The sequence below is a fragment of the Lethenteron reissneri genome, chromosome 30 (genome assembly GCF_015708825.2).
Source record: "Lethenteron reissneri isolate LAM-NWPU_2019-01 chromosome 30, ASM1570882v1, whole genome shotgun sequence".
NCBI classification, from domain to species: domain Eukaryota; kingdom Metazoa; phylum Chordata; class Hyperoartia; order Petromyzontiformes; family Petromyzontidae; genus Lethenteron; species Lethenteron reissneri.
The window spans coordinates 2,695,810-2,796,964 of NC_083808.1; the positions used below are offsets into that span (position 1 = coordinate 2,695,810).

General features: G+C 49.7%; 5 protein-coding genes across 12 annotated transcripts; 4 read left to right on the top strand and 1 right to left on the bottom strand.

The window, feature by feature from the left end:
- Positions 1-11,804: 11,804 nt before the first annotated feature.
- Positions 11,805-35,219, top strand: LEMD3 (LEM domain containing 3). The gene is made up of 14 exons (XM_061563158.1): positions 11,805-13,130; positions 19,953-20,013; positions 20,466-20,552; positions 21,359-21,419; positions 23,104-23,180; positions 24,273-24,355; positions 25,003-25,148; positions 26,117-26,218; positions 27,840-27,942; positions 29,186-29,364; positions 30,082-30,163; positions 31,012-31,117; positions 31,243-31,321; positions 31,621-35,219. Exons 1-14 carry the CDS (start codon positions 11,812-11,814, stop codon positions 31,788-31,790), a joined length of 2,655 nt encoding a protein of 884 aa, XP_061419142.1. The 5' UTR covers positions 11,805-11,811; the 3' UTR covers positions 31,791-35,219.
- A 3,054-nt stretch (positions 35,220-38,273) lies between these two features.
- On the top strand, positions 38,274-45,117 carry LOC133349406 (ubiquitin-conjugating enzyme E2 N-like). The gene is made up of 4 exons (XM_061562804.1): positions 38,274-38,557; positions 41,415-41,661; positions 42,477-42,617; positions 44,307-45,117. Exons 1-4 carry the CDS (start codon positions 38,528-38,530, stop codon positions 44,345-44,347), a joined length of 459 nt encoding a protein of 152 aa, XP_061418788.1. The 5' UTR covers positions 38,274-38,527; the 3' UTR covers positions 44,348-45,117.
- An 855-nt stretch (positions 45,118-45,972) lies between these two features.
- On the bottom strand, positions 45,973-61,604 carry MRPL42 (mitochondrial ribosomal protein L42). Of its 4 annotated transcripts, none has more exons than XM_061562801.1 (6): positions 61,588-61,604; positions 49,766-49,849; positions 48,530-48,647; positions 47,941-48,025; positions 46,936-47,108; positions 45,973-46,446 (listed from the first exon to the last, which is right to left on the bottom strand). In XM_061562801.1, the coding sequence occupies exons 2-6, from the start codon at positions 49,821-49,823 to the stop codon at positions 46,392-46,394; spliced, it is 489 nt and encodes a 162-aa protein (XP_061418785.1). In that variant the 5' UTR covers positions 49,824-49,849; positions 61,588-61,604; the 3' UTR covers positions 45,973-46,391. The 4 variants fall into 4 exon arrangements, with proteins under 4 accessions (XP_061418785.1, XP_061418784.1, XP_061418786.1 ...); XM_061562800.1 differs by lacking the exon at positions 61,588-61,604 and adding an exon at positions 61,158-61,216; XM_061562802.1 differs by lacking the exon at positions 61,588-61,604 and adding an exon at positions 61,158-61,215 and having other exon boundaries at positions 48,530-48,587.
- LOC133349402 (suppressor of cytokine signaling 2-like) lies at positions 54,729-75,408 on the top strand. Of its 2 annotated transcripts, none has more exons than XM_061562793.1 (3): positions 54,729-56,083; positions 67,485-67,628; positions 71,045-75,408. In XM_061562793.1, the coding sequence occupies exons 2-3, from the start codon at positions 67,487-67,489 to the stop codon at positions 71,683-71,685; spliced, it is 783 nt and encodes a 260-aa protein (XP_061418777.1). In that variant the 5' UTR covers positions 54,729-56,083; positions 67,485-67,486; the 3' UTR covers positions 71,686-75,408. The 2 variants fall into 2 exon arrangements, with proteins under 2 accessions (XP_061418777.1, XP_061418779.1); XM_061562795.1 differs by lacking the exon at positions 54,729-56,083 and adding an exon at positions 60,115-60,333.
- Positions 75,409-80,561: 5,153 nt separating this feature from the next.
- CRADD (CASP2 and RIPK1 domain containing adaptor with death domain) lies at positions 80,562-92,045 on the top strand. Of its 4 annotated transcripts, none has more exons than XM_061562798.1 (4): positions 80,562-80,691; positions 81,116-81,247; positions 84,140-84,632; positions 87,813-92,045. In XM_061562798.1, the coding sequence occupies exons 3-4, from the start codon at positions 84,317-84,319 to the stop codon at positions 88,109-88,111; spliced, it is 615 nt and encodes a 204-aa protein (XP_061418782.1). In that variant the 5' UTR covers positions 80,562-80,691; positions 81,116-81,247; positions 84,140-84,316; the 3' UTR covers positions 88,112-92,045. The 4 variants fall into 4 exon arrangements, with proteins under 4 accessions (XP_061418782.1, XP_061418780.1, XP_061418781.1 ...); XM_061562796.1 differs by having other exon boundaries at positions 84,303-84,632; XM_061562797.1 differs by having other exon boundaries at positions 81,116-81,194; positions 84,303-84,632.
- Positions 92,046-101,155: the final 9,110 nt, after the last annotated feature.

Sequence of the window (101,155 nt, forward strand, 5' to 3'; positions counted from 1 at the left end):
GTAACCATTAGCCTTAAGAGCTTGGCGTACGTGTTTGAGTTCACTGGAAATGTGTTCATGGTCGGAGATGCATTGGGCTCTATGATATAGAGTCTTGATGAGGGAATTCTTCTGGGATGGATGGTGGTGGGAATCCGGTTTTAGATAAGCATCCGTGTGGGTGGCTTTCCTGTAGACAGAGTGGCCCATTGAACCATCAGGTCTCCTTTTGATTAGGACATCCAAAAAGGGTAGCTTGCCATCATTTTCGACTTCCATGGTGAATCTGATGGCTGGGTGTATGGAATTGATGTGGTCGAGAAATTGGTCTAGAGCAGGCCGGCCATGTGGCCAGATGACAAAAGTGTCGTCTACGTACCTCTTCCATAAGGTCGGGCGTAGAGTGGCAGTCTGGATGGCGTCCGTCTCAAATTTCTCCATGAAGATGTTGGCTACAACCGGAGATAGGGGGGAGCCCATTGGGGTGCCCTCAATTTGCTTGTAGACGGTTCCATTCCAGGTGAAATATGTATTGGTTAAGCAGTGTCTCACCAGGGGGGGTACCCCAGCATTCAGTTCCTTGATGAACCAAGTCTTCAATGATTGCGATGGTGTCAGGCACCGGCACCTTGGTGAACAAGGAAACCACATCAAAACTGACAAGTAGGTCGTCTGGGGACAGGGCAATCCCCTTGATTGTCGATACCAGGTCAGTAGAGTTTAGTACTGCAGAGGTGGTAAAAAGAGACCCCACCAACAGCCTCGTCTCCAAAACCAACAACATCATTTCTGCTTCAACCGCATTAATTGATCAGACCAAACAGTTCTCGTTGAAACCTTCTGCAGCCAGGCCACCAAGATTGTACGGCTTGCCAAAGATACATAAAGAAGATACACCTCTTCGTCCCATTGTCTCTACTATCAACTCCCCCACTTACAAACTGGCTCGTTTTTTGTCCGAAATCCTACGGCCTTTCACTGGAAAAACCACCTCTGCAGTACTAAACTCTACTGACCTGGTATCGACAATCAAGGGGATTGCCCTGTCCCCAGACGACCTACTTGTCAGTTTTGATGTGGTTTCCTTGTTCACCAAGGTGCCGGTGCCTGACACCATCGCAATCATTGAAGACTTGGTTCATCAAGGACTGAATGCTGGGGTACCCCCCCTGGTGAGACACTGCTTAACCAATACATACTTCACCTGGAATGGAACCTTCTACAAGCAAATTGAGGGCACCCCAATGGGCTCCCCCCTATCTCCGGTTGTAGCCAACATCTTCATGGAGAAATTTGAGACGGACGCCATCCAGACTGCCACTCTACGCCCGACCTTATGGAAGAGGTACGTAGACGACACTTTTGTCATCTGGCCACATGGCCGGCCTGCTCTAGACCAATTTCTCGACCACATCAATTCCATACACCCAGCCATCAGATTCACCATGGAAGTCGAAAATGATGGCAAGCTACCCTTTTTGGATGTCCTAATCAAAAGGAGACCTGATGGTTCAATGAGCCACTCTGTCTACAGGAAAGCCACCCACACGGATGCTTATCTAAAACCGGATTCCCACCACCATCCATCCCAGAAGAATTCCCTCATCAAGACTCTATATCATAGAGCCCAATGCATCTCCGACCATGAACACATTTCCAGTGAACTCAAACACGTACGCCAAGCTCTTAAGGCTAATGGTTACTCCGACTACACAATCCGCAAAGCCATCACTCCAACCATCAAGAAGGATCCTGTTGAGGAGCCTTTCAAGACCATCACCTTACCCTACATTGCTGGGGTCACAAAAAAGATCTCCAAAATCCTGATTAAACACAAGATCCAGGTCCGATTCAACACAGTACATAAAATCCGTGATCTGGTCCCGTCTGTAAAAGATGTGGTTCCAGACATACAGTACCCTGGCGTCTACAAACTAAGTTGCCTCTGTGGTAGCAGTTACATTGGAGAAACCAAACGACATGTCTCGGACCGCATCCGTGAACATAAGGCAGACCTGAAACACGGTAGGACAAACACCTCAGCCGTGGCAGATCACTGTTACAATTCAGTGGGCTCACATGACATTGACTTCTCCAAGACAGAGGTTCTCTGCAAGCCATCTGGCTATCATGAGAGATTCGTTCATGAGGCGATCCACATATACAAACACAGAGACAATTTCAACCGAGAAGATGGATTCTGGCTTAGCAATCATTGGAAGGACGTAATAAACCATTTCGGATCTTAACTGATTGTGTTCACGTTTACGGTGACTTTCAGACCGCGTTCCACTCACTGGCATGGTGCAGTGTGCAGAGTAATGTATGGTGTCGTAATTGTATAGTAAACATATAGCAGTGTGATACACATTAGGGTGGGTAGAATAATACATAGTGTTATATTAAAATGGATAAGGCAGCAACTGCAGCAGCAGCAGCAGCAGTAAGTGCAGCAGCAGCAGCAACTGCAGCAGCAGCAGCAACTGCAGCAGCAGCAGCAGCAACTGCAGCAGCAGCAACTGCAGCAGCAGCAGCAACTGCAGCAGCAGCAGCAACTGCAGCAGCAGCAGCAACTGCAGCAGCAGCAGAAACTGCAGCAGCAGCAACTGCAGCAGCAGCAATTGCAGCAGCAGCAGTAACTGCAGCTCCCTTTGATGCTGTTAATCCTGCATAATGCACATGCATATGCAGTACTAATCACATTCCTGCATTTCCCATAAATATGCTAAATTCCTTTTGATATGCAAATTCCTTTGTCAATGCGCCCAGCTTATATATATGCTCCAAGCTCGTGTGCTGTTTCATTCAGACTCTGTCGCCTCGACGGACCTGGTTTTCACCTGAGGACGGCTGCTTGCGTTGTGGCCGAAACGTCGTGAGAATTGTTTTATTATGTTTTATTTTTATTATTTTATTACTTCCCTTCTACGTGACTTTACCGAAAGAACCAAGAAGATAACAAATAATTGTTTTAATGTAGCCTGTCGACGAGTTTTGTATACAGTGCATACCCACATTTGTGCTCATCTTCTCCGCGCCTCTATGGCGTGCGCGATCGAGCAGTGTGCAGGCGGTGCAACTGCACCGACGGCGCCCATGGGGATGGAGGGGGGGTCTAGGAGCCTAGCCACAAAGAGGAGGGGAAATGCACCGGGGGGGGGGGGGAGTTCCCGATCTTCTCGTTGTTGCAGTGCCCGTGCCATCCGTGGCACGTCACTGATGTGGCACGAGGCTGGGCCACGCTCCAAGTTGCTCGCGGTAAATGTCCGTCCGAGTCGGAACGGTGGTGGCGCACTGCCGCAATCCAGCACCGTGGACGCGAGGGTTGTTGGTGGATCGCACAAATGCGCGCTGATGCTCGTGCCAGGTTGGTGTCGAGTAGGTGCCATAATTCTAGATTTGAAGTTTTCGTGACTGCAAGGATACATACACTTTGTTTTTTTCGGTTAAGTCAGGTATGTGAAAAATATAAAATAAATTAAAATGAAAACAAATAAAATCACGACGTTCCTGATCAACGCAAGCAACCGCCATCAGGTGTTGACTGCTCCAGCTTGGTGCTTGCCACAGACCCCCCCTAACACCCTATATAAACACGTTGTCTCGTAATAACTCTCTTCAGAAGCCTCAGTAATTTTTGCTGGAGCAGTCAACACCTGATGACGGTTGCTTGCGTTGCTTCAGAAACGTCGTGAGTTTATTTTATTTGTTTTCATTTTCATTTATTTGATATTTTTTACCGACGTGATTTCACCGAAATAACCAAAGCGTAGGTGCCATAACCCTGGCTCGCCAGAAGAAGGCAGCAACATCGAGCTCAGCAAAACGTGTGCCTCTGCTCCACCACCTCTGTTCTACCCGTGCGGGGGAGAAGCGCTCCGCTTTCCTCCCGCACGGCAGCACCCGTTCATTGGCCGATAACGCAGCGCGATACGCAAAGGAGCGCAGAACTTGGACCAAGTGTTGATCACGCCCGTTCGCGACGTGGATTCCTTCCTTCCTCCGCGCGCCCCTCACTCGTTCTCGCTCTCCGAGAGCGAGCGAATGCCATGCGACGCGTCGCAAGACGAAATTCTAAACGTCGATCCTGAAGTCGCGATGATGATGCGACGTAAGGGTGGCCACGCGTTGATTTGAACTGCAGTTGAGGGATTTCTAAGAAAGATATTTGTTTGAAAAGCAAGTGCAGCAAAGCACAAAAATAATACAATGCAAGTGCAAATTAGAAGTACAAAGGAACGGGAGACTGATATCACCGTAACGTCATATCTAAAAAAATTGAATCATTGTGAAAATTGACATTGTGGGCAACGCTGCCAGCCTCCGTGATAACTTTAAGATGCAGTGTGGTAATTTATTGCCTGGCCAATGTGCATGTGTACAACGTGCAGTGCATGAGTCATTGTTCCTTAGCTGCAAAACTCTCTGATCCACACTGCTTTGGCCACTGATGAAACAAATCCACACCGTCCAAAATGAAAAGGAAGATAAAGCTATCACAATCAAATTTCGATTTAAAGCTTTCGTGACTGCAGAGATTCATCTTCTCGGTTCTTTCGGTAAAGTCACGTAGAAGGGAAATAATAAAATAATAAAAATAAAACATAATAAAATAATTCTCAGGACGTTTCGGCCACAACGCAAGCAGCCGTCCTCATGTGAAGAACATGTCTGTCGGAAAGACAGCGTCTGAATGGCTATCACAATCAGCCTTTGGAAAAAAACAACAATCGGTATGCGTCCGATCTCTTCAGCGCGATTCACAGCGAGTTATCGTTACATTTGCGGGAGGTGGGGGGGGGGCAATTCGTGGTTGCCAGCGGAGGGGAGGTGCGGCAAGAAAAATTGTTAGCCTGTACTCTAATGCTCCCCACCGTCGCCATCCCACACTGAGCAGCGTGGGTGGAGTTTCATCAAAACCCGCACCGCCCGCACTCATCTAACAGTGGATTGACACAAAGGGCGGATTAGTTGGTTGCACAAATATTATTATTATTAAGACTACCATTTTGGCATGGAGGTCACAGTGATTACGGACTTCGTGAATTGGATTAACGTCTCAAGTGTAAATATAAATGTTGTGTCGTTAAACCCGCCACCACCCGACGCAGCCAATTAGTAAGGTTTCTCACGTAAACAAAACGTGCCAATTCGTTACGACTTCAGCAACACCGGTTTGTTGGAGAGTAAATCCACAACATTTCCCATTCGATGGATTAGGTATTTTCTTTGTTTCCATTCAGAAATTCCGTGGATCGGGGTCGTGGGTGGGGGGCACTGCCCCCCCCCCCCACCTTATTCCATCTCGGTCATAAATGTTGCTCAACTTCTTGGTTTTTTCGGTAAATTCACGTAGAAAGGAAGTAATAAAATAATAAAAATAAAACATAATAAAATAATTCTCACGACGTTTCGGCTACAACGCAAGCAGCCGTCTTCCGGTGAAGAATGAGACACTGCATATCAAGATATGCACATTCTTTTGTTAAGGCGCTCTTCTTCCACCTCCAACTCAGCTTATATATAAGCTCCTAGCTTGGCAGTGTCTCATTCTTCACCTGAAGACGGCTGCTTGCGTTGTAGCCGAAACGTCGTGAGAATTATTTTAGTATGTTTTATTTTAATTATTTTATTACTTCCCTTCTACGTGACTTTACCGAAAAAAACAGAAGATGAATCCCTGCAGTCACGAAAGCTTTAAATCGAAATGTTGCTCAAGATTACCGCGACAGAATCGAAGCTTTCGCCATAATGCACTGTCCAGTTGGGGCGCAGCCATGTGCTCGACTGCCAGCGGGCGACCCTCTGTCCCGCAGAATCAAATTGCATACCCATAAGCTTAACCCTCGAGGAATCGTCTTTCACGTTCATAAGCCTATCCCGGTGGGATTCACAGGCACCTTTAACGAGCACGACCCTCTGGGAATCGGGTTGCGTGTTAACAGGCTTAGCGCTCGCCCAATCCATACCCATGCACATTAAAGGTTAATAAGATGGGGTGGGTGGGGTGGGGGAGAGTTGTCAGCTAGAGCTGTGAGCCAAAGGGCAGCGTCATGCCTGGATCGGTTCCATGGGGATCGGCACGTTGACACGCACCGTACGATGTTACGTATTCAAGTCGCTCGGGACTGGGTGATAGGCGAGTGCGTGTGACAAGGCGGGATATGCGAGCGGTGGTGGAGCGGTTAACGCGCTGCGCTACAAACCCAGCGACCCGAGTTCGATTCCCGCTCACGGCCACCAACACCTGTGACGATTTTCTGAGTCGGTCCTGGGCCACCCCTAGGTCTACTCAGCCTCAAATGAGTACCTGGTGCGGTGTGTAAATATCGTCACTATGTGCTGTTCCGGCCTTCATAGGTGCTCACAAACAGTATTTGTCCCAACAGTCTGTAAAGGCTATATAGGGCATCTTTGTCTTCGAATGTGAACATCTGTACACAAACAAACTCCTGGACCAATATAAAGCACACATTCGCCTACTTTAGAAGTCGGTTAAGTTGCTGTATGTGAAAAGGTCAGATCTGTCTCCCACGCCTCTGCTTTGTGTGTGTTATAATTCAGACTGCTCATTATTAATGATTGTGAACATATTTATAAAAATGGAAGTTATGTCGTGAACAAATCCTGCACTGGGTGTGGGCGGTTAATTGGTCGGGAAGAATTCGTCACTCTGGGATATGCGACGTTGACATGTATTTGGATGCCGCGCGTTTGGGTTTTGTTGACAAATATTACACAAAGGGATTTCATTTGAAAGGCAGAGTTGCTGACGCGAAATTTAATTACATTTGGGTAGGTACTCTGACATGCAATTAAATTAGCACATATTATTGCAGGATCAGGCTGGAGTCGTGGCACAGCGTTTGGCGTCCTGTACTGTGATCCCGGCGACCAGAGTTCGATTCCAAGACTAACCCTGGCTCATCTCCCTTCACCAACACACAGAGCGTGGTGAGGTATGATATAAAACAATTCAATGTGACTATCCCAGCAGTGGACTGACAGGGAGAATGTATAAAACATACATGTCATTCCTCTACGAACTTTGAAGCTGATTTTGGCTCAGGAGAAACTACATTTTACAACGGTTGTGCAATAATGGGGCATCTTGATCGACAGTTCAAATTCTTCAAAGATGTTTGTGATCTCCACAACGTGAACAAAAAAGAACGCCTTTTGGCGTCCTCTGGTCTAACACCGTTTGAGACTAGGCTCGAAAGAAATCTGTCTCTGGTGTGGACCAATTAGTTTCAAAGACAATGCATATATACAATTTCGATTTAAAGCTTTCGTGACTGCAGGGATTCATCTTCTTGGGTTTTTCGGTAAAGTCACGTAGAAGGGAAATAATAAAATAATGAAAATAAAACATAATAAAATAATATAAAATATATAAAATTTCGATTTAAAGCTTTCGTGACTGCAGGGATTCATCTTCTTGGTTCTTTCGGTAAAGTTACGTAGAAGGGAAATAATAAAATAATGAAAATAAAACATAAAATAATATAATATTATATTTTCGGTAAAGTCACGTAGAAGGGAAATAATAAAATAATGAACATAAAACAATCAAATATTATATTATTTTATTATGTTTTATTTTCATTATTTTATTATTTCCCTTCTACGTGACTTTACCGAAAGAACCAAGAAAATGCATATATTATCAGAGTATGTTTTTTGTTTGCATTCTGACCACAAGTATTGTGGTTAATGCAGACATGATTCCTCGTAAAAGGTTTCAGTTTGATGTTTGAACATCTCTCTCTCTGGCTATTTGTTCTCTCTGCCTGTGTCCTCTCTTTGGAATTTTCACACTTAAATTCTAACTTAGCAATCTTTGAAATACGTAATCAACCAGGCTATGCGTTAATTGTGTGTTGACCGACTCTCTGTGTTGCATTACATCACATTTCGATATTTTGCGAGGTTATTTAATTTTAGTGTGTCTTTCTCCTAATTTTCAAGCTTGCATGCCGTGCCACGTCGTCATCTTACTTGCGCAGCAGCAACACGTTGTCGTCCACTCATTGATATGCTAATTTTCTCTGCCCCCTCCCTCTCTCCGTCCCCGCCCCCCCTCCCTATATTTAAGGGACCGTCACAGAAACGACCCCTCTCTCTGTGCCGATATGTGTCCTCTCTCTGTGTGTCCTTGTGATGTCTGTCTGCTTGTATGTCTGTCTATAGTTTTCTAGTTAGATTTTTGTTGCTATTTCTCTTATGCCTGATGATGATTGCTTGTGTTGCAATCGAAACGTCGCTATTATTTTAATTTATTATTTTATCTTTAGACGTGACTTAACCGAAAGAACCAAAGAATCTTAACACCTGTTTTGTTGCCAGAAAAAATGGGAAAACCTATTCTAAAAAAAAAACAGCTTATAAATCATATACAACAAAATATAGAAAGATACCCCATAGAGGATTTAACAGAATGTTTGGGCAAGTCATGTCGGTGAGCGCCTATGAAGACCAGCACGGCACACGTATCTGGAAAATGTCCAGAGTGCTAACCATTACACCACGGCATCATCGAATTGTTCTACTTAACAAGGAATATCATTAAAAAGTAATGTTTACATTAAATGGAGACACATCACACCCAGTCGTCTAGTCTCCCCAAATGTGTTATGTTCTACAGACGGCACCAGGCACTCATTCAAGAATGAATCGACCTAGGCAAGGCTCGGAAGCAATTCATATATTTGCTACTGTTATCGATCGTGAGTGGGAATCGAATTTGGGTAGCTGGGTTGGTAGCACAGTGCGATCACCATTACACTACTGCTCCCCACTATATTTATATCGTATATACACATACACACACGCTACACTTGGCAATAATAACTCCCTTTTATGAATTACAACTTCGTGAATGACATCACCTGTAAATCATACGAGTTATTAATGTCAGCCACCGAAAGCACTCCCATGTGGGAATCTTACATTTTTATTACCTAGTACTGATTATTCTCGGCTGTTTTAAGTTGCAAGGTGCTACACGTTTGTGCATTTTTTTTTGAATTCACCGTTCAACAGTCCGAATGGCTGCTTCTAAGTCTTAAGTTGCTGCTGCTGTTGTTGTGGTGAATTTTCCTTTTAAAATTGTTTCGCTGTTACATTTTTTTTTCAATGCTTCATTTTTCTGCATCCTCCTTCTACTCCCCCTGCTGACCCCTTGATAAATATATATTTTTAAATCTCAATTGGTCCCTACCCCGGGTGAACAAAAATAACGCGGTCATCCTTTTCACGAGGAATTCACATGTGGCCCTGCGTCTCTGCCACTCTGCTTTTGCAATCAGGCTGCGCCCTCTGATGGTAGTTGGCTGACACTGCCACCTAAAGTCGACCTGCTGCTACTTCAATTCGAAAACTAAAAACACGTGCGTCAACAACACAGACACAATATAGGCGACGTTTCGGGAAATGTCCCTTCTTTATGACACAACAGAGAGATGATATATTTGGTCTCTCCTCTGGCAGTGTAATGTGTTGAAATGTTTATTATCTGTGCTTGTGGACCGCTCCCAAGGCAGTATATCACGAAACATTTCATTCCAATTCAAGAAGACTTTAAATACCTTTAGCGAGCAGCCACACGTTAACACAAACCTCGGTGTTATCCAATAATAACTGGCAACAAAAGCAATAGCATGCGTGTAAAGCCGAGTATAAAGTGGCACTCGTCGTTAAAAGATTGACTGAGCGAGCCAAAGCTGCTGAGAATTGTCCGTTGGACGACAGTCCCCCCTCCAGTACCCAATTAGTGCCGCCAAGATGCTTGCAGTGACGGATTAAAACAAAATAGTTGATGGTCTCTACCTGCGTGGTTAGGTCGAGTGCGACCACGAGGTCACATTACGTTTGTTTCGTTTGTTATCCTTCCCCGCGCACCTCCGATTAACACGGTTGGTGGCTACGTACGGCGCAAAAGAAGTTCAACATACACACGTAGGTTCTCCACCCCTGAATTTACAGGATAAATGAAAAAATAAGCATTGCAGTTTTGCCAATTACAATCACGAGGCATTAAAAAAACCCACCGAATGCATCACTGTTTATTGTTCTTCTAAATCGAATCTCAATGCCCTCCATCAACATCAAAGGCAGCGTATTCGTGGCTTTATGTGAAAAGGGGACATCTCTGATGCAGAAGTATCAACAAAACACCACGATTATGTAAGGTTTTTTAACGTTTTTTCTAGGACGTTCTCCTCTCTCAGCCTCAGATGTAGGAATATCCAACAGGTACGGGTGCACATTTTATTTGATCCTGCACTCAGACACATATGAAACTCAACACATTCATCAATAACGCCACTTCCCTTCATGAAAAGAGCCATTCAGTAAAACGTCGCATATTATATATATACAATTTTTGGACAAATGTGTTGAGTTTTTGTTCGTTTTGCTTATGCACCACTGCCAACGAAGCATCACCACGTGATTTGTATCGGGTCAAACTTCAGGCATCTCGCCGACAAGCAGACTAGAACACAAATAGTACTCTACGTATCTGTACTTATATGCCCTTACTTTGGAACTCCTGTAAATAACAAACATTAATCTCCAGGTAGTTGCGAGTGGTGATATTTGCATATTACTAATTTATTCAAGACAGTGATGGTCCTTGCCAATAACGTCTGGCAGTTTACCAGCGCAGTGCTTTGAGCAGGTCTGACAGCTGATGAGTCACGGTGTGCTGAAACCAGTCTAGTTAGCTTGAACTGAATGCTGATTAAATTATACACTCGCAAGGCATGTGGTTACGTGGCCCAACGTTGGAACAAAGTTGGGTCAACGTTAATCGTTTACTGGGAGGCCTTGGGGCTGATGGGTTGACTAAAATAAACATATTTTACGTGGAACACGGAGGGGAGCTGGTAGGAACGTTGGGTTGCTCGGTCAATGGCCAGGGTCAACGGCGGCGTGGTGTATTCCGCAAATATGCCCGACTGTGAGGGCGGGCACAAGCCGGCGTGAGTAGGTTAAACGTTGAGTTTTATAAGCGTACCACGCGGTGACCAGCCCCTCCCCACCCAGCCCCACCCCTCCCATCCCCCACCCAGCCCCACCGAGCCCCTCCCCACCCTCCCCTCCCCACCCAGCCCCTCCCCACCCTCCCCTCTCCGCCCAGCCCCACCCCTCCCATTTTTGGATTCACGACGGACGGACGGACACAATAATCCCCTGTGGGCTGGTGGAACCAGGTGGTTCCTACCAGTAACAGGTTATATGAAGAAGGTATTGCTTATCTATTGTTATATTCGCAATAACTGTAACTTTACTGAGAACCAGGCATGTGTAGAGTGCGTCTGGGGCCCCCAACGCCTTATAATTGGGACAATACGGTATAGTGGTGGATGCGTCTTATAATCGAGACAATACGGTAATAGTGGTGAGTGCGTCTTATAATCGGGACAATACGGTAATAGTGGTGAGTGCGTCTTATAATCGGGGCAATACGGTAATAGTGGTGGTGCGTCTTATAATCGGGACAATACGGTAATAGTGGTGGTGCGTCTTATAATCGGGACAATACAGGCAATAGTGGTGGTGCGTCTTATAATCGGGACAATACGGTAATAGTGGTGGTGCGTCTTATAATCGGGACAATACGGTAATAGTGGTGGTGCGTCTTATAATCGGGACAATACGGTAATAGCGGTCTCGCTCTCCCTCGCACGTGCGCGTCCCGTCGCGTACACATGCCGCCACTTCCTGTTGCGAGTGACGTCACGTCCGGCTCCCCCTCCCCCACTTGGTGGGGTGGGGGGGGTGAGGAGCCCCCCCCCCCCCCCCCCGCATGAGAAGAAGAAGAAGATGGCGGCGCGGGTGAGGGACGGCGTCTCGCCTCGCTCCGCCGTCGCCTCCTCCTCCTCCACGCGGCTGCCCGCACGCAGCAGACTCGGCAGGCGCTCCAAGGACGGAGACGGAGGAGGCGGAGGCAGCGGCGGCGGCGGCTTCGATCAACGCGACGACGATAAGGAGAGGGAGAGCCGAGTTCAGGAGCAGCAGCAGCAGCGTCACCTCCACCCTGAGCAGCAGCAGCAGGCGGCGGCGGCGAGGTTGGTCGGGAGGCCGCGCAGTCGTCGTATCGGCGTGGGCTTCAGCTCGGACGAGAGCGAGGGAGAGGCGGGTGTGTCCCACCACCATCACCACCACCATCATCCCGTGTCCCCGTTCCCATCCATTCCGCACCCACCGCCGCCGTCGTCCCCTCACTCCCCTCCTCGCTACCAACATCCTCCTCCACCACATTCTCCCCGCAAGGCCGAGCTCAACAACGGCCTCAAGCGCGGCGACGCTTCGCAGTTCAAAGTCCCGGCGCCGTTGCCGAGCCCCAATGGCCGAGGAGGGGGTGCCAATGGGAACAGCAGCGGTAGCAGCAGCAGCGGCAGCGAAGGATATTCGGCATCCGAGGGCGAGGACGACGAGGGGAGGAAGCCCACTGGTGCCGCGAGGTTGCACGGGGACTCGAGGAGGCATCAACACCCTCGCCACCAGCACCACCACCAGCAGCAGCATCAACACCACCGGTTGCAGAGGCAGCAACAACAACAACAGCAGCAACAACAACAGCAGGCTGTGGGCAGAGGGCTTGTCAAGTCTTCTCCGGGCGTCCAGCAGAATCCGAGCGAGAAGTTGTTCGGGGCGCGTTACGTAGCTGATGGAACAAACGGCGGTGGAACTGGACGTGGTGTTGAAGTTGATGGCGTTGCTGGCGACGGAGTGGTGGCTGGTGGCGGTGTTGGTGGTGATCGTGCCACCAAGCAGGATGACCATCACGGCAACTGCGTGGTGCGAAACCGGCAGGTTGCGGGGTCAAGCGAGACCCACGCACCCACGGTCACCACCACCACCTCAACGTCCTCGTCGTCGTCTACTACAACCACCACCACCCCCGCGGACGCCAACCACTCTGGCAGCAACCACACGCGAGCGAGACGCGGCTCGGAGACTGAGCGGGAGCTGCTTCGCCAGTTCAAGGTGGAGGAGGGCGAGGCGGTGACCCGCCGGCGAGCCTTCTGTGCCCAGTACCTGTCCATGCTGCTCCTGCTGAGCACGGCTCTCTTCTTCCTGTGCCTCGCGTTCGTCTACGTGAACATCAGGACGGCGAGCGAAGCGACAGGGCAACGCCAGTGAGTTGTTGAGGCTGGGTGGCCGTGGTCAACGTGGGTTGGATGGGGTGGGGGGGGATGGTTGTGTATCTGTGCGTGTGTGTTGGACTTATTTCGTACCGTGCGTTAATAAGTCGGGGATGCGGGGAAAGACGACACGCCGAAGGCAAAAAGCAGTTCTAAAGAAAATGTTTTTTACAAATCTGGATTTAAAAGTGCATGGCTCCCAGTGGCTTCCTAATATCTGAAGGAAGAGAAGAATAGGACGGTCGGTTGTAGAGGCAGACGGAGATGAGATAAAGGAGGGTTAGATTAGATCATCTGTTTAATGTTATGACCAAGTAGGAGACCAGGAATCCTTTTTGAAAGGGAGACTTGGGAGTTAAATGTAGAGGTTAGATAAGGTCATAGCCGGATAAGTTCATATCCGAGAGGACGTCCACCAAGGAGATGGAGTGATAAAATCCGCTCCAGTGCAGGGTGCTAGGTGGATTATTACACGGCAAAGTTACTTAAGCTGGTGGTGCTTTGGAAAGCCCTTCATTCACGGTGGATTAACCACGGTTGATGATTTGCATCTCGCCTGGAATGCTGCACCAATATCTCAGAAGCCAACTAGGCATGAGCCTGGCGCTAGGGCTTTGGTGGGTGATCACCACACGTACAACAGGTTGTCATAGGGCTTGCAGGCATGCGTGGTTGGGCAGTATAGCAAAATGTGTTGTTCTGTACCTCTGATTCCACGACCATGCTCCACGCCAGTGTTCTTAAATAATTTTCAGAGGGGGGGGGGAGGCACTTTCGGCAATAATAGTGTGAGGGCCGCCACACCATTTAAAACCATTGGGTTTGACGGCACGATGGGGGTGTTTTCACATTTGTATGTTGTCGGGGGGGGGCAGTGGCCTGCAGGCCTTGCAATGAAGACCGCTGCTCCACACCTTCACCAACCCGCACTGACCAATGCAGGTGAATTCTGGTCAAATAACCCCCACGTCTCATTAAGATCAAGGGTCTGTTTTGCAAGGAAAAACTTTTAAATATAATGTAGAGGGTAGGTAGGTGTTGTAATACGTGGAATCATATGTCTGTGTAGGTGCCCTTTGACTACCAGGCATTTAAATTTGGGTTTAAATTACGACATACGAAATGGTAAAAGTAATTCAACGTGTAAGAAAGGCAGGGCGTCCAAAGAAATGTGTAGCACTGGGATAAATAGTAAAGAAAACCTTAAGTATTTTCATCAACAAATTGAAAAATCCATTAAACATTCACCTGTTCACAAAATGGCTATAAGCAACTAACTGCTATGTTGCGCCAGTAAACAGGTGGATGTGTGTGAACTGACACATCTTCTCTTTGTAACGTTCTAACATAAACCCAGCTCTGCTGCTTAGGCAATGCGTTGTAGCATCCTTCATGGATAGGAAGCTTGAAACAAATAAAACCTGATTTCTGCCACAAATGTAGCCGACCCCAAACCAACTCAGACTAATTATGTTACCTAAACTGATGGCATATAACGAAAGTGCCCAGAATTTGCCCGATCTCATCAGGTCTTGGAAGCTATGCAGCACTGAGCCTGGCTAGTGCTTGGATGGGCGGAATTCATCCACAGATACATGGGGCCACCGGACTACTTGGTGGGCAGCATAAAGCAGTGCACCAAAGTGCATTGTTATGCTGCATACTTCTATGCTCTCACATCTGTGTGCTCGGTGTTAACCCACACCGCACCAGCGTGGGTTACTTGATGGTCAAATGATTCCGCATGGCGTGGGGGAGCCCCTCGTCCAGCAGCAGATGAGAGGCCTTCCCCCAATGCAGGCTCGCGTGAAGCTGAAGCGAATGCTGGGATTGCAAGCATGGGACGAGAGTGCTGTTTGGTCACCCAAGTCGTGGTGCATATTTGCTGCGACGTTGGGCACCTTTTGCCAAAACAGACGTATGAGCAAAATGAGGTCGAATGGGGTTTCTTGTTTGAATTAAAGGCTCGATCAAACCCTTGCATTAACCCGCACGAGCATTAGTGGATGATCGGAAAACCCCACTTTTCAGGAAGGGGCAAATCTTTTTTGCTGTGCTACACTAATGTTTAATTGCCAATCAGTGGTAAAATACCACAGACCATTGCTAAATGTGACTTGGTCGACCTGCTTGTCTTGAAATTAGAAGTTTATATTGGGCTTCATTATCGCACAGAATCTATTTCTGTGTAACCTGTTCTGACCAGCGTGGTGAAGTATGGTGAAAAATAATCACCCATGACCAGCAATTGTGTGGGGAGGCCTTCATCCATCAATTGGTTGCCAAAGGGCTGTAGAAAGAGTAATTTAAGAGATTAAACACACCTGTTATGTGCTTCAATGTTTTCTCTGTTTTTTCTGCAGCATCAAGCAGTGCTTGCTGTAACCATTCTGCCTTGGTAAGTTTATAACCGCACCAACAACTTGCATGTGCCAAGACTAGAGTGTGAACCCTTTGGCAAAGAGGAGGGAGAAATCTTTTACCCCGAGGAGAAGAATACGACGGGCACAGCTTGGCATTATCTCGAAAAATAAGAGGGCTCGCATTAATGCCTCGTGCGATTTTTTTTTTTATATATATCACGTGTGCTTTCCTCTTGCAAGCACATAGTGAATGGCGGGCTGCAGTTCTGAAATAAGATATGTGGCTATGATGTTTGCAGTTGAAGGATAAATATATTTTGCTGTCCATGTTGAAGTCTGTAGGCCTGGTGTGGCACCGGGTCGTATGAAGTGAAGTCATGGGCCCTATCTGGGCCATAATTTGCTCAACCCTGCATTAGCACACGTAGTTTTTACACAAAGGGGCTATAACCCCCTGTTGTTAAATGGTCACGTTGTTGGTGGTGGTTTGTCTGGCAAAAAAGAGATAGGCTTCATTAAACCCACATTACAAGGTGCAATTGCAGCAAAGTAATTGGCCTAAATTAGCCGGCAAAACTGCGGCATTAAACTGCTGCTCATTGGTAACCGGGCACTGGAAGGGGAGTGCCCTTGGGGTGGTGTGGGATAATTTAAAATAAAATGTTCTCCCCCCCCCTTCTTACCATTACACTGTGCTGAATGCTAATGTTATAAATACATTTGTAACTTCAGAGTGCCTGACTCTTTTCAGCTGTCGGCTTTGCGAATGCTTGATTGAAACATAGGTTATCTGAGGCAACTTGTGATCAGGCACAGCTGCTGCTGCATTGTTGCCGCCGCAGTTTTCCCGCTTATGCCGCCGTTTAGGTTTTGACTATTTACTCATTCTGATCAATACGAGTCCCCCCCCCCCCACCACAACAGAGGTAAGCTGAGGTTAGCTACCGCCTCCTTATGACCTCTATGCCTTCTCTTAATGTCAGCGCAGTTCATGGTGTTTCATAGAACGTTTATTGCGCATTGATTTTTTTTTACCAGTAATTTTAAGGTCAAAAGCTTGGAAGTTGAGTCCGATGTTCTGAAAGCCTCTCTCTCGTACCAGTGTTTGCCTGTGCACATGATATCTGTTCAACTTTGACCAGATTGGATGGTGGTTTTATGGGTTATGCCAGTATCTCAAACTGATGGCTCTGATTGCAGTTTAGCTGGTAGGTCAAAGGTCAGGGGCAACATGCATTTTTTTTCTGTTTCGTATGCCGAGGATTTGATCAACTATGTTTGTGTTCATGTCCGAGGCTGGTGAGTGAGCCAGTGGATGGCGTCAGGAGTATCTTCGTGGTGACTTATCAACATTTCTGCCTGTCAGTTAGCGAAGCGGGCAGTGGCATTACTTTGTGCTTATTTTTTTCAGATCGAGTCATATAGAGGTTCATAAACTCGCATATTCTATTCTTGCCTATGGCAGTATGTTCAGTAGCTAAATGCCTATGTTTGAGGTCTGCGAGCCACAAGAGTGCTTCAGGAGAGAGTTATTGTAGTCTTGCTATTCCTCTTCCGTTGATGAAGCGCAGACTACAGTGGTGTACTATGTGGTCCATAGTCTGGGTTGCTTGGCCATAATTGCACCGTGGTTTGTCTTTAATCTTTCATATATTAAGGAGATGGGTTCATCGGTTCGTTAATTTTCTGATGTGGTTGATGGTACATCAGTGTCTTCGAGGAATGTCAAAGCTATTTGGGTCTCGAATTAGGTGTTGATTCTGGACGTGCACGTTATTCCGCTCTGTTTTTCAGCATTATTCATGATGTGGGTGAGATTCTAGGAGGGTAACAGCATGATCCCAGAAGGGGGGGGGGGATTATCAGGACCTGTCAGCTAAGAGTTACATTGTTGAGGTCTTCATTGATGGGCGGGTTGTCGTTGGCAAGAAAACCATGTACATTTATTTTGCAGTTCGCATCTCCCTGCAGATATTTGGTGGTAAAAGTTCACCATAACAGGGAGCCAGCGGATTTGTGCCGGTTGCAGTGTACCAGTTATGGTGCGCATCGCATTATTTACTTGTGCATATAGCAGTTTAGGTTACAAACTCTTGGACCAGGCTGGAGGGCACAGTACTCTGCCACCAGCTTACATAGAGACCCACAGACTTGAATACAGAGTTCTTATTTCGTGCGACGGGGTGTTGATCGGCAATTTGGTATGACAGGGAGTTAATCAGCAGTGTTTCTATATTCATGTTGAGGTTGGTGGGTGAGCGAGTGGGAACCTTCAGGAGTAGCCTCAAGGTGAGTATCTGAAATTCTGCCGTTGAATGATGGAAGCGGGGCAGCGGGCATTTCTATGTGGTCCATGGTTTTGAGACTGGCGACCTCAGTCGCACTCTTGGCTATTCTTAATTGTCCACCGGTGTATGCGATAGCCGCATATGCGATACGATGTTCTTGTGCGGTTCAATACAGGCCATTGTTTGCGTGGGTAAATTGAAACCGGGAGGTTTCTTCCATGGGGTCGGCGATTAGAGTGCTTATTCAGAACATTGACATTGTCCCACTGGGAGACAGACATGGGGTGAGCAAGTGAGGAGTTGACGGAGATCTTGTGAACAGAATTACTGGTTGTATCACGGTGGCTGGCACCGGGTAAAGAATCGGGCCTGTTGCCATAATATGGGGCGCCTAGCTCTTTAAAACCTGGGGAGGAGGCGGGAAAGTGGAAATATTCATGAAAAAGAGAACACGGAGGATTGAATTATAGTGTAGCAACGGGGGGCTAACGATCATTCATTCCTGCTTGCCCCTGATGAGTGCCGCAAAATGCATTCAGCATTCGCAGTTCTTTTACAAAGCACTGTAAGTGCCCTTTGCAAGCATGCCCGTTGCTTTTAACGCTTTCCAAAGAAGGTTGAAAGCAATTAATGCGTTCGCTCTGTCCGTCTGGGGCAGGAGGGGATCATGTTAACTCTAAGAGGTGATCCAATGCGAACACGACTTTGGTGTAAGAGTTGTGTTGCTATTAGGGACTTACCCAAACCGAGAAAACCAGGGAAAGTGATCAAACGGTTTCCCTGGGCAGAGCCGTTATCCGAACGCCGGTGTCTCAGGTTGGCCTCCGAACACACCGCTTCCCGTCTGCCTCGTGAAAATGCTACCGATAGTGTCGCTTTGAGGATGAGCGTATGGCGGAAAGCTTAACAGAATCCACTCGTTTGCTTGATTTCCTTGCTTTTTTTGCCCCCCCCCCCCAATAAACACGGAGGGAAAAGTGAAGATTACGGCACGTACACGTGATGTGCAAGCCAGGTTCCGGCAATGTGTATTCGAGTTCTGGAATCGGGGGGTGGGGGGGGTGGCGGCCTTTTGCTTTGTGATAGACTTATGTAGCTGGAATAGGTTAAGTCGATGTGCGATTAAGTGCTAGGAGGATGTGAAGGGTCTGTTAGGAAGTGGTGGGGGGCGGGTGGGCGGGCGTGTCCTGCAGCTAGACAGGAGACTGCCAGGAAATGAGGCAGAAATGTGCAGAGCTGTCTGTGAATTCGAGTCATGTGCAGTTGCATGCGTGCTTGTTCGTAGCAAAAAAAAGAGATGTCTGGCATTGTTCCACCGACACGAGAGATATCCAGTGACTCATGTCCAAGTCCGGCTACTTATTTGCGTGAATTCTGAAAGAGATTGAAGTTCAAACCCATTGTGAGTTCCACTGAATGCGTTTTCTTTTTATTGCCATAGAACAAGTTAATTTTAAATGGGAATGGGGAAAATGCACTTGAAATATGTCGATGCTTCGCAGAGGCTAGGTTTGAAAAAGGGAAAATAATATGAAAGTTTAGATTTTTTTTAAATCGAGCGGAATTAAGTGTTAAAACATACAGTATTGTTTAAACAACATTGTTTCGGCCCTATATGAGGTTTGGTGTGGCATCATCTGAAGCATGGATGTAACACGTGATACATTCACTCCCAGTCTGTGCCACCGAGTCTGAACATATCCACAGTTGAGCTCGATGAATATGCATTGTACTGTAATGTAATTATCGGACCACTTGTGGTTTGGCAGTCTTTCACTGTGGCTCTGTCACAGATTATAAGCTACTTGGTACTCTGAATGTCAAGCACAGCATTCCTTTACCTTACTGTACTAAGTTCATATACATGCCACAGAATAAGCAGTTGACTCCCTCGACAGAGCCTGATGATATCGTGCCTACAGTTTGTGATTGGATTAGGAGCCTCCGTGGCGGGGCGGGGGGCACATTACAAAAGTGCGCTAGATGAATCGCTCCGTGCAGGTTGCACCCCTTGCACATTGTCAGACTTTGCAAGTGGATGCAGCCAATTTGTAACAAGAAAATCTAATTTGTGCGCCGCTATAGAAGCAGGAGTCGGTTGGGCCGTACTTGCAGTAATGCCTAGAAGTGTGGAGCCCTCTGCTCTTGTGCGTGCCCATCTGCAGATGCCTCGCTGAGTGTCCTGCAGCTGCCGATGTCACCGCCGTCACGTGTTCGGGCCTCGCTGTCACACGTGTGTGTATGTCCTTGTCATTATTGCTGGGCCACCTGATTATTTCAGTAATAGATAACGCGGCCGATTTTGAGGTTGATACTCGAGTAATCGGATAATGGCAAAATAGTTGGAGGACAAACAAGTCTAACCTTACCTCATCGTCATTATCAGACGCGTCACGTTGGGCATTGCTTATAGGCGGTTTCCCACCTTAAGGATTCAGAATGTCAGGGTCATTTACATTCTCAATGCGGCCTGAGTAATCGAACGTACAAAAAAAGTAGTCGTTAACAATTTTTAGGAGATAAATTTACTTAATCGGCTGATCGTCCCAGCTTCAATTGGGATTTATGGTATTGAGAGCGATGTTTCAACGGCGAGGGTTTTGTTTCCGTCGTGGCGTTCGGTGCCTTGTAAACGGAATGCTGCCACGGACCCCCGGGGTGCATAATGGATTGGGCAGCTGCAGCGGCACTGCCAGGGATGCGCGGCGGTGTCGGTGCGCGCTCGCTGGCGCTCGTTTGGCGGCGGTCGCCCTGGCCTTGTGCCGGTGACGGGTGGGGGGCGGGCGGGGAGTACGCCGGTCCGTGGGCCTGGCGCGCGGAGCGTCTGCGTGAGCGCCACTCTGTCCCCGCTGACCCCCGGATGTGTCTGTGTCCCGTAGATATTTGAGATGCGCACTTAGAGGCATTAACGTTCAATGCGGTTGGTTTCTTTTAGTTTTTCTGCACTGCAATTTGGTTATAACAAAATCACTCCCGAGTTCACTCTGTCTCGTCAGATCTCGGAAACCAAGCTGGTTTTCGTCCTGGTTTTTACTTGGATAGGGTTGTGAAATGGCCAGGAGGTGGTAGTAGAGCACTGGATACTTGAATCCATCTGTGCAGAGCTTTGAGTGCTATCGTTTCATGCCAGTGTGTTCTCTGGAAGCTTCCGTTTGTCAAAGGCGCAATACCATATTTAACTAAGCATCCCAATACAGGAGTCTCCAAAAAAGTCTTGAGATTCAATTACGGGCAAATCAAGGGCGATTTTTAAGTTAATGTTGAAAAAAAAAATTGCACAAGTCAGCATAAATAATGCAATATTAATGACCAAAGCATTGGGAGTCGATGTTGAATGGTTCCTTGTTCATTTCTACATCCTAGCATTTCTGAGCAGATTGTTATTGCAACATTAGCTTTGAAAAAAACAATGCTTGACATTGCCCTGAATGAACTAATATGAGATGTACGTATGCATTGAAATAATGCATATATGCTCATTAACACTGAGCAGAGCTCTGAGGTGGTTGTGAAACGGTTGTAAGAGCCGGTTCTTTTTGTGTTGACACTTGCTATGCTTCTTCCCTGACAGGACGATGGCCCCGAGTGGCAGATCCTCAGCAAACTCTACGATCATCTGGCCACCATCGCCGGTACAATGACAACAGCAGCAGTAGCAGCAGCTGGTTCTCTTTGACGCAAGTTGTCTTGCTGTCCACAATAATTGCAGCACAGCATATCGGATCAATTTTATCTGTACATACCAAATTAGCTGATAAATTATACGCCGATACTCCAGCGGTGTTTAATTTAGTAAAAAAAAATACTTGGCCAAGACAATGTGCTAGCAATTATTTCTTGAGCGTGTCCTGAAAGTTCGTGTAAATTTTTTCGAAGGCACTCAAAGAATCCAGTGACATAATTGAACCTAGAATTAACCGCGGGCAAGAATAAGTTGTTTTAATTGCCCATTTAAAGATGCACCCAAGTCAAGGTTCTTTCACTCGCTTGTAGACTACAGCAGTGCAATTAGTAGTGGCGATTGCACCTTTAGAACACTGCACAGGTAATTACACGTGCAACGCATGAATAACTTGGAGCTCATTACAGTTAAATCTGAATTGGCGCAGCGTAATTGTTGCGCGGCGAGCGTAGCGCCCGATAGCCGGAGCGGCGCGTGTGTAATTGAGTGCAAGGTGGTACCCCCCCTTCCCCCGCCTGCGGGTTCAGGTCTCGTTCATTACCACACCGCAGTGTTTCTGGGAGACGGTGGCAAGGGCCAGATTTCCATCCTCGGGTTTTGATTTCGAAGAGATTTCTCTTGGTGGGGGTTGGGGGCGGTGAGCACCACTGTGCCGGTAACAAGGGGGGAAGTTTCCGCATTTTGGGGCAATCTTGGAGCAAAAGTCTTAGGGTCCTCCGGTTTTTCCCTCCACATTTATAAACGTGCATTCTTTTGATTATTTTGCTGCAACAAATGTCCAAATGATAGGCCACTTTGTTGAGCTGTCATTTGTGGCCCAGGTCACTTCTTCTGACAAATAAGCTAATACCTCAGTGGGTTTGACTGGTAGGATGGGAATGGTTTCGTTTTATTTGTATGTTTGGGTGATTTGTTTACATTGTACTTTGCACGACTATCGTGTTTTTGTATTTCTTTTTATTGTTGTAATGTGTTTACCCGCCCCTTCTGGGCATTTGTGAAAAAGAGCTTCATAGCTCATCGGATTCCTCCAGTATAAATAAATATTCTGATTCGGCTCATGCACATGGAGTGTCATTTTGATGGTAATTATAGTTGTAGAAAATGTAGCTTATTTATGGAATGAGTGAATGGCCCACGTACGTGAAACTTAATGCATCACTGTCGTCCCTGCGCTGATGAAATTGTGAGTTCGTCTGGGTGCATCCGACACCGCGGTATTTCATGAGCATTTCTCCCGTATGGGGAGAAAGTTGGACAGTATTTATATCTAAAGTGCAGTCCAAGTTCGTTGACTCGGTGCCCACTGTTCAAGTGCCTGTGACCGACTGCCTCTCTTCGTAAATGAAATGTCCAGTATTTCTGCACGGCATAATTTGCGGAGATACGGTAGCATTTGGATGCTATGGGCATCAAATTGTAATGTATTAAAAAGTTAGTTCAGCTGGGTGTCAGACAATTCAATATTTTGAGCATTTCTCCCCTTGTCACATTACTTTTACTTGAATTGCAGTCCTGGTTGGTTTATATGCCGTACCTATGTGAAAAGAAAAGCTACTTAGCCGTTATACCAATGATTACTCGCATCGATAAAATGTCTGGACCTGCTCACAAACGCCACGTGTCTCGCACAGGTGACCTGGACTGCGGGGACCACGTTCACATCAAGAGCCGCAGGATTTCGTTTGTAGATGCATACGCGTTCATCACGGTAACTCTCGGTCGGCGCTGCACCATTCTCGCATCGCGACATTGAGCGATCCTATATAGTCGGGGGAGGGGGTATAACATCGCTGCCATTTAACGATATACCTAAACCGGCTCAAGCCTGCCGTGAAACCACCTGATTTCGGTGTGGCCACCCCCACTCTAAATCCCTCCCTGCTCCGTTACGGGTCACTCTGCTTGCTCTTTCCTCATCACTCCCTCTCTTCCCTCCCCTCTCATCACCCTCTCATCCCTGACATCTTTGCCGGGTCATGCCTTCTTTTCCCCTTCCTGTCTGGCTCTCTCCATTTCTTCCCGCTCCTCATCTTGAGCCGTGTCCACTTTGCCCGTCTTGGGGACTCTTGTCCCAGCGGCCCGTCCCTATCCCAGTCTACTTGCTCATCTGCCTTTCTGTGCAACCGACTCTTCTCGCCTTCCCGTGGTGTCCCATGGGCACAAAGTTGTATCAATCATTAATTAAGTTATGTGTAATGTATATACTATCCTGAGTTTTGCAAATTTAGTAATGATATTAATTCAGCCCCCGATGACCACATCACCTGGAATGCGCCTCATCTCATTAGATCTCGGAATCTAAGCTGGGATAAGTGTGGCTAGTGCTTGGGTGGGTGTCAACTATGCACAGGCAGGTTGTTATAGGGCTTGGGAGGAGACGTGGTGGGCATTAGCTTGGGAAGAGCAGCAAATTCGATTATTTTACTTTTTGCTTATTCTTCCGGTTTTATCGAAACCTGTAGCTATCATCGTGGTAAAGTATGGTTAAATAAGGAGTGGGGAGGCCATCATCCAGCAGTGGATTGACAAGTGAGCTGTAGTCATGCAGCTGTGTGCAGTGTACATATTGATTCTGCTACACCATTGCTATATTTTGCGAAGAAACACAACGGGGGGAGTGTTACCCCCGCCGCCTCCCACTAGTTCGTTTTTTTTGCTATGTTATCTCCACTGATGTGTTTGATGGTTTTAGACTCAAGTTTTCTCCTGTGCCTTGGGCGTAGACACTGAGAGGTCTCCTAATTGGTGAGCGGCAGACATCGTTTTCCGCTTGTGAAATTGCGTCGTCTTTGTGTTGCAGTCGACATCCCCATTGGTCAACGAGTCGATGTTCAACGCTTCACTCCAGACGATCATCGGGAGCGAAGCCGACCTCGGCATTCGGTGAGTTTGCATCACCCCCCAACACTCTGTGCACAGGACACCGTGTGAAAGATGAATATAGCGTGCTCCATAAACTGCAGAGCAGTCGGCTACGGGTTGACAAACGACGGTCTCATTCCCACAACTGATCCCAGCTGTGCTGTCGTCATCGCGTCATGCGACGAAGCATCCATTTCGCATCTGTTGCAGGGCAGTGGTAACCCTTCACGTTAGAGGAACGGTCCATGAAAGAGGATGTTGCAGAGCTACCTCTGAAATCCCTTGAAGTGACCCTCTGGTCCAGACAGTAGTGGACAGCAGTTTCCCACCTACCTCTACACGACAGTCAAACCCATATCTTTAATTCTAACCAAATTAAGTACAAAAGCAAATGTGATTTATATAATTTATTTAGTGCAGTTATTGGTGACCAGAAATCACTTTGATTAAACTGAACCCAAACTCTCAACGTTTGAGTCACCAGGCCACCTCTGCAGGTGGCTACATTTTGTGCGATTCTACAGTGCGATTCTTATTCACGGTGTGATTCTAACCCCGCACCTCCGTTCAGCTCGGTTGGCGAAAGAAGTTCACACGCGTACATTTTAATCCGCTTGATGCTACTTTTGACGTTCACCACCATTCTGTGTCTCACTGCGTGTCACCAGGTTGCTCGGCGAGGACACGGAGCAGGAGGTCGCGAACCTCGTGGACGTTCGATACCTCGAGTCGACGCACCCGCAGAGGTCTTTCATCTGCCGCCTGCGCAGGGCCTTCCTCACAGTGCTGCACAAGCTGTTCATTGTGTTTGCAGGCGAGGGGCCCACACACACACACACCCTCTTGCCACCTTTGTCGCCACCACCAGCACCGCCACCACACTTGCGGAGCCGTGAAGATAAACTGAAAACGACATTATTTTGTATTCTACCAGGTAAAGCCCACTGAGCTATGCAGCTCTATATCAGAAGTGACCTGGTCACAAATGATGGCCCAACGAAGTGGCTTATCACATGTAGAAATGTGTAGCTTGCCAAATAATCTAAACGCATGCTGATTCTAAATATGGAGGGAAAAAGCGGAGGACCTGGAGAAAAATCCATGCAACCATGGGTAGAACATGCAAACTCCAAATATAGACCCCATAACCTCCTGTATACCAGGCGAGGTAGTTACCATCTCGCCACCGTGGCAACATGTTAATTACCTCGGGAAGAGGTGCCACTGTGCAGTAAATCAGCGTAGGCCTCACGGTTTTGACAACTTTTTGTCAAACCGAGTAGTCGGTAAGGGCATTTACATGGTGATGGATTATTTACATTGCAAAATTATAGATGTTTTTAAGTGTTACCGCATCTCAAGATGTTGTACAGCAACAGTCATCATATTTATGTAATAAAGAATGGCAGTTTGCCAATGGCAGAGGAGAAAAGGATGTTTTTTTTAGCCTGAACATGAAGAGGCTTGGAATCAAAAGCACGGATGGCTGGGGTAAGGGAGCTGCAGATTGGGCAGCAGTTTGAAACAATCTTGATGTAGCCTAGATTTTGTGCTAGGATTAATTGCATGGCAAAGGTGAGAGCTAGTGATACGATTACCTCTAAGCTTCAGGTAAATTCCTCAATGTAGATAATCTTATCACCTCTTCCCTATCAACCCGCCCTCGTCGAATCGATATTTGCGACAGTTGCGAAGCGTTCTCGTGACACCACCAGTTGAATAATCCCCATAGCCGAGTGCACACAGCGGTCAAACCTGGACGCGTGTTGTGTGCGCCCACAGGTGTGGGGATTGTGCTGGGCGTGCTGGCCTACATGAAGTATCGCTGGCGGAAGGAGGAGGAAGAGACCAGGAACATGTATGACCTGGTCGAGAGAATCGTCGGTAAGTAAATCACCTTTCTTTCTTACTTAATTTGAAAGCCCATGACTGTTATGGTGAGTTTCTAAGACCGTTCAATGTCATCTTGCATCTATTTAAGACCGAAACAGGAGGAATTATCCACAATTCTTGCCATCGCCTGATGAAGCTGGTTGCAATTACCAGCGAAACGCCACGGTACTGGAATTGTAAATGTGGGTTTACTCTCCAACACACCTGTGTGCTAAACTATTATCTAATTGGCATGTTTTTCTTACATGACAAACCTCACTAATTGGCTGTGTCAGGTGATGGCGGGTTTAACTACACATTTATATGTACGCGATCTAACCCGAAACCAAAAAAGAACCTCTCGTGAATCAATTCCATTTTGTTTCTCCTGCAAAAGCATCCGTGGCGATGTTTGGTGATGCGAGAGAGATTTAATTTCACTTGACTGCTGTCACAAATTAGGTGATGGAGGGAATTACCTGCCACGTGTGGTGCTAACACGGTGGTTAAGTGCGGCCCAGTGCCTTTTGAGACGAGGAGGAGAAGCCAGGTGGTAGTTCCTTTGTTGAATCTCCAATTAGGTGACTTGTTAGGATCATCGCATGCCGGCCACTTATTCTGCCCCACCGGCTGTCGGTGCCTGTCCCGGCTGACAAAAGCGTCGAGTGGGTTTGAAATGAAATGGCTTGAAGGAGAGTTGGCGCATTCCTAATTGGCACAGTTACTCCAGATTCCGGGCTTTGAAGGTCGAACATATTAATAGCTTCGCTTTCGGTGGTGGCCGTTTTTCGCTTTGACGTTTTGGCTGTCGGCAGATCTCGCACGCCACGAACCTCAGGGGGATGGTCCGTGTGTGAAATCTCGATTGCGTTCTTTCCCCCCACTCCCCCGGGTACAGCGCAAGTTAATACAGCGGCATGGGACCGGCCGCTCCGTAACACCGGTGCTGGCAGCTGCCGTGGTGTGTGTAACGATTGTTACTTTGCAACTGGTTTACATGCCCTAAGATTACGGAGTGGCATTTTTAAGGAGTTTGGAGACCTGACGGCGATTCTGTGTGTGCGTGTTTTTTTGTTTTCGTCATACAGTGCACAATGATGATCGCTGTTTACTCCTGTGGTTATATATTTAAATTTAGAATTTTTAAACCTGCAGTTGTTTAAATACCATTATGTGTGTGTTTCGTGTAGCTATATGACAACTCGTCTGCAATGCACTCAATCTCTTCAGATCTCAGAGACTAAGCTGGGGTTGAGCCTGGATAGTGCTTGGATGGGCAGCCACCAAGCATGACAGCTGTGGGGGCTATGTGGTTGTGGGCAGCAGAGGGCAGTGCAGCATAATACAATGATGTACTGTACTTCTTTGCTGCCCACCATCACCAATCCACACTGACGGGAGCGTGACGGCGCAGTCAAACAAACCCCGCAACCCGCACAGCGCGGGGAGGGCACGTTTCAGTCGTGGATTGTACGCATGTGGAACGTCTCTCGCACCGTACGTAGCCGACCACGCCAATCAGAGGTGCGGAGAAGGACGACAAACAATGAGGCTGTAAGTGTACAAATAAATGAGGTGGGTTAATGGAAGATGTGCGTTCATTTGTAACTAAAAGGCCCGCTCGTTGTTGCAGAAATGCTGCGGAGCCACAGCGAGAACTGCGTGGAGAACAAATCCCTGCAGCCCGTGCTGCCTCTTCCTCACGTCAGGGACACGCTCATTCCGCTGCAGGAGAGGTGAGTAGCTCGTGGGGCAACCCCTTGTTAGAATCGGAATCTTTATTTATCCTGGAGAAATCAAATGAGGCTATGGAGCTCTTGAAGACCAGGGTGGGTTTCCCAAAGACGATTCCGCAAGGGAAAAGAAAAGAGATGAGGAAGGGAATGGACCGGTTTGTGGGACAATTTGAGCAGTTGGACAGGACTTTCCATGAGAGACGAAAGGTTGAAAGCATCTTTTGTGGGACACTGACCCACGCATCCTCCCTCACTTATCAAACAAGCTCAATACATTCGACTGATGAGGATGACAGTAGATGTGGGCAGCGGACCCACACGACATCGGGAGGCCCTCATCCAGCAGTGGATTGACAAAAGGGGCTGTACATGTGCGTGTACAACAGCACTTGTCCCAACAGTTTCTGCGGCAGTGGGTGATGACGTGGCCCAGTGGGAGCGCGTTCACCACTTTCTGCAAATGTTCATGGTATGAATCAGAATATTTATTTATTAGAGGAATCCGATGAGCTGCAAAGCTCTTTTACCACAGATGTTACGGTGTAAATCCAGCGGCCGCCCTGATTAATACTGCGGTGGGCATTAACCGCAAGAATACGCTACGTGAGTGGGCCCTTGTGTGCCGGCGTCGTGGTTCAAATTTTGCCAAATAAAAAAACACACGCATATTACTCTCATTTGTTGACATCCACAGATGGAATGCGCCTTACAAATGTAAATGATTAACACATTCCTGCGGAGGGAGCCAGGGTCAACGGCGGCGTGGTGTATTCCGCAAATATGGCCGACTGAGGGCGGGGCACAAGCCGGCGTGAGGAGGTTAAATGTTGAGTTTTATAAGGGCACCACGGGATGACCAGCCCCTCCCCACCCAGCCCCACCCCTCCCACCCCCCACCCTCCCCACCCAGCTTCTCCCCACCCTCCCCTCTCCACCCAGCCCCACCCCTCCCATTTTTGGATGCACGACGGACGGACGGACACAATAATCCCCTGTGGGCTGGTGGAACCAGGTGGTTCCTACCAGTATTATTGCTCACAAATGTGGAAATCTGGCAGACCCCTCCTGAAAAAGAATTGTGCGATTAAGTGAGGCTTTCCTGGATAAAGAAGCCTAAATATGATAATGGAAAATGCGGGAGGATCTTTATTTTGTGGGTGTGTGACTACGCACACGAATAGCACTTGCTCCGACAGTCTGCTAATGCTATACGGGGGATCTTTGTCTTCGTCTTCGCACGTAGGCGGAGGATGCGCCGGGTCTGGCGCCGCGCCGTGGCGTTCATCGCCGCCAACGAATCGCGCGTGCGCACGGAGCGGCAGCGCATGGCCGGCGAGGACTGCGAGGTCTGGCGCTGGACGCAGGCCGCGGTCACGGCTCCGCCGCCGGGGAAGCTGCCCGCCAAGATCTGGCAGGGCAAGGGTGAGCTGCTCGGCGTGACCCCCCCACCTCCGCTTTGCTCAGCCGTGCGCACGTGCAGGGTTCGGGCCTTTCGTATGTGCTGCATGTTGAACTTCTTTCGCGCCGTACGTAGCCAACCGTACTAATCGGAGGTGCGTGGGACGAACCACGAGTTAAATACAGCGTGTAGGCTTCCCAGGGTTGGAGAACATGCCACCACGGCCCACCGATAACAATAATAATGATTATTTCATCTTGTAACACACCGCCCTGTTATTCGCTCGCTCTCGAAGAGCGAGAGAACGACTGAGGCATGAGGAACCACAGGCAAGCCGGAAGGCGGCAGCTGCGCCATGAGCCGGCGCCAATAATTTTCCCCAGCTCTACGTGAAGGTGTTAGCGGACATTTACTGAGTGTTTACTTGCAGGAGGAGACCGCAGCACCTGTTTTTGTACCCACTAATCGGGTACCAGAGTCTCGGAAAAAAATCTCACTGGTTGCCATGTGTAGTAGTAGTTGTGAGTGTTGGCATTGATTTTAATCGATGACTCATTACGTGCCTATCATTCAGCCCTAATTACAATGCAACGCTTGCCTTGGGAGTTTATCATACTTTACCCTTGAACATTTTTTTTCTGATATTGCTGTAGTTTAATGATTACTCGGTGTTTGTTCTTCAAAGTGCATGTTGGCATGCTCTGACTGACATGGCGATGTTTTTCTGTGCCTCTTTGCAGCCTTCCATCTGGATCGGAGGAACTCCCCACTGCACAGCCTCACTCCCTGCCTCAAGATACGCAACATGTTTGACCCAGACATGTATGTACACTGTCTTAAGCGGATTAGCCTTCCCGTCTGGGAGGGGGATGAGGGGGTGTATTTGTAGTGAAGTAGCTTACTTGCAGCTGGAGTGGCCGCCGAATACAAATGTGCCTGTGCAGGAACGTTGGTAATCAATGCAAAAACTCCCTTCTGTGGCGTGTGGATCAAAAACATATGGACATGAAAGAAATGATTTGAACTCAACCTGCGAAGAATCACAGACAGATGCGTGCTTGGAAACACATTGAGAGACAAAGGGGAACATAGGAATTAGACAACACGTGCAGATTCATGATAAAATTCTGACCGTTAAGAAAAAAAATTTGGTTTGGGCAGCATGCGTCGCTCAGAACGACGGAGCAGCAGCCAAGGCATGGGACACATCCGGGAGGACATACGCTGACATGGAGCATGTGCAGGTGCTAGGCGTGTTCTATCGCACGATCGTGAGAGACGGCAAAGGTTGATTGGCACGACGCGCGACGCTTCGCTGTTCGCGCTGGGACCTTCTTCAAGACCTGAATTGAGCAGCTCACGCCGTATAAACGAGGAGGCGGTAGTAGAACCTCGCAAAACATTGGGCGAAACCTATGACATGGCACAGAGCACGCTGTGCATTCCGAGAACACATGGGAGAGCTAGAGAGCATCTTATTTTCTCTGCTGTGGAGGCGAGGCATTCATTCGTGGATTGCTGATATTTTATCATGAAAAAAATCCTTTTCTCGGTTCTTGCCACTGGCTCTGCGGAGGCTCTGCATCTCTGTTGATGATGATGTTTTGCTGCTGCCGATGATGTTAATGCTTTGCTGTTGATGATGACGATGATGCTATTGTCCTCTTCAGGGAAATTGGGGAGAACTGGCACCTGTCAATCCACGATGCCATCATGGAGAAGTGCCATGACAACGGTGGCATCGTCCACATCGAAGTGGACAAGACCTCGCATGAGGTGAGCAGTGCAGCTGCTGCGCCCACCACCCCACTGCCTCCGATTAGGACGGTTGTATCGTACGGTGCAAAAGTAGTTGAGCATACATACACACCGACTCATTCCGCCTTTCGTGTGCTGCCTAGGGCTGCGTGTACGTCAAGTGCCTTTCGCCTGAGCACGCTGGGAAGGCATTCAAATCGTTGCACGGATCGTGGTTTGACGGTAAGGAGCACAAACATCACCCTCCGCGCCTGGAATGGCAATAATTAGTAATAATTAGTAACCGTGGTATCGCAGCAAAGGGGTATTTCTATTCCTTGCGGCGACTTTTGGAAGAAAAGAAAGCAGTCTACCCATAGGGACAGCCACTTTTGACTTGCCACGAAGTGTTACGAATTCTATCGACCCTGGAGGGACAGGTGGGGCTGGTGCCTTCATTGCTGGAGGGACAAAAGTGGTTATTGTAAACAAATGACTGGCGTTTCCTTCTACGTTAAAGCGCGTGCCACTGTTTCCCACAGGCAAGCTGGTGACGGTGAAGTACCTGTGGTTGGAGCGGTACCACCAGCGGTTTCCGCACGCCGTCACCAGCAACATCCCCATGCAGCCGTCGAACCGAGCGGCAAACGCGTCCCCCTCCTCCTCCCCCCCCGGTTGCCAAGTGGAGAGGCACGGCGACAAAACAATCTAAAAATCACGCTGCTTCCTCGCCGCAACACCTCGAGTCCCCTCGCCTTCTTCAAACCGGCCTTGCCTGCCTCAAGTTCTCTCTCCTTCCTTGACTGTCCCCTGCTACCCGCCGCCGCGCCAACACTCCACTCCCCCCCCCCCTTTCCCCACCATGCTCCCTTTTTACGCATGGGAAAAATCACCCGTTGAGTCGGCGTTGATCTCAGACGATCGCTTGATGCTTCGTGTTTCTGTTTATCCCTCCTACGGCTCGACTTTTTTGTGTTTGACCCTTTGGACTACTGCCTGCGAGTGCCCGTATGTACGCTGCTATTCTGTCAAAGTGCAGTATTACTGATACTGATGGGGTGGGGGGGGGGTTGGCATATGCTTCTTGTTGTAGGACCCTTGAATCCACTCTGGTCTACAGATTCCAATCCCATCTGAAAAATGTGCATTTAAAAAAAGCCATTTTTACAATCAACTTAATTGAACTCAATTTTTTTTATGTGAGAAGTAGCGTCAACCTTTTTTACATGTGAGAAAAAAAATTACAAAAATCTTTTAAACAATAAGTCTGATGTTTCTTAACAAATGCTGCAAATTGCGGTGTTTCGTTATATATTTTTTACCTTGTATATTTTGTCGCAAAGGCCTCCTTGAAAAGCCGTGGCAACCCCGTGGACTGTTTCGCCATGTCCCCGTGCGAGCCGCAGCGCTGCTTGATCACCGTGGGTCCACGGTGGGAGACGCGTTGCATAACCGCCACGGCCTCCCTCTCTCGCTGGCATTCGTTTGCACAATAACGCCGGGGGGGCTTGCCTCTCCGCCTCCCCGCAGGGGATTTCCAGGCTAAATTCCTCGCACCCCCGCCACGGTCTGCCTTTTACAATCGCCGAGCGAGAGACGCTTGCTATCCGCCGCCTTGTTGACTGGGGTCGGATTGCTCTGGACACCATGCTGTGTGTGCGAAAACACCCAAGGTTTTTGCAGTGCTGTGCGCTGGCCACCGGAAAGTAAAGCAAATAGTTTGCGAACAGGGGGATCCATTTTATCGACTGACCTGAGCTCGCGCGTGATTAAATGTTGTGTAAGCACGTCACACCCGCTACGTTGGAGTGCATCGGGAGGGCATTGGTGATGTAATGAGTGGAATGAGATTGTTAGGAGACATGCCGGACGCTTCAAAATGAAGTTGTGCTCTCCTTATAGTTTTTCGCTTATTTAAGCGGGGTACCGGTAAGTGGATCGCCCATGTATTTCTCTTTCGGAGTACAAGAGTGTGCCGGTTGTTGCCAAGCGTGCCCCCGCCCCCCATGTCCGCTCGCTTGCAAGTGAGGAATTGGCCGAAACTTCTCAATGCGGGACCCTCCTCCTGAGAGAGTCCCGAGGCTCGGCCACGACTTCCTTGGATTCCAAAAAAGTACAACACTCTTCTGTACGACGTGAAATTGTGGTTTTATGACGTGTTCAGTCTGTTGAAGCGAGACGAAACAAACCTTGGGCTGTGGTGGGGAATGAGCACAGGAGTTTGAGGGTCCCCCGGTACACAGGGTGTTTTAAAATTCTTACTGCAAGCAAGATACACGGCGAGTCACCCAAGCTCCCGTATTACAATTTGTTCCTGACGGTCCACTCTTGGTGTTGCGTTTGCGATGGATTCGTTTATTTTAGTTTTATATCTATATTTTCCTACCTAATCGCATATATTGATTTTCGTGTCTTTTTTGGGACCTGTTAATAGGTTGTGTTTGTATTGGATGCTACCTGCGTTAGGAGAGTGGGGAGGCGGGGTGGTTGTTACAAATGTTTTAAGTGGGTGCATCTCCCGAGTGTAAATGCAAACTGTACATTTTATTTTTTTTCGTCGGGTTATTTTGCAAAGATGTAAAGTTGTAATGGTGGTGATGCTTTGTTTGCGTGCCCGCCTCTTGGGTGGTGATGTTGGTCCGGAACAGACCGCGATCCCCCATCCGAAAGCGCACTCGAATCTCACGAAATTGTATGAAACTCTTGAAACTGCTGAGCAACAATTGCGCAAAGTGTGAATTGAACAATTTTTTTTAAAGGTCTCGTTTTTTGTACAGGTTCGGTGTTTTGTTTTAAAGCGTTTTTTGTAATGACAGTGCTGAGATTGCAATTCCATTAAAGCCATTTTGTGACTGAAACCATTATAAAATGTGTAATTGCAAGGGGCACTTGCTTTTCTTTTTTTAAACAATTGGACTTTGTACATTTTTAAACATGTATTATTATTAATGCATTTATATTTAAACATTTTGCCATTTGCTTCATTTCCATTGCTGTGCACTTGAATGCATTTGCATTTCCGTCAAGAAGTGGCCGCATCGCAAGAGAGTTTCCGTTGGAGCCATGGTTTCGTTCACAATCGCGGTGTTTATACGAATACAACAAAAAAAACACCACGTGACCCCTTGACCCACCATTGCTCACGACCTCTTCTCGGGCTCTTGCAAAAAAATGTTTGGCCAAAAAAAAAAATCTGACCTCCATTTCCAGCATCTGTTTACAAAACGGGCCCTGTGAAACAACCTTGTACTGACAATGTTATCTGGTGCTTGGGTTTGGACAGCACAGTATATTCCAGGCTCAATTATGTCTCAATCCCCAATTTACACTGCAGCAAAACCGCTTAGATTTCCCAGTTTATTTCTTTTTTTTAAGTGCGCTTTTGTTCACCAAACACCTAAAGCCGGTTGTGGAAACGTTGACGTCCCATTGCATGAGCATAGCCTTCTGTTGACAGCGGAGCAGCTCCCTGTTATATTTTTCTTTAAAAATGTATTTCCAAAGTATTACAGCAATACCACCGCATTGCGTACGTGTACCTAAAGTGCAAAGGCATTATTAGACAGTGTTACCCAGCTTGCGTACTGGCGATGCATATCTTGTTGGTGTGCCTTAACTACAAAAAGAAACTGCATTTCATGCTTGAAGAGGCTGCTGTTTGAATGTTGTTGCACGGCGTTTTGGTTTTTTTAATTGGGGTGGTGGTGGGGGGGTGGGATTCACGCGTAAAGTCATGTCAGTGTGTCTGACGTGTGTGTTCCTATATTACAAACAATAAAAAGGTGCTTTTTTATTTTAAACACACGCGCGCGCACGAGTGCATGTGGCGCGTAGTGTTCGCGCGCGCACTCTGTGCTCTCCGTGTCGGGGACAGGGACGGGGATTTGCGTTCACCTCGCTCCCTCGTCCGCGCAAGTTTTGGAACACGGTTCGATTTAAATTCCGTGAACTGGTGCGAGCTTGGGGTTGGTTTGGCTTTTGGTTGTGGTGGCGGTGGAGTGCGCTCGGAACACGAGAGGACGCGTCGTGGCCGCTCGCCCCGCGTGGACGGGCGGAACTTTTTTTGTCTAAAGGCTGCAGCCCTAAATTTGTTATCCGAGTACTGTACAAAGGTATTTAATTAAAGTTTACTCATTTTTCAGACGCCGTTTCCTCCTCTGTTATTGTACATTCACAGCTGCGCGGTCAGTGGTACAGGTTGGCCCAAAATTCGGAACACATACGGTTATATTGTGATTTAAAGCTTTCGTGACTGCAGGGATTCATATTCTTGGTTTTCGGTAAAGTCACGTAGAAGGGAAATAATAAAATAATATAAATATTAAACAATAAAAATTCTCACGACGTTTCGACTGCAACACAAGCAATCATCATCAGGTGTGAAATCCTCGCTCCCTCTTGCTGTGGATTTCAAACCTGATGATGCTTGCTTGTGTTGCATTCGAAACGTGAGACTTTTGATTGATTTGTATTATTTTATTATTTCCCTTCTACGTGACTTTACCGAAAGAACCAAGAATATACATACGGTTATTTCATTTATTTAAATTTTTTTATGTATTATTTAAGTTTATATTTTATCTATTAATATATTTTTCTTATTCCTGTGGGTACACCTCGTATGCGTCATTTACGAAACTGGACCAAGAACCCTGAATTAATTGAAACAAAACAATTGGTGAATGCTTCAAGATTACACGGCTGTAATCTTTTTTTAGTCTTAAATTAATTTCAAAATAATTAATGCATGCGTTAGTGTTCAGAGAAGTCGGTTCGAACATTTGTGAAGTGGAAAAAACCCTTATGTGATTTGTTAAAATATAACCCTTTGTGCCCTGACTTGGGCCAACTTGTAAATTGTCCCAATTTCAGCGAAAGCTGATGCACTGAAGTGGCTTTTCTACTCGGGTGGAAAATATAGTAGTAGGCAGTGTTGTACAAAACGAAATCCTTCATTGTATGTTGAACTTATGTCACACCCTGCGTAGCCAACCGTGCTAATCGGAGGTGCGGGAAACATTACTGACCAAATCCACCTTGAGAATAGGTCAGAGTGGTTTCCTACTCTTGAGCATGGTGCATTGCTTACTCAAAGGCCCTGAACTTGTGGTGGAAATGCCACACTGCTTTGGCAGGTTTAATACTTTAAATCAATAACTTGATTTCCTGCGAAGTGCTAATTTCATCAATCCCAGAGGAATTAAAAGTTGACTCCACCCCGACTGGGATTTGAACTTGGAAACTGCATTCGGAAGTCACACACTCCACTACTGTGCTGCCCCAGTAGTCATGATCAATCATACACTGCTAGATGAAGGCGTCTCCAAACCGTGGTCGGCTCACGGACTCGAAAAGCAACGATGTCATCGAGCTCCTGCACGCGAGCCGATGTCAACGCTCCACCTTCGTGGTGGACCCTCGACCAAGGCTTGCCTGCCTGCTTTTCCCGCCATCCCTTTTTGCCACGTGTCCTGCGCAAGCCCACTCACGCACTCTTATTAACAGCCGAAAATTAAGTCTAGCTTTTTGTTGTGTAGGGTAATAGCGCCGGCTGCTGCCCAGCAGCGGCAACTGCGGTGGACAAACAGCACCTCCACGGGTGCGTGTCGGCAGGGCGTACGAACTGGGGCAAGGGTCATGGAAGACCCCATCTGGAAGCCCCTGGAACCTGCTAGTGAGTTCGAGAAGGGAGGCGTGGCCAGGGCAGAGCCAGGCCGCGCTGGGAGCATAAAAGGAGCTGAGAGCGGGGGCTCGAGGCTGCCGGTTCTGGGAATGAACTCGTCTCGTCGTCTTCGCTAGATATTGCGCGGCCGGATAGTTGTTGGCTGTCTAGGTCAGCGCCATCAGTGTTACACGGTCAGGGTTGTGTCGAGGCTGGGCTAGACGACTTGCGAGAGTGCGAACCTGTGAAATGTGAAGGTCTAAAGAAAGAAGGCATCTCCTGGAAAACCCTTGTCTCCGAATCATCGACACTACATATGCATGTTACAAACTCATCTCTTTGCAAGAAGTGGACAACTCGCTCATCGATGCCATGTTGAGCAGTCTGTCTGCCAGACTGTTTCGCCCCATCCACACTATGCTCCACCACCACTGCTGGTCACAACAACAACAACAGCAACAACAACCGCCATTTCCCACTAAGTGGCAGTGACGTCACTACGGCGTTTGTGCCAGGCTAGGTGCACCGTCAGGCCACGTGAAGCGTCGAAGGCTCGCTGGCAGGAGGTCACGGAACAGAAGACCCAGGTGCCATGGGTTTGACTGACTGAGATGACTGGCAGATCCACCACGTCTCCTTCCACCCAACACACTCACCCACGCACACGCTCAACCACCACACAGTCCACACTGCAGGGAACAACGCTTCTCTTTCTGCCTCTTCCTTCACATCTCTCCACTTTGAAATTCCCTCTCCTCGTCTGTATTCTCAAACTCTCAGAATCATAACCTTGTTCAATGATCTATTCTTAATTACCTATACTTTGCTATAAAATGTAACATTATATGGACAGAAATGTGCTGTATTAGTTGTCCTTTCCCCGCACTTCTGATAAGCACGGTTGGCGACGTACGGTGCGAAAGAAGTTCAACCAAAATTTCGATTTAAAGCTCTCGTGACTGCAGAGATTCATATTCTTGGTTATTTCGGTAAAGTCACGTAGAAGGGAAATAATAAAAGAATAAAATAAACCAATTAAATTCTCACATTCTTTATTTTTTTATTTGTATTATTCTTGTGAGAATTTTATTGTTTTATTTTTATTGTTTTATTATTTCCCTTCTACGTGCATTTACCGAAAGCACCAAGAATAAGTTCAACTTACATAAATAATCTATCCTGTCTCCAATAGTGTTGTTTGTTATTGGCCGCTTGGACGTTTTTGGCCTGTGCTCAGCAACTGTTACATTCAACAACAACAAACATACAATGTCAATGTGTCTCATCTGATTCATTCTTTCATTCCCGTACCACGCGTGTGAACTCATTCATTTTTGATGAATGCCCTCTATCGATTCCAGCTGTTATCGATTCCAAATGTCCCGCACTTTCCGATTTCCACAGCTTCGGCGCTAAATGACATTCACCGAGAATCGACTCCCCCCCGCGCGTTTGTCGATTCTGTCGATTTACTTTCTCGTTTAATATCATTGCGGGAATCTATGTGGTACTAAACGGCAAATCGAATCGATTTCCTCCCCTGCTCGCCTCCCACGTGACAACCAGGAAGTGCCGCCCGCTCCTGAGTACAGCGGCGGCGTTGATTTTGCTCCCCTTGGCCGCCTTCTTCAAGTCCAGGGTCGTAGTCGTCCTCGTCTTCACGTCGTCGTCGTCTTCACGTCGCCGCCTCTTCAAGTCGAAGGTCGTCGTCGTCTCTACGTCGCCGATCGCTTCCCTCGAATCGCTCCGTTTTGCGTCGAGGGTGACGCGCACACACACGCGCGCACATGGCCGAGCTGCCCAAGCGCATCATCAAGGTGAGGAGAGGGAATTGTTAGACCCCCCCCGCTCACCACCACCCCCTCGCCTGACTGCCTGTCCAGCCCCGCGGACGTTGAAGGTTGACGATGACGAAGCGGGGGTGTGTGTGTGTGTGTGGCCACCATTGGTGTGTGTGTGTGTGGCCACCATTGGTGTGTGTGTGTGGCCACCATTGGTGTGTGTGTGACCACCATTGGCGTTGTGTGTGTGTGGCCATCATTGGTGTGTGTGTGTGTGGCCATCATTGGTGTGTGTGTGAGATCACCATTGGTGTGTGTGTGAGATCACCATTGGTGTGTGTGTGTGATCACCATTGGTGTGTGTGTGATCACCATTTGGGTGTGTGTGTGTGACCACCATTAGTGTGTGTGATCACCATTGGTGTGTGTGTGTGAGACCACCATTGATGTGTGTGTCACCATTGGTGTGGGTGTGTGTGAGACCACCATTGGTGTGTGTGTGAGACCACCATTGGTGTGTGCGACCACCATTTGTGTGTGTGTTTGTGACCACCATTAGTGTGTGTGTCACCATTGGTGTGTGTGTGTGTCACCATTGGTGTGTGTCACCATTGGTGTGTGTGTGTGAGATCACCAATGGTGTGTGTGATCACCATTGGTGTGTGTGTGTCACCATTGGTGTGTGTGTCACCATTTGTGTGTGTGACCACCATTGGTATGTGCGTGTGTGAGATCACCATTGGTATGTGTGTGTGTGTGTCATCACCATTGCTGTGTGTGTGTGTCATCACCATTGCTGTGTGTGTGTGTGTGTCATCACCATTGCTGTGTGTGTGTGTGTCATCACCATTGGTGTGTGTGTGACCACCATTAGTGTGTGTGTGTGTGTCACCATTGGTGTGTGTGAGACCACCATTGGTGTGTGTGTCACCATTGGTGCGTGTGAGACCACCATTGATGTGTGTGAGACCACCATTGATGTGTGTGTGTGTGTGATCACCATTGGTGTGTGTGTGTGTGTGACCACCATTGGTGTGTGTGTGAGACCACCATTGGTGTGTGTGTGTGTGATCACCATTGGTGTGTGTGTGACCACCATTGGTGTGTGTGAGACCACCATTGATGTGTGTGTGTGTGACCACCATTGGTGTGTGTGTGAGACCACCATTGATGTGTGTGTGTGTGACCACCATTGGTGTGTGTGTGAGACCACCATTGATGTGTGTGTGTGTGACCACCATTGGTGTAACACGTAGGCTTTCGCGACCAATATTATTCATAATAAAGGTGTTTGGTTAGATCGCGTTATTTATAAATGTGTCGTAACCCTCCACCACCCGACACGGCCAAACAGCAAAAAGTGTCACGTTGACAAAAGACAAATAGTTCACTACTTTAGCCAACGGTGTGTTGAAGAGTGAATCCACAACATTTACAGTTTTTGAGTACGACGTTTCGCTGGTAATTACATCCAGCATCATCGGGCAAATTGTATACCAGACGAGGTAGTTCACATCTTGCCACCACGGCAAGTCGAGAGGTCCGGTTCGAATCCAGGCAGGAATGAATTGAGGGGGGCAGGCGGGGGTGTTCTGGATACAATTTAATAAACCAAACATTTTGAAACAATACTTAACTCCAGCCCACCTTTGATCATGGTGACGATTTAAGCAGTTCACACAACGATGATGTTATTGCATCATCTCTCCACAGACATGACCATTCATGGACGAATCGCTAACAACCAAACAGTACTGTCGATGTGTCAATGATGACTGCCCACGACCATGCCAATGTGGAACTTCCACCACGCCTCAGTGGCCACCAGCTGAGACGATGTCTCCGTTAGAGCGGGAAGACAATGATGGTTACACTTCACGTGAATCCGGGTCATCATCGGCAGCCATGATCTATCCACTGCTGGATCAAGGCCTCCCTATCATGTATGGCCATTCGACGCAACACTCTTTATATCGCTCCTGCACGTGAGATGATCTCATCGCCCCACATCTCCCTGGTGGTCGGTCCTCCCTCCCAGCCACGTCCCCGCTGCCCCTTCATCTTGAGGATGGACCACCGGCCAGTATTCCTTTCCTGCGACTTAGCCCACTTGCCTCCTTCACAGTCAATGTCATGTTTCTGACTTGGGTTTATCTGGTCAATGTCTTCGTCATTCTGCCCCGCACGGTAGTTGCAAGCCTGCGTCACGGTACGCTTTTCTACTTGGGTTTTCTTTTCTTTGGCATTGTCCACATTTCAGATCTATAGGTCATAGCAAGTTAACACACACACTGATGCTTTCATCTTGTAGCAGTTTATTTATGTTAATCCACATGCCCTCTTGCTCTCAGTTTAATTACCGAGTTGCACCTCTCTCTCCATGCCTGTCTGTATACTTTTCCGCTCGTCACACTTTCTTCAAAGTGTCCACGTGTAAGCTCTATAGGTCACAGCGGGGTTAATACTCACCGATTAAACAAAATATTGACTTAACTTTCGTGACTGCAGGTATTAATATTCTTTGGTTCTTTCGGTAAAGTCACGTAGATAGAATAATAAAAAAGTGAATAAAAATGATTTTAAAAAACTATCAATGTAGACTGTAGCCTGGTTCTTAATCGGAGTGAGTGTACTGGCAGTCTATAATGTAGACTATAGCCTGGTTCTTAACCTCGGTGACCATACTGGCAGTCTATAATGCAGACTGTAGCCTGGTTTTTAAGTTTGGTGAGCGCGTATTAGCATTCTAATGTAGACTGTAGCAATGGTTATTAGACTGAGTGAGCATACTGGCAGTCTATAATGTAGCCTTATTCTTGGTTCTTTCAGTAATTAAAAATAATAATACAAAATAAAGATAAAAAAACTAAAAATCTTCCTCGGCCGTCCGCAGGAGACGCAGCGGCTGATGACGGAGCCCGTGCCGGGAATCAGCGCCGAGCCGGATGAGAGCAATGCGCGCCACTTCCACGTCATCATCATCGGGCCCCCCGACTCACCCTTCGAGGACGGCACCTTCAAGCTGGAGCTCTTCCTCCCCGAGGACTACCCCATGGCGCCGCCCAAGGTGCGCTTCATGACCAAGATCTACCACCCCAACGTGGACAAGCTGGGACGTATCTGCCTGGACATACTCAAGGGTAAAGGGTACAGCAAGCGGACACTGGAGGTCGATTGTCGGGGCCGTCACTTAGTTTTAAAAGTAATTTGTCTTGGCGAAAAACAAGTGTTTTGGATTTAAAACGCGCCGTGCAAATGCGGGATAACAGCTCGCTTCCTGCTTTCCCTACGGTCCGCACTTCAACTGTTCACATTTTCGTAGCCTGCCAACGGGGCCCTGATCAAATCACTCGCAATTCACCCCAATCTCGTCAGATTTCGGAAGCTCGGTAGGGCTGCGTCTGGACAGTGCTTGGATGGGAGACGCTGGGCTACGTTGTAAACAGTAGAGGGCAGTGCATCAAAGTACATTTCTGTACTGTATTTCCCAACCCCCCCCCTCCCCGTGTCTATTCTCCATATCTTCACCAACACACTGACCAGTGTCAAGTATGGTCAAATAACCTCAACGACCCAAATTGTGTCAGGAAGTGCTGGTCCAATAATAGTTTGGCAAAAAGGGAAAGTGTATATGTTTGCAGTCTTATCCAGGAAATGTTATTCAGTGTTTTTTTTTTCTAACAATGAAGGCCAAACGGAGCACCAAGCATCACAAACACTGCCGGTTCCTTTCGACTTGGTAAACCATGTCGGTGTCTCAGATGGTGTCTCATCACCATATACTGTTTTAGGACAGAGTTGACACGCTTGTGCGCTACTGCCACAACCCTCGGTCAATGTCTTGGAACAGTCGTCACCGATTTAAGTTCAGCTCTATAATTCTTGCACCGGTAGCAGCCTTTCACGAGAATGCGAGGGCGGGGCAGACGATGCAGACGATTGTCTTCCCTTGCAGACAAGTGGTCACCGGCGCTGCAGATCCGCACGGTGCTGCTGTCGATCCAGGCGCTGCTGAGTGCACCCAATCCAGATGACCCCCTCGCCAATGACGTCGCCGAGCTGTGGAAGGTTAACGAGGCCCAGGCCCTTGAGAAAGGTGAGTGGGTGAGCGGGGTGGGTAGCCGCGTGGGTGGGTGGGTGAGCATGGTGGTTAGATGCGTGGGTGGGTGAGCGGGGTGGGTAGATGCGTGCGGTGGGTGGAAGAGCGGCGTGGGTGAGCATGGTGGTTCGATGCGTGGGTGGGTGAGTGGGGTGGGTGAAAGAGCGGTGTGGGTGAGTATGGTGGTTAGATGGGTGAGTAGGGTGGGTGTGCTTGGTAGGTTGATGTGTGGGTAGATTTGTGGGTGGGCGAGCGGTTGGGTGGATGCGATTGGGCGAGCGGGTGGGTGTACAAGTGGGTCGGTAGGTGAGTGCGGGCGTGAGCAAGTGTGTGGGTGAGGACGTAGGTGCGGGAGGGTATGTGCGTGGGTAGGTGGGTGCTTGAGCGGGTGATTGGATGAGTAGGTTAGTTTGTGGGTGTGCGAATGTGGTGCATTTAGTGCATGAGCGAGTGGGTGTGTCGATGCGAGTGGGTGTGTCGATGCTTCTGGGTGTATTTGCGAGTAGGTGGATGCGTGAGCGAGTTCGCAGGTCGTTGACTTTGTGGATGCGAGTGTGAGTGGGTGGGCGAGTGCTTAGATGTGGGTAGGCAACTCGCCGCTCACAAAAGCTGCAGCCAACCGTACGTGGTGGCTGGATGTGTGGGAGCCCCTGTAAGAGTGCATCAGGTCCAGGCTACGTGGAGTGGTATCGCGAGGGTTTTCAGCAGAGGTTGACAGCGATTGCTTTGCTCGGTTTCACTGGGGGTTGTGATTGCTCTAGATAAATAAGCAGCGCGTTGGGAGGTAAACTGCACGTTCCCAACAACATGTGCACGTATATATTGTTTTTAGAAGGGTGTAATTAAAATTGTTAAATTATGAAGACCGTTAGTAAATACCAGCACAAGCCATCATAGGTCTAAGGACACGGCAGTAAACAATGCATGTGTTCTACACTGTAATGTTTGATGTTATATACCCCCCGTAGACGGTAAGGCAGCCCAGATATTAAAAAAATGTTGGTACCACCCCGAGACAAACCTCGCGTGGTACGTTTTCGTGTCGGCCAATAAACATAAATTACGTGATAACCTTTTCAAATGAGTAGGCCATCATGGATTTGTTTAATTGGATATTCGATGAAAATGGTACCGTTTAATGTGTGCACTTCAGCTTCTACGAATCTCCAGTGACGCAGTGGCGTTGGCATGGGGCCCCCTCCCCTGTTACAACTCCTCTTTGTAGCCCGGCATGTGGGCCCCCTCTGGCCTGTCGGGCCCATGGCAGTTACTATTTTACCAGCCCACTGAGCTTTCTGGCTCTTTTTTTTTCAGAAGTGACCTGGCCACAAATGATTGCTCAGCAAAGTGGCTTATCGCGTGGAAAAATTACAGCAGTCAAATACTCTTAACACGTTTCTGAATGTGGAGCAGAAAAACTGGAGGGCCCGGAGAAAAATCCACACGACCACAGGGAGAGCATGCAAACTCCGAATATGGAGCAGGTGTCAGGGTCCAAATCGAACCCACGACCTCCTGTATACTGGGCGAGGGAGTTAACATCCCACCACCATGGCTGCTCACCCGAGACCCGCGCTACTGCCAATTTCTGTTGAGGCCCTTGGACTGTGGGTGGATCGTGTGCTATTATAACCATACGATATTTAAGTATTCTAATGTCAACAAAATGTCACTTTGTGTTTACAGCAAGGGCTTGGACGAAGCTTCACGCGAGGAGCAATCAGTAACGAGGAGTGCACTTGAGTCGCCGTAATGCTTGAATCTTCTCGACAGGATGCTTTCCAACTTGCGGCTAGCTGTGAAAACGCACTCTAAAAAAACTCACTCTGCTGATGTATGCCGTTAGGTTCACTATTAATAATAGCGTTTTGGTTTCCACGGATGTGTTTTTTTTTGTGCTCGGCAGGATTGTTAAAAGCACCCGTGCGCGCTCAGCGTACTTGCACGCCCGCAGCAACGCGCCGGTTGTGAAGTGCGTGCGTAAAAACTGTCAAAAAGATCCATGACGGAAGGCCCGAGTACGCTGCTTGAAATGATGTGCCTGTTAAAATGATGCTCTCACCCACGACGGGCCTGCTCCGATTCACTCCGCACGCTCATTTGCACGTGCAATCTACGGCAGCATGCGCAGCCAAATTGCAGGGCAGTTACGTTTGTGAATGGGCCTTTGCAATTAGTCCTTTAATTTTCTTCCTTGATTCAATGTCATTAAATGTGTGTTGCCCTTGGTATTGAAATCGTACTTGGAATTTCCAGGCATATCTAGACCTCAACAGTTCATCAATAACACTTCCCTCAATAAAAATATATATACGACAGGTGACATTTTGAGCAATGGCCCTTCAGCTTGGAAAGATGATCTCTCTGCTCATGAATGTGTTGGCTTCTTGCTGTGTGCACCACTGTCAACGCAACATGTTTGGTCCAGCGGGAGCAGGCTTAATAAGAGTGGTGTACAATTAAAAAGTCTAAAAAAATTACGAGCGCATCAATTCAAGATACTTTGTGGTTGTGTATTAAGGAATTACTGTTCAGGAATTTCTTTTCCAGAGGTGGAAACGGACTGGGTATGTATAACTGCTTGCATGCCATACGTAACCAACCATGCTAATCAGAAACGTGGGGAAGGACAAACTAAATATAAAAAGCAGTTTCAGACATTTTTTCAATCTATTTTAAAGTGCATTGCTCAGGTGGTTTCCTGATATCGAAAGAGCGTTCCAGACTGCCACGGAAGTGCATCTAAAAGCGTGTGATGCGGTAACTGTCTGACGGCGAGCCAAGGATAAAAATGCTCCGTCACTAACATTTGCCGCTTTCAAACTGAAAAATGCTCCTTTCTGCAAAAGAGCAATTACACAAAATGTAAGTGTACTAGAAGATTTGTGAATCAGTGGTTGGCGGACTGTACAATGAACTGACCCAGGTTCAATTCCTGGCGACGGCAAGCAATGGGCCTCCCCCCCCCCCTTCACCAATCCACACAGACCAGCGTGGTGAAGCATGATCAATACAATCCCTGCAACGATTACACCATTGGGAGGCCTTTATCCAACAGTAGATAGGCAAAGAACTGCACATTACACTAAAGAAACGGTGAAGTATCTCCAAACAGATGTCTCCAGTGACTGTCATTCAATTGTCCATCCGCTCCCTATTTACACCAGGTACTTAACACTTTACCACACACTATCCGATCGAATTTCTCATGCGACATCGGCACTTTGCGAAAGCTCTGGCAAAGCTTAAGGGCTGCTGGTTCTGAACAAGTTTGCCCTACAACCTTATTTGCAGACCTTACCATTTTTATTTTCAATGCCATGCATCTGACCACTGAATACACCGTTGCGTGTTGAATTCTTGAGTGTAAATCTTCACGCTCTTTATTTCTTAAATAAATCTTTTTAAAAACTGTAAAAGTTTGCGGTTCAGGCTTGGTTCGAAGGGTGTGGATTATTATTACACTAATAAACATTGTAATACATTTGTTGAAAACAATTCTTAAAAGTTGTAGGCATAATTGTGGGGTGTTCCCCCCCGCGAAATAACAGACAACACTCCTTCACTGGAATTATATAAGACAAAGTAATATCCGTTGTGTATTTCCAACTTAACTTTATAAACGAGTTGTTGCATCATGGGAAATAAAGTACGTGAAAGAGTTACAACCGAAAGGACGGCTTTCCAGCTTCGTCTAAATTCTAGAATGACTCCATATTGCAGGCGAGCGGAAGTGCTGTGCAACACGCAAACCTTGGCTGAAAGTTAATATCAGGAATCCGGCCTGTCTTTGGGTGGATTTTTTTTAATCCTCCTCAGGTGATACCTGCAATGAACAAAGAAAAGCTTTTAGCCACAATGTACGTCAACCCCACAGTACACCGCGACCCCACAATGTCCATGATACTAAATCAGATACTTTTAAGTCGTACATTTGAATTAACATATAGTTGATATATTCATCGTGGTAGTGTACAAAACGTCAATCCGCTGTTGGACGAGGGCTTCCCCACACCAAGCGGGTCGGGGGGGTCGTGAGCACGCTGGCCCACGCCGGTCAGTGCGGAATGGCGAAGGTGGGCACCGTAGACTTGCGAGCACCGAAGCGTCGCACAACAGATTTTGCTGCTCACAACGGAGCCCTGCAAGCTCTATGACAAGCTGTTTGTGCGTGGTGGTCACCCACTGTTCAAGCACTCAAAGCTTGACGCCCCCCTCACCCCACTTAGCTTCCGATATCTGACAAGATTGGGCACAAGGTGGCACAGTTTCCCCACATGCAGTCTGGATGTAGTTATTTAAAATGTCAACTTACTGTCCGACAGGGAACCAGCGGTGCTTGCTGGTGTAGAACAAGCGGCTCAGCTCCTCGATGGCGTGGTGCGGTTTCTTCCTGAGCTGCGTCAGCGGATTCACTTCGAGTCGAGCCTTGAGCATCTCCTCGTAGGTCTCCTCCGTGTTGTTTACGGGGTCTGGCCTGGGCATCGGCTGCATGGGGGGTGGAGGGAGGAACAAAATTAAATGTGGCGTGAAGACCGAGGAGACAAAAGGAGGGGAAGACAATTGGAAGAGATGGCAAGATGAACTCGAAACGTTTGGTGACCGCTGCTGGATAACAGGAGAAACTAAAGATATCAAGGAACGGAAGTAAAAAAGAGAGACCTTTTGCCCAGCAGTGTTAAGTTACAGGCCGATGACAACTTATTTTGTGGTCGATTACATTGGTCAACACACTTTTTAACACACCATCCTAAAAATACAGCACCATATTTTAACACTAAAGCAGTCACTGACTCGCAACAACTTGCAATCATAAGTGACAGTTAATTTCGGGTAAAATAAATGAAAATAGGGTATGCCGATAGCATAAAAATGAGATGTGATAGAGCAAATCTGAGATCAGATTTGGAATCAGCACCCTGAAATTAGTCTAAAACAGTTGCAAAAGTCCAAGCCAGAAAAAAATGTTTTTTTTTTGTTGACCAGAGTTATCTGGGCCCCTTTCAAAATGACAGCCCCCCACATCCGTCTCCCACAAGCCACAACCAGCACGACGCGGCCGATGATGTTCAGTCACCAAGCACCGCCAAATCACCTCCCGTCCAGCGGTACGTGTTATTCAATTCGTCGAGCAATCGAACCGAGAATTGGTCGAGATTACCAGGCACGGAAATAAACAAATACGATGGAATTGCGATGTACAATTTAAAAGTTAGGGGAAAGTGATCTCGTGATTATCGCCATAGCGTGAGAACTGACATCGTATTGGTCGTAAAAACAAAAATGTTGTAGCGCTGTTGTAGATGCAAGCAGCACAAACCTGTGACAGCTCGTAGGGGAACTCCAGGGCCGGGTGGTGGCAGACGATGGTGCGCCCATCGGACGTCAGGGCCAGCTCCACCTTGCTGTGTCACGTTTGAAAACATAAATGAAAAAAAAACATCAATAACACTGCCCTAAAAGTAAAAACTGCATATGATAAGACGTTCCTGGCGATGGCACTTCTTCATGGGCACGTGTTTATGCATCACACATCTATTTTCTTGCGTATAGAAGTATGTTCAGGAGCTAAATGGCAAAATTTGAGGTCTGCTAGCCACGAAGAGGGCCTTCAGCAGAGTTGGCGTAGTTTTGCTGTTCCTCCTCCGCTGAAGGAGCGCAAGCTACAGTGGATTGATTACACAACTCAAACTATGGACAATTCAGTGAAACACGAGCAGTATCACAAACACGGTGTTTACTAATAATAATTCTGATAACATCAGTGTTTCATAATAACTCTGATAGTCTGTTGTCTTTCCCCGCACCTCCGATTAGCACGGTTGGCTACGTACGGTGCGTAAGAAGTTCTACGTACATCACAAGCACCGACTAACCGAGCCCATGCGAGTGTAAAGTGAGCTTCGTACCAGTTGTAGTCATCGGGCAAGGCGGAGTATGAAGACTTGTAACACGGGTGGAGCCAGCCTGCGTTTCCAGACCACAGTTCAAACGCAGTGTTTAACCTGCGGGTGCGAGATGCCCTTTCTGGGGGTGCGAGACATGGCCACATTTATTTTAAAAGGTAAATCATCAAAACTCAAAATAAGCCACGGGCACGTAAATACAACTTACTTTGTTTCATCAAACCCATGTATTTAATAACATTAAATTTTTGAATGATTGAGAACCAAATGGGTGTAAAGCAAGCCATCGTCAGCCAGGCTCGCTCCACTGCTGAATAAAAGCCTCCCCGTGCAGCTGACGCCACATCTCTGGATCCTGCGATGCAACACTCCACCACCTATGCCCACAACACCTCCACACACCACGAGCCGAGTGCTGGTTAAGTCACGCGAGTGTAGCCGTGGGGAGCATACAAGATCGGCCTCTGTGGAGGAGGTTCATGAAGGACGCTGCTGTGCAGTTGGGAGGCAGTCGCCCTCCAACAACGGAGGGCGGAGGAACGACGCTCACAACGAGCGGAGCGCCGGGTGGATAAAGCACAGCAAGTTGGTACAGTAGGGGGCACAGGTGGTGCATCAGCCAGTCGTCTCGGTCATCTCAAGTCAGTTGACCCGTGGCACCTGCTGGGTCTGCCCCGTGATCTCCTGCCAGCGGGCGTTCGACACTTCACGTGGCCTCAAGGTGCACATAGCCTGGCACAAGCGTCGTGGTGACGTCACCGCCACTTAGTGGCGAATTACGGTTGTTGTGGGGAGCATACAAGCACAGTACAATTATTTCGCTGCACCGCCTGTTGGCGTATAGGCCCTCAACAACAGCCAAGCGGAGGCTGCACCACGGCACTTGCGCCAGGCTAGGTGCACCTCGAGGCCACGTGAAGTGTCGAAGGCTCGCTGGGCAGACAGTGATGGGGGGCAGAGGCGGGTGTTGAGGGTTGATCGACTGGCAGAGCACCGTCCAGGGTCAGATGTACTTATGGCATTGCCCTACCACACAGCAGCAGGAGCATCAAATCGGAGTATTATAATCGATCCACTGCTGGACCGAGGGGCCTCAATCCACGCCTCCGTGGCAGGCCAGTTCGGTGAAACAACGCCTTCAATGTTTCTTTGTTTAAATGTTAAACAAAACTAGAAACAAGCGCTGAAGGTTGCCTCGACTTGAGGCCTTACCCCACCACCCCCTCCCTCGTCGCTTACCCAGCCGAGGCAGACGCGCCGCGCTCCGCACAGCGGCCAGGCGAGCCAGCGCGTTCATCTCCTGCTGCGGGCTCGCACTCCTCTCTTTGAAAACACAAATGTAGTCAACAGCGGCGACTAAACTAGAATGAAAACGAAAGAGTTGAAGTATCTAAGGGCTGTGACGAGACGTCGCCTGGCCACGCGTGGAAGCGACCTTGCGTGACGTCACGCTCGGAATAACTTTATTGGAACCGGGCAGCACCACCAAGGCTCCGCCCCCCCCCAGGGGTGAGCGTTGAAATAACTTTATTGGAACATCGGGCGATGCAGAATATTGAAGCATTGGGTATTTGATAATTGTTTTTTTACCCTTTTAAATGGCAACACAACTGGCACCTGTTTTACAAGGAGTCATGTTTGTATAGACCACAATACCTGCAGTCATAATGCAAACAAAAAACATAACTCTGATAATGTATGCACTGTCCTTGAAGTTGATTGGTCCACACTCGAGACAGCTTTCCTTAGAGCCTAGTTTCACATGGTGTTGGGTATATCGTAAGAGTTTTTTTTTATTGTAGGTTAAATATAGACGCGTCGTTAAATCCACCAACCACCAACCACGTCACACGGCCAATTAGCAAGGTGTTTGTCACGCAAATTAATAAAAACAAATGTGCCAATTACGGTAGTTACGTTTTCAGCACACCAGCGTGTTGGAGAGTAAACCCAGAATAATATTTACAATTATTCAAAAAGCATCAACGAGCTCGGGTTGAGTCAGCGGCGTGACTGGCGTGGAGGCAGGCAGGGGGTGTGCTGTGCCTTGGCCCTCCTGGTGGATAAAGCTACGAAATGTGGCCCATTCCTTGACAACCGCCATGAAATACAGATTGCTTCAAAAAGTGATAACACTTAAATGGCACAATCGTTTTTAATAGGAAAAGAACGGATAAAACACTGTAACATGATAACATATGTATGTTAATAGCTTCAAAAAGCTAAAGAGAATCCTACTCGTTCGCCATCATTGTCAATGTTTATTGTGGTTTCGTTGCACATTTTAAGAAGTGTTTTTTTTTTTATGTGAATCACCCTGTAATTGTTTTCAACAACAGTGTAACAAGAACAACACACGATAATTTAAAACATGGTTTAAATGTACTCTCGTGAAAATGCTTTCATGTTACGTGCCACGTTTTATTTTAACTTAATTGGAGCAGTAACGTTTCGCCTCCGCAAAAATGGGCATGGCGTGTTTGTGTGTACGTTGTAGTCATCATCATTAGTTCATTACCATTGTGTAACCAGCAGGTAGACGAGCAGCGCCGTAGTAAACGAAACGATTCCATGGAGGCAAGAAGACAAATTTAATATTGGGGCCCCACGGGGCCAATTGCCGCACCCCCCTGGGCTGATGTCGTCACTACGCCACTGGGTTGAGTAAGTTATAGCTATGGGTCCCTTTTCGTCGGTATCATTTGTGCTGTTCGGCTTTTGGCGTTCTCTCGCCTATCACTGGTTGGTGAGACAATTCCATCAAGGAGACCAATCAGTTTCAAAAACAATACGTGCATTATTATCGAAGCATTTTTGTTTGCATCTTTGACCACAATCACGTGCGGTCAATGCAGACTTGATGCCCTGGAATGGGTGTCTATTTGGTGTTTGAACGTCTTAACACCTCGTGTATTACAGCATTGTCGGAAAAGGGTAAAGCCTATCATTTTATCATCGGATTAAAAGCGTCGTAATTTGCGTGTGAAGACGCGACTTAGTCTTTGCTTATCTTTGCTCGTATTTCAATGAGGCTGCGCCATATTCCATGAAGTATTCAGATGTTTGAATACACGTGTTATTATTTACTTAATTTAAAATACGTGGGGGTCATGGTATACGTTGTAATAATATAATCACACACCAGGGTCACATCGTTTTCATCCTCATAGTCAACTCGGTTCTTAAGGCCCAATAGAATAAAAGGGCCTCAATTGTCATCAGCCATGATCAATCCACCGCTGGATGAAGGCCTCTCAAAGCCGACGCCGATTATCTCTCACGGTCCTGCGATGCCACAACTCCATGGTCGTGATGGTGGTGGTGTACGACCTCCCAGCTCTGTTCCCTACTTTGGCAGCCATTCTGTCATCAGTCTCAACCGCATGGTTATCATCCGTTCTCGCGACCATGCTCTAGCCAAGCCCCACTTAACAAGTCAATACGATGTCTCTACCTTTACTTTTTACGTGTTCCGGCCAGTGTGAATTCCACGCGCTTCTTTGTGCACTTTTCAGCTTTTGGTTGCATTTTCATCGTGTATATATTTTCTCAAATCTACGTGTCATAGCAGAAAAACATGCGTATTGTGTGAACACTTCCTTTAAGCGTATCGATACGTTGCTTTTCAAGAGTTCAGCAAACACTCAAATCTGACTGTCTCGCTCGTCTCTATGTCATCATTGTTATCCAGGTACTGTTTGAAAAACTGCCCTTAGGACATTCTACTCTGATGTGTTTTCCAGTCGATGTCATGTGCTGGCTTTTGTTTGGCGGCGAGATGTTAACGACCTCGCCTGGTATACAGGAGGTCGTGGGTTCCATCCCGACCCTGACACCTGCTGTATATTTGGAGTTTGCATGTCTCTCCCCGTGCTCACGTGGAATTTTCTCCAGGGCCTCTGGGTTTTCCCTCCACATTTAGAATCAAAGCGTTTAGAGTATTTAGTCACTGCTATAAATTTCCACATAAGCCACTTCGTTGAGATATCATTTTGGCCAGGTCGCTTCTAAAAAAGAGATACATAGTTCAGTGGGCCTTATATGATAAAATAAAATATAGTTGAGTTTAAATCGTTTTTAGTTAACTTGGTCTCCTTCTGCATTAAGTTATTCAAACTGTTCTATCGGTCTCTATACCGACTGGCATCAGCAAATTTCAGACGGTTAGTATTCCCCTCGTTTATATGTATGCCTTTATTATTTCATTCTAATAATCTGTAAACATCTTCCCATGTTGCTCTGACTAACTTTCGCGAGTGTATATCTCATTTCCAGAGGCTGCTAATTAATGTTACATGTGTGCACTGTTTTCAATTTATTCTGTAATTCCTTTAGGGTTTTTTTTAAACTGTGATTTATATGTCAGTTTAACACGTAGGAGGCTTCACGACCAATATTATCCGTAACAGAGGTTGTTTAGGTGAGATCGCGTAAATATATAATGTGTCGCTAAGCCCGCTACCACCCGACAGCCGATTAGTAAGATTTGTTACGTTAACAAAACATGCCAATTCGGTACCAGTTCAGCACACCGGTGTATTGGAGAGTGAACCCACAGCATTTACAATTCGGGTACGACGTTTCTGCCGGTAATTACAACCAGCATCATCAGGCGGCAGCCAGATACATCTGGCGGGTTTCACGACACATTTATATTTACGCGATCTAACCCAACAACCAAAAAACCCCGTCTATTACGGATTGTGTGGCTATGGGCGACCCGCGTTTCGCCTCTAGATGGCAGCATTGTCAGTCGAAAGTTCTCTCGTGGCGGGCACGTGGAGCGGCGAATTCGCGTTCTTACCCCAGGCGCTCTGCGCGTCGAGGCTTCGCCTGGCTGGCTTCCCTCCCACACACGCAAAATAAAATCATAACGACCCACGCCACGCAAGCTTCAAATGTTAAATGGACTTACACACTCAGCAGGAAGAGGGGTGGGGGTGCGATAAATCACCCGTTCGCACGGATTCTGTAAATCCAACATGCCTTTGTCCGTGTACGTTTAGTTCATTCAAGAAACAGTGCTGTATATAATAAGATGACGGATTGTGACACCGGGAAAACCGTCTATTCACAGTTTGGCCTTTTGGCGCAGATTTTTTTTTTTTACTCTCCCAAGTTATGGGCAATCCTTCAACGCTGTGGCCGGCTTTCAACAGCCGAAGTGCCTTATAGCAACACAGCGTTACACTCAGTATACATTCTCATTTATATTCGAATCAACTTTCCGCCCACCGTGACGCGACCGATGTCGATGTCGCCAGCGAGTCCCGCCCGTCACCTCCCGTCCAGCGGCACACGTTTGCCCAACTATCTTCGTGCTCTCCGGCTAGCCGAGTAACCGATCGCTTCTTCGTCTACTTGCTTGGCGGCGAAGACAGATCGCCAGCGTGTCTGTGTTCATGTCGAGGTTGGGTGGATGAGTGAGCCACCACTGAGCCGCACCTCCGGTTGGCTACGTACGATGCGAAAGAAGTTCAACGTTCTGTACATAACAGAGGAGTGGCCTCGTGGTGTGACGAACTGTGATTGTGAACCCGCGAATAATCGAAGCGGGCAATTGCGTGATTGTGTGCGGTCCATGGTTTGAGATAAGACTCACGTGCATATTCATAGACTCGCACAGAGACACCTAGAGACTCGCATAAGAGACCCACGGACTTACGCAGAGACCCCCACAGACACCGATATACTTTGCACGTGGACAGCGACGTCTCTCTGTGTGCATGTTGAGGTCGGTCCGAGTGAGCCAGTGGGTGGCTTCAAGAGTCGCCGCACGGCGGATGTCTGCGGTGCTGCCATCAAGTAAAAACACATTCCTGCGGAGGGAGCTGGTAGGAACGTTGGGTTGCTCGGTCAATGGCCAGGGTCAACGGCGGCGTGGTGTATTCCGCAAATATGCCCGACTGTGAGGGCGGACACAAGCCGGCTTGAGTAGGTTAAACGTTGAGTTTTATAAGGACACCACGGGGTGACCAGCCCCTCCCCACCCAGCCCCACCCCTCCCACTCCCCACGCAACCCCTCCCCACCCCTCCCCACCCAGCCCCTCCCCACCCTCCCCACCCAGCCCCTCCCCACCCTCCCCTCCCCACCCAGCCCTCCCCACCCAGCCCCACCAAGCCCCTCCGCACCCAGCCCCTCCCAACCCTCCCCACCCAGCCCCTCCCTACCCAGCCCCTCCCTGCACGACGGACGGACACAATAATCCCCTGTGGGCTGGTGTAACCAGGAGGTTCCTACCAGTACAAGTGGCGCTTTCAAAGTGGCCCCGTGGCTCGAGACAAGCTGACCGCAGTCTCACTGTGGCCGATTGATAATCGTCCGTCGGACGGAAGATATCCCACTATCGATCGCTGAAAACCATCGGTTATCCCAACTCGACGCGAATGACCATGTTGCTGTTACGATGGCTCTGTCTCGTCATTTACAGAATCTTCCAGGCTAAATAAAGATTTTTGATTTATTCGATCGACAACTATTTACAGACAGGGTCGCCTTGTATGTGTGAGATGTTGTGAGCTGTTGAGCCGTTGATGGCGGGGAAAGTGCCAAAGACAAAGATCACCCGTGTAGCCTTAGCAGACTGTTGAGCCAAGTGCTCTTAGCGAGTAGCACCTATGAAGGCGCACGAGGGGGGGGGGGCGGCCAGCACTACGCCCTGCCGCCTTTGTCTCCCCAGTGCAGTGACGATGTTTACACACCGCACCAGTTACTCATTTAAATCTGAGTCGACCTAGACAAGACCCATGACCCGTTCAGATACTCGCCACTGGTGTTGGCCGTGAGCGGGAATCGAACTCGGGTCGCCGGGTGCGTAGCGCAGCGCGCGAACGGCTACACTGTCACCACCGCCACCGACATCACGAGCGGCAGCAGCAGCATCAGCAGACATCTGAAATGCTCCGTGCCGGAGGAGGGCAGCACGTGAGCGTAATTCCTGGAAGCTTCCAAGAAATCGGCTCGGAGAGGAGGCAACGCTCTCCACAAACCCAGCCTCCACGCGAAGCCAGAAGGAACGACCCCACACCACCACCAGACGTGCGCCGGGTCTCAGATTGAAAGCTCCAGGCTCCGCACGTTGCCAAACGGGGCTGGGTGACCGGCATCGAAAACAACAACAACAACAACAACGTCGTCGTCAACATCATCGTCACCCAACAGTTGCAACATCGTCAAGAGAAAGCGACGGACGCAAGGACGGAGATAGAGAGGGGGGGGGGGGCAGTAGAGGACGAGCAGGAGGAGATACGGGTTCGCGCGCGCGCGCGTGCGAGTGCGTGTCTCACTGGATGTGAAACTCTTGAGCCCTGGTTTGCACCCGAGCAAGTGCGGCAGCGCCACGAAAGCGCGAACAACGTTGTTGCACATTGTTACACATTGTTACACGCGCGACAGATTTGGCAAAGGGTGGTCTCTGGTGCGAGTCTAAAATTAAAACACCCGCCAGACAAAGTCCGAGACGTTTCCACTTCGCCTTTCAGCAGGCGAGCGGCCGTCTTCTGCTTTTTTGGGCGCAAGCGACACTCCGACCACCGTCCGTCACTCGCAATATTTGGTAAGTGTGCGCAGCGGCGGCATTAGCAGTAGTTGTTGTTGTTGTTGCAACCGTCGTAGTGAGTCGTTCTCGTCTTCCCAATCGTAGTTCTTGTGGGCTTGAGTCACTGCGTCTGTTTGTCACGCCTGTCTGTTTGTGGTCGGCGTGCGTTTGAATGCGCCCGGTGTTGTCCACCCGGTACGTGTAAACCGGTGTCACGGGTAGAATTGTTTTGAGTATTTGTTTAGTTGTGACTGGGAGGGAGGCGGACGAACCTGCCAGTGATTTCCACTGCGTCTGTTAGAATGATGCAAGTCATCTTGAACCGAGTTGAGTGCGCCCACCATTATATTGCGCATGGACAGAACAGCACGTGTCGGTTCAGAGGTGTCAAAAAAAAGACAATTCAGAACGCGCGCAAAATGCAGTCGGTTCGCGTGCAGGTGGATTGTGATGCCGTGGGATCGCACGAGGTGGTGGTGGTGGCGCTTCGCCGAGGCATTCATTCAAAAGTGAATTGACGATGACCCACGACGACGACTATGATGGTGGTGGTGATGATGAAAAGCGAATTAGATGCCAAACTAGCACGCGCGCTCGCTAGTTTCGCGTCGGGAGTGCGTTCACGGTGGTGCTGGTGGTGGTGAGCGCGCCGCGCTACGAACCCAACCACCCGAGTTCGATTCCCGTTGACGACCAATAAGCAGTTGACGGATATCTGAGCCGGGCATCTGGGCCGCCCCTTGGATCGACTACGCTTTAAACCAGTATCTGGTGCGATGTGTGTAAATATTCGCCGCTAGGGAAGACAAAGGCGGTCGGGCGGGGTCTTGGTTACCCACCGTCTCGTGTGCCGTGCCGGCCTTCACAGGTGCTACTCACTAACAGCACTTGGCCGAACCGTCTGTCGAAGGCGATACGGGAGATCTTTGTCTATTCCGTGCGTACCTGCGCTCGCCATAAGAGCAAACCCCGTCGTAAACCCGCCACTGCATCTCGTCCCGAAACGTCGCTCTCCTCGGGTCGAACGAGTGCTCGGCGTGCCTGCCTGCCTGCCTGCGCGCGGATCGCTCGCATTGTTGCGCCTCGGTGTCGCCTCTTCGCCGCGTCGCACGGGGGGAGGGTGGTGAGGAGTGGTGGTGAGTGGCGGTGGTGTGGTGTGGTGGAGGTGTGGAGTGGTGGTGAGTGGCGGTGTGGTGGTGTGGTGGAGGTGTGGAGTGGTGGTGAGTGGCGGTGTGGTGGTGGGGAGCGGTAGTGTAGTGGTTAGCGCGCTGCGCTACGAAGCTGGCCACCCGGGTTCGATTCCCGCTCACGGCCAACACCCTGTGACGATTATCTGAACCGGTCCTGTGCATCCCCTAGGTCGACTCACTGGGGAGACAAAGGCTGCCGGGCGTGGTGCTGGCCACCCACAAACCTCGTGTGCCGTGCCGGCCTTCATAGGTGCTCGCTATAACAGCACTTTTCCCCAAAAGTCTGTTAAGGCCACACTGGGGATCTTTGCTGCCATCGTCTGTCATCTCTCTGTGACCGGGGTAGCCGTCCTGTCGGATTCGTCAGAGCGCGGCGAATTTTGCCGCTTTCGAATTTGACGCTCACCCCGAACCGACAACGGCGGCGGCGCAAAATTCTCACCAAACTCCACGCGCGTAAACGTCGCCGCGCCTGTGTGTCCGTGACAAAGATCCCCCCGTGTTGCTAATGTTTTTTTATACACGTCGCACTAGGTACTCATTTTAGGCTGAGTCGACCTAGATAGTCGTCACTGGTGAGGGCCGTGAGCGGAAAGCGAACTCAAGTCGCCAGCTTCGTAGCGCAGCGCGCTACCGATCCCCACCTTTGACGTGAACCCACAAACACACGCACACATATGTACATTCACAAAAATGACAAAAGATCCTCTGCATCATAGCGTTCATAGCGTTTAACAGACTTTTGGGGCGCGTGCTGTTAGCACCTTATGAAGGCCGGCACGACACACGAGAGAGGATGTAGTGGCCAACACCACGCCTGGCCGCCTTTGTTGCCCCAGTGCTAATGTGTACACACGTCGCACGGGCTACTCATTTGAGGTCGATTCCACGTTGGGGGGTGGCGCAGGACCGGTTGAAATAGTCGCCGGGGTTTCGAGGCGCAAGTTGCGCTCACCGCTAACAAACCGCCGTCGTCTTCGCAAACACACGCGTACGCGTCCGCACTTCGTACGTGCAACACAGCGGCCTCGGATACTGAACGTGCCTCGTTAATTATTCCGCAGACAATAATCGCAGTAATGAATGCGCCACGCAGGCGTGCGGTGAACGCACCGAAAAAAAACCACAAAAACGCGCTTGACGCAATTAACCACGGAACGCTGTCTGCGAGCAAAGTGACCAGGAACACTACAAGACTACACACGACCCATTGTGTGTTCGTCTTGCTGTTGTTGTTTAGTATGTTCAGTCCGACACGGGTGGCACAGGCAGGTATCTGTTGCTTCTTTGTCTCAAGTGTCCCCGGCCCCCCGACTATATCTCCAGTAGAAGTGCACCCTCGATGACAAGTTCATGGATGACAGCGCGCCACGGACACATTGGCGAAACAAACGGGATAACTCGATACGGATTGATCAAAAAATCCGGGTTAAATCGACACGGATTTGAAAAACACCGGATAACTCGACACGGATATTTTTTTATATAAAACGGGATAATTTGACGCGAATTAAAAAAAAAACGGTATAACTCGATTACATTAAAAACAGGATAACTCGACACGGATTGCTACAAAACTCCGGGTTAACTCGACACGGATTCTAACAAACGGGGTAACTCGACAGGCAATGAAGAAGAAAACCCCCCAGGATAACTCGACATAAAACCCAAGTGCGTGATAACTTTGACACGAATCGAAAATAAACTCGAAGCGACTTGAGCACGACTGGTTTTGATGTGTCGCTTGTAAGAACGATGGTGGTCTCTTCTCCACGTGTGCAACCTGATCGCCGCTCTTTCATTAAACCCACGCGTAATTTAATAATCGTGAGTAACCCTTAGCGACAAATGGCAACGCTTAATCAGATGCGCATGAGTAATGGGTGTAGAAATGATGCCCTGACTAATGATCACCTCATTTTAGGGCTTAGGGGGGGGGGGGGGGTGTCGTGGGGCAATTGTGCAGGGCGTAAACTCCACGCTAACTGCGTCTAAAATGGTTCAACGTTGGCCTAATTGCAGTTCTTAAAGATACCACCACCACGCTCCTGTCGTACGTTGTGCGGGGAGCGGTGGCGCGGCAGTTAGCGCGTTCGATTCCCGCTCACGGCCAACATCAGTGGCGATCGTCTGATCCGGTTCTGGGCCTCCCCTAGACCGACTCAGCCTCAAATGGGTACCCGGTGCGATATTTAAACGTCGCCACTCGGGTCGACAAAAGGCGACAGGGCGTGATGCTGACCGCCCACCCCCCGCGTGTATCTTGGCGGCCTTCATAGGTGCTCGTCAACAGCACTTGCCACTAAAGTCTGCTAAGGCTACACGGGGGAGCTTCGTCTTCTCCATACCCCCCCCCCCCCCCCAGTTATCTCCGAGTAAATCGCTTTAAAACGCGAGATACGTTGAAGCCGCTGGGGCGGTTGTTCAAAGAACAAAGAATCCCGATTTAAAGCTTTCGTGACTGCAGGGATTCATCTTCTTGGTTCTTTCGGTAAAGTCACGTAGAAGTGAAGTAATAAAATAATAAAAATGAAACATAATAAAATAATTCTCACGACGTTTCGGTCACAACGCAAGCAGCCGTTCTCAGGTGAAGAATGAGGACGGCTGCTTGCGTTGTGGCCGAAACGTCGTGAGAATTATTTTATTATGTTTCATTTTTATTATTTTATTACTTCCCTTCTACGTGACTTTACTGAAAGAACCAAGAAGATGAAAGAGAATCCCGTTTTATAGCGAGCGACACCGGCGTTATGAGCCCCCCCCCCTCCAACCCACACAACGCGGCCACCTCTGCCCCCCCTCGTGGAAACGTGGACGCGTCGCAGCAGTCACTCGCTCGAGGACGAGTCGTCGACACGATCGAGGCCAGGGACCGCTTCGCATGGCCGGCACTGACGTTAGCCGTGAGCGGAGATCGAACTCGGTGTCGCTGGGTGACGCAGCGCGAGTGGCCTACGAGGCCACGGCGCACGAGGAGACGCGATGGAGGATGTGTCCAACGTGCCCGGTCGCCCTTTGTCTCCCCCAGTGCACGATGTTTTAAAAAAAAAAAATTTGTTTTACACAACGCACCAGGTGTGTAGAACATAAACGGCACGGATATCGCGCGCCACCGGCGGTCGCCATGAGCAGCGTTGTTAAAAGGCAACCGATAAACCGGCGAACCTTGTTTGTTGTTGTTGCATAATTGATCATTACCGGTTACGAAAGTTTATGGAACGCCAGGAATCGTTTTACATTCGAATTCAGAAGAATCTATTCTGCTGCGTGGACACAAGACACACACGGAAGACGTGGTGGGGGTGGTGGGGTGAGATGATTAACAAACTCAGAAAGTTTCTCCGATTGACGCGTTCCAACTGCGGCACGCGGGGGAGATGTAATTGTACCGGGTGCCCCTTCCAGAATGCCAGGTTGTGTGTGTGCTGGGTGTATATGTGTGCTGGTTGTGTGTTTCAAGTGTCATGTATTAGGTGTATAGCCCTTTGAGCCATGCGGCTATTGAGTCGGGTGCAACCGCAACACACTAAATATGAACAGAGAACATCTTAAAGCGACGACGCGCAACAGAAACATCCTGGATAAACCCGTGTGTGTGTGTGTTGCGGAGGCTGCCTTCGTTTCCGAGTTAATAATGTGGAAATGTGCAATGATGTTAACGTCACGTTCGACCTTTTTAAACAGTACGTGCGGAAAAATCGTTAACCGTTTTTTTTTGTTCGTTACTCAGAAAGCAAAACCACCCCCCGGTGTTTAACAAGAATAACAACGACACAACCTTAGATCGTAGGCGCAGTGCGCTAACCACTGCACCACCGCTCGCCCAACAATGAACAAAAGACAAAGATCTCCCCCGTACAGTCTAGCCTTTGAACAGACTGTTGGGACAAGTGCTGTACCTATTTGAAGGCCGGAACGCCACATGATGTGCGGATGGGTGGCCAGCACCACGCCCGGCCGCCTTTGCCTACCCCATGCTGATGTGTACACACCGCGCCCACGTGTTCAGTTAAGGATGAGCCCACCGGTTCAAATATTCGTCATCGGTGTTGGCCGTGAGCGGGAATCGAACTCCGGTGCGCCGGGTTCGGAGAGCAGCACAACTAACCGGCTCCGCCACATGTACACCACGCACGCTCTGACACGCATGTAGACACAAAGATAAAGACCCCCACTCCCTATATAGCCTCAACAAACTGTAGGGGCAAGTGCTGTTAGCGAGCACCTATGAAGGCCGGCACGGCACTCGAGGGGGTGGGTGGCCAACACCACGCCCGGCCGCCTTTGTCTCCCCAGTGGCGATGTTTACACACCGCACCGGATACTCACTTGAGGCTGAGTCGACCTAGGAGATGCCCAAGACCGGTTCAGATAATCGTCACCGGTGTTGGCCGTGAGCGGGAATCGTTCTCGGGTCACCGGTTTCGCGGCGCAGCGCGCTAACCACGACACTACCGCTCCCCACGTACACACGCGCGCACACACGCAACTTACTACACATTGACTGATGTAGTTTCATTTTACCCACTTACGCCGTTGGGAAGCCTTGGGACAATACATTGTTTCGTTGCAAATCAAATACTCTCTCTAACATCTTAGAATGCATCGCGTTATGAAAGCCCCCGAGCATCTAGATTTGAATTCAATCAAGATGATTATAATTAACTCCCCATTAACTTATTACTCTTTATCGTCTGCTTCTTGCTGGTTGTATGCGCGTCCGTCGGGGTGTGTGTATGTGTGTGTTTGGGGAGACAAAGGCGGTCGGGCGTGGTGCTGGCTATCCACCCTCTGCTGTATCCGTGCCGGCCTTCATAGGCGCTCGCTAACAGCACTTGCGCCCCAACAGGCCGCAAATCTTAACTCGGGGTCTCTGTCTTGTTTGTTGTCTTGTACCCTGTGTATGTGTGTACTGTACCTGTGTATGTGTGTACATTGTGTATGTGTGTACCTGTGTATGTGTGTACCCTGTGTATGTGTGTACATTGTGTATGTGTGTTCCTGTGTATGTGTGTACCTGTGTATGTGTGTATGTGTGCACCCTGTGTATGTGTGTACCTGTGTGTGTGTACCTGTGTGTGTGTGTACCTGTGTGTGTGTACCTGTGTGTGTGTGTACCCGTGGGGAGCGATAGTGTAGCGGTTAGCGCGCTGCGCTATGAACCTGGCGACCCGAGTTCGATTCCCGCTCACGGCCAACACCAGTGACGATTATCTGAACCTGTCTTGGGCCTCCCCTAGGTCGACTCAGCCTGAAATGGGTACCTGGTGCGGTGTGTAAACATCGCCACTGGGGAGACAAATGCGGTCCGGCGTAGTGCTGGCCACCCACCCCCATCGTGTGCCACACGTGCCCCAAAAGTCCGTCCGGGCCATACGGCTGTGGGGGGATCTTTGCGCGCCTGCGTGTGTAGTGTGAACGAGTAGATCTGTGCGCGCGAGATTCACACACGCAACACAAAACACGCAAGTTCGATTCCCGATTAGGGAAAATAACCGCGTGGGGTTTATCCGAAGCCTGCGGTGGTTGCACTTGGGGCGACTCGGCCCTTAGAAGGTGGAACCCGGCTGAGTGAAGCTTCAAACGCAAATTGCAGACAGAGGCGGATGTCGGCATTGTGGCTTTGAGCTTGGGCATTATTTTCCGGCCTTTTGCAATTGTGTGGCTGTAAGTGTTGGTGGGGAGGAGGGGGGAGGGGAATAAACTTTCGTCTGCGTGTGAGCGGTGCATTCGTATACATTCACGCGTGTACACAAAAGACAAATATTCCACCGCGTTTATTGCAGCCTTATTCACTGTCGGGGCAAGTGCTGTTAGCAAGCGCCTATCAATAAACCCAGGCAGGAGCACGCGCGGCTGACGTGGCGAGCACAACGCCCGACCGCCTTTGTCTCACCCAGCGTTGGCGTTCGACGTTCACACACCGTATCAGATACCCGTTTAAGCGTGAGTCAGCCTGAGTGAGGCACGTGATGGCCGTGGTCGGGATTCGAGCTGAGATCGCAAGCTTCATCGCGCGCAGTACGCTAACCGCTGCGCCACTGCTCCATAACACTTGTCCCAACAGTCTACGTGCTATACGTGGGATCTTTGTCTTTGTTTCGTGTACGCGCGTGTGGGGAGCGGTGGTGTAGCGGTTAGCGCGCTGCGCTATGAACCTGGCGACCCGGGTTAGATTCTCGCTCACGGTCAACATCAGTGAAGAGTATCTGAACCGGTCCTGGGTCTCCCCTAGGTCGACTCAGCCTCAAATGAGTACCTGCTGCGGTGTTTAAATATCGGCACTAGGGAGACAAAGGCGGCCGGGCGTAGTGCTGGCCACCCACCCCCTCGTGTGCCACAGTGCCGGCCTTCATAGGTGCTCGCTAACAACACTTGCCCCAAGTCTGTTCAAGGCTATACGGGGGATCTTTGTCTTTGCAAGTCTTCGTTCCTTGAGTTTATTTCTGTAGGTAATGTTATGTGTACGTGAGTCTGTGTACGTATGTATATTTGTGTGTGTGGGGAGCGGTAGCGCTAACCGCTATGAACCGAGCGACCCGAGTTCGATTCCCACTCGTGGTCAAGACCCAGTGACGAGTATCTTGAACCGGTCCTGGGCATCCCCTAGGTCGACTCGGCCTCAAATGATTACCTGGCGCGCGGTGTGTGAAAGCATCGCCACTTGGCAAATTGTGTGTTCAAGATTCACAGATTAACAACCTTCACAGGTGCTACTCGCTAGCAGCACTTGCCCCAACAGTCTGTTAAGGCTACACGGAAGGGGGGGGGGGTCTTTGTGTACACGCGAGTTTGTCATTTTGGGAAGATACCCGTGCGTGTACGGCACGGGGTTTACACTCATTACCGGATCGTGGTGTGAGAGTGCTTCCCGTGTGTTGTGTTAACGCGCTGCGCTACGAACCCGACGGCCTGAGTTCGATCCCCGTTCACGGTCAACACCAGCGACGATGATCCGAACCTGTCTTGGGCCTCGCCTAGGTCGACTCAGCCTCAAAGGCGTACCACTGGGAAGACAAAGGGGGCCGGGGTGGTGGATGGCCACCCACCCCTCGTGTGCCGTTCCGGCCTTCATAGGTGCTCGCTCACAGCTCTGAGAGTCTGTTAAGGCTATACGGGGGATCTTAGTATTTATCTTTATTTATCTTGTGTATATTATGTATGTGATGCATACATATGCTCGTGTGAGTGTCAATTATGTATGTATGCGTGTATTATATATGAATATGAATGAATACAAACGTGAATAATGCATGTGCACGTGTTATGTATATGAAAGTATAAAAACCCGTGTGTATGTTATGTATATATATGTGTGTATGTACGCACGCATACACATATATATACACGGCGGTCTGTGAATGTCGAGCGCAAACGTCGTGGACTGCAATGACAACAATAATGATTTCGTCTCATTCGGCGCTGTTCGGCAAGACCGCTTCAACGATAACTGCAACATTTCCACATGCCCGTAGGGGGCGCTAATCGTGGCTTGGGGGGGGGGGGGCACACTGCCCCCCATTTCCTACACTGGGGGGAGGAGGAGGGGTGGTGCAAATGAAATAAGTAATATTATAAAAAGTTGTTTAAAACACGCTTTAATGAAATGTACCGTACTAGTAATGGAAGAACTCCACGACTCCAGGAAGCTTGCCATAACGTAAGGGACCGTGGTGATTTACAGCCAACGTCAGTTTCCCGTGGACAATTAAACCCAAGCCGAAACATAACATAAAAAATAGTGTTTTAAAATATTTTTTTTTAACGATAGATTATTGTATTGTCATCAGTATGACATAAGTATACCAAGTTTGCAGTCCATACCACATTGGGAAGTGGGTAAAAATAGAGTTACAAGATTTGAGGATACAACAACGACAACAACAACAGAGTGAGTTAAATAAAAGCGTGTAAAAAAAACCACATGTATTCAATGCAACACGTAGGCAGGCTTTCGCGACCAATATTATTCATGATGAAGGTGTTAATTTTTGTTGGGTTAGATCGCCTAAATATAAATGTGTCGTGAACCCACCACCACCCGATACAGTCAATTCGTGATGTTGGTCACGTAAACAAAATGCGACAATTAGTTACTACTTCAGCACACCGGCGTGTTGGGAGAATAAACCGATAATATTGTTAAAATATAACGATGAGCCATTGTATCAACCTCTCCCACTCCACATACAAAACAAGTAAACCCGTAAAAACAAAGTTTTCCACTCTAAATCCTTTATATGCGTGGCGGCTAGAGTTCTCTCGTCCTCTGGCTTGAGATGGCTGCAATCTATGGGTCAGATGATTGTCTGCCAGTATTAAGAAATTGGTAATTAAATATTTAATTAGTTTTCCCTAAACAGTGTAAAATTTTGGAAAAAAAATTCACGAAAATTAATTGTCACACACAACGAGTCTGTGTGGAAAATGTCAGCTCGATTGGATCACGGGAAGTGGGTTAAAAATCGAGCGAAAGATTTGCACGGTCCTAAGCAAGCAAGCGAACTTAATATAAAGGATTTAAAAATATATTCGCCTGTGGAGGACGCGGGGATCGACCCCGCAACCTTTGGCATGGGAAGCGAGGGCGCTACTAACTGCGCTACTCCACCACGGCCTGTGGAGGGGTTACGCTCTGGGCTCTTGCACTGTGATGTTCAGCCAAAGCCATGAATGCGTTCTATTTGAATATATGTAAAATACATTTTTTTTGCCTAAAAAGTGTAAAATTTTGGGAATTTTTTTTCACGAACAATAATTGTCTGGCACAACGAGTCTGTGTGGAAAATGTCAGCTCGATTGGATCACGGGAAGTGGGTTAAAAAACGAGCGAAAGATTTGCACGGTCCTAAGCAAGCAAGCAAGCACGCGAACTTAATATAAAGGATTTAAAAAAGAAATCCGCGTGGAATTTTCCCACTGTGCACAGTGGGAATTCATGGCCTTTACCAACAAGTTAACATTTAATTTTGAACGTACAGTTCTACTTTTACAATAGTATATAAATATTATTTATTGAACGTCATCTGACATTTTTTGTTTGTGATGGAAGTTAAACGCAGCCTCGCTGAGCGGAGCAGAGGGTTTGGGTACACAAAACCTAAATGTTAAACAAATTATTTGTGAATTCTGCACCAAACACAAACACATCGAACTCAACTAAATGATGTTATTTTCCTTACGAGATAAAACCCACTGAGTCATTCGCTCCTTTTCAGAGGAGGCGACCTGGCCACGCATGACAGCTCAACGCAGTGCCTGACAATCATCACATCTGGGAATGTATATCAGCAGCCAAATAATAATTTGTCGACAACGCCGTGGCCTTAAAAATAGATATAATAGGCGACGTTTCAGGCAATGGCTCTTGTTCATAACACACACATTGGAGAGGCTAGAGTGGATAATTCGACTTGGAGACTGCACTGCAGCGACCTTTTAAAGTATCTGTTGGTCTTTGTGTGATTTGTAAATCCGCGTTCAAGATCGGAAGCCTGCGTGTAATTTCGCGGTTAAGCTCGGCCTCTCGCGTCCCTCCCCTCGGCTCGAGCGCCTCCACGCTGACGTGGGACGCACCGCTCAGCATCCCCAGAGGTCGCCACCGGTTCAATCTCACGGCGCGGCAGTTAAAACAATGGGCAGGTTCTTTTCCTATCTCTCGCTCACCCCCGTACCACCACCCCCCCCCCCCCTTTAATCACCCATCAGTCGACTGTACGTGGATACACCGCGGTTAGTAAGCAGATCGGGAAGTCGCGAGTGGTGAGGTAAAACGTGGGCACTCCCACCTCTTCCCAAAACATCTGGCCAGCACCACCAAATATTAGACCAAAGCGCCCTCTTAGAGGTGCTCTCCAGAGCTCCCTCTAGCAAGAGCGCCTTTTGCCAGCAGTGGCGCTTGCAGGCAAACTGCTTGTGACGTGCGTATGGCATTGCCCAAGACCCGGGATCGGCAATCTGCGGCTCGGGAGTAGCATGCGGCTCTTCAAATGACTGCTTCGTGACGTCCTTTATGGAAGGCACCACCGACTCGTACCCACGTTGCTACGCGGCTCTTGAAAAATATTGAGTTTCCTACCGAATTCGAAAAAAACAATCGCTCTTCTTGTTATTTCGGTTTGCTGACCCCTGCCCATGACCATGTCCAATGCCTCATGCCCTTCTCTCTCTCCACCGCGCCCTGCTGCCCCCAACCTCACTGCCCCTCCCCCCCACATGCCCCCTAGGCATGACTTGCGAGACAGAGACCGAGGCAGCCGCCCTGCCGGTCGCCGAGGGCGAGGCCGCCGCCACCACCACCACCACGGAGCCCGGCGGAAAGCACGCGGAGCGCATTCCCGTGGCCACCATGAGGCACCTGCAGATGTCCGGTGAGAGAGGGGGGCGGTAGTGGCTCCTCCAACCTCGTGGGCTGCCACTCGCTCGGACGGGAGACTGCGTCGTGGGGGAATTTCCACGCGTGGACCGTCCGTCGGCTTGGGTTGTCGCGACGTGGGCAGGAGAAGGCGATATAGCCAGTGATGTAGGGAAGGCCCTTCATCCAGCAGTGGGATTGAGAAAAGGGCTCTTCGTCAGCAGTGGCAGCGGTCATGATCAATCCACTGCTGGACGAACCCTCCTCCACCCAAACCGCAGACATCTCTCGCGATCTTTGCAATGTAACAAAGGGCTACTAAACAAACAAACGAAAAATTCCGAGCGGAATTCTTCTCGAGACTGAGAAAATATATAAGTGACTATTATCTCTGTAATTTAAATTTTAATGCCTTTACAGCGATCCCGATAACTGCCCTTTGAGGTTCAATTAAGAACCGTCTTTTCATGCGCCCGCGGATGGCGATGCAGCCTGAGGACACGGGATTCAGCAGAGCGTGTCCAATTATCGCAGGGTCCGCTTTGCAACTCGGAATGAATCCTTCAGATCGATCGATTGATCCAAGTGCCACGGTTTTCTCCCGCGAGGACAGCTGAGGGACCCCCTTAACTCCCAGCCATTGTCGCTTATCAATGATTTCCCCGCGAGAGAGAGAGTCTCGGTAAGACTCGCTTTCAAGTGGCTCCTGCTGGGATGGTCCAATTTTCCAGCAAGCTCCTGCCAATATAAACTCTCCAGAAATATAAACTCTGCTGCTGAAGAAGATGTCCGATGATCTCCTGGTTAACACAGCTGACAAGTATTAATGGAAGTGATTTTCATTCTCGTATTAGTTATTATTAAAGGTGAGATGATTAGTCGATCAAACCAGGAAATCAACTAAATCATTGAAATCGACTGTTTTGTGGTTGATTACTTGGGACCATTTAAAGATGATAGCCACCCCGCCTCACATCCCACGTCCGGATGGAAGGAAACCCCCTTCAAGCCCCACGCCATCACCTCCCGTCCAGTGGCACACGTGGGGAACAGAGGTAAGACCTTTTTTTCTAATCCCAATTATTGGCGTGTTGTCCCATTATTATTATTATCATCATAATAATGTAAACCGAGAATCAGAAGAGAACTTTAATGACATTAAATAATTGGAGAGCCCAGCGCTAAGATTACTCTTCGACTGCTGGGATGTTTTGGTTCGTGTTATTTTTAAGGAAAACGGAGCATCCGGAGACAATCCAGCGTACCTACAAGAGGATGACATCCAAAGGGCCACACAGTTGGGTTCCTGAATCCACTTGTTGTTCTGCCATTTCCTCGCAACTCGCAGTCCACGGAATTTGGAAATACTGTATTACAAATCTCTGCATAATCCACCAACCCTTGCCTCCAAAGCACTGGATCGCTGGCGTACACCACCATGATCTGGCCCATCTACGCAAGCTGATTAGCGATGAGAATAATCATCTGGTTTCTAGACATCGTACCCAAGGGGTTACAATATAGGCTGCCATTCCAAAGCACGACTCCCCAGTGACGGAGTCTCGATAAAGATAAATCAAGGACTTTGGTAATTATAAGTCAAATTAATTTTTGGGAGTAATTCATTCTATCGTTTGAAACTATTATTGCACCGTCAGTGTCAATCGCGTGACTTTATCACCTTTCCTATACTTTACACTCCTATCGTGTTTTTTTTGTAATTGTGTTTGTTGCTGTAACTTTCTGACTGGCCCCCGACTGGACATTTGTGAAAAAAAGCTTTATAGCTCATCGGATTTCTCCTCCACTATAAATACAGATTTCTGATGCTTCTGTTATTTTCAAAGTTGCTCGTGAGAAAATAACGTTGGCCGGGACAAGGCAGGAGAGCATCAAAGTGGTTGTGTGCAGAGCTCCGATTGTTACCCCACACTTTGCCCTCGCTCCGGTTTTCCTCCCGCATGTGAAACGTTCATTCATGGAAGTTGGCCAAAAAATCCCAGCGTGGTGGGTGCCTGGGTAAAACAACAGCATCATCACTGTTATTATTATTGGGTAATATGGGTGTCGGGAGGGGAGTACTTTCATAACCGTGTCGTTTATGTCACCAGGTTAGAGAAACTGTTGACATTCAGTGCCTCTTCACGGAGTCAGTCTGGAGGGAGTTGAGATGTATGTTATGTCGCATCGTACGCAGCCAACCATACTAATCGGAGGTGGGGGAAGGACAACAAACTAAACACAAAAGCAGTTCTAAAGCAATGGGTTTTCAATCTAGATGATGATTTTAAAGTGCATAGCTCCAGTGGCTTCTTCATAATATTGAAAGGAAGAGCGTTCCAGACGGCCGCAGAAGCGCATCTAAAAGCGGTGACCGGCGTCTTTGTTCGATAGTTAGCAGCCAAAAGCCGCTTCTGCTGCTGCGAGGATGACCGTAATCACGAGATGCGTGGAGGGACGCAATGAATGATTTTAGCAACGATTACAAATATACAGCGGGCGTCAGGGTCGGGATCGAACCCACGACCTCCTGTATAACAGTTAACATATCCTAGCCACCGCGATGTAAATGTTTCGGGCAATGTCCCATCTGTAGAGCGCAGAGACGGGAGTGGAGTGGCTGACTTACAATTGGGGATTACTTTAATACGTTATAGTGGTTTGTTGGGTTTATCATTTGCATACTGGGGAAGGGTTTTGCTTGGCTAAGACACTGTCACATCTTAAGATTACCCTACTCCTACCCATGATGACATCATACGCAATGATACGTTAATAAACATTCTCAATATTATTATGAAGACACTGTAGCTGGAATCGAACCATCGACTCGGCTCTTATTATAAAAAACACACAGACTCCTCGATGTGCCAGATCTCGGAAGCCAAGCAGGCTGCTTTAGCCTACACAGTGCTGGAACGCACGACGGCCACGCATACGAACAAAAAAACACAGGTGAAATTTCGATTTAAAGCTTTCGTTACTGCAGGGATTCATCTTCTTGGTTCTTTCGGTAAAGTCACGTAGAAAGGAAATAATAAAATAACAAAAATAAAACATAATAAAATAATTCTCACGACGTTTCGGCCACAACGCAAGCAGCCGTCACGTAGAAGGGAAATAATAAAATGATAAAAATAAAACATAATAAAATAATTCTCACGACATTTCGGCCCCAACGCAAGCAGCCGTCCTCAGGCTGCTTGCGTTGTAGCCGAAACGTCGTGAGAATTATTTTATTATGTTTAATTTTTATTATTTCCCTTCTACGTGACTTTACCGAAAGAACCAAGATGAAGAAAAACACAGGCGCTATAGGCTGCGGAGCATCACCTGTGGTCAGTAGGGGAGGTGGGTGGGGGTCACAGCGGCTGCAATGAAACCCTCAAAACAAAGGTTTATTTTATCGTCCACCTCCCCCCTCTCCACCAGGCTGGTATTGGGGCAGCCTGACGGCCACGCAGGCCCGGCAGCAGCTGATGTCGGCGGCCGAGGGCACGTTCCTGGTGCGGGACAGCGCGCACCCGGACTTCCTGCTCACGCTGTCCGTGCAGACGAGCCGCGGGCCCACGAACGTGCGCATCGAGCACCGCGGCGGCGCCTTCAGCCTCGACTCGGTGCGCTTCGTCAAGCCCCACCTCGTGCACTTCGACGACGTCGTCAAGCTCGTGCAGTTCTACGTCGGCTGCAAGCAGCAGCAACAGCAGCAGCGTCACCTGCAGCAGCAGCAGCAGGATTTGAGTGAGGAGAGGCAGCAGCAGCAGCAACATCAGCAGAATCACCATGATCATCATGATCATCATCAGCAGCAGCAGCAGCTCCAGCAGAATCACCATCAGCGCCAACAGAAGGAGGAAAATGGCTGGCACCTGTCGAGGTGTCTCTGGGAGGAGGGAGCGGAGGTGGAGGAGCCGCTGCCGCTACGGCTGTGCAAGCCGTGCTACGTGGCGCCGCCGAGTCTTCAGCACCAATGCAGGACAGCGATGCACAGGGCCAGGCAGCGGCTGCCCGGCTCCATCAGGCTGCCCAAACGCATACGGAGCTACCTGGAGGAGTACCCCTTCCACTTGTGATGGGCGTGAGCCAAGAGCGCTTCGTGCTCAGCCAGGGCCTGTCCATAGGCTGAGCTCCAGAAAATATATCGTGACAAATTAAACCCTGGGCGCAGGAGCACACACACACACTCCTTCTTCTTCCGCGCGTGTGATGGGTCGGGTAGTCCATGGGCCAAGGTCTGAAGTCGGTATACCGCCTAATGTAGCACAACTTGAGTCGTAACAGTCGTTTAAGTACTTGATAACTCCACGAATTTCAAGTGGTTATCGCGCAATTCGCTCCCACTGGTCACGTAAGGCAATTGGAACCGCTAAAGTTACGCTACATCGGGTGGGTACCGACGAGTGAAACGTTTTGCCCCTTGGGCTCATGGATTGGGGAGCAGGGCCTGTTTAAGACAGGGGCCTTAGGGCCTGCAGAGGCCAGTGGCCCTGAATTATGCGGGGACTTCTCCTCTGAAATATATAAGCCGCTTTATACCAGCTTAAATGCAAAAACATCACCATGAAAACTCCTTCAGGTAGCTTGCTCATTAAAACCGTGGCACCACTGGCAGCATTACGACCGTTTGGTGATGGGCCGCGATTAAAATAGCGTTGCGAAAGTTTTAACTCTGATTTAACTTTACACACAATTCGCGTATCGTGTAAAAAAATGTTTCAGAACAGAAATAACCAAGGTGGATAGCAATTGAGTGTTTGACATCATAGGTGGTGGTGAAACAGTCAAGGGTAGGAAACGAAACTATTTAAACTTTTTATTTTATTTTACCAGGTAAGGCCCACTAAACTATGTCGCTCTTGTTTCAGAAGCGTGTGATATTGATTCTAAATCTGGAGAAAAATCCACGCCACCACGGGGAGAGAGAGATAGGTAAACTCCAAATATACAGCAGGCGTCAGGATCGAACCCACGACCTCCTGTATACCAGGCGAGGTAGGTAACATCTCGCCACCGTGGCGCCAAGGAATTGACTAAACAGTAAAACCTTGCCCAACGCGGCATTTGTTGAGGAACGCAACCCCTGCGTTCGGTGAGGTCTACCTGGACAAGAGCTCCCCCCCCAAACCCCACCACCACCACCACCACCCCAACCCCTCCGCAAACTGAAACAGCCCTTGATCCCCTTGTAAATATTAATCCGGCCCAGGCAGGAGTATCCCTGTTACACGTGTTGTTGGCAGTGCCGGGTTAAGCTAGTGCGGGGTCTGTAGCACATGTTATAAAGGGGCCCGAAATAAAACAAACACGTAAATATTAAAACACACATTTTTTTACTTGCATAGTAAAGTAATTGTATTTTTTCATTTGCTATACAGCCAGATAATACGACAAATCGCTAACCTTAAACACCCGGTCGTTCATAACAGTTGAAGGCGGTATAGTACTATAGTAATAGAGCAAGTGCAGAATCACTGAACCGGAATTGATAGCTTGAAAGCATTTAGCGCGGGGCCCTTGAAAGTGCGAGGCCCGTAGCTACTACTACTACATGTGTAGCTACTACTACTACATGTGTAGCTACTACTACTACATATGTAGCTACTTTTGCTACTAGGATAATCCGGTACTGGTTGTTGGCCTTTGCGCTGCAAGACACACACACGCGCACACACTCACACTTGCACGCGCTTATGTAAACTTGCACATATCCGCACGCTTAACATGTACAGGACGGAACTGCAAGCGATCACATTGCACGTGTGCACACGAGTACATATACTTTTCACACGTGAACACAAGTATTGTACATGTAGCTATACAGACGAGTATACACGAGTGGATTTGCTACATGCGTACACACAAGTACATGTAGTTACACACGTGCACACAACTTTAAAAGCGCACGCACGTGCACACACGCAGATAACAACCGCGCTTGTACCAGGCTAGGTGCACTTTGAGGCCACGCGAAGTGTCGAAAACTCGCTGGCAGGTCACGGAACAGACGCGGGTGCCATGGGTTGAATGAGATTACAAAGACACTCACACACACGCAGATATATAGTCTACATCTATACTTAATAACACACATGGCACACACGTTGACAACAGCGCACCTACATACCTGTACCGACACGTGCATGACGCATGTACACCAACGTATTCACACGGCTCGCGTTACACACATCACACAATCCCGAACGTATTCACACGCGCGCGCGCAAGTCGAAAATGTTCTCTTTATCACCTCGAGGGTCTAATTTGGCCATACGATTGAAACGGAATAATAGCAAGCGTACATGCCATCACTCAGTAAAAATAAATGTTGTATTGATGATGGCGTTTAGCTAAACAGAACTGCTAATTGCAATGACAGGGGTGGTGGTGCAGTGGTGAGCGCGCTGCTGTGATGAAGCCACAAAAGTGGAGTTCGATTCCCGGCCACGTCTTAACAACAGTGTCGGAACCACCCCCCCACCCCTCTCTACCCCTCCCTCCACCCACATTGTTGTACTGTACTTATGTGCCCCGTATGCTCTCAGCCTTCGCCAACCCGCATTGATGACCAGCGCGGTGAAGTATGGCAAATAACAACAACGCTCCCGCGTGTGGAGAGAGACCTTCAATCAGCTGGTGGGAACAAGTGGAATGGCTGGAATGTATTTATTTGAATTACAATGTCACCCCTTACATGCTGTCCTGAAGGGCCACTGAGAATGAATGTGGTAAAAGTATGCGGGCGGCGGGGGGGAGACATCACAAAAGATCTGATTGCATTTGCCTGGGTGTTGAGCATGCCTGAGAAGGCCCCCTGTTACGAGCGCAGTGAAATTTCAGTGAAATACAAGAGATTGGCATATTCTCTGGATAAGATGCGCTTCCCCTAACCCCACCACCCCCTCCTCTCTCCCCAGACGTGTATTTTAAAGTCGCATTTTGGAGGAGTGTCTTATAATCCGGCAGCTGTGTATATGGTGTGTGCGAGAGAGAGAGACCTCTTTTCGGGTGCGTCTTAATTTCCGGAGCGTCTTAATATTCTGGAGAATATGGTCCATTCTCAGCCGGGCGATTTTATTTTATAAGGGAGCCAATGTCATGAGCTGGATATTTAAAACGAAAAAAAAATGATGACACGTATCGGTTTTGAGGATGCAATGTGGTGTGTGTGTGTACTGTAGTTGTATCTTCCAGATGAAAACACAAAAATATGCTGATATATTCTTTAGATGACTGCAATATTTTTACAAACAGACAACAAAGTCACAATCTCCTCTCACTAGTTTTGTACGGAGTGCTGTGTGGATCGTTCCGCCTTGGGCGCGTGCGAGACTGCGTGCATTCGGAAATTCGGACAACGCGTTGACAATGAGGTCAATGAACAACGTCGCGATTTAACCCCAACACGCCCTGACCGCAAACGCACTGCCGCATACGGCAGGACCATTTGTACCTTTCGAGATATTTCTCGGTGTATAATTTATATTTTGTGTGTGCACATGCGTACGTGCGTGGATGCGCGTGGTACAGTCATATGGAGTGATGTGGCATGCACATTTGTTTTGTGAATTATGGTTTCCCGTTTAAATATCTCCCCCCCCCCGTGCCCCCCGTATAATCTCTGTTGGGTTTTTTTCGTGACTGTCGCCTATTAAGTGTGGACTGTGGTACAAAGTGCACATCGGTATACGATGACAGAGCGAACTCTCCCTCTGTCCACGTGACGTTATTAAAAGCACGCCTTACTGATATCGAAGTCTGTGCGTGGATGTACACGTGTGTGTGTGCACATGACACGTTTGTCGTACGTGCGGGGCACGCGTGATGGGGAGCGGTGGCGCAGTGGTTAGGCGCGCTGCGCTGCGCTGCGAACCCGGCGACCATTCCCGCTCACGATCAATTATAATAACAGCAACGAATAAGAATGAAAATCGGTCCTGAGCCTCATCCCCTAGGTCGACTCAGCCTTAAATGTGTACATGGTACGGTGTGTAAAACATCAGCACTGGGGATACAAAGGGGATCGGGCGTGGTGTTGGCCACCCACCCTCCCGTGTGCCTTCCCTGCGGTTGCGAACAGCACTTGACCCAACAGTCTGTCAAAGGCTATACGGGGGATTTCTGCCTTTGTGTCGATGAAGCGGTGGTGTAGTGGTGATCACACCGAACTCGTGACCCGGCCGACGGAGTAAGATACCGGCCAGCACCAACATCAGTGACGAGTTATGTCTACACCGGTGATCGGTCTCCCCCTAGGTTTACTCAGCCTTAAATGAGTACCTGCTCCTGCGTGTACAGAGCGACACCGGGGAGATGAAGCGAACAGCACTTCCCCCCCATAGTCTGTATGACTTGGTGTTAGTGTGTACGGCCGTCCATACTAAAGAGGCAGTATTACATCTCGCACCGTGACCCCGGGGCCCGAGGCGGTCACCTCCTATTCGCCATACCCTAGGGACGGCCCTGATATTCACATCGTTAAATCATCGTTAATTCTTATATGAATTCTTATATAGATGAATTGACGGCACTTAAAGAATGTTGATTGATTAATCGCCATTACTGCTAATATAATAAACATCATCATCGCCAGCAGGATAAAAAACAAACATCAACATGGTTATAGGTCACTATAACGCAACCATGATGATGTTTTTTTTCACCATGAGTACAACACCCGCAATGTTGGAACTGTCCTGCGAAATACCGTGTAAGATTCGCAAAAAGTGTTGACCACGCGTTGAACGCACACTCAAGTTCTGAGAACAATAAAGACATGCGGTTATGGGACGAGCGATACAAATCTGGGTCAAGACGTTTTGACAACCAAGCGCTATGTCCAATCACGTGGATACGTGTAACTCTGAGTCAATGGTTCATGTCCCAGCCAACGGCTGACACACCACCATCATTAAGGGGAAATAAGCACTCCTATGCAATGCCTAAACCACGTTGGTGAGGCTGACATGAAGGCGCTGTTTCTCGGATTAAACAAACAAAAAAGCCCGCAGTAGTTTCACATCCCGTTGGCAGTGCCGCTGTGCAAATTCGCAAACGAGTACATTTGTTGAACATTTAAAAACTCAACAAATTTGGACAAAATTACCTCCTCTTGCGAAGGGCGACAACGGGGGGGGGGGGGGGATGGTTCTGTCTTTTATTTTTTTTATCTAAACGTGCGTTTAGCGAAGCGGCGGCAGCAGCGTTAGTCGGGGTCGGTCGGTGGAGTCAGAACCGCGAACTTCGACAAGGAACGGCGAATGGGCCGTGCGTGACCGCGGATCTTGAGACCGGACACGAGCAGAAGCCCGGTGGGTTGGGATCTGCGTCTTACTTTCCTGAGGATCTTACAAATTCGTCGAATGCGGTACAAAGTTGTACACGAGCAAAAACAACAATAGTAGAGAGAGAGAGAGTTTGGCAAGCGCAGTGGAAACTGGCACAATTCTCAGAAATGTCGCCGCTGCCGCTAATCTCGGAAAATAACGCCGGACGTGAGCGCGGTTGGGGGCAAACTTTTGATTCAGCTCCTAATCCCAATCAAAAGACCTGATACAATGTGCATTTGTCGATCGTCCGTGCAGATCGCAGGACGCCGTACAGAAACAGTGGGCTCGTTAATTTTGACTGAGTAGAGGTTGACTGAGGAATCTTGATTTGAAGCTTTCGTGACTGCAGGAATCCACACTCTTTGGTTCTGTCGGTGAAGTTACGTAGGTAGAAAACTAATAATAGATCACGACGTTTCGATCGCCACACAAGCAACCATCTTCAGGTGGGAGGACTTTCACAACAAGGGTTTGTGGTTAGCTGTGGAGGGGAGTCGAGTGAGATGAGAAGGAGAGGTAGGAGAGTGCGTGGAGGGGAGTAGAGTGAGATGAGAGGAAGAGGCAGGAGAGCGTGTGGAGGGCAGTAGAGTGAGATGAGGGGGGAAAGGTAGGGGAGTGCGTGGAGGGGAGTAGAGTGAGATGAGAGGGGAGAGGTAGGAGAGTGCGTGGAGGGGAGTGGAGTGAGATGAGAGGTAGGAGAGTGCGTGGAGGGGAGTAGAGTTAGATGGGAGGGGAGAGGTAGGAGAGTGCGTGGAGGGGAGTAGAGTAAGATGAGAGGGGAGAGGTAGGAGAGTGCGTGGAGGGGAGTAGAGTGAGATGAGAGAGGAGAGGTAGGAGAGTGCGTGGAGGGGAGTAGTGGTGAGATGAGAGGGGAGAGGTAGGGGAGTGTGTGGAGGGGAGTGGAGTGAGATGAGAGGGGAGAGGTAGGAGAGTGTGTGGAGGGGAGTAGAGTGAGATGAGAGGGGAGAGGTAGGGGAGTGTGTGGAGGGGAGTGGAGTGAGATGAGAGGAAGAGGCAGGAGAGCGTGTGGAGGGCAGTAGAGTGAGATGAGGGGGGAAAGGTAGGGGAGTGCGTGGAGGGGAGTAGAGTGAGATGAGAGGGGAGAGGTAGGAGAGTGCGTGGAGGGGAGTGGAGTGAGATGAGAGGTAGGAGAAGTGCGTGGAGGGGAGTAGAGTTAGATGGGAGGGGAGAGGTAGGAGAGTGCGTGGAGGGGAGTAGAGTAAGATGAGAGGGGAGAGGTAGGAGAGTGCGTGGAGGGGAGTAGAGTGAGATGAGAGAGGAGAGGTAGGAGAGTGCGTGGAGGGGAGTAGTGGTGAGATGAGAGGGGAGAGGTAGGGGAGTGTGTGGAGGGGAGTGGAGTGAGATGAGAGGGGAGAGGTAGGAGAGTGTGTGGAGGGGAGTAGAGTGAGATGAGAGGGGAGAGGTAGGGGAGTGTGTGGAGGGGAGTGGAGTGAGATGAGAGGGGAGAGGTATGAGAGTGCGTGGAGGGGAGTAGAGTGAGATGAGAGGGGAGAGGTAGGGGAGTGTGTGGAGGGGAGTGGAGTGAGATGAGAGGGGAGAGGTATGAGAGTGCGTGAAGGGGAGTAGAGTGAGATGAAAGGGGAGGGGTAGGAGAGTGCGTGGAGGGGAGTAGAGTGAGATGAGAGGGGAGAGGTAGGAGAGTGCGTGGAGGGGAGTGGAGTGAGATGAGAGGTAGGAGAGGTAGGAGAGTGCGTGGAGGGGAGTGGAGTGAGATGAGAGGCAGGAGAGTGCGTGGAGGGGAGTAGAGTTAGATGGGAGGGGAGAGGTAGGAGAGTGTGTGGAGGGGAGTGGAGTGAGATGAGAGGCAGGAGAGTGCGTGGAGGGGAGTAGAGTTAGATGGGAGGGGAGAGGTAGGAGAGTGTGTGGAGGGGAGTGGAGTGAGATGAGAGGCAGGAGAGTGCGTGGAGGGGAGTAGAGTGAGATGAGAGGGGAGAGGTAGGGGAGTGTGTGGAGGGGAGTGGAGTGTGATGAGAGAGGAGAGGTAGGAGAGTGCGTGGAGGGGAGTGGAGTGAGATGAGAGGTAGGAGAGGTAGGAGAATGCGTGGAGGGGAGTGGAGTGAGATGAGAGGGGAGAGGTAGGAGAGTGCGTGGAGGGGAGTGGAGTGAGATGAGAGGGGAGAGGTAGGAGAGTGCGTGGAGGGGAGTGGAGTGAGATGAGAGGCAGGAGAGTGCGTGGAGGGGAGTAGAGTTAGATGAGAGGGGAGAGGTAGGGGAGTGTGTGGAGGGGAGTGGAGTGAGATGAGAGGGGAGAGGTAGGAGAGTGTGTGGAGGGGAGTGGAGATGAGAGGCAGGAGAGTGCGTGGAGGGGAGTAGAGTTAGATGAGAGGGGAGAGGTAGGGGAGTGTGTGGAGGGGAGTGGAGTGAGATGAGAGGGGAGAGGTAGGAGAGTGTGTGGAGGGGAGTGGAGTGAGATGAGAGGCAGGAGAGTGCGTGGAGGGGAGTAGATTGAGATGAGAGGGGAGAGGTAGGAGAGTGCGTGAAGGGGAGTAGAGTGAGATGAGAGGGGAGAGGCAGGAGAGTGCGTGGAGGGGAGTAGAGTGAGACGAGAGAGGAGAGGCAGGAGAGTGCGTGGAGGGGAGTAGAGTGAGATGAGAGGGGAGAGGTAGGAGAGTGCGTGGAGGGGAGTAGAGTGAGATGAGAGGGAGAGGCAGGAGAGTGCGTGGAGGGGAGTAGAGTGAGATGAGAGGGGAGAGGTATGAGAGTGCGTGGAGGGGAGTGGAGTGGGATGAGAGGGAGAGGCAGGAGAGTGCGTGGAAGGGAGTAGAGTGAGATGAGAGAGGAGAGGTAGGAGAGTGTGTGGAGGGGAGTCGAGTGAGATGAGAGGGGACAGGCAGGAGAGTGCGTGGAGGGGAGTAGAGTGAGATGAGAGGGGAGAGGTAGGAGAGTGCGTGGAGGGGAGTAGAGTGAGATGAGAGGGAGAGGCAGGAGAGTGCGTGGAGGGGAGTAGAGTGAGATGAGAGGGGAGAGGTATGAGAGTGCGTGGAGGGGAGTGGAGTGGGATGAGAGGGAGAGGCAGGAGAGTGCGTGGAGGGGAGTGGAGTGAGATGAGAGGGGAAAGGTAGGAGAGTGCGTGGAGGGGAGTGGAGTGGGATGAGAGGGAGAGGCAGGAGAGTGCGTGGAGGGGAGTGGAGTGAGATGGGAGGGGAGAGGCAGGAGAGTGCGTGGAGGGGAGTGGAGTGAGATGAGAGGGGAGAGGCAGGAGAGTGCGTGGAGGGGAGTAGAGTGAGATGAGAGGGGAGAGGCAGGAGAGTGCGTGGAGGGGAGTGGAGTGAGATGAGAGGGGAGAGGCAGGAGAGTGCGTGGAGGGGAGTAGAGTGAGATGAGAGGGGAGAGGCAGGAGAGTGCGTGGAGGGGAGTAGAGTGAGATAAGATGAGAGAGGCAGGAATTGATTCGGGCATGGCATACATCTCTGCTTATATTTACAAATACACTTTTTAAACCGTAGAAAGCAATCGGAATAACTTTTTTTTCCAGCCTGAACGGAGCAGAGTGACTGGGTGCTCAGCATCACCAGCGAGTCCGTGACGCGGTGCGGGGGAGGATGCTGCCCCCCCCCCTGCCCCCCCCCCTGCCCCCCCCCGCGCCCCGCCCCCCCCGTGACGTCACGCCGAGCCCTTCGCTTGCGCGGAAGTGTCGTCCCGACCACCTTCTTGTTAGCGTTCAGCTTTCGGTTCTTCTTTTAATCTGAAGCGTTCACTGCTTAACCCCATGGTTGCACGGCGATAAAAGAGGTGGGTAGTTTGCCTCCCCATCATCATCACCATCACCACTACCACCATCAACCACCACACACCATCATCACCACTATCATCACCACACCACCATCACCTCCACCACCACTATCACCACCTCCACCATCATCACCACCATCACCACCACCATCACCTCCCTCCACCACCATCATCACCACCACCATCACCACCACCACCACCATCACCACCACCATCACCACCACCACCATCACCACCACCATCACCACCACCTCCACCACCATCATCACCACCACCACCATCATCATCATCCACCACCACCACCATCATCATCACCACCATCATCACCACCATCACCACCACCATCATCATCACGGCCATCTGCATCCATTCACCAATCCACGACTCTGTTGTGCCCGCCCCGTGGTCGTTTCTACCCCTCTAGGTCGGCTCCGCCGTCACTGGCTGCCGGCTGCGGTGCGAGCCAAACAGAAACATCGCCACGAGGGAGACGATCTCCGCAGGTGCTAGTCTCTCACGGCACTTGGAACCACAAGTCGGCTGAGGCTATACGGGGGTAGGGGCACCTTTGTCTTTCGTAGTTCACCATTGTTCGCTGCTTGCCAGGGAGACGGGCTGCTGGATTCAGCCATCATCACCAACGCCACCAACTTCATAACATCACTTACGTCATCATCAAGATCACTAACATCAGCAGCAGCATCACTGCCATCATCATCAGGAACATCTCTAACATCATCACTACCGTCATCATCATCAGGGACATCACGAACATCATCAGGGACATCAATACCATCATCACTACCATCGTCATCACTACCACCATCATCACTACCACCATCATCACTACCACCATCATCACTACCACCATCATCACTAACATCATCATCAGAAACATCACGATCACTACCATCGTCATCAGGAACATCACTACCAACATCATCACTACCATCATCATCACTACCATCAACAGGAACATCACTACCAACATCACTACCATCATCAAGAACACCACTATCATCATCAAGAACATCACTACCACCATCATCACTACCACCATCATCACCACCATCATCACTATCACCATCATCACTATCACCATCATCACTACCACCATCATCACTACCACCATCACCACCACCATCATCACTACCACCATCATCACCACCATCATCACTACCATCACTACCACCATCATCACTACCACCATCACCACCACCATCATCACTACCACCATCATCACCACCATCATCACTACCACCATCATCACTACCACCATCACCACCATCATCACCACCATCATCACTACCACCACCATCATCACTACCAACACCATCATCATCACTATCACCATCATCACTACCACCACCATCATCATCGCTGTAACAACGTAAACAAAGCCATGGCCTAGTACAGTGCTGCTGGCTGTAAACACGTGCGCGCACTGTACCGCGCCTCTGGGCACTGCGGCCCCACACACAAGACGAGCTCACCGTCGTGGTGAAGTATGGTCAAATCGCACCCACCCCCATGACCGACCTGGCTTAGGGTGTCCTTAATCCAGCAGTGGATAGAGAAAGTGACCCTTGTACCCACACACGGCACGTCACGCAACGCGCGTTGACTGCACGACGCACAGAACACGACTTCAGTTTAACACGCAGCGGGATTTCACGACCAATATCCACAATTCGTGAGGTTTGTCACGTAAACACAACGTTACTATTTTTGGTGCTTTCGGTAAAGTCACGTAGAAGGGAAATAATAAAAATATAAAACAATAAAAATTCTCACGTTTCGACTGCAACACGCAATCATCATCAGCTGTGACATCCACAGCTGTCATCATCAGGTGTTAAATCCACAGCAGTGGAACATCACTACCATCATCAGGAACATCACTACCACCACTACCGTCATCATCAGCAACATCACTACCATCATGGGTTTCACAGCTGATGATGATTGCTTGTGTTGCAGTCGAAACGTCGTGAGAATTGTTATTGTTTTATATTTGTATTATTTTATTATTTCCCTTCTACGTGACTTTACCGACAGAACCAAGCATATGAATCCCTGCAGTCACGAAAGCTTTAAATCGAAAACACAACGTTACTAGTACAGCAATCTCCCCTAACGTCAGCTAACCGTACTAATTGTCTGTGTCGGGTGGTGGCGGGTTTAACGACACACATTTGCTCGATCTAACCCCCCCCAAATGAACAGCGCTGTCTTATGGAGCACACAAGTTGTTTACAATTTGTCTACAAGTTCATCGCGCAATAATTGTAGCGAGGTGGATCGATTAGTTAAGTCGATGAATCGGCCGATGTTGAAGTCAACTACAGAGCCTTTCGCTTTGTGGGCTGTCACTCGGCCCTTTAGCAACGCGCTGAAGGTGGGAAACCCCCCCCCCCCCCCCCACAAATCGATGGCCGTGGTGATGCAGCTTATGATGTTGATGACGTCACCCCCCCTCCTCAACCCCCTTTTACTTCCCGTCCAGCGGCACATGTGAGAATTAAGAGACGACACCTCTTTTGAGTTATCCAATTTGTCGAGCGATCGACAAACGGATAATTAATCGGTAGTCATCGATTACTTTCGTAATCGAAACTCGCCAAGGCTGGAGTAATCGGCTGTATTGGGTAGCTTGCCTCCCTCAGAAGCAGGCAACCCGGGTTCAAATCCCTTGCAGTTCACTTTTGAAAGGACAAGCCATTGATTGTGGCCTTGCAACCCAAACTATATTCGAAAACTCCATCAACGGAGGCGAAGGAATAGTCAAAAAAACCTCACCGACTCTCTCGTCTGAAGCCCGCTCGTCATGGCTGGCAGACCTTGACATTTGGCATTAAGCTTCACGGACATATTGGCCCTCGTGTGCAAGAACAGAATAATAATAAAATGGGCAAACTTTCAAAACTCGCTCTCCGAGCCTCAATAGTTGAACAGCGTTGCAAATCACCGGTGGCTTGAGTTAGCCGCGGTTCCACGCTGAGCAGAGATGCCCCGTGCCAGGCGGTGACAGTTTACAATTACGACTGCAGCGGTGGATTTGGCGTTCCAGAATTACATTTTTCAGTGGTTTCAATCGTGTTGTTCTGCCATTCTTTAGTATCGCATGTTATATATTTATATTTTTGCGAGAATAAAAATAAACGTTAATATCCAGGAGGCGACCCGCGACGTTTTCGCAGTCGGGGGGCCGATGATCGCGATTTGTTTTCAAATCGGCTAATTTCCAAGTGATTTTTTTTTTTTACTTTGGCAAAGTTTAGGACCGTGACTTTGGCACACAGTGGGCCTACTCTTCTTCTAATGATATCACGGGATCTCGGAACGTTTAAAATACACTGGAGATGACAGTGTACCTCATAGCTCAACTACCGCAACTTATTAACCAGGGTGCCCTGCGGGATTTGAACCGCAAACAAATCTCTTGCAGCACGCGCTCCCGGCTCATTAGTCGCACAAAATAAAAACAACGTAGCACTCCCCAAACGAGATAAACGTCGCCCTTCATGGGAACAACGGGGGGCCGTTGCCCTCCCTCCGCCCGCCTCTGAATTCGCCGCGTCACCCGAGGACTTCACCGTACCCACACGCAGACTCGCGGCCGCCCATGGACCAGCGGCACAAGCTGACGCTGCGGCGGCTGCGCACGCAGCTGGCGACGGATATGTGCGCCGAGTCGGCGAGCCAGTACCTGTACCAGGAGGGCATCATCTCGGCGCAGCAGATGGAAGAGGTCCTGGCGGAGCGCGGCTCCCGGCGACGCGCCTACCGCCTGCTGGACGAGCTGCCGCGGCGCGGGCCGCGGGCCTTTGCGGCGCTGTGCGAGGCGCTGCGGGAAGAGTCCCCGTGGCTGCTGGAGCGCATCACGCGCGAGGAGAGCGCCGTCGGTCGGGAGGAGGCCGCGCGGGGCGACCCCCTCGACGGTGATTTCGCTCTGGCGCGGAAGAACGCGCGAGCCGGCGCAGGTTGCGCGCACCGGCGGCGGGGGACCTGCGTGCGGCCCCCGCGAGCTGATTTCACGGGACCCACAACTTCAAGTTTCAATTTTGTATTGTTATTATTGAACAAAAGCCCGGTACAAAGCACGAGTGATGGCAGGGGTAGAGGTAGAGCAATCTGTTTTACCCCTTCTGGCAATAAAACAGGTGTTGAGGTGTTAAGGTCCCATGTTGTAGCTGCTCACCCTGAGCTATAAATGCCCTGATGGTGGCGTTGTCTCTGTGCTGTTCGCCTTTTGGGGTTCTCTGGTCTAACTCTGTTTGAGACGAGGCTCAAAAGAAAGCTGTCTCTGGTGTGGACCAATCAGATTCAAATACAATGCATAGATTATCAGAGCGTGTTTTTCATTGCATGTTCACCACAAGTACTGTGTGTGGTTAATGCAGATAGCATTCCTTGAAAAAAGGATTCTGTTTGGCGTTTTAACATCTTAACACCTGTTTTATTGCTATGAAGGGTAAAACCTCATTGTTTATATTTTGATACTGCCAAGAAAGGTCCCATATTTGGGGGTAGAGGTAATCCACGGACGTCAGTCCCGAGGTAAGGGGACAGTCACGGGCGACTGGGATCCCCTACTCAACGTAGGAGGCAACGACCGGGAACGTGGGGTATTTAGAGGAGGGGAAGGAGACGGGAGTGGGAGCTCACAACTTAATTTTAAATAGCCTCACGGACTGTACCACCTCTTGCGAATTCAGTGTGTGTGTGATACATGGACCGGATAAGGGCCGGCCATTTCATAAGGCCACAGACCGAATGCAGCCCGCGGCATTACTTTGAAGCGGCGCATTGACGATATCTGTTTGTCACCGCAAGCATGGTAGCCGCACTAATCGGGTACTGGAGGGGTATTGATCTCGCAGCAGAGTTTCTAGATTCAGCATTTTTTTCCCCACGTTAATGTGCGGTTGCCCCCTAAAGTCATTTGAAAGTCCTCTTCGGCGCTTGGCGAGGAACAGGTTCCCCACCTCTGCCCATACGTAGTCGCACACAAAGACAGAGTTGTCGCGTACTCGCACGGACACCTAACGTTGCATGCAAGCGTGCGTGCACGCACGTACGTTGTGTGCTTACACAGACCGGACTTGGGGCTGTCGCCTCGTCTCACCTGGCACTCGATGAAATATTGCGTTTAGGAGGCTCGCATTCACAAGTGCGCACGTGCACACACATATATAAAAAGACAATGATCCCCCATACATCCTTAACAGACTGTAGGGGCAACTGCCGTTAGCGAGCACCTATGAAGGCCGGAACGGCATACGGAGGCGGTGGGTGGCCAACCACGCCCGGCCGCCTTTGTCTCCCTAGTGGCAATGTTTACACGCCGCACCAAATCCTCGTTTGAGGCGGAGTCGACCTAGGGGAAGCCCAGGACCGGTTCAGATAATTGTCACCTGGTGTTGGCCATGAGCGAGAATCGATCTTGGGTCGCCGGGTTCGTAGCGCAGCGCGCTAACCGCTACACGCCCTTGCACGTACGCATGCATGCATACGAAGAACAACACCAAGACCATAGACGCGTACGAGTACCGAGGCTTTTGTTTATTTCCTAGTTAATGTTGTGTACAAGGGCATAGATGCATCTGCACACATTTTGTGTTCTTTTATGACGGCGGTGGCTCTTGTGAAAGCAGGCAGGTGGCACGGCATTGCTAATACCATGGCCAAGCCCTGAGTCAGCACCGCTGGAATCCTGGGATCAACTTTTTGCAGCCACCCGTGATTAAACCGGGTGTTTTTTTTTTCGTGTAGCGATTTTTAATGAGCTTAGCCCTGGTCACCAATGACCGCACAAAAAAAAACCCCCAGCCAGCATCCCATTAAATTTTGGGTTTTCACTTCATTTGGCATGCAGTGTTCCAGTTCTTGGAAATGAACATTTTATTTGGCTGGCCATACGATGAAACGACTATTTTGAGACGAATAACACGTGCGCTCCCAGCGTGGATAAAGAAGCCGATTGAAGTGATTTTTAAAGTACGACTGCGATGTCATCTTCGCTCCACGTGCTCGGAGCGTCAATTTGCTTCGTGGAGCCAAATGTGGGACACGCGATGCAACCCTCGGGATACTTGGGAGGGTTGCGCAACACAGCCGCCAAAAACGTGCGCAGCGGCGGCATTTTGTCGAATCTCGACCAAATCGATGACGGCGTGAAGCAGTTGATCCAATTGCCAATCCAGCTCACGCCGATTCACTCCAGTCACTCGCTCATCGGCGGTCAGTTGCCCCCTCATCAAGCGTCCATCACTGCTGCCATGGTGACCGTTCCCGGGAACTTCACTCGACGATTCCTTCACCCACGTGAAGGAGTCGGTCGACCAGACAGTGACTGTTTTTGCCTCCACCCGTACTGTATTCAACTACCACACTGCAGGTCACCACCACCACTCACTCAACCACTCACTCACTCGGCCCTCACCACACTGCAGGTCACCACCACCCACTCACTAAGCCACCACTCACCCACTCACCTACTCAATACACTGCAGGTCACCACCACCCACTCGCTAAGCCACCACTCACCCACTCACTCAGCCCTCACCACACTGCAAGGTCACCACCACCCACTCACTAAGCCACCACTCACCCACTCACTCACCTACTCAATACACTGCAGGTCACCACCACTCACTCACTAAGCCACCACTCACTCAGCCCTCACCACACTGCAGGTCACCACCACCCACTCACTAAGCCACCACTCACCCACTCACTCACCTACTCAATACACTGCAGGTCACCACCACCCACTCACTAAGCCACCACTCACTCACCTACTCAATACACTGCAGGTCAAAAGCACTTTTTGCTTCTTCACGCTTCCTGTTATACTTTAGGAATTCCCTCCCATCGCCTCTTCTCCGGAGCTCTTACAATAACCATGCACAACTCAAGAAACACGTTATAAACACGTTATAACTCCCACATATTACAACTCGGATAGTGCTGCCGTTTGACGACTTTAATCCTTTGCTCGGCGATCGTTCACGAAAAAAGTTTACCTACGAAAGCATTGTGCGTTGTGTAAGCATACTTTAAAAATAATAAATTGTATCTCGCATTCAAATGTCAATCCCTCCCCCTCCCCTCCCCAGGCGTGCTGGCGCATTTCTCTCCCGAGTATTTGGACTCTCCTCCCGACGAGAAGGAGCTGAGCGACCTGGCCGCCTCGCTGGGGCCCGAGTGCGAGCACCTGGTGTCGGTGCTGGGCGTCTCGCAGGCCCGGGCCTACCGCTGCCGCGTGGCTCACCCTCACAGCGCGCACGCCCAGACACTCGCCATGCTGCTAGCGTGGCGCCAGGGCGCCGGCAGCGCCGCCACGCGCCGGGCCCTGTGCGTCGCTCTGCAGCAAGCCGAGGTCGACCTGCACACCGTCTTCTCTCTGTCACCGTGACCCCACCCCCTCCTAAAGCATTGTGACGCCCGTATAAGTTGGGACTCTCCGCTGATGACGAGATGTTAACTGCCTCGCCCGGTATACAGGAGGTCGTGGGTTCGACCCCGACCCTGACGCCTGCTGCTGTATATTTGGAGTTTTAATGTTTCTCTTCCCGTGGCCGCGTGGATTTTTCTCCGGGTCCTCCCGTTTTTCTATCGACATTTAGAATCGACGTGCGTTTTGGAGTATTTGGCTCCTGCTATACATTTCCACGTGATAAGCCACTTCGTTGAGCTATCATTTGTGACGAGGTTGCTTCTGGAAAAAAAGCTCTACAACTCAGTGGGCCCGACCTGGTAAAATAAGACAGTGGTAGTAAGTTGAACCTTGGGATCAGTACTGTGTAGGATACAGTTTGACTCGGGGTACAAACATCTGATCTGTGGGGTCAGAATTGGGCCCGGGCTTTAAATTACCACAGTGGGGCGGAAGTTCAAATATTTTATATAGTGGTCTGGCCCCTGGGGTCAGAATTGTACGGGGCATGCTGTCACTTTCATACCACGTTTGTGACGCCAGGTGAGACGGTGGAGCAGACCTTGACCAAGTGGGCAAGGCTTGCGATGCCACCCTGGCTGCCGATATAGCATGAGGAGATGTACATTTTTTTTTACGTTTGAAAATTATGTCGGGATGTTTTATAATTTTATAGGGGTCGTAGGGTTATGGCGCTTAATTAAAATGCCAACACACTGTTACTTTGAGCTTATAATGATGGTGGGATGAATGGATTAGGACTAATATTTACACTGCGTGCGAAGAATTGTGCGTGTAAGAATTGATAATTTAGGATGTATGCAAATGATGTGCAAGTGATGTGCCCTTGTTAAGATTTTGCGAGCAGCGCAAACAGCCAAAAAAACAAACGATACAAATGGGATTGTAAAATTACAAAAAACTACTTATTCACGAATCGCAAATGCAGACAATTCACGATGTTGCCATGGTGGGTGAATCGTTGCGTGCCTACTATTTTCTGCAACAGGCATCTACTTTGTTATCACCACTGCCATGGGAACGTGGCATTTCCATCACCGGTTCAGGGACCGCCTACAAAAATAATCTCCGCCCGGCACTCATTTGATTACCGGGACGAAGCCTTTGACTCTGCGAAGCTCGAACCCATTTCTGCGAAAGCGTGGATGAATCCTCGCCTCGTCTCGCGGAGTTTCGGGGCACGGAGCGCGGGGAAGCGTCCCCTGCGTTCACCCGTTTAGCCGACGGCAACGCGCCAAGTCAAATGCGTTAGACGCCCGACTGAGCTATGAGAACATCCCATTTCGCCTGTCAGCGTCGCCTCCTCTCTGCTCAACCCCGCTCCTCATTCCCCCCCCCCCTGCCTCACGCGCGGGGGATGAAATTATATGACTGCTGCCGCTTTTGCCGCTTCAGCCGATTAACGGGAGAATATTACCGCGGGCGTCTGCGGCGGCTCGGTCCTCTGGCTAGTGACTCACGCGCCCCCCCCCCCGGCCCCCCCCCCCTTTCCTTGCGCTGCGTTCGCAGCCGTCGTGACTACGCAAACGCCCCCCCCCCCCCCCCCTCCCTGACAGATGCCTTTGCCTTTATCAGGCCCCGCTTGAGCCGGGGGCGATTTGTCTCGAGTCACGGCGGACCACACGCTCGAGCGGAAAATTAAGCGGAGCGCGTCCGAACTCCGTTAGATCCCCATCGCGCGATCGACCCAAGCGTGCTCGTTATCAATTAACGATACCGCTGTAGCTGTCATCGTTAACGGCCGTTCCCGTGACGATGGAACGATGCGTTTCAGGAACGGTCTAGCGACATCTCCCAACTCGGTTTGTAACGATCTGCACCCCTCCCCCATCCCCACAACGCCCCATCACACCGTGGCTGCAGGGGTCAGATAAACCAATTCCAAGCGTTTCTCAATGAGGCTTGTAACGATTTGCCCCCTCATCCTACGCCCCCTCCGTGATGTGATGAAAGCTCCACACACACACGAGGCACTTTTCTCTTGGCCACACCTCCCACCCAATGCCCCCCCCCCACCCCTCCCGCCGCTTACAATACCTGATAAGCACTGCTGATCACCCATCCAAATATGAGCTGTGCTTAATCCTGCTTAGCTGTTGAGATGTGTAATATAGGATGATATGGTCGTAGATACTTCATTATTAAACTGCACTTTACCAAAGACGCAATCAAGTTCATCGAACGTGACCAAAATAATCGGTAACATTTGTAAGCGATACAAAATGTGGTTTGTTGGTCATTGCTTTCGGAAATGGGTTTGCCTACAGTGGTGAAGAGTTACAATGTGGGGGCCTTGAAAACACTGGCAAACGGAGACACGCTGTACATTGGACGATGGGTTTTCGGATTAAACATTTAAAAACGTTATGCCCAATTTAGGATTTTTATTCCAGACTTTGGTATATTCGCATGTGAACTGTGGGATGCATTTTCTCTTCTTGAAGTCATTTAATAAAATGCCATATTAAGCCCCGAGTTAAAAATTTTTAAGATAAGCAAGACAAACATTTTCACTCAAAAATATTCATCACTTGGGCAAAAGCGACTTCACGCGATTACAATTCACTCGATGAAAGCGCGGAAACGATGCCACCCCTCTCTCTGTTTTTCAAAAACAATTTCGTAAACAAAAACAATCCCCCGAGCGGCCGACAACATCGCTCGCTGAGCTTTCGCGCGAGGATCGCCGCAGCTCCGCGATGCCTTTCCAGGTCACGACGCCGCGTGGTTGTCCGTGAACGGCGCCGCGACGTTCGGTCCGCGCGCCGGGGGGCATCCCCAGGATCGGACTGGGGGTACGAGCTCGCGACCCCCCCCCCCCCCCCCCCCCAGTATAATACATAGCTTGTAGGTGCTACTGCCCGCCGTTTGATGTCGACTTCACCCGTCGAGGCGACGCGCTCGCTGGCTCGCTCGCTGGCCGTGACGGGGGTTGTTTTCCGGCGAGGCAGAACACGCAACCCTCGGGGCCACGCCGCTTGACGCCCGTCGGGCGAGAAACGGCCACCGCAGATCCTCTTCCCCGCACCGCCATCCCCCGCGGCGGACGTCGCCGTTTACGGACGCTCACTCTCGACTTGCCGGCACTATCTCCTCGGGACACGTTGTGCCAGCCGTCGAGAAAAGGAGCGAGTTTCAACAAACGATTTGGCCTTTTTTTATATCTCGGTCTCGGCGTTTACAACGGGCGCCATCCCTCATTCCCGCCCGTCCGACGGCCGCTGCAAGGAGCGGTGGCCACGTCAAGCGGATAATAGTGGCGGCAATTACGAACCTTTTGTCGTCGCGAGCTATTTTTTTTTTTTTACAAAGGGATAAAATGTGGGTCGGTGCGCGGTTATAATCTAGCACGGTTTTCTGGCTTTGCCCAGCTTGTGATGTGGTTTAGGGTTGCCATCCTGTCCTGCTGTCCCCCTCGCCCCCCCCAAGACGTCCAATTAGTTGAGGCAGCTGCAGTCTTGGGAATTATTTTGAAATCTTCCCAGGGACCATTACAAGTTGACTGTTATTGTCACTCGCGTAATAATGATAATACACCGCTTAAGACGAATGCATCCATGTGAACCTCTGTCCTCTGCTGGTATTGTGAGATATTCTTATTCCTCGTGATATGTCCCTGGTTTTTTATTGTTCAGATCTCAAGAGTTGGCAACCCGAGCGTGCCTGGTAAATAGTCGCTCGACGTAAAACTTCTGTGCTCGTGTCACCTCCAATTCGGCCACACACCTGGCACGGGATGGTGGGGATCGTAGGACGTGTCGCTCCGAGTACCCCCGGACTTTTCGTGTCGGGCCTCTGCGTTGCGACTGATCCCGTGGCGTGCGGCTGTTGCTATTTCCGGTTGGACCAAACAATTTTGTACAATTTTAATAAAAAAACCCAAAAAAGAAAAAACGCCTCTGCATTCAACGTGAACATTGTTGTTGCATTTTGTTTCCGCTACATTTCACACGAGCATGAGACTCGGGTGGTTGCGATAAAAAAAACAATATACGTCGTATAATCTTCGAGTGACAGTGGCTTAGCCTAGGTGACATTGGTCCTGACGCAAGGTAGGAATTGGCCTTCTCTTGAGCCCCCCGCGTCCCCTTCCCTAACGCAGTTGCAGTGCCTGCGCACTCGGTAGCTCGGCAACTGGCGTCAGCCCGTGGGGTTTCTGTGCACAGGACACGCGCGCGTGCAGCTCTAAGGATGGTTAAGTACGGAGAACCCGTCCCATTTGGGGGGGGGGGGGCACCCTCGTGACAGACAGCGGCGGCGGGGCCGAGTGGCCCTGGCAAGAGAGCGGCGGTGCGGCTCGCGAGGCTTTAGTCAGGGAATCAATTCCTGGTTCCGAGTCAGATTTGGGACCGGCGCGGACTTCGGCTCGAGCAGACAAAATGGATCAAAGTCCTGGCGAGCGTAGACAGAGAGGGAGAGAGACCTCAGCCAGGCGGAGAGCCACCGCTGTGGAGCCCCCCTAGAGAACACCTCCAGCGGGATGGAGCCCCCCTAGAGAACACCTCCAGCGGGGTGGAGCCCCCCTAGAGAACACCTCCAGCGGGATGGAGCCCCCCTAAAGAGCACCTCCAGCGGGGTGGAGCCCCCCTAAAGAACACCTCCAGCGGGATGGAGCCCCCCTAAAGAGCACCTCCAGCGGGGTGGAGCCCCCCTAAAGAACACCTCCAGCGGTGTGGAGCCCCCCTAAAGAACACCTCCAGCGGCATGGAGCCCCCCTAAAGAACACCTCCAGCGGCATGAAGCCCCCCTAGAGAACACCTCCAGCGCGAGGCTGCAATCCAGAGATGCCCCCCCCGACCCTAACTCGTAGTGTGGGGGACGACGACGCAGAACGAGCGAGCAGTGCCATCACCTGTCACTGCTCCTCATCTCGCTGCGTTTGGCGAGCGCCGCGGCAGCTTCACTGTTGCCCCAGCATCGTGGTGCTTGCGTGCTGATTTTAATCAAATATCAAGTGTTCTCGATGTTGCCGCTCTTGTACGGCTGGGGTTCTTCCCATCCCATCTCCCGGCCGCCCGCTGCTGCCGCCGCCGCCGCAGGATGTACCGAGACGGCCGGATCGGTCCGTCCAATCGTCTGCCCGACACTTGTGTCCGACCGTGCCCGCCCGTCCGTCTCAATCGTTTACGAGTGCACAGCGGCCCCGCTTGCTTCTTCCCGCCGCCGCCGCCGTTGGGTGGCCGTAATTACCGAGGCCGTCTTCCAACACCGACCCCCCCCACCACTTCCCTCCCAGGACGGCGGTAGCGCGGATATGAATACAAGAGCGCTCGCAGGGAAAGGCGGTTCGGTTTGCGGGCGGGACGTCGAGCCCAGAAAGCCAAAGCGATATTCGCTCGCCGCCGTATTATTCAGTGTAGATGATCGCTTTTTAATGGGCTACCGTGCGGTAACGATGATTAGTTCCCCACTTCTCACGCGAGCGTGCGCTCTGTAATAAGCCCAACATCAGGTCCATGAGATGTTTTTTTTTTAAATAATGATTGCATCGTAACTTTTCAACCGTCCTTGATATATTGCGTAGGCGGTGTGATGACGATAATAACAATGCTTTATAGCCATCGGTCAATCCACTGCTGGACGTAATGCCTCGCCTTACCCTTATCGGTAGTGGAGGCTGTATGATCATACTTCACCATGACAGTCAGTGTGCTTTAGCGAAGGTGTGCAAGCCCAGTGACCAGCTGGGATATAAACAAAACGAAAACATAGTTTTATTTGACCAGCTAAGGCCCACTGAGCTATGTAGCTCTTTTTCAGAAGCGACCTGGCCACAAATGATAGCTCAACGAAGTGGCTTATCACGTGTGGAAATGTACAGCAGCCAAATACTCTAAACGCGTGACGTTGATTCTAAATGTGGAGGGGAAAACGGAGGACCCGGAGAAAAATACACGCGACCACGGGGAGAGGCGTCAGGGTCAGGATCGAACCCATGACCACCTGCATACCAGACGAGGTAGTTAACATCTCACTGACCGCTGCCAGCCATGGATGGCCAGGAATCAAACGTGGATTATCCGTTGTACCCATAGAGTAGAACTGGTTCAGATATAGCGATTTACAGTCCTCTGTTGATCCACTGCTCGGATGAAGGGCTCACAATGCGGTGTCAATCCTGGTGGAGATTTGACCATACTTCACCATACTGGTCAATGCGGATTATTAAATGAGAGGGCAGGGGAAGGGCAGTGATGATGTAATTGGTCGCTGTGTTCATAGCGCAGCGTGCTAACCACCGTCCCACACATCCACCTCCACATACTCCACCACAATTGGCAACTAATACGCACAACAGTGGAAGCACAATGCCTGATTAATATAAACAAAAAAATACCATTGACAAGGTCAGCATGATTTTTACGCAGAATCAACTTGCAAAAAAAAAATGAATATTTTCATGGAAAGCATCGCCTGACAAATTGAAGGTATGTAATCCAACAAGGATGATTCTAAAGTAGCAGAAAAAGCAATGCATTGTTGCATCATGTAGGAAAGAAAAAAACACGACAGCCAGCTACGATTCAGTGGACGCTCGTGTCGGGGGAAATTGCTGCGCGGCTGGAATGGAGGAGTTTGTTGAAATAATAATAAAACTAATCGTCGGTGTTCACTGCCAAATTTCTAGCGGCGTCGACGGCGAGCGCAGCGAACGAGCGAACTCCACAAGTCAATGGATTGTCCCTCTGTTCACCTGCACGGTGACTCCTTGCTGAACGCGTGGCGGTGTTCACGCCACGCGCTTTCGCTATAACGGGGTCCGTTACGGAACAATTTCGCACAACGAGGAACGTATCCCCGTTATAACGCGATTTCTGAGTAGTCGACGGCAAAGGTACTCCTTTGAGCTGCACGGCTGAGCGGAGTGATACAGTACGGCGGCGTTATCGTCAGTTTTCGTCCCGCCATCTCACTGCGTGGTGTGCGTAGTCGTACATCGCATCTTGCCAAATGTTACCGTTACGTTATTTATGGGGAAATTGATTTCGCTGGGCGCGGCACCTTTGAGGAAAGCATCCACTACCGCGTTAAACGAGGACTGGCTAGACCTCATTGCTAACATTTAAACAAAAAGATGAGCTCTTAGATTTTTGTTTTAAAAAAGATCAACCCAGAGTTTGTTCTGTGATTTGCGCGTGTCTAGTAAATGAACGCACCGCTAAGCGCATCGCCTTTCGCGGCTGTGCCGAACAGCTCTTCCATGCGTTTGTTGCGCCGCGTGTCCGTTCGGCACGATGTCCGACGTTTCGCTCCAACTGCACCTCCAGAATTGAGAATTTGCTCCATAACATCTGTACAATCCACTCTCTTTTCTGAACGATGTCCATCTGACGTTTTCCGGACGACGTCGATCTCACGTTTTCACTCCACATGCGGGGAGCTTGAAAGCTCGCAGCGCGTGGGGCTAGGAAGGCAAACTCTGAACACAACATCGCGTTCGGCGTGATCTCCGACGTTTCGTATTCGGTCATGGAGGAGTGTTTGACAAATACGTCAGACCTCCTGCCAAACAATCTCGGGAAAAAAAACACACCGGAGGAGGCGTTAAAGTAACTGCACGCCCGAAGTGGCGTGGTGTGGCAGTGCCATCCCAGTACGTTCCACTTGCACGTCCTGGCTCCTGCTGCGCACGTCCGCTGCTGGAACCCCCGGTGCAACTGCGCCGGGCGTATCGCCGCACAACGCTTGGGCACAAGCGCAGCAGCAGCGGTGTGGTCACCGCGGGCTGCGGATTGTAGTCGATTGGGCTCCGTGGGGGCTCGCACTGCTACGCTGTGCTCGGACAGAACGCAGCGTCAAAATGTAGAAACCCCCCCCCCGCCCGCCCGCCCGCCACCCGCCGCCTGCTGCCCGCGCCTCCTCCGATAGAGATTTTTCAGAAGCCCGGCACGACGGGACGTCACGTCCATGGGCACGCGTCTCACGAAAATGTGAGCCGGGCCGCGAGGACGTCCATCCTCTCGTCACCATCGCCGGGCCCCCCCTCCAGCCCCCCCGCGAGACATCTGCGGCGGACTCCGCGGCGCACTGCCAATCGTCGTCCACGTTGCGCTTTTCAGAATCGCCGTTCCCAGTAAAACACAAACACAAAACAAAGTTACGTTGTTAGATCACGCTTTTGTGGAGATCACTAACGACGCATTCCATGTCCTGACGGTCGGTGGGGGTTGAGGCACCAGAGGAATTTAATGAGCGCCCCGACCCCCTCCCCAACACCCCCCCTACCCCCCGGAGCGTCCTAACAGTGGCCAAAAGCCACATGGCCTCTAACACAGGAAGCCCCCCCCCCCCCCCCCAATCGTGGGCTGATATTGATAATTTTATATGGAGCATGCGAGACAAATCCCCGGACATGCAATATCGCGGCGTTGGCTGGATATCCGCCGAGATTGATGGAAGGCCGTTGTGGCTGCTCCCGCCGTTGTGTTTGGAGTGGGGTCGGAGCGCCCGTTCCACTTCTCGGAAGGTCACGAGTTCACATTGCGGTCAGCGGTCGTCTCGATAAGTCTCGTTCGTCGGCTTCTGATAATTATACGACGGCCGAAAGTTAACGGCGAGTGGGTTCTTACGAACGAGTGCGACTCCTGCAACACGGGTTCAGGGCTGTCCCCGAAGCCATTGAGAGTAAAGGCGGAGCCCCGCAGTTACCTTGCCGCGCCACTGCTGCGGAAGGGCCTACACTCTTTGACGTTGGCGAGACGCCTTGAAAGAAGTTACCCACACTTCGCCCCGCCACACGCGACGTCCCGATCGACTCGGCGTGCGGTGTGCACATTCATCCTGTTGGGAATGGACAGGGAAGAGGATTTAAGAAGTGTGCTCCCTTGTTTCAACTGCCGCGCCTGGAGGTGGAACCGGCTGGAATGTACGGATGGCGAAAGCTTATTCTTATGATGGACGCAACATTATTTGCGTGCGCCGTCAGATCGAGTCTCGCCGGGGACATCCGCCCAACGGAACATTAATGGTATTCATGGAATTGGCCAAACATCCAAATGCAGGCTCCTCCTGACAGACAACCTTCGAGACTCATTGAGGCTTTTCTGGGTAAATTAATGGGGCAAAATTATTATCAATAGAATTACTACCCTGGAGTGAGAAGAAAACACACTTTCAAATTATTTTGCCTGTCGAAGAAAGCCAAACGCGCCGACACCCACGAACTGCCCCGCGTCGTAACAAAGCAGACGTCTGCGTTCACGATGTGGTCTCTGCGTTCCCGTCAGCCGCACAGAAAGCGCCACGACCTCAGTGGAGTTCTCTCTTCCCCCTCCTCCTCCACGTCCAGGGGGCTCTGCTGCAGCTGCTGCATGGGCTACGTTATCAACATCCATTCCGTTGTACTGCACTTCTACGATCTTAACGTCCGAGCTCTCTCCATCTTCACAAACTCGCGTGGCGAGATGTTAACTGCCTCGCCTGGTATGCAGGAGGTCCTGGGTTCGATCCCGACGCCTCTGTATTTGGAGTTTGCGTGCCTCTTTCTCTCCCCGTGGTCGTGTGGATTTTTCTTTCGGGTCCTCCGGTTTTCCCCTCCACATTTAGAATCAACGTCACGCGTTTCGAGCATTTGGCTGCTGTAAATGTCCACGTGATAAGCCACTTGGCTGTGCTGTCATTTGTGGCCAGGTCGCTTCTGAAAGAGAGCTACATAGCTCAGGGGGGCCTTACCTGGTTAAAATGAAAAACAACTTTTCATCGTCTTCTTGGTTCTTTCGGTAAAGTCACGTAGAATGGAAATAATAAAATAAAAAATATAAAACATAATAAAATAATATATCATTTTATTATGTTTTATTTTTATTAAAGTCACGTAGAATGGAAATAATGAAATAATAAAACATAATAAAATAATGTTATATTACGTGACTTTACCGAAAGAACCAAGAAGATGAATCCCTGCAGTCACGAAAGCTTTAAATCGAAATTCAACTTTTCATCGCTTAGTTTTTAGTTCAAAAGTACGACGGCCAAAGAAGGCTCGGCGAGTCCGAACTCCTCTTTGTTACCGTGCACTCCCTCCGAGCGCCAGTCCACCACGAATGCGCCGCACCGATCGTGCGCACACCACACCACACACACACAGGAAGCCCGTTAGAACAACATCGTCTGTCGCAATGCTGGCGAAGACTCAAGGTTGGATCCAAAACATCTGCCGGTAACTGGTTCCAGGTCTCGGGGGCCGGAGACTCACGGTGAAAGTGCACTCGCCGTATCGCGACGCGAGGTTTGCGCGTCGGTACAGCAGCGGCAGCAGAGCGGCCAACGTGGGCTGCGGATCGCAGACGCCGTCGATTGGGGGGTCTGGCGAGGCCTGGCACTGCTGTTCACGTGCGTTGCACTTCTTTCGCGCCGTACGTAGCCAACGGCGCTCATCGGATTGAGCATGTTTTCAGCCGGTTTGTGATGAGTGCTTATACAAGTGGGAAAAAACCAGAGCTCCCGCGTATCAAAAACACACGCGTGCGATGGAGCAACGCTCTATCCCCGCGCAGTTGAAAATCAAAACACTGATGGCCATCAGTCCACTCGCTGTACCGCCTCCTCCCGGGCGGCCAGGGAGCGGGCACCTCCTCAACGCCCAAGTGAAAGTTGAGTTTCACAACATCCGCCGTGTGAGCGGTGATCCACCGACCCTCCCGAGCTGCCTCCACGGCGCTGGACGAGAGGCAGCCGGGGCGGGCGGCGTGACCTGGATTTTAGTAAAAATCGCGCGACGGTCAAGTGACCCCGCGAAGACTCCGAACCCGATCGAAGCGGCGACCTCCGCTTTGCACGTCCGGCAAGCAAAGCGTTGCACCCCGCGCGGCATCCACGGGCTTACTGTATGCGGGCCCAAAATAACTGTGATTTATTGTTATTTGCCAGATGCTGGCCGCGGCTCGGCGCGAGTGTCTGAGCACAGCGGGTGGCTGTGGGGCAGATTGGGTTTCCAGCAGCAGTGGCAAAGTGGCTTAAGATACAGAAATGGTCTCATCTATCCAACAAGTACCAATTTGCCTGTCATCTGTCACACGGATTGGACTGGGAAGGCTACGCGAGGTGAACGTGTGAAACAAATCAATGTGAAGCTATTAACAAAACAACACAAGTTAAATAAAAATAACAACAATAGCCGGCTGCGGTTATTGAAGTCCACTGCGATGACGGGAGCCTGGGGGTAACTCGGTGCTTTTGTTTTCACGGTGTAACGGTCGGCCCCGCTGGACTTGCCATGCGGATGTCCCCGGCGAGACTCGATCTCCCGGCGCGGCAGCTGAAACGAGAACGGCTCTGTCCACCCAGCGGAGGCGATCGAACGAGGCGGCGGGGGCGCCGCAGTGAGGCGGACCGTTGTGGGGCTAAAGTGTGGGTACTCCCCACCCCCCTTTGAAGGATGTCTGGTCAGCGTGAAAGACTAAGATTACAAAGAAAGAAAACAAATACCCCCAAGGAATTAAAAAAATTCTGCCCATTGTTGCAAGTGTCACGCGGTGGGGAGGGGGGGTACAATCGAACCCGGCGACCTTCGGATCGCAAGTCCGGTGCGCGAACCGTTACAATGAGTTCTAGATTTGAAGCTTTCGTGACTGCAAGGATTCATATTCTTAGGTTTTTTTTCGGTAAAGTCACGTAGGTAAAACATTTAAATTAATAAAAGTAAACCAGTATATATAAAAATACGGTTTTCTTGGAATTTCTCTCACTTGATACAGCTATCGTGCTGTGACTGTTCCACCTGCAGACGGAAGCTTGTGTTGCCTCCGAAACGTCGTGATTTTTATTTTATTTTTATTTTACTTTTATTAATTTAAAATTTTTACCTACGTGACTTTACCGAAAAAAACCTAAGAATACGTTACAATGGGTTGCAGCGTCCCATTGTAGCGCGCAGGCGAGAGGCTTTCTGGCGAACCCGCCAGTGGAAGTCCTCCTCCTGCCAGCGGTCACGTGGCACACGTGGCTTTCAGGGCTGCACCTTTTTACACTTTGCCTCGGGATGATCGTTCTCGCGACGGATATATTTTCTATTTAACTCAAATCGTTCTGCATTCGCGTGGCGGGGGTGGGGAGAGAGAGGGGAGGTGAAAGCGGCGAATCTGGCGGGCACACAGAGTGCGAGAAATGAAGCAATTGCGAATGAACATGCGGGACCCATCACAATCTCTACACCACCACCCTCCACCCTCCACGGTGATGGGGGAGCCTGTTCCTCGCCGTTGCCGAGTTTGTGATGCTCGCAGCGGCGGAGCCAGGTCACAAATTCCATCGCTCGCGCTTTAGCTGGCAATCAAAGTGCGCCGTGTAATTGGACTCGTCCGAAGCGCTTTCCCATTGTCGTTGTAAACGGTCGGAAATGTCAGCACGCGTGGCCTCGTCCCTCCCTGGTCTTCTTGTGGCTCCCGCCACCACCGCCGCCACCACCACGGGGCCTCGCATCAACCCGTCATCGCACACCGCCCGCGAGATTACCACCGCGTTCAAACCGCGTAAAAAAAGAAAAGCGTCGTCGCTCTCGCACCGCGTTCCCGTCACGCTGCGCCCCACCGCAGTTTTAATTACGGACGTGCAAACACAACAGTGGTTAATTTAATTTTAACCGCCGCATTGACCTTCTAAGAGAACAAAATAACGCCTCCTTCAAGGGTCCTTGCCAATACAACATCGTGCGCGCTTCTCCCACGCGTTGCTTCGAAAGAGTCCGGCTCCGCGACCGGCCACTGGCGTCGTCGTGGAGGATATAAGTTACAAAGTAAGCGGGCGTACGTCTGGAGATGAATCGTCTCTGCTTATTATGACTCTGCTTGTGATAAAACTGAATGTTGAAACTGGTTCCAGTTTGCTTGTATTGGAGAAATTCTGCCGATGAGATGCAACTCGCGCAAAGCCATGCAGCCGTTGGATTGTGTAAAAAAGAAAAAAAACTCAGTAAAAACACACACACGAGGCAAAAAAATATGAAATCAAATGTTTTCGTTTTTACTGTCGCCGAGAGAGAAAATGATCTTGACAGTTCATGCG

Bases quoted from the DNA above. Each gene is read 5' to 3' on its own strand.
- LEMD3 (XM_061563158.1), top strand. From the start codon at position 11,812: ATGGCGGCGCGGGTGAGGGACGGCGTCTCGCCTCGCTCCGCCGTCGCC. The intron at 24,356-25,002 runs GTGAGTTTGCAT...GCGTGTCACCAG, and splicing joins GAAGCCGACCTCGGCATTCG to GTTGCTCGGCGAGGACACGG. The intron at 26,219-27,839 runs GTAAGTAAATCA...TCGTTGTTGCAG, and splicing joins CCTGGTCGAGAGAATCGTCG to AAATGCTGCGGAGCCACAGC.
- LOC133349406 (XM_061562804.1), top strand. From the start codon at position 38,528: ATGGCCGAGCTGCCCAAGCGCATCATCAAG. The intron at 38,558-41,414 runs GTGAGGAGAGGG...GGCCGTCCGCAG, and splicing joins TGCCCAAGCGCATCATCAAG to GAGACGCAGCGGCTGATGAC. The intron at 42,618-44,306 runs GTGAGTGGGTGA...TTGTGTTTACAG, and splicing joins GGCCCAGGCCCTTGAGAAAG to CAAGGGCTTGGACGAAGCTT.
- MRPL42 (XM_061562800.1), bottom strand. From the start codon at position 61,182: ATGTGGCGTTCCGGCCTTCAAATAG. The intron at 48,648-49,765 runs GTAAGCGACGAG...TCGCACCCCCAG, and splicing joins GGCGCGTCTGCCTCGGCTGG to AAAGGGCATCTCGCACCCGC. The intron at 47,109-47,940 runs GTTTGTGCTGCT...CCCCCCATGCAG, and splicing joins TCCCCTACGAGCTGTCACAG to CCGATGCCCAGGCCAGACCC.
- LOC133349402 (XM_061562793.1), top strand. From the start codon at position 67,487: ATGACTTGCGAGACAGAGACCGAGGCAGCCGCCCTGCCGGTCGCCGAG. The intron at 67,629-71,044 runs GTGAGAGAGGGG...CCTCTCCACCAG, and splicing joins GAGGCACCTGCAGATGTCCG to GCTGGTATTGGGGCAGCCTG.
- CRADD (XM_061562798.1), top strand. From the start codon at position 84,317: ATGGACCAGCGGCACAAGCTGACGCTGCGGCGGCTGCGCACGCAGCTG. The intron at 84,633-87,812 runs GTGATTTCGCTC...TCCCCTCCCCAG, and splicing joins GCGGGGCGACCCCCTCGACG to GCGTGCTGGCGCATTTCTCT.